We start from the raw sequence: 144,179 nt of genomic DNA, 5'->3' as shown, positions 1-144,179 counted from the left end.
CTCCTCCATGTCTTTTCATGGCTTGATAGCTCGTTTCTTTTTAATGCTGAATGCTGTTCCCTTGTCTGAATTTACTGCAGTGTGTTTATCCATTCACCTACCGAAGGACTTCTCGGCTGCTTCCAAGTTTTGGCAGTTACGAATCTGGCTTCCTTTTCTTCTTTTTCCTCTTGTCTCTTCCTTACCTCAGCCTTCATTATCATCTGCTTTTCATTTCCTCCCTTTTTCCTTCCTTGTTTTCCTCCCCTTTCTCCTGTCCTCCTTGCTCTCTCATCATCTGATGAGGTCATAGTGTGGAGGAGAGGATGCGGGAGTAGAGCCCACTCAAGGCCAGGACTTTTCACCTGGGCTGCTGGCGACACTGGGCTGGAAAGCTCTGTCTAGGGCTGTCCCGTGTGTTGTAGGATGTTTAGTAGAATCCCTGGCCTTTGCACTAGATGCCAGGAACAGCCACCTGGCCCCCAGCTGTGACAAGCAAGTGTTTCCAGGCTTTGTCAAATGGCCCCCGGGGGTGGGAGGTTAAACCCCTGCCCCACTCCCAACACTGCTCTCAGAGAATCTTCCTGGAAACAACAGCCCTTGAAATGCTCTGAGAAAGTGAAGGTTTCCACGAGGGGAAGACAATCCTTTCGGGCAGATTCATGATCACACTCCAGCTTAAAGGGTCTGAGAGGTCCTGCGATGAAGAAAACCGCTTATCTTCGGTGAACCCAGAATTGGCCAATTTTATCTGATCTTGAAATCTCTTTAAGTTTTTTCTTTGAAATCTCTGTTTATGTGACTCTGCTGATCACCCAGTTTGGGAAGGGGTGCCCTGTGCACTCCCGATGCCTAGACTTGCCTTCCTGTCCAGTAGAGGCTCAAGACTGGGTGTCCTGGGCCCCAATTCCCATTTCAAAGGCGGACATACTTTAGAACCAAGAGGTTGAAAGGTAACCTCAGGGGACTGCAGGAGGGAGGTGGACAGAGGTTCCCCAAAGTTCGCTGTGGAGTAGAGTCACCTCATGGTCTTTGAAAAATACTGATGCCTGGACTCCACCCCCAGACGTTCTGACTTATGTGGTCTTGGGTAGGACTGGACATCGGGAGGGTTAAAAGCTCTCTAGGTGGTTCCAATATGCAGCACAGCTGAGGAATCACCATGGTAAGGTGAGCTAAGACACCTGATTCTCAGTAGAATGTCCCATTCTCTAGTCATGGGTATAAGTGAGTAGGTGCATGTGAGGGAAAAGAGTTTACTCACTTTGCTGATGGAAAACTAATTGTGACGGATGTGAGCTTGAGACTGGAAGGTCCTTACTCCTAACCCATCGTTCACGCTGGCTCGATTTCTGAGCTGTGAGCAAATTCCAGAAGGTGAGCCAGAGGCAGCAGCCCACACCTGCAGAGCTCTTCGCCCATCACTTTTCACTTGATGTGACCCCTGTGACCCTCGGCACCTGCACGGTAGGCATTTATTGTTCCTCACAGGGCTCTGACGCTACCATGCCACGTGATTTGCCAGAGGCTATAGCCAGCTAGGAAGAGCCGAACTGGGGCTTCAGCACAGACCTAATGGTGGTGGATCTCAGACTCCTATTAGATCACACTGCCAAGTAAACCTGGGCTCCAGAAAATGAAGTTTAACAATGGTGTTGGTGCCTGTTTTCCAGATTGAGGAACTCGAGTCTTATCCAGAATAGCATCAGAAATTCCAAATGAGGGAGAACAGAGTATTTCCTCTCTCCAGGCAGTGACAACATATCTAATCGTACACAAGGGTGGAAGGTGACTCATGGGCATGCAGAGGCCACGTCATTTATTCCCCTGTTGCCACCAAAATCTGATAAACAGGAAGTTGTTGCTCATGGGCCTCTGGCCCTTTGCAGTTTTTCCCTTCTGAACTTGGTAAATGCATCAACTGGTCCCTGGTGCCAAAGAGGTTGGGGACCACTGCCATACTTCGTTTAAGTCAATGTACTAACCCCAGGGTGTAGGGCTTTTTTCATTTTCGTTTCTTGATGAAACCAAATAGATTTCTGTGATGCTAGACAACTGGAAGGCACGCTGTCACCGTGTTTGTGTTACGAATATTTAACTTGGAGTAAGCTATCTAACAGCAGTCGGAGGGTTTCTTGCAAGCTGAGGGAGCTTGGAGGACTTAATACTATTTAACACTGTGAACTTTCTCTGTCACGCAGGATCTAAATGGGTGAAAAATTAGCAAGACCAACCATAAAATGTTATTTTTATGGAGTGGGGGAGCTTTACTTCAAAACAGTGTTTCATTGTGTAGTGCACTCTGTCACAGATTAGCTAACATCCAGCGGCAGCTCACCTCTTGGAGAACAGAGTGAAATTCCATTCTTCGTGGAGAGCTTCCTTTAAGCATCTCTGCTCCCTCTCTCATGTGGCCCTTAGCTTGGCTGGCTGGCACTCTTGGTTGTTGGAATCAACTATAATCCTCCTACTGAACTGCCTGAGTCCTGGCTGTCGGCCTATTTTGTGCTTGTAAATTGAGGGTCAGGTCAAATAGGGAACACTCACAACCTTAAACTAGTATTTAGTTCATGGAAACTAAAGAATTAGAACGAATTTTTTCAATAGGAAAGTCATCTGTGCAAGACTAATCCTTCGGCCGTAGGAATCAGAATCAAAACAATTGTGGAGAAAATCTGGTAGGCTTTTGTACGCTCAGATTCTGTTCTTGAACTCTTCCCTTTCCTAAGGACTTTTCATAAAGTGGAGTGACCTCCACCTGCCTGTCGGGAATGCTTGCAGGAGCCAAGTGGTAGGTCGGGCAGCATGGGAAGCAGATGGGAGCTGGGCGCGTTGGGGTAAGGTGTCTGATGGAGGAAGTTGGAGAGCCTTGTCAATAACCATCATTAGGGGCTTCCCTGGTGGCGCAGTGGTTGAGAGTCCGCCTGCCGATGCAGGGGACACGGGTTCGTGCCCCGGTCCGGGAGGATCCCACATGCCGCGGAGCGGCTGCGCCCGTGAGCCATGGCCGCTGAGCCTGCGCGTCCGGAGTCTGTGCTCCGCAACGGGAGAGGCCACAACAGTGAGAGGCCCGCGTACGGCAAAAAAAAAAAAAAAAAAAAAAAAAGAAAGAACCATCATTATATTGTCCCCTGAGTTGAATTTCTGAATCATCAGATGCGAAATGGCTTCCACCGAGAAACCAGTCAATGTTAGAATACTCTGGAAATGCCAAGAGCAGCTACTGGAAACTGCATTCTTTCTGTTCGTAACATTGAGTCCCTGAGTTCTTTGCAGCACGTTTGTGCTTGGAGCTGCCCACTGCCCTCCTCATTCACATGCAAGTCGTCATCTTCAGCTTGAGCTCTTGTCAGTGTCTCTGGGTAAACAGTTCTTTCCAGATTCCTTACCCTCTTTGTTCATTCAAACAGTGGCCTTTGTGACCAAAAACAAAGTTAGGAGCAGGTGACAGATTATTTTTAATGCTGTCAAGACACGTGGCTGTTTCATTTATGACATGCTCTCCCTCCAAGCCCGCCTTTATTCTTTGCAAATAGGGTGATTCAGAGCTCTCCATCAGGAACCCTTGCACCAGGGGGAGACTAAGTCCTAAACCCTTTTCAGAAATCGGTCAGTTGTCGCTCCGTAAACACTGTGAGGGATGGAACAGAACTTCCTGGTTGTCAGTTACTTTTCGTGGACCTATGGTCAAGTTGTCCTCACCTTTTCCCTTTCCTTCACTCATTCAGCCAGTTGTCAGGTCCTGCTGATGTTGCCTCCTAAATAGCCCTTGAATCCTACCTCTCTCTGTTCCCATGGGTGTAACCCTAGTCCCGGCCACCGTCATCTCCTGGGTGACTGCTCCAAGTCTGAGTTTATCTCCATATGGCCAAGGTTACTTTCAGCCCATTCTTCATGTTGCAGCCAGACTGGTTTTGTTATATATGTGAACGTTATATTATTTCCTTGTTTAAAATTCATCGCTAGCTTTCCACGGTCTTCAGGGTACAATAAAACTTTACTGTGGGTCTCTGGCTTAAGTGTGGATGCTACTTTATAGTCTTCTGAATATACTGAATTCATTTAACACATCAGTGCTTCTCAGGGCCCCCAGTGGGCTCCTTCAGAATTCAACGTCATTTCATCAAATGTCCGCTTCGTCTCTTGGAGGTTACAACCAGAGACGGGAGATTCCTTCTTCTGGGAAGGGCAGGCAGAGCTCTAGGGAAGATGTACTCAGGGTAGTGAGGAAGGATGGAGACACCTCTGTTGTCAGGTGGTTGTAATGAATCTTTCCTGGCCATGATTGGGCCATCGGGTGTCAAAGCCCAATAGCCTCTCACCTTGCTCCTTTGTCCTTACTCCGAACAGCGATGCACCAGCAGCATGGACTTCAGAGTCAGACTTCTGGGTATCTGTCTCAGCTACCCCACTTCCTGTGTGACTTTGGGCAAGCCTCTTAACCATTCTGTGTCATGGTTTCTTCTTCTAGAGAAAACAGTGACACCTGCTATATCAGTTAACTCTTGTTGCATCATAAACCCATTCCAGAACTTAGTGGCTGCTGAAACACTTATTTAGTTAGGCTGGCTTCAGCTGGGCAGCAGCTGAGCCCACTCATGCCCCTGCGCTTGGCTGGCACGTTGCTAGGTGATTGTCCGACTGTCACTTACGGCCCTTTCGTTCTTCTGCATGTGGTCTCTCATCCTCCAGCAAGTTACCTCAGGTGAGGTCTCACAGCAGAGGCCCAAGAGAGAGAAAGCAGCGATGTGCAAGACCTCTTGAAGTCTAGGCTTGTAACTGGCCCATCCTTACTTCTACTGACCACGTTCTATAGGCAAAAGCAAGTCACAAGGTCAGCCCAGATTCAAGGGATGGGCAATGCATTCCACCTCTGAGGACAAGAGCTGTGACAGACGTGGAGGCAGGGAAGCATTTGGTTGGAGCTCCCAGTGCACTTCATCCACTATACTACGTTACAGGTTGTTGTGCGAATCAGGCGAGATAGTACATACAAAGTGCTTATTAGAACAGAGGCTAGTAGGGACTTCCCTGGTGGTCCAGTGGGTAAGACTCTGTGCTCCCAATGCAGGAGGCCTGGTTGGGGAACTAGATCCCACATGCGTGCTGCAACTGGGAGTCTGCATGCCATGACGAAGACCAGGGGCAGACAAAAATAAATAAATGAATATTAAAAAAATAAAAATTATAGCTACACTAAAAACAAGAACAGAGACTAGTACATTGTAAGCACTCAATATGTTTTACACATTACTATGATAATTTTTTTTGTGTGTATCTTTAAAAATATAGATAGAAATTAGGGCAATTCATAGAAAACTACCTCAAAGACTCTTGAGGATTTTTTAGTTCGTTTAGAATAATTTTTTTGTGGTCCTGGAAGAGCTGTGTCTAAAGTCAGCACCTGACCTCTTTACGCTCTTTTCTTTTTTTAAAAAATTATTTATTTATCTGCATCGGGTCTTTGTTGTGGCACATGGGCTCTTCTTTGCAGCGCGCGGGATCTCTCTAGTTGTGGCGTGCAGGCTCTAGGGCGCGTGGGCTCTGTAGTTGTGATGCACAGGCTTAGTTGCCCCGCGGCATGTGGGCTCTTAGTTCCCCGACCAGGGATCGAACCCACGTCCCCTGCATTGGAAGGCAGATTCTTTACCGCTGGACCACCAGGGAAGTCCCTTCTCCTTATGCTCTTAAACACAGATTTATTGTGAGGATTGAATAAATTAGTGTATACAAAATGATTAACTCGGTATCTGGAATGTAATAAACGCTAAATGGTATCTATGATTATTATATTATGGCAACAAGGTTAATGCTTTGGAAAAGAATCTGCCTTTTATACAGCCCCACGTCACTGCTAAAACAAACACAAGTTGGCATAAGCATGATGCTGAGAAATCTAATAGGTGATCAATGCCTGAAGTAGAAGCAGAACAAAGTAGAAATTTTCTCACATACACATAGGTAGAGAGAAAACATAATAATTCCCCATACCTCCATTATGCATCTTCTGTAGATCAATGGGTCTGTCTTCATTTACTCCCCAACTTCCTTTCTTTTTTTTTTTTTCTTTTTTGGGTAGAGTTTTTTAATGCAAATCCCAGATGTCACATAAATGTCTCAGGATGTATCAGTGCTAGACATTTTTAATATAATTACCATATTATAATCACACCTATCCAAATTAACCATAATTCCTGAATATCATCTAATATCCAGTCCATAATAAAATTTCTCCCATTGTCCGATCCAAACGAGATCCATACACTGCATTTGTTGTTATGTAAGAAACATAAGTTTGTTTTATAGGAGGAGAATCATGTGCAGTTCTTGGAGCGTCCAGAATTGGCTAGTGTTATTCGAGGTCCAGCCTGCCAGGGACATGAAAAAGGCCTAATGGACCCAGGGTACATGTACCAGTGTGGTTTTCGGAACTTTTTTCTGCATCTCCCAGGAAACATTGATGATGCCATTTGGTGTGTTTAAAGACACCCTGATTTAGAACTATTCAGAAATGTGCTCCCGAGAGCTCTGACGTGATGAATCAATAATGCCTAAGTGACCTACTTTATTAATCTCAAGGTCATCTGAAAGATTTGAGACCCACACCATTATCTTGAGACCTGAAGTCTTGGGAAGAATGGAAGCAAAGAAGGTGACAGATGGCGAGCTGTCCCCAAGCTAAAGAGAGTTTAATATCAGGCTGTCACACAAGAAACCAAATTTCTTTTTTTTAAATTATTTTTTTATTGGAGTATAATTGCTTTACAATGTTGTGTTAGTTTCTGCTGTACAGCAAAGTGAATCAGCTATATGTATACATAGATCCCCTCCCTCTTGCGTCTCCCTCCCTCCCACCCTCCCTATCCCACCTCTCTAGGTGGTCACAAAGCACCGAGCTGATCTCCCTGTGCTATGCGGCTGCTTCCCACTAGCTATCTATTTTACACATGGTAGTGTATATATGTCAATGCTACCGTCCCACCCTCTTTAAGGGTATTGGCTCTGGTAGTCAGATAGGACTTGGGGAAGGAAGAGAGGATGCCAAAAGCCCCCAGTATTTTCTTTGCCTGTCTGAAATAGGAAGTCTTAAAAAACAAGCCAGCAGGCCCTCTAGTTCTCTATGTGTGATGTGGTTAACGGGGAAAGATCTTAATCTTTTGGACAAAGTAGATTTATGTATTTACACAGTCATTCAATATCCAGGCTAGAAACCAGAAAGCTGCTCTAGACCATGTTTTCTCCCTCATTTCCTCCATGTAGTAAATCACCAAATTAGGCCGATTTTTCTTCCTTAATGTTTCTTGAACTTGTCCCTTTCTCTTTATCCATATGACCACTGACCCAGCTCCTATCCTCATCAGCCTTTGCCTAATCTATTGTGGTCAGATCCTAAGTAAACCCAATTTCTGCACTGCAGCCGAGCGAGCCATTTAAACTACAATTCTGACTGTGTAATAACCCTCCTTCAGAGCTTTTAATGGGTCCTTATTTCTTTCAGTGGACCTTCCCCACCAGTATGCTGGGTTGGATTATGTGTGTATGGAAATACTGATCCCTTTGGCTCCAGGGGTGGCCCGGTTGTGAGCAGCCTCATTTATTTTCCTCCATATTCCACACAGGTGTCATTTACCATGTGTACCACGATGCACACAGGCTTATGGAATAAATCCAAGCTCTTGTCTTCAGCCCTCTTGATATCATCCTTTGCCCACACAGTTCTCGGTACCTGAAACATCCTTTGAGCACTTTTGTATCTTGCAATTCTTATTTATCCTCCAAGAATCCATTCAAGAATCATCTGTTTTAGGAAGCCTTCTTGGAAATTCAAGTTTAGGCCAATGGGCCATCTTTTGTGTCTCCCCGCCAAACCTCTGGCCATGAGTATTCTTTTCCCAGATCACTCACCATACTACCAAGAAGTAGTTTGGTTTTGTATGTGTCGCCTCTCCCAGCCTGCAAGTCCCTTCAAGACAACATTAATCATCTAGGAATTCCTACTACCTGGCGCAGTGCCTGGCACACAGTAGGTGCTCAGTAAATAAGCTCAAGAGAAAACGTGGAGGAGAGCTGCAATGCTCATTCATCTGCTCACAGTTTAGCTAAAAACCCAGTGCCTTCCTGCCCTTCGCTAATGGGGTCTGATCGAAATTGTCCCCCAGCACTGGATTATGAGGTGTTAAGTCATAATCAGTGACTTATGTGTACTGATAAGGCGGGGGGGTGGTGGTGACAGAGAAGTGAGAATTGTTACATTAGAAAGGAAACCTCCGGATGCTGAGATGCACTGTGGTCTTATGTTGCCATTTCTGCAGCCCTGAGAGTTTAGTGTTATTTTAGTTGTTAGGGTTTGTAGACTATTAGTTGGTAGAAAATAACCACTTCCTAGATTATATACGTGTAAAGAGACTGGGACAGGGTCAAAACTAGAGAATGATGATGCCAGTTGGAGACACCAGAAGTTTGTAGAAATCTCACATCTTGATCTTGAAAACACACACATACACACACACACTTGAGTTCGGAGGACGTGCTCCCTTTAGAAATATGATTTGTGGAGCCCAGCAGCTACAGAAGTGTTCGCCTAGGCCTCTGTGTCCCGAGGTCTTCAAGATGGAGATGTTCTCCATTGGTGTCCTTAATAGGACACCATGGTTAAGTTACAATGGCCTCTTTTCTTTCCTGGTCTGTCTTAGTGGAGCAAAGGTCAGGGAGGAGGGCAGTGATGCGTCTGGATATTTGAGTAAGAAAGAGGACAGAGACAGCACAGCAGTGATTTTTGATAACGGGGCCCTCTTGGTAGGGAGGAATTAGCTTTCCCTGGATGAGTGTTATAAACTGTGGGAAGGTATAATCAGACAGCATGTCTGTACACCATCTGCTAAGCTCAGCGGATCCCTACAGTGTCAGCAAGGGAACATTTGATCATCACAGCCTAACTCATCTTTCTGATCTTGTGGGCTCCAGGGATTGGCTAATGTTCAAAAGAGCTAGGCATTCTCCAACATTAACAAATTTTAATATCCAAGAACTGATACACTACAATGTAGTGAAAAAAAAATCTGTATGAAATAGAGCAAGTGGCACTGTGACAAAAAAATATTATTATGGATATGAGAGGGGGGAATGAACTGAAGTCTTATTCTAACCCTAAGTCTTACTCCCAGCTACTAACATTCTGCTTTCTCCATGTCTGTGAAACTGATAGCGACTGCCCAATGGCTGTGGCTGACTTCTTTCAATATGGAGACAGTTTTGATGATATGTGTATGCAGAGCTATATTAAGTTATCGTTCATCATAAAGAGCTGGAGTACAGTATACACATAAACTATATGCATGTATACACACATTTTATATATGTGTATATATATTTTTTTTTTCCAAGAAAAATGGAAAGCATCTTAAGAATATCCAAGACAGGGTTTCCCTGGTGGCGCAGTGGTTGAGAGTACACCTGCCAATGCAGGGGACACGGGTTCGTGCCCCAGTCCGGGAAGATCCCACATGCCGCGGAGCGGCTGGGCCCGTGAGCCATGGCCGCTGAGCCTGTGTGTCCGGAGCTTGTGCTCCGCAACGGGAGAGGCCACAATAGTGAGAGGCCTGCGTACCACAAAAACAAAAACAAACAAACAAAAAAAGAATATCCAAGACAAAGAAGAGGAGCTGCTCAAAATATATGTTCTGAGTGTGAAAGTCTTGCTACTGATGCATAGACCAACGGGCTTGTGTTTATTCAGTTATTCAGTCATTTACCAAATATTTTCTCAACACCTCACTCTGTTCCAGCTTTGCTACAGGTACTGGGGTTTCACTAAGGAGCAGGGCAGGCAAAGAGTTTATATTCCAGTAGGAGAAACAAACAATAAACAAGTAATCATGTAAGCAAGATGATCTTAGGTAATGCTAAATGCTATGAAAAAAGACATAGGAAATGAGCTGCTGGAATGGAAGGTGTGTACGGTTTGAGACAGCACCGTCAAGGAAAGGCCTCTTTGAGACTGCTTAAATAAGGTGTGAGATGTGAAGTTCTTTATTGCATTCCCCTGTTTTTATACAGGATGTGTACTGATGTGTTGGGAAGGTGTGATGTGATGTGATATGTCATATGTGATGTGATATGTGATGTGATATGATGTGATGTGGGAAGATGTGATGTGATATGATATGATGTGATGTGGGAAGATGTGATGTGATACGTGATGTGATATGTGATATGATGTGATGTGGGAAGATGTGATGTGATGTCATATGTATACTGATGTGTTGCAGAGGTGTGGGGGAGGGGAAGCAGTCTGTTGTCCTATGGTGTCAGCCTTTTGGTGATTCCGGGCTGTGACCTTCACAAGTGCTTCTCAGTTTTCCCCCTCTTTAGGTGGGACAGGATGGCTAGAGGGGGCTGGAGTTAGGTATTTCCCTTCCCCAAGGTAGGCTGGGCTCTGATAAAAACCCCGCAGGTTAGGTGCTGGTGGAAGTGTCTCCTCAGGACAGGCCCCGTTAAGAAGAACAGAGCATTCTGGTGTATTTCAAAGTGGCTACCTTTCTCCTCCCACTGCCGAAAGTGCGAGGGGATTTTTCTCTGATCTCCACCATGAGAATCTGATGGAGCTCCTAAAACTCTCAAAAGTATGATGGTTCCCCCGTGGCTGGGTTCCTTTCAGAATTGTACACTCCGAACCTCCAGCGATTCATCAGTTACAGTTCAGTTTCCTGCCTCAGCAGTCGTTCTCACGGAAGTTTCTGCTCCAGTAAGTTGTGATTCTGTTACCCTCTTCCTGTCTCTCCAATTTGGGGGGCAGTGATTTTCCCTGTGACCTCAATTCTCTGACAGGTCTAAGAAGAGGTGTTGATTTTTTAGGTTGTAAAAAGTTTTTCTTGTGAGGATGGACGGGAATGACAACTTCCAAGTTCCTCGTGTGCTGGCTGGAAACCAGAGTGAAAGGCCCCTTTGATATATCTTGAGCTGAGATTGGAATGAAGACGAGGAGCTGCGGAGGGAGGAACGGGTGGGGGTGCTTTTCCAGGCAGGTGAGTGGCACGTTCAAAGGCCCTGAGGCAGCAGCAGCCTGCTGTGGAGGCCAGTGTGGCTGAATGAGCATCAAGGCAGAAGGTGGCTATGAGTGACTCTGGAACTGCTTATCATGTAAAATCGTCGTGGTCTGTGAGTTTACGATATTGCAGCCTGTGTTGTTTCATCTAACCCATTGCTTCATTAGTGTGTTGCTTTTCTATGAATGATTATATTGTGGTTAATATGTTAGCATGGCAATATTTCAGATAGCTTTGTTAGGAGCTTGGGGGGGTTTGGGGGGGACTGGGGATTTCTTTGAAGTTTTTGCATGAAATACCTTACTTTATGATGATAGAATTGCTTTTTCATTTGTCTTGTGATGGTTTTTTAAAAGAGATTTAACTTTTTGTGTGAGTAGTACTATTATATCCATCTTGAGTGTCTTGTATCACATTCCATACCCTCATTTAATTCTTAATAAACTGATCACTTGTTTTAAAAAAAAGGCAGGTGAGAGGAGGCAGGTTCAGGATGGAGGCAAGGGCTGGATCTCAGGGCATCTGTGGGGCCACGTGGGAAGACTGGAAGGTCTTACATTTTATTTTTACTTTTATTTTTTTTTAATATTCATTTATTTATTTGGCTGTGCCGGGTCTTAGTTGTGGCACGTGGGAGGTTCCTTGCGGCGTGTGGGAACTTTAGTTGCGGCACGCGGCATCTAGTTCCCTGACCAGGGATGGAACCCGGGCCCCCTGCACTGGGAGCACGCAGCCTTGGCCCTGGACCACCAGGGAAGTCCCAGGTTTTACCTTTTAAATGAAAACACTTATCTTGGAGATAAAAGCAAAAAAGATAAAATGGCACGCTCCTGATTACTTCTACACATACTATAGAGATAGAAAATTTACAGTAGGAATTGCCCACCTCACCTCCTTTTTGCATGCATCTCTTGGAACGCTAACACGCGACCCAAGCAAGCAGAATGGAAGAGGACACAGTGCTGATGGGAATCGCTCATTGCAGTAAAGGAGCTTGTGCAAAGCGTGGGGAAAAGCTGATTTTCGAGGAAGGCAGAGTACGTTCCTGGCTGAGCCTTATGGGGAAGGGTGACTGGGACTGAGCTCTGGGAGGACGGAGAGTGCCCCCTCCCGCCTCCTTCTACAGACGAGGTTGGTTAGGTGACCTTACAGGGATGGGGTCCTTCAAGCAATGACATCATGGCCCTCAGAGTAATCTGCCCTGTTGTGTGGATGAGGGGGATGGAGAAAGATGGTGGGGCTGCAGGAGCCGCAGGGCCTGCTCACAAACTCCCCCTGCATTTCACCTCTCAGAGCACCTAGGTGGAGACCTTTGGTTTCCAGAACTCTTGGAAGCTGTTGAAATTGTCTTTACGGTAATTTGATTGTCCTGCTTGCAGAGGATGTTTTCCTAACCTCAACTAGGTACTCCTAAGAAAGGTAAATGCATTTAAAAATCTGGGTGTATACAAAGAAGTAGACAAGCAGTTGCCAGGTAAATTGAATCCCCATGAAGATCAAATGCAGATTTTTCAGACAAGAGAACTGTTTTAGTCCCACAGAGCGTTTTTCTTTTTCTTCCTGAGTCATTTGAATAATGGCCTGAGTGATGCATCTCGCTTCTCCTGTGTGTATCCTGCAGACTGATTTAGCTTTAAATGTTCTGAGTGACAAGTCTTCCATCATCTACCTATAGACATCATTTTGCACTCTAATTTTAGTTCTTTTTTTTTTAATAGAGAAGAACAGTAGTCCTTGCTCTAACCTGGTTTTCCTCCTGTTTTCTTTCTTTCTTTTTTCTTTCTTTCTTTCTTTCTTTCTTTCTTTCTTTCTTTCTTTCTTTCTTTCTTTCTTTCTTTCTTTCTTTCCTTTCTTCCTCTCTCTCTCTCTCTCTCTCTCTCTCTCTCTCTCTCTCTCTCCCTCCCTCCCTCCCTCCCTCCCTTATTTTTGGCTGCATTGGGTCTTTGTTGCTGCACATGGGCTTTCTCTAGTTGCGGTGAGCGGGGGCTACTCTTCGTTGCGGTGCATGGGCTTCTCATTGTGGTGGCTTCTCTTGTTGTGGAGCACGGGCTCTAGGGCGCACAGGCTTCAGTAGTTGTGGCACGTGGGCTCAGTAGTTGTGTCTCGCGGGTTCTAGAGCGCAGGCTCAGTAGTTGTGGTGCACGGGCTTGGTTGCTCTGCGGCTTCTTCTCGGACCAGGGCTCGAACCCGTGTCCCCTGCATTGGCAGGCGGATTCTTAACCACTGCGCCACCAGGGAAATGAACTTGTGAACTTGTCCGAGTATTTCTTTTCTCATTTTAATTCCATTATTTCTTTATCCCATCCATCCCCTTTGTTATATTAAACCTGTCTTCAATATCTTAGGAAATTGTGACTTTCTCTCTTAAGCACGTCCTGGTGCTACAGATTTTCCTCACGATCCACCCTCCCGATCTGGGGTCTTAAGACTGTTGGCATTTGCTCCCCACCTTCTTCCCAGTGTAAGCATGTGGGTTGGTAGGGAAGAATGCCACGAAGAATACTGGGCTGCAACCTGGGAGACAGCTCTCCAAGAGCGTGCCTGAAGTCTGAAAGCGCAAGGGGGAGGGTCCTTCCTTGCCTCTTCCAGCTTCTGGTGGCTCCAGGTGCTTCTTGGCCTGTGGCTGCATCACTGCAATCTCTGCCTCCATCTTTACATGGTGTTCTCCTCTGTGTCTGTGTCTCCTCTTCTGTTTCTTATAAGGACGTGTTATTGGAGGTAGGGTCCATCTGGGTAATCCAGGATGATTTCATCCTGAGATCCTAACTTAATTATACTTATAAAGACTCCTTTTCCAAATAAGGTCACCTTCACAATTTCCGGGGGTTAGAATATGGACATATATTTTGGGGGGCCACCATCCAACCCACTACAGTGGTCATCTCTCCCCCCACCCGTTTCTCTCTCAACTTGTTGCCTTGGCCTGAAATTGCCACCGTTTGGAAACACAACTGAAATTTAAGCGCAGTACCTCTAGAGAGCTCCTATTTAAAAGTAAAATATCTCTGCAAAAGGTCACCTAAACTTTTAATTTTATTTATTTATTTATTTTTGCGGTACGTGGGCCTCTCACTGTTGTGGCCCCTCCCGTTAAGGAGCACAGGCTTGGGACGCGCAGGCTCAGCGGCCATGGCTCACGGGCCCAGCCGCTCCGCGGCACGTGTGATCTTCCCGGACCGGGGCACGAACCCGTGTCCCCTGCATCGGCAGGCGGACTCTCAACCACTGCGCCACCAGGGAAACCCCGACCTGAACTTTTTAGTGCCCATTAGCACAGGATAGAGAGCAGGATGCTAGGGGAAGGGGACAGATGAGGCCAATTTTAGTAAAGCAATAAGAGGCAAGAATGGTCAGGTACATGGAGCATTACAGGGTAAAGGACTGGATTATGTTTAGCTGAAGACCTTGTGTCCCCCGCAGACTGAAACCATGAAAGGGTACCCCGAGTGAGAAGTCAGAGTTTGACCTTTCCTAATTTTGCATCTTATATATGCGGGGCTCCCCTTCCTGGAGGCCATGGGGAAATAGACCACTCTCTTGCTCTCATCTATTTGTTCCTGGATCATTACAGAGCAAGCGTGGAGTCTGCAGTGGAACTGAGTTAGGCTCTTTTAAAACAATTTTTATTTATTTATTAATTTATTTTTGGCTGCGTTGGGTCTTCGTTGCTGCACACTGGCTTTCTCTAAGTTGCGGTGAGCGGGGGCTGCTCTTTGTTGTGGTGCGTGGGCTTCTCACTGCAGTGGCTTCTCTTGTTGCGGAGCACAGGCTCTAGGCCCACGGGCTTCAGTAGTTGTGGGACACGGGCTTAGTTGCTCTGCGGCATGTAGGATCTTCCCAGGCCGGGGTTTGAACCCGTGTCCCCCGCATTGGCAGGCGGATTCCCAACCACTGTGCCACCAGGGAAGTCCCCTGAGTTAGGCTTTCAGGAGTGAACAGGATGTCATTAGCCATTTATCCCATCATGGAACATAGGTCCACGAGCTGAGGGTTGCGTGCTTAGCGGGTGGAGGAATCAATAGACCCTCCTCCAGGTGTATGTTTCTCCTACCGCATTTGTGGTCGCTAATTAGCTCAGTGAATTTTAGGAATATGTTTCACATATACGAACCTTTCTGTTAGAATTGAAGTTTATTTAGATAACCAGTTGACATCACAAAACCCCAAATTTGTAGAGATTCCAGTGGTGTACATTGCTTGCTCCCCATGGGGTATGATGTTGACCTCTTTGTTATATCTTAACTATAGCTTACAAGCCCTATTGTAATGAATAAATGAGTGAATGGATGAATAAATAATTTACATCAACCTCTCCTTTAAGGATTTTTTTGTTTGCCCAACGTAAGAATCAAGGTTAGCAAATACAGCCCTGGGTTGCAGAAGTCTCATTTTAAGCCTCTTCTTATATTTCTGTTAATATTTGGGAACCTCAGGTCTACTAGTAGAACTGTCCGTGTTGTTTGCTCTAGGAGACTGTGTAGGACAGGGTGGGTAAGCACTTTGTATTATGGAGCCAGACAGACTGGGTTCAAACTCCGGTTATTCGATTTAATGCACTAGGGGGTTGGGGACTAATTACTTAATTTCTCTAGGACTCAGTTTTCTCATCTGGAAAGGGTGGTGGGCCAGTAATAATTGCTGTCTTCTAAGGCTGTCTGAAGGAATGAACAAAGCAAACTTAAAGAGCTTGAGTTTTGGGGCTTCCCTGGTGGCGCAGTGGTTGAGAGTCCGCCTGCCGATGCAGGGGACACGGGTTCGTGCCCCGATCCGGGAGGGTCCCACATGCCGCGGAGCGGCTGGGCCCGTGAGCCATGGCCGCTGAGCCTGCGCGTCCGGAGCCTGTGCTCCGCAACGGGAGAGGCCACAACAGTGAGAGGCCCGCGTAAAGAGCTTGAGTTTTCAGGAAGTGTTTATTTGCTGTGACTTCTTGCAGGAGCAATGCTGTTCACCAGGTTAAGATCAGATGCGTTGGAAGGACAGGAAGTATTTGGTCAACGCACTGCCCTCTGGGCGGGGGTCGGGATAAGGAGATGACAGTTCCTTATTGAGGGTCCAGTTCTGTCAACCGGGCTCTCTCCTTGAGCATTTACTCCCTGTACCCCTCCAGGCTCTAAATGTGCCTTGCCTGTGATCAGCTCTCCCTGGAAACCAGCTTTATGTGCACAGGTATTAAAATGAAATTAATCATTAGGAAGATTTCCTCCAGGCTCCCCAAGCACATGGTGTGGTACGTCGGTAATTATGTGTGTTGTTTGGAATGTGAGACATTAAAAAATTGAAATGCCATAAACTTTATAGAAGTGAGGGTGAGATTATCCATGGCTGTAATGGTTTCCAAATGCAAATTGAACGTCTTTCTTTTGATCCCGAATGATGGCAGGAAGCGAACATGGATCTTTGATCCTTTGCCAGTGTCTAGAGAAATGATGAGGTCTCCAGGATGGGGTAATAGATCCTCATCAAGACTTCTGGCTTCAGGAAGCTGTTTAATCTCCATTCTCAGTGGCTGTGGCTTTGAGGCAGCTGTGACTGAAGGGTCCCAAGAGCTATTGAAAACAGCTCATCAGTTCAGAACAAAGCTGATTATGTAAATTGTACATTAAGATGCAGCTCCAGTTTAATTGTACTCTGTAAATAAATATCCCATTAATATCCATCTGTTGAAAGTCAGGTAAGACATTCTCTAAGACTGTATGGCTAGGACCTCAGTGAACGCTCCATAAATACTGACAGGGGAGTGATTGCCACATCCAGATTCACTCTGTAGAACTTTATTATTATTATTTTTCTTTAAATGGCAAGTCAGCTCTAAAATCAATTTAGAGCAAGAAGAAGCTCTGATTGGCTGGCATCTATTTCTGGTCCTGCTCTTTTGAGGGTACACGAAAGCTTTCTCTGATTGCTGTCACAGAGATCAATAATAATTGTGGCTCGCCAATTCTCTCCAAAAATAAAAACATTTCAGCTGATGAGAAGTGAACGCTAAATTAGCCCCAGCTCTTTCTGCTGCAGGGCAATTTTCCCAGCCAGAAATGCCATTTGTGAGAGCTGTCTTTACGGAATGGGCGCAGCTTCCCTCTCAGAGTGGGGGTGGCAGAAAATCCCATCTGGCCTCTGGAACCGGAACCGGAACCGGAAGTGGGATTGCAGGAGTCAGACGGCCTGCCTCCAGAGAGCTGCCCTCTTCTCTCAGCCCCATAACTACCCTAGGCCCTCGAGCTCTAGGAAAAGCTTTGCTACTTCCATGGTAGCCTCTTAGTATCAGGGGCTCCCAGGGGCATAATGCTTGGTCATTATCTGCTAAGATTTTGGTGGGAATGAATTGCCAGTCAGCTGCCGTAAGGAGAGGTAAGAACCTGTTGTGTGTCTGGATCCTGCTGCTAGTGGCGGTGATGGTGTGGGAAAGAGGTGCGGATTAAGATTAGCACGGGGCTGGAGATATTGCAGCGATGACCCATCGTGGGCTACACACTCTAACCCCAAGGCACTGTTTTCCAAACTGTTGGTCACTTTTATAGGAAAAGTGAGCATTACTGCCAGCTAAGGGCATCCTTGGAGGGTGAGAAGCAGAGGCTCTTCAGCTGAGGGTACTAGGTCCAAGTCTACCAGCATAAATAGTGCTTTTGTGCATATTACAAAAAGGAGACCCCTCCAAGCAAAAAAATTTCAAAAAGGTGACCAGCTGATAAAACCCTGAGTCATGGCCTGTGGATTTAGGAGAAAAAGGTACATCTCCCCCATACCCACCTTTCTAAAGTATGCCCCTTCTTCCCCAAGTGTGAGGCCTGGGCATCTGCCCTACCTTTTGTACCACAGGGTTGGGACTGAAGCTAGTTCCTCCCCTTTGCTTCTTCCCATCATGAAGGTAGACGTGGTGCTGGAGCTAAAGCAGCCATCTTACAACCATGAGGCAATGTACCAACCTGCTTGGGAAGGTGAAAGGAAAGATGCGTGGAGTCTGGGTCCTTAATGCCATTGTTGAATTGCTACACTTGCCCTGGACTGACTATCCCTGAACTTCTTGTTATGTGAAAAAGAAATTTCCTCTTTTGAACCACTGTTACTTAAATATTCTGTTACAGCCATAAACACCCGTAATGGAAGCAGGGAATGAGGGCGGTAGCAGATAGGTGAATGGTAGGGGAATCTAGATTTCTGATTCTTGGCAAGCCCGTTTTTGGAAACACCACTCACACCTCCTTTACGACAGGACTTTATGATCCCCCTTCCTCAGTGTTCACTGAAGACCAAATGTCTAAGTCCACCTTTTGGTATAGCACCCTGTTCAGAGTTCCCTTCAGTTGTTCATCCCAGGATTATTTTTCCCGACACTATCACCGTGGGTCCCGACTGAATCGAGGATGCAGGTTGAATGAGGCATTATGGTGACTGTCAGCCCTAGAAGTAAATTATCAGAGGTGGTTCCATGGACAGGAATGAGGTAAACACAGGCGGTGCTACACAGCCAAGCCCCAAACCCCAGTGTCAACCATTCTTACGAGACAAGTTTTTCCTAAGACCCATGCAGCCTTGTCTGCTACTGGTGGATTTGAAATGTCACTGGACAGAAAGAGTGTTTCATGTCCTGGCTCCTCTTCCATAGGACATAAACAGGTGTGTGTGTGTGTGTGTTCGCACACGTGCAGGGATGATTATAGGCAAGACATGACATGAGAAACATCTCCTTTGTGTCCCTTTCTTACTGTATGTCTTACCCCACCTGTACCCAGACTGGCTCCAAGTGTCTTCATCCTTCTTGCATCAGTTAGAATAGACTGCTATGGTAATGAACCAACCCAGTCTTAGTTGCTTGGATTAATAAAAGGTTGATTTCTTGCCTGTGCTGCATGTCCTTTGAGGGTAGCTGGAGGGCTCTCTCCACGTCATTGTCATTCCCACCTCAGGACCCTGGTCACCAGGAGTAATCTTATCTGGCACATTCCCAGTCATGTAGAAGAGGAGAGAAAAGCTCTAGGGCAGCGCTGTCCAATAGGAATATAACATGAGCTGCATATATAAGTTCAGATTTTCTAGTAGCCACGTTAAAAAGGCAAAACGAAGGTGATTAAGGTGAAATTAATTTTGATAATGTATTTTATCTCGCCCAGTGTTATAATTTCCACAAGAGTATTTTATGCTTAGAGCACATCTCAGTTTGGACCAGCCACATTTCAAGTGCTCAGTAACCACACGTGGCTGGTGGCTACCATATTGGGCAGTGCAGCTCCAGGGTTTCTCTTCAACCATTACACGCTTGGTCTAGAAGTGACTAACACACATTCTTCTGCTTACAATTCATTGGGTAAAACTTGTCACATGGCTCCATCCAACCACAGGGGAGCCAGCAAGGACAAGCCTTCCCTACGCCTTAACACAGAGAAATGGGAATATTTGATATACAGCAGTTATGACCAGCAAGCCCTCCTCTGCCACCATTGCCCTTCGCTAGGACATCCCACCGGGTGGTACCTGCTCTGGTATGAATGTCTTCTGGGCCAGCAGTCTGTTTTGACTTGACTTCATTTCTTGCTGGACCAAAGAATGGAAGGCAGATATGCCAAATCTTGCAGGCTATGACCCAGAAGACATCACTAAGGTCACACTATTTTTTTCTTTTTTTGAATAAGAAATTCCTGGAAGTTTGAGGTAAATACTAAAAACTGAGGTAACTGGGCAGGCCAAAGGCCAGAGTTCCAGGAAGCCAGGGAAGGTGTTCATGCAGCAGAAGGATCTTATTCATCTTCTACATCTGCCAGTACTTCAGCTTCCTTTCTGGCAGCGTTGTTGCTGGTGTCCCCAAGCTTCCCTCCCCTACCCCTCATGACACCACAACTAGGAGGCCAGGAGCACGCTGACTATCTACTGTATTCTATAGAATATGAGGTGATGTATGGGTACCATTTTTTTATATTAGAAGCTCTTGGAGGTCTGGACCACAACTTATTATTGAATCTCTAGTACCACCAGTTACCTTATAGATGCTCAATACGTATTTGAATGAATGAATTTTATGTTAACTTTTACCAAACCATTTCCTGAGCTGTTTATATTTTTAATGGCACTGTGACCGGGAGTCAGAATCGGCCCATGTGTCAGCTGTGCAGGTGGTGTTGAAGGTCATCCAGGTGGTCACTGGCATACCTCTCAGTGAGAGCCTTTCACACAGTCAGTTGGACATGTACTTTGTGAAATGTCTGTAATATGCAGATGTATGTTGTTTTAAATGTAGATTTTATTACTGTTCAGGTGTGGTGAGGCCCAAGCTCGGGGACAGTTACAATTGAAAAGGTAGCTTTTTCCTCACGGTTCCCGGGAGGAGGGGGGCATGCCATTCAGGGCCACGTGGGAAAGCCCCAGGGTAGGTCAGGAGCAGAGGGAGTGAGGGGAAAATGTGGGCCAGAGCCTTTACTTGGGTTTTCACAGGAAATGCAAGACAGGTTAAGCAGGTTAGGGTTGACTAGGATTCCGGGGTGCAAATGCTGTCTTTATTTGTCTGGTACCTGGTCCTGGGGGGTTAGACTCGGTGTGTGACAGCCCAGTAGAGGAGATGATGGGGGTGTGGGCTGTGGGCTCTGCATTGGTTAGTTTGCATATAAACGGCACACTTGCAGGCAAGTGTTTTACTATCTCTAGGAACCGGCTAGCCCTGGGAGGGGCAGTCCCTCTAGAGTCAGCAAGACCCCAGATGTCAAAGCATCAGAAATACAGAAAATAAAAAGGCATGATTAATACATATATAAATGACTCTACCGAATTGGAAGGTGCCATTTCAGTCTCTTGGGGCCTAATAGAAAACTAGAGCTTATATGCCCTTTACCTGTAAGTTTTCAAAAATGGTTTTTATCACTTGTCCGGGGGATTGAAGGATGAGTATGCAAGACCAGAAGTGAGAGACCAGAGCTGTATTTGTGGATCTGAGCTCCTGAAGTGGATTCCCTGGCATCCCCAGGAGGACCCTAGAGAAGAAGTTTCTGGATCTTTGGATTAAAAGCAACAGAGCTGTGTACCCCTAAAAAGGGTAAATGTTATTGGATATACATTTCACCTCAATCCATCTGACTTAAAAAAAAAAGTAAGCAGAGCTCTCCAAACCTTCCAGGGACAAAATAAGTGTTAATTTATTTTCTTCCTTTTTCAGTGTAACCCATAGAACAGACTCACATTTGGGCAAGAGACCAAATCTGGAGGAGTTGGGTGGGACTGAGGGCTCAGGCATGATTATCTGCCCAAACTTCCTTGCACAGATCGGGCTGCCACAGGCTTCCCGTTCTGAATGCCGTGCGATGGGTCCCTAGCACCTCGGAGAGCACCTGAAGGGCCAGCAAGGGAAGCTTGATGTTGTGTAAGCGCTTGTGTTTGTGAGCACGCTGAGCTCTGGGAGCTCCTCCAAGTGTATTAGGTGCTTTGGCGATACCTACTCAGAAAGTCAAGTGGGACTGAACGTTCCCTGAAAAATGTCGACGCACCATCTGGTTGTCCCTTGAGCTTCCTTCCCTACAACTCTTAAGCCCATGATTATTCAACAAAATGGAGCACTGACTTCAATCAGAAGTTAAAAATTAAGCCTCCGTCTCAAAAGGTCTGAATGTTTCGATATGTCCCAATATTCATGGGGACCTGTGAATACTATGCAGCAAGGAGAACTCTTAAAATGATGGTGTCTGGAGCCAAAATTAATAGCCACTTACGGCCAATAGCCCAATAACGAACATTGGCTTGTGAATCATAGAAACCCCCGGGCCGGTGCATGTGTACTGTTGATGGCTGCACAGTGTTTACAGTGACACCTGCCAAGGCATTGCCGTCTGAATGATTGCAGCAGAATGGCTAGCAAATTCTTAGGGACTGAAAAGAATATGCTTAAAATCTGTATTTTCACTTAAAAAATATTCTTTACAGCCAGGAAAAAGCTTTATATGCTTCCTCAGATTTACCTGTCTAATAAAAAAAAAATTCACAGATGTTGGAAAAACTGGACTAATGATAATATTAACAATAAATTTATAATATTAATTGTATATTAATATACAACTGTAATTGATAATATTAATCTATATATATATATAGTGCTTACTGTGTACCAGGCATTCTTGCAAGCCCTTAACTTATACCGATTCATGAATTCCTTACAACAGCGCTATAAGTAGACAGTAGTATGATTTTCTCTTTGCAGATGAAAACAACTGAGATTAAGCAATTTGCCCACAGCTAGTAAATGCTGGGGTTGGGATTTGAACTATTCAGTTCAAAGCGGTTCAGCCTGAGTGCATTTTTGCGATCCCGACACTGTGTTAAAGTCGAGGGCACAGATGCAAGGGCTGGGCCCATCTTTGCCCCAGCTTTTCAGTCTGTATGATGTCTGTTGAGTATCTCTACAGGGAGTCGTGGTATATATCACGTATTGAAAGTCGTACCCTCTAGAATCATGAGAGGGTTTATAAAGTCAAATAGGCTTCAACAGGGCTTTAAGATCATCATATTGCAGCACCCCAGAAAGAGAGGTTTTCTTGGAACACCAAAAATTTTAGGGAAACATAATTCCTCAAAGGTGATGCCAGCAAAGCCTTCGTACAATCTCAAAGCTCCCAGTTTCCTTGCTTGTTCCTTGCTGGGTGAATTAATCAAGATAAGCTAGAGTATGCTGCAGTAACAAAACTCCCAAATCTCAGTGACTTAAAACAATACAGGTTTATTTATTTATTTATTGAAACTCTTTATTTTATATTGGAGTATAGTCGATGAACAATGTTGTGTTAGTTTCAGGTGTACAGCAAAGTGATTCAGTTATACATATACATGTATCTATTCTTTTTCAAATTCTTTTTCCATTTAGGTTGTTACATAATATTGAGCAAAGTTCCCTGTGCTATACAGTAGGTCCCTGTTGGTTATCCACTTTAAATATAGCAGTGTGTACATGTCAGTCCCAAACTCCCAGTCTATCCCTCCCCTTAATCCTTCCCTGCTGGTAACCATAAGTTCGTTCTCTCAGTCTGAGTCTGTTTCTGTTTTGCAGGTAAGTTCATTTGTATCCAATAAAGGTTTATTTTTCATGCATGATACATGCCATAGGTCATGGGCATGTAGGAAGATACTCAAATGTTCCATGCCTAACCCAGGTTGCCAAGGGGTCTCTGCTCCTAGCGATTATTCAAGAACCCAGGATGACAGAGCAGCCAACATCTGCAAGTTGGTAGTTGCCACGCCAGAGGAAAAGAATGCCTGGGAAGTTCTTGCACCTGCAATTAAAATTTCCGCCTGGAAGAAACACAATTCATGGGCCCAAACTGGTCTCATGGCCTCACCCAACCACAGGAGACCAGGAAGTGCAATTCCTATATGTGCTGAAAGGGGGGAGAACAAGCAGTCATTGGCAAACAGCATTAACAACTTCCGTGAAGCTCAGTCTGAACCACCATGAGAAAGAGGATTTCAGAAAGCGCCCAATACACTAATGGGAATCTGCTGAGATCGTGGCAGCGCAGTGAACAGGGACCGGTGCCAAGCTTTACTGAGTCTGACTTAAATACATTAGAGTAGAAAGCACTCAATTTAGCCTGTTGTTTTCTTGACTTCAGTGACAGCTCCATCCATTTTTCTCTGCTTCCCTCCTCCCCCATCCACCTGCCAGGTTCCAAAATTGTACTGGTGATGCTGTTCCGTTGATTTTATTGATAGGGATTTAGAGGGTTGCATGAAACCATGATTGCAAAGCGTGAAGAATAAGAATGTACTGGTAAACATTTTATGTACTATCCACTGATTAAGTGCTCCCCAGAGGGGGCTCTGTGGGACTCCTTCCCTCCCCCTCATGCGGTAGAGTCCTTTCATTTCATCTGCACTATTTTTGGTGTGTGTAAGATAAGAGCTCTGCAGCACACAGAAACTTGCCATCAGATTGGATTCTGGATTGACCTAAGCAGAGGAGGTGAGAGAACTGTCACTGCTTCTCAGTTTGACTGATTGTGGGAAAAGGCTGGTTGCAAATGTGGTCGATCTGGGGGTGTCCTCCACAAGGAAAAAGGGAAAGGGAATTGATTTTGGAGTCGTACAGGCCTGGATTCAAATTTTAGTGGTACCACTTTTTAGTGGGTCATCTTGGGCAGATCTTCATCCTTAACCAACTCAGTGTCAACTGATCTCTTTAAACAGACATAAAATAAGGAAAGCAGTAGGCTGCCATGACCTTGTCCTTGATTCTGACATCTCAGGAACTGTAGGGTTATTACAGCAGTGAACCCATAGGGCTTTGCTTCGGTGAAATATGGGGAGCCCAGGAGACATAGGTTTACATGAACTTGTCACCCCCCCCACCCCTTCAAAGGACCACAGTTAAAATATTTCAATGTGTGGTTCGTATTTAGGGGGATCAAAAAATAGAGCTCACTACTAAAAAGACCTTTCAAAGAGAGATACATGAAAATAGTCTGGGCTGGGATAGGATGTTGTCGGGTTACTGACTGTAAGCAGCCTGATTTAAAAAATTACAACCCCCGAATGCATCAAAAGTAGGAAAAGTCCAGCCAAAGTGGTTGCTTTTATTCCTTCGTTATTGATGCAGTGCTGGGTGAATATACTCCATTGCATTTTGCAGAAAATGGATTTAAACCATATTTGTTGTTTTCTGTTTCATTAGAGTGAGAAGTATAACAATATGTGGTTGAAATAGAACTCATGAGTTCTGAGTAAATCAGTGACTCACTAGGATCATAGATGAATATCAAAGCAAAGGCTTTCCCTTAACTTCTATTGACTGCTCGCTCCCCAGGTCTAATCCCGGGGGACGTGGTAGCTTTCCTGCTCATTCCGATCTATGGCTGCAGTAGTGAGTTGTTAGAGCCTGGGACTACCTGACTAAAGGTAACTTAATGAATCAAAATCCCTGGAGGTGTGGTCCAGGACTGAATTTTTATACGTTCCCAAAACTCTGATGTTTGAAATCCACGGACGTGGAGTCCACATATGAAATCATTCCTAAACTCCATTATCGGCAACGAGAAGCATCTCGCTTTTGAAGGCTTACGCAAACCAGAGGTGGAGTGTTCTCGAGCTTGACCATGGGCAGAGAGCTCCCTGAAATTCAAGCAGGTGCCCACTTCCTCCAGATTTATACTCAGAACTCCAATAGGCATCTAGAATAAGAAGTCATTTGCTAGGGATTTTCTACCTTTATTTTACATTAGTTCATTGACTTTTTTGTGACTTTTCATACATTTCTCCCTAAATTTTCAGAGGCTCATGTCTTTCCCTTCTAACTATGGATGACTCTCCTGGCTGTGTCCTGCTACTCCTTCGTGTTTCCTCCAGTGCCCAGCACATAACCTGTGCTCTGTGGAGATCTATGAATTCGTTGGTTTGAGTGCAACTCAAGTGTCAGTTCAGCTAGGGGGTTAAAGATACCCTGAAGGAAATATCCGTGTCTGAGTTTCCTGCTCCATCCTTCCTGTGCCTGGAACAGTGCTGCCACAGGGCAGGTGGCCAGAATACGCCTGCTGATTGGTTGACTGACCTTAGACTTGCTATCTTATTTGGACCATTACCTTCATATCTTTAGGAAAAGCTGCCCTGCTGGCAGCCACCTGTGAACATGCAGGCATTCCTTTAGAAATGGCTGCTTCCTGGGTGCTTCCTCCAGAAGTTAGTATTAACACCATCTGACTGCCTACCTGACATCTCCTCTTGGATATGCAGTGGACATCTCTAACCGAACATGCCCCAAACAGGGCTCCTCGTCTTCTCTCCATTCCCATCCTCTCCATCTTGGGTAGTGAAAACCCCATGCTTCCAGATGTTCAGGTCCAAAACTTCGGAGTCCTCTTCTGTGCCACTCTTCTTCTCATATCCCATCTCCATCTGCAGTAAATTCTGTTCACTCAACAAATGCATGCAGAATCTGACCACATCTCCGCACCTGCACGGATACCTCTGTGGTCTTGGCCACCGTCATGTCTCTCGTGCATTTCTGCATTGCCCTCATAAGTGGTCTCCTTGATTCTATCCTCACCCGCCTCTAGTCCATTCTCAATACAGCAGCCGAGGTAAGCCTCGGAAAAGTTAGATTATGTGACTCTGCTGCTAAAACCCTACAATTCCTTGTTTTCCTACTTCCCCCAGAATAAAAGCCAGAATCCATAATCGGGCCCTTCTATACCTCTGTGACCTCATTTTCAATGACTCCTTGCTCCATCTGTCCCACAATCATGCCAGCCCCCCGCCCCCACCACCCCGGCGGTGGCTGTTGTCTCTGCCTAGAATGCTTTTGTGCCCCGTGGATACCTCCTTGCTTCCTTCACATTCTTGCTCTGATACCATCTTCACAGTGCTTCCCTCCCCTGCCACTCAGTTTAACACTTTAGCATCCCACCACCACTTGTTTGCAATCTTCTTAATTTTCCCATAGCGTTTACCGCATTTTAGCATCACGTATAAACTGTTTAGTGTTCTCTTTTAACTGTTTAGTCTTATCTTTTCCCAACCAGAATGAAGGCTGGGCAGGGATTTTTGTCTGTTTTGGTCACTGATCTTTTCCTAGTGCCTAGATTGTCTAGTAAATTGTTAAGGAAGGAAGGAGGGAAGGGAGGAAGGAGGGAAGGGAGGAAGGAGGGAAGGGAGGAAGGAAGGAAGGACAGACTCCATTTTGTTAGAAGCCCTGAATATTAGATCGAGGTTGTTAAGGCGAAATCAATATAGGTCCGTGTCATATGGGGGAAGAGCACCAAATTATTAGGGAAGGAGGTATTTCTCACTTGCCAATTGTTTCGGATTGAGCTCTATGTGAGTGGTCTGCAGTGCCTGCTCAGATTGATTAAATGGCTTCCCGTCTAATCAGCTCCCCATCAGTTACTTGCTGTGTTCGCACCTGTCCGCCATATTGAATGATGCTCACCTGTCCGCCATATTGAATGGTGCACGGCTCCCTGTGGCTCCTTGTTGGGCTTTCAGAGCCATGGGTTTTGTGACGTAAAGTTCCAGGGAGCGTGGAAGGTGAACATATCCTATAGAGATTGAGAGAATCTCCTTACTGGTGGCAAGGGTCCCCGCTGTAAGTGTCCCCTGGAAGCCAAGGCCTTCTTGGGGGTACTGGATGATGCCAACCCGATGTGGAGGCTTTTAAACCATGACACCTGATCTAGGAACCACTGCGGCCCATGGTGAGAAGGCGGATCCAAGAAAGATGTGGGTGGGAAACTGTTGCTGCCCATCAGCCATGTCCTCTGCATTAGCATTCAACAGCAGTGCTGGGCATTAATGGGGGAGAGTCTGTGGTCATTGCCAGGCCCATGATTCCCTGTGAACGCAGTCCTTAAAGCTATCCTATAGGGCGCATTAATGGTGAGTTCATCCCATTGATGTCTTCCAGCCATCAGTAGCTCACTCTTCTGGGTACCCATGCTGCGCTAGTTGACATCCTCATGGGCTGAGTTATTAAAAGTCTTCGATGTGGTTCCAAAAGGCAAGGGCCACGTGGGAGGGTGGTTCCTCTGGGTGAAAGTGATTGTAGTGGTTTTACGACACGGTCACAAGTTCTTTGACACACTCCCCTTCAAGAGGTGGGGTCTGGGCTTCCCTGGTGGCGCAGTGGTTGAGAATCTGCCTGCTAATGCAGGGGACACGGGTTCGAGCCCTGGTTTGGGAAGATCCCACATGCCGCGGAGCAACTGGGCCCGTGAGCCACAACTACTGAGCCTGCGCGTCTGGAACCTGTGCTCCGCGACAAGAGAGGCCGTGATAGTGAGAGGCCCGCGCACCGCGATGAAGAGTGGTCCCCGCTTGTCACAACTAGAGAAAGCCCTCGCACAGAAACAAAGACCCAACACAGCAAAAATTAATTAATTAATTAATAAACTCCTACCCCCAACATCTAAAAAAAAAAAAGATCCTTTTATATATAAAAAAAAAAGAGGTGGGGTCTATGTCCCCTCCCTTGAATCTGGGGGCGCTCTGTGACCATGGTGTACCAGCAGAGAAAGGTGAAGTGATGCCTAACCCTTTCAGGGTTAGGTCATTAAATGTCATGCAGCTTCCACCTTGCTTGTGGAAACACTTACTCTTGGAGCCCCGGGCCACTGTGTAGAGTCTGACTATCCTGAGACTGCTATGAGTGGCCACATGGAAGGCACTCCAAATGACGGTCCCAGCTGGACAAGCTCATCCTTCCTGACTCGGGCACCAGACCTGTGAGCCAAGAAGCCCCCTGGAAGTGGGTCCTCCAGACGTTGTGGAGCAGAGAACCTTCCCCGCTGTGCCCTTTCTGAATTCCTATCCTGCAGAATCCTCGAGCATAATCACGTGGATGTTGTTTCATGCCACTATGTTTTGGGGTAGTTTCACAGCAGTACATACATAACAGGAAAAACGGCATATGGGAAAAACACCAGCTTTGGAGTCAGGCCCGCTCCTACTCAGCTAGCTCTGTGACCTTGGACAGCGTCTAATACAGCGTGTTTGTTTGTTTGTTTGTTTGTTTTTTCTGTACGCGGGCCTCTCACTGCTGTGGCCTCTCCCGTTGCGGAGCACAGGCTCTGGACGCGCAGGCTCAGCGGCCATGGCTCATGGGCCCAGCCGCTCCCCGGCATGTGGGATCTTCCCAGACCGGGGCACGAACCTGTGTCCCCTGCATCGGCAGGCGGACTCTCAACCATTGCGCCACCAGGGAAGACCTCTGATACAGTTTTAAAGGGGAGAATATCACCTATATTTCAGGCTGACGTGTGGATTAAATGAGGTAATACATGTACAAGTCTTATCATGTATTAGGCTTTTGAAAAATAAAATCTTAATTTCCTCTTCTTCCCTTCCCTTCCCTTCCACCCTGGGGAGAAGAAAACAGTGTAACCTATGTGAGTTTATCCAATGCATTTTGTGATCCCAGGGTGGGTCACTCTGCATTAGAGCTGTCAGATCACTTGTCCCACTGCCCCGCCTACCTCTCTCCATTCCTCTAGGTAGGGCCGGCTCTCTACAAACTTGAGCTTAGCCCAGGGCCTGGCTCAAAACACTCACTCTGTAAATGTCGTCAAATAACCGTGTTGAAGAAATGTCCACAGGCAGAAAGCAGAACCTGTGTATGTGACTTCACTGTGGGATAGGGGTGTATGAGGAATTATATCTCTAAGAATTGAAACTGATTTTTAGAAGTCAGACTCTAGCACTTGATTGCCAGGGATCAAATCCTGGCTCTGTTCCTTACTGGCTGTGTGACCTCAGCCAAGTCGCAAAACCTCCCTGTGCTTACATCTCTCCATCTACAAAATGGCACCTACCTAAGAGGTTTGTTGTGATGAGTACACACTATGCGTGAAGCGCCTGTAACAGTGCCTGCCTGGCTCACAGTAACAACGTAACGTTGCTTCTCAAAGTGTGGTCCATGGACCAGGTGAATCCGTAACGTCTATGAACTTGTTAGAAATGCAGGAATCTCGGACCTCAACACAGACCGATCAAATCCTAATCTGCATTTTAACAAAATCTCCAGGTGATTCATGTCCTATAAAAACTTGGGAAAGACCGCCTTGGCACGCCTTAGCTCTTATTATGGTGTGGAGAAGAATTGTCATGCATGGGGAAAACCCCTGCCTAAAAATTCTGTGTTGCCCCAACATGCAGGGGTTTACAGAGTGAGGTGACTTTGGGGATTAGGCCAAACGAAGGACAATGCCAAGGGCCGCCACACACTTGGCCAGCAGAATCTTCTCCCCTGGCCCCGCTATACTCCATCCTTCAGCCTTGCCTCTCTTCTCGATTTCAGGCTAATGCACGCCTTGCCACGTGGCTCCTGGTTTATTTCTGGGCCTGATTCCTCTCTGCAGTACAAGTGTGGCTCAGTGTTCAGTGCTTGTTCCAGATGAAGGGAAGTGGTGTCGTCTGCCATATCCCACGCCATGGAAATTTACTTTACATTGTCAGAGGCACCCTCCTTTGTTACCACTGTAAGCGCACCTGTAATTTTATCTCAAACCAGCTGCCCATTTAAAAATGTATTCCTTTGTGTAAAGCCTGAGACAGCCCCACAGTTAACACCTCTGCCACTCTTGTGCAAAAATAACGATCGTGGCCTATTTGTGGGCTGGTTCTTTTTAAATTTTTATTAGAGTACAGTTGATTTACAATGTTGTGTTACTGTTAGGTGTACAGCAATGTGAATCAGTTATACATATACATGTATCCACTCGTTTTTAGATTCTTTTCCCACAAGGTCATTACAGATTATTGAGTAGAGTTCCCTCTGCTATACAGTGTTGGGAAAATAGGAAATCAGTGGATTCTGCATTAGGGGTCCTTGGGCCCCTATGTCGTCATTTGACTGGTAAGGGCCACCCAGGGCTGGGAATGCAGTTTCTTTGAGGGCATGGTGGTGGCTGGGTCTTCCCCAGGAGCAGCAGGCGGGCTACAGCCACCGCACAGCTCTCTGGACCTTGTGACGGGGTTGGGAGCTGGCGGGTTTGGGGATGTATTGTCCACTCCCCCATGGAGCCGCTCCAGCCTCTCCCTGCCCCATGGACTCCCCCTCACCTCCTTTGCTCACAGCCGTAGCCTCTTAACACACCATGAGATGCCAGATGCGAAGTGGTTTGGAACAAAAAGGGAGGAAGAAGCAACAGCTTCACTGAGGCCCCTGCGCTCATGCCGCCCCCTCCTCCCGCTGTGGTTTAAAGATTCCGTTGTGGGCACAGAAAGCTGCATGTCTTTATGTCCCCAAAGGGAGTCGTTCAAATTTGCAAAGCCTCCATCCCAGCACGCAGGAGTCCGAAGGTTTTCTGGACCAAATGATCTCCCCCAGTACCAATGTTATTGTTTTAATATAATGAAAAATGCAGTGACATCAAGGGCTCACAATAACCTCCATCATTCATCCTTTCAAGCCCTGCAAGTGTATTTAGTAAACGGATAGAGTAATCAGGGAGCACAAGGCAAGCTGCTCTGTTATTGAGGTTATTATGGAATCGGCAATGTTTCCCTTCTTATTATAGTTTTCCAATTAGTGGGAAAGCAATGGCCATAGCCCAGCTTGGGGTCTCCAGGGAGATGCCTGAAATTTTACATGGGACTTAAAGGGGTAGTAGGAGTTATCAGGGCTGCGGACTTGTGCTAATCTTCCCTTTCACCAAGGGATTAGGTGGAGAATTGTGGATTTGCAGTTTTAATCAGAGGAGCTGCTGGAACTTTCATCACGGCTCTGAATCATGCCCGTGGCTCCTTCCCTCTCTGACGGAACAGGTTCACTGGATCCTGTGTGTGCAGGATCTAGGATTATCAGGGCTTTCTGGAATTGGCAGCCATGCGGGCAGCTGTTTCCTGCTCTGCGTCTGAGGAACCTTCACTCCACTCCAGGCTCTGTGCCCCCCTGTTCCTCCATGGGTGTGTCCGAGGACACCATACTTAGCTGGGCACCTCCCCTGCTCCAGCCATCCTGGCCAACCCCACTGCCTGTGCCCATCGTGTTCCCCGGAATGATGCATCTCCTTCCTCTTGGGCCTCTACTAATCTGTAAATAGATCCTTGCTTCTTAAAAAATAGAGTATGCTGACATCCGATTATAAGAACAATTCATTTTAGAAAATGTTGATAATACAGAATATAATATAAACCACCATGTATCCCACTGCCCCCAAAGGTAATCATTTTTAGCTCTTTAACGAGGGTTTTCATATATACACCTTCATTTACTTTCCGCACTTGACAGTGTTTCATGAGCTTTTCCTCATGTCATCAACAGTTCTACAGCAGTGTTTTAGAGGGCAGAATAGTATTGGATTGGCCAAAAAATTGATTCGGATTTTTCCATAAGATGTTATGGAAAAACCTGAACGAACTTTTTGGCCAACCCAATATTTTATTATATGGATATCTCGTTATTGTTTTAAAATCAGTTCCTTATTTTGGGCCATTTAAGAGGCTTCTAACAGTTCTTTTATATAAACTATGCTGTGACGAATGTCTTTGCACATATCTGTTATTATTTCCTTAAGATAACATCTTAGAAGCAGAATTGCTGTGTTAAAGTGCATGTGAATTCTGAAGGGTTTTGAACGATATTGACATTTTAGGTTAAATAAATATTGCTCCAACTTCCTTTGGCCCAGCAAGCAGTTGTACTGTTCGGAGTGCACCCTAGTTTCACCAGGATAAACCTGTAAGTTTGTGAAGGGTGGGAACCACACCTCCTCCTTTTGTCCCTGCACCAAATGTGGGGCACTAGGTCTCTTGCCCAGCTAATCAAGGCTGGACCAGGTGAGGAGCTCACTCTCAGTGTTGTACAAAGTTCAGGGTCACATCTGGTCTTTATTTATAATACTGATCATTTTTTCCTGCATGGAATTTTTGGGCATCAATTTTGATTTTTAAAATAATATTGCATTAAAATATTATTTATCTCGATTACTAATTTTTGGCACTTCCTTAAATTTTGCTCCCGAAGTGAATGCCTCACTCTCCTCACCCTATTCGTGCCCTGTGCCAGCTTTCAAGGTCTTCCCCAACCTACTGTCACTTTCAATGCAGGGCCTTGACCGTGTTGTCCTGCCTGAGCTGACCATTGGCCGAGCAGTCAGCCATGTCTCTCTGGTCCTCTTTTTGCAACTGTAAATGTGTCCCGTCCCTTGTAGATGTAGCTGATGAAAATGAGAGCTCTAAGGTTGAGGTCATCTTTGCCCCACTTCCCTACTGGGTGTCTGATGCTTCAGGAAGGGGAATCACTGCTTCAGGGCAAGAGAATGAGAGCCATACTTCTTGGTTCTGGGCTTTCCATGGGCAGAGGTTTAATTCTGGCCAGGAGGTTCAGGAGCCTCCCAGCAATCCTCCCTTCCTTCCCCTGCTTTCTAAATCCACAGGCATCCTGCCCCATGGTCTCAATTAATGGTAATAATTATGATAGTAATAATAGACACTGTGATCAAGCACTTACTGCATGCTCAAGAGAACACAGCCAGGAGGAGATGGGAGTCCTCATTTAAATGCAAGTCACCTGGCCATGGCAAATTGCAGATTATAGTGATTACAGCTCTGGGCTTGGCCTACTGTGTTCAAAATCTAATTTGGCCATTTTCAAGGTGGGTGACTTGGGGCAAATAACTTAAGCCTTCTTAAGCAAGCCTCAGTTTCCTCAGCTATAAAATGGGAATAACAAGAGTGGCCGTCTTTTTTTTTTTAATTTTTATTGGAGTATAGTTGATTTACAGTGTTGTGTTAGTTTCTGGTGTACAGCAAAGTGATTCAGTTTTGTATATATATATACATATTCTTTTTCATCTTCCTTTCCATTATACGTTGCTTATTACAAGATATTGAATATAGTTCCCTATGCTATACTGTAGGGCCTTGTTGTTTATTTTGTAGAGTAGTTTGTGTCTGCTAATCCTAAACTCCTTATTTATCTGTCCCCTGACTTTCTCCTTGGGTAACCATAAATCTGTTTTCTATGTCTATGAGTCTGTTTCTGTTCTGTGAATAAGTTCATTTGTATCATATTTTAGATTCCACATGTGATACAATATTTGTCTGTCTGACTTACTTCACTTAGTACGATAATCTCTAGGTCCATCGTTGTTGCAAATGGCATTATTTCATTCTTTTTTTATGGCTGACTAGTATTCCATTGATGTGTACCACATCTTCTTTATCCATTCCTCTGTTGACAGGCGTTTAGGTTGTTTCCATATCTTGGCTATTGTAAATAGTGCTGCTATGAACATTGGGGTACATGTATCTTTTCAAGTTAGTTTCCTCTGGATACATGCCCAGGAGTGGGATTGCTGGATCATATGGTAGTTCTGTTTTTAGTTTTTTAAGGAACCTCCATACTGTTTTCCATAGTGACTGTACCAATTTACATTTCCACCAACAGTGTAGGAGGGTTCCCTTTTCTCCACTCCCTCTCCAGTGTGTATTATTTGTAGACTTTTAATGATGGCCATTCTGACTGGTGTCAGGTGATACCTCATTGTAGTTTTGATTTGCATTTCTCTAATAATTCGCAGTGTTGAGCATCTTTTCATGTGCCTATTGGCCATCTCTACGTCTTCTTTGAATTGTCTGTTGAGGTCTTCTGCTCAGTTTTTGATTGGGTTGTTTTTTTGATTTTGAGTGGTATGAGCTATTTGTATATTTTGGAAATTTAGCCCTTGTCAGTTACATCGTTTGCAAATATTTTCTCCCAGTCTGTAGGTTGTCTTTTCATTTTGTTGATGGTTTCCTTTGCTGTGCAAAGGCTTATAAGTTCGATTAGGTCCCATTTGTTTATTTTTGCTTTTATGTATTGCCTTGGGGGACTGATCTAAGAAAATACTCTTACGATTTATGTCAGAGAATGTTTTGCCTATGTTTTCTTCTAGGAGTTTTATGGTGTCATGTCTTATATTTAAGTCTTTAAGCCCTTTTGAGTTTATTTTTGTGTATGGTGTGAGGGAGTACTCTAACTTCATTGATTTACATGAACCTGTCCAGCTTTCCCAACACTACTTGCTGAATAGACTGTCTTTTCTCCATTGTATATTTTTGCCTCACTTGTTGAAGATTAATTGATCATAGGTGTGTGGGTTTACTTCTGGGCTCCAAGAATGTCTGTCTTATAGGTCATGCTTTGCCAATAAAGTACCAAGCCCAATGTTCAGCACACAATAAGTGGTGATTCAGTGTCAGTGTGGCAGAAGCAGTAGTGATCCTCCAGAATCTGTTCTCTCCTTCTTTTATAGTACCAGAATCTCCCATTTTTACTAGGCATATGGTCATACTGAATAAAGACACCTCTTCACAGCCCCCACCACTCAGTGTGGTCACCCTACTTCCAAGCCTTTAGAGAATTATAGGCTCCATCCCGGCACAGAAGGGGCCTTAAGAAATCATCTTAGTCTTTTTTTTTTAATACTTATCTATTTATTTGTCTGCACCGGGTCTTAGCTGTGGCACGCGGGATCTTCGTTGCAGCACGCGGGATCTTTGTTGCGGCATGCGGACTCTTAGTTGTGGCATGCGAACACTTAGTTGCGGCATGTGGAATCCAGTTCCCTGACCAGGGATCGAACCCAGGCCCCCTGCACTGGGAGTGCGGAGTCAGCCACCGGACCTCCAGGGAAGTCCCTCCGTCTTTATTACACAGTGTGTGTGGTCTGAGGCCCAGCAGTGCAGCCGTCCCCCGTGGGCTTGTCAGAAAAGCAGAGTCTGAGATGCTACGCAGCCCTGTGGAATCAGAACCTGCATTTTTACAAGATCCCCAAGTGATTCCGGGGCACCCTAAAGCTTGAGAACACTAATCTAGTCTAATCCTTAGCTCTGCCTCTCCGTCCCCCATTCATCACCTCTGCCATCTCTCCATTGCACCCCTACCTGCTCTTTCTCCCTCTCCTTTCCCTCTGGTGGCCCTCGTCCCGTATGGGGCAGAGAAATAGGACAACTTGATGCGATGTCCTTGAGAAGTTGCTTGCCTGCTTATCTAGGCTCTCAAGGCGCTCCTGCCTTGCCTCACATTCTGGATGTCCCCATACCACCAGGCTTGGCCCTGACTTACAGAGGAATGGTGGTTGCTTATGTGGAAGCAGAGTCACCAGCTTCTGCAGGGACTGCAGCATCCTCAAACCTGCATGAGAAGAGAACATGTCCCTGGTGGGCCCTAGAGGACATACTGTCAACATAGGCGCTGGGCCTGGGGATAGGCCTGGAGAGGGAGCTCAGTGAACCAAAGAGCTAGGATAGCTGAGCGACAACAGGACGGCACTGATGTCACAGCAGCCAATCCTCAAATCTGCAGACAGGGACGCAGTAGATCCTGTCAGAAAGGCCAACAGGTGTGGAATTATTTTTTCAGAGTTTGCAAAAGTCAACTTGCTCCATACTTAAACTTCTGCGCACTAGCCTTCAAATTCAGCTTTTTCAAAGATAGCAAATGTTAATTGAGCTCCTACTATAGGCTGGGCAGTGTGCAGGGTTGAGGAAGTGATGGTTCCTGTCTTCCTGTTCACAAGTGGAGACAGAGACACTTGTGAATCCCTGGAATCGAAGAGGACCTGAGCTGGAGCTGTGGTATAGACACGGAGAGGACAGGAGAGATGAGGCTGGCATGGGGGAAGGTGGCCCGCCCGCTGGCTGTCAACCCCTAGGCCGTCGGTCTTGCTTCTTCCCTACTGACATCACCCTAATATTGTGCAGGTATTGGGTGATCATGGCCTTCGAGGGAGTTGGAATGTATGCAACTCCGGCAACTTGAACAAGTTAATAGAGAAAGGGAGGATTTTACTTTTTCAAAAACATCACTGTTGGAAGTAATCATGTTCCTTTTTCATCTGTTTATGTCTTTTTAGAATCTATCTCCTCCCATTGCAGTGTGAGACCCTTGACAACGGAGATTCTGCCCGCCTTGCTCAGAGCTGTTCTCCAACACTTTGGGAACAATGTCTGGCCCGTGGTAGATATTCCCATGAAACCTGAAGACCCACGCAGTCATGCAGCTCATTTCAATTCAGCAAATAGTTATTGATTTGCTGTTGTGTGCCACACCCTGTGTTGGGCCCTGGGGATACTGTGGCGAACAGACACACACAAGAAGACAAACGCAAAGCACTACAAGTGCTGGGAAAGCCCTGCGAGCCTTTCGTTAAATCAGAGGTGCCGGGAAAGCCCTCCCTGAGGCTCGAGGCAGAGTGAGAATTACCCAGATAACTGGAGGTGAGTGGGCAGGAGGGAGAGTGTTTCAGGCAGAAGCAACAGCATGAAGACTTTGAAGAGAGAGGGGACACCGTGAGCCTGAAAGATGGTCAGAGCTGTAGGAGGATGGAGTGAGGGGAAGACGGGTGACATGAGAAGGCAGAGGGGGCCAGGTGGACAGAGACGACAGAGACAGAAGGGAGAGAAGGTGGGGGGAAGGATCCAGACCAGGGCTGGGTGACCGTGGAGGTCCACACGGGGGCACACGGCAGAGCTGCGTGCTAGGCACTGCAGATGTGTGTGCCTCAGTGTTGCTTAGACCTGACTGCACGGAGTGTTTACCCCATCGGCCCAAAGCCCACCGCTGAGTGAGGAGCGTGGATTCCATGCTTGGCTGGAAGAGCAGTGGCGGGAGAGTCACCCCAACTCCAACAGCACCACCGGGAGGGGCTTCTGGGGCAGAAACGGTGATGGTGGTGGCTGGCCTGACAGTAAGGACTTTCTTTAAAAAAATTTTTTTTTAATTGATTTATTTTTGTCTGCGTTGGGTCTTCATTGCTGCGTGTGGGCTTTCTCTAGTTGTGGCGAGCGGGGGCTGCTCTTCGCTGCGGTGCACAGGCTTCTCATTGCGGTGGCTTCTCTTGTTGTGGAGCACAGGCTCTAGGCGTGATGGCTTCAGTAGTTGTGGCACGCGGGCTCAGTGGTTGTGGCTCGTGGGCTCTAGAGCACAGGCTCAGTAGTTGTGGTGCACGGGCTTAGTTACTCCATGGCATGTGGGTTCTTCCCAGACCAGGGCTCGAACCCGTGTCCCCTGCACTGGCGGCGGATTCTTAACCGCTGCGCCACCAGGGAAGTCCTGATAGTATGGGCTTTTAAGAAAATGCTGCATTAAAAAAAAAAAAGAAAAAAAATATATTTATTTATTTATTTATTTTATTATTTATTTTGGCTGTGCCAGGTCTTAGTTGCAGCAGGCAGGATCTTCATTGCAGCATGTGGGATCTTTAGTTGCGGCATGCAGGTTCTTTAGTTTCGGCATGTGGACTTTTTAGTTGTGGCATGCGGGCTTCTTAGTTGGGGCATGTGGACTCTTAGTTGCGGCATGCATGTGGGATCTAGTTCCCCGACCAGGGATTGAACCCAGGCCCCCTGCATTGGGAGCTCGGAGTCCTACCCAGTGGACCACCAGGGAAGTCCCAAGAAAATGCTGCATGTATTCCTTATTATTTTATTGACATGTGCCTTTAATTTTAATTAAAATAACAGGAAGGAAGTATCTGAGGCTTTTCCTGGGGGGCTCTAAGCCCTGCATTTAGCCTGGCGAATAGGACTGGGTACACTTTCCTCCCCTGGGTCTTGCTCAACTGATGATCTTTTGTCTAAAAATGCTTCTCGCTCTGGCAGGACTTGCTATTTCAACTGAACTCAAGAAGTATTTCTCGAGCACACACTATATCAGAAGGGCTACAGAGGTAAATGAGACGGTCCTGGCTCGGGGGACCACACCACAGGGGAGAGGTATGTAATCACCAGAACTATGGTGCAGGGAGGAACTGCGTGCTCTAATGGGTTTAAGTAACGTGCTTAGAGGAGTGGGGGACCTGGGGGCAGGGAAGGTTTTGCTGAGGGGTGACTCTTGTACTGATGCTTGGAGGAGGGATAGGCAGTTGAAGCGGAGGGGACAGCATAAGTGAAGGACCAGAGGAGTAAACACACCCCAGTGTCGGAAGCTTAGAATGTGTGGAGGGACACAGCATGAGATGTGGCAGTGACCCCCTTGTGACAGCTTTACCCTGTGTGCTCAGGAGTTAAAATTGCCTCTCGAGACAGTGGGGAGGCATTGAAGGAGGGTAGAGACACAGTCTGACGTGTGGTATATAATGATCACCTTTCTCATCAGAGGGAGGATTGGAGAGGCAAGAAGTTGGAGATACGATGGGGCAGGGGACGGATGAAAATTTTAGTATCTGGCTAAGCAATTGGAAAGGACCAGTGGGCCTGGAAAGGAAAGATTAAATACTAGCTCTACGAGAGAGAGGTGTTTACCAACCTTACCTGAAATGAAGCTCGCAAATAATCTAACCAACCTACTCTCGTAATTTCAGCAATTGTAATACACTAAGTGTAGTATAAAGGAGGAACACCAAGAAAGTCATTTATAATCAAATAACATGCGTTTCAGTATGAAGTAGTCAGATATTCTCACCCACACTAAAATCACTGTGGAAGTGACAGTCACAAATACAACATGATGTGAAGTGGAGCTCTTCACATGCGATTTGAATACCTTGAGGAGTTTTCTGAAGTGCAGGACAGTTCTTGGAGAGCCAGTGATGTAGGGGAAGAATCAGTGGATACCAAGGTGGACTGGAAAAGCCAGGGGAGGATAAGGGAAGGTGTTAAGATGCCTCTGGCTTTCTAGTCTAGGTGACCGGGAGGAGAGCGCTGCCTCTCCAGAGGCTGGGAACTCCAGAATGGAAGGTTTGGCGGGGTGGCTCCCGTGCAGGTAGAGGAAGCAGGTCAGCACTGACTTTGGGAGAAAGCTGGGTGTGAGATGCGCAGTGGACCTCTCTGGGTAGGGCTCAGGAATTTCCCGGAAATCCATGAGCACTCCCTCTAAAACAAGAGGTCACCGAATTTGGCAACAAAGCAGTAGCCTGTGATGTGGGAGAGCCGAGGTAGTTACAGTAGTGAGGGATGAAGCTAGAACACAGATAAAGGATGACATTAGCGGTTAAGGAAGTAAAGCAGCAGGTTTTGTTTTGTTTTGTTTTGTTTTTTGTGGTACGCGGGCCTCTCACTGCTGTGGCCTCTCCCGTTGCGGAGCACAGGCTCTGGACGCGCAGGATCAGCGGCCATGGCCCACGGGCCCAGCCGCTCCGCGGCACGTGGGGTCTTCCCGGACCGGGGCACGAACCCGTGTCCCCTGCATCGGCAGGCGGACTCTCAACCACTGCGCCACCAGGGAAGCCCAAGCAGCAGGTTTTAAGAATTGTTGCAAGGAGTGGTGAGTGGGAAACTAGTTTGGATACAGAGAGTGTGTGTGTTTGTGTGTGTGTGTGTGTTTGTGTGTGTGTGTGTCTATAGTGTTAGGGGTGGGTGGCATAGAGAAGGGGACTTACTATTCATTTGGCATGTGTTCTATTTAGCATTTGGAGAATTATACCCTAGCCAGCATTTTGTAAAATTTGTTGAATTAATAAAAAACAATATCAAGGCTTTTTTTTTTCCTTAAAAAAATTTCAAGGGCATCTGGCCCCGTGTTCCTGGTACACATCATTACCACTTGATCATTGTCAGTTGAATCTAGGCGTTGACTGGCCTTCCAGTGAAACGGAGGTAACGTAGTTAAAGGATGTGTTGGCAATTTAATTATTGTTTTCTAATGACCAAGCCGAAGGATTGCCTGGGATTGGTAGGAGATTCTGTTGGGCTAAGGCTCCTTGAAGAGACAGTGGGCAGATCACAAGTATTCTTCCATTTGGACATGGACAAAGAAAAATGTGATTTTGTTTTTTAAAGGTCACCTGCCTGGTACCAGGACAGAAACTCACGTAGGTTTTAGTCCTGAGATTAGTAGAATTCGTAGAGGCTGACCTTTGAGCTCATTCAAAGGCAACACAGCCCCCAGCCCCTCCCTTTGAGCCCTCGGTAGAAAAATTCGTCTAATCCCATTTTACATCTCTGACCTGCTGGGCTTATTACCTTGGTGTTCTCCTGTTCACCCAGTTGTTTACTACAACTGAATCAAGCTGGTGTTTCGATAATAAACTCCAGGACAGGGAGAGTTTTCAGATTTGGTGTCTTTTTCCCTAATGTGGTTTTCATTGATTCTGAGAGTTGTTGGGACAGCAGTGGCTGGTTTACAATTCCCAGGCAGGGACTGAGGCGGTCTTGTGGGCTGGTGAGCGAGACCACTGTCTCCCTTTGTACAAAGATGGCTTAGGTTTCTTCACAGCTTCCTCTCCTGCAACAGCTCAGGAAGCGTAAATGGATTGGGGGATGGGGCACGTGTGGAATGGAAAGGTTTTGTAATTTCAAGGCAACCAAACAAAATAGATCCTGCAGAAAGGTTGTACCTCGTCACTAGCAGACAATAGGATTTCTCACCTACAGATGGTGAAGAGAGAAGAGCCGAGCCAGAACATTACGTAGAAATTACTTGTCAAGTTCGATCAATTCAGAGAAAATCCAAATCCCCTTTGAAAAAGCACAGTTGATACTCGTAGATTAGTGGGGGATGTCCTTATAGATCCATTGTTTGGCTCAACTGTCTGCATATGCAGCATGTTTGCTAAATGAATGATAACATTTGCATCTAAATGGTCCATAAACAATTTGATTCTGCTCTACACAGGGTAATAAACAAGCCGCCTCCCCACTGTTGCACTTGTGAGCGGGCTGGGAGTGTGCGGACTCCTCTCTTACTGCTTGGACTGTGCTATTATTTGACAAGGCGCTGGGGCAGGAGTACATGAATCTATTAAGGAGAACCAGTCTCCATTATGCACTGGGATTTGAGGGAAGCTTTCATAATGTACAGCTTTTGGTCTCCGGCTGTCTGGGCAAAAATTAAAAAAAAAAAGAAAAAGAAACCAGAAATCAGAGCTGCTGCCACTGTAGCAAATCTGCCTTGTGCGTTGGGGACAGTGTGAGGCGTTAATTACCATCTGTGTGCTGCTTTTTATGAGAGCATTAAGTACCTGTGCCTCCCATCCAGCACCTGAGTATTTAGAGCACACATGTGAACGTGGGACCCAGGATCTGCGTTCGAGTTGATACTCTGAGGACTTTAGCTACCAAGTGGACACAGCCAGGTATTAGGATCACACAGATTGTTCCCTCCGTGTCCAAGCTGATGAGTTCCAGCTCTTAATTTGGAAGGCAGGGAGCTTAACGGCGGCACTGCCAACTTCCATTTTGCAGTTATGTCATGCCTGTTATGTCAAAACTGTGACTCTCTATGGCATCCTTTCATGAGATTTGTGACGTTCTGTTCTTTTAAAGGCTCCAAGGGGATAGTATACCTCGATTTAAGAAAGCTCAATCTATTAAATCCCGCTTCGCGTGAGAGAAATATAGAAGTACAGTTATTCACTTTGAGGAGGATGCACAATGGGGTTCTTTAAGTAGTAAATATTATGTGTGGCACTTAGTATGTGATTTAGTTCATTGTTTCAGGAATAGGTCTATTGGCAAAATGCAGTCTACTTCAAGGATTTTGGTGCTTCTCACTTCGGGTTATTCACCCCTTGTTTCCCAGCCCACACCGGCACTGGGACAAGCCAGCACTCAGGCGATCAGCCCAGTGGTAGCTGCTTTGAATCCCCAGTTGTGTTCCTGGAACTCTAAGCCTCTCATTCTTTACTGTGACAGGTAGTGTAAGTTGACTTGTGTAGTACAGATTCCAGTCCCTTTCAGTTTGATTTCTGGAGCTTAGAGAGCCTGAAAGCGAAGACCAATTCTGCCTAGTTTCCCTGGCATTTGGAACTCCTCATATGATTTAGGGATCTGATCTCCCGGCAAGCACAGTGGCAGGGATAGCTGGCCCTTGTAGGGGAGGAAAACTACTTTCCCTCTACCCTTCTGAGTTCTTAGCTGAGATCCCTGTAATAAAACACAGATGGACAAGGGAAAAACAAACAGCAGTTTATTAACATGTGCACCTCATGTATACATGGGAGACACCCAGGAAAAATGAGTAACTCAAAGAGGTGGCTTAGATTTCAGGCTTAAAAACCATCTTAATAGGGACGGGGAGAGGCGGGTGTAGGCCTTTGCGGTGGGAGGGGGAGAAACTGACTTTTAGGAACGATGCATGGACCCTTAGAAGAACAGATGGGAGGTGTGGTAGTTTGTGATGAAGTTTGTCTGAGTGTGGTGTCGACTTCTAGTTCTCTCTCCTGTGATGAGTCCATCTTCCCTGGTTGATGAAACTCCTGGGGAGGGGATTTATGACAGTTGAGTTCCTTCTGAAGGATCTTCTTTAGGCAGATAAGGGGAGTTCAGAGAAAGCCTTTCCTTGTACAATGTTTGGGATTTTCCAAGTGCCTAGGGCTCAAAATAATCAATATACCAAAGTGGCATATTTTGGGGTGGCATGTCCTGAACTCCTATAGTCACATTTTGGGGTGCCGTATTCTGCTTTGGGGTGCCTTCACTCTTCTGAAGCAGCTGTGGCAGAGTTTCTGACCCTAGCGTCCGGCCTCCTAGCATCAAGGTATCGAGAAGCAGAAGTCAACACAGTGGTATTTCTGCTGGAAGAATTCTGTGCAGTGGCTGGGTGTCTTCTCTGGCTGCTCTGTCCCTGACTTTGTGACTCTCTGGCCTGCCTGTGAACTACCTCACGTATTTTCTGCTTAAACTAGCTGCAGTAGATTTTATTGTCCACAAGTAAAAATCTTGACTGATATACTCCCCCATTCCTGTGTGTCCTGGGTGGTTCACACTGAGGCCTCTGGTGTACAGCTGTGCAGGTGGCGCACTGCACAACTCCAGAGGGCAGCATTCACCTAGGCTGAACACCTTTTCCTTGTGAACTGTTCTCCTGCAAGGCTGTTGTCGGTCTCTAAGCTCTGCTGCTCCCACTGCCTTAGTTTGGGCCTCACTCCACAGCTGGTACTGTAGCCACCCAAGTGTGAAGGGAGAATTTTCTACAAAGATGACAATTCTTTCAGCCCACATGACCTTCTCCAAGGAATTAAAACTCTTTTAGTCTATAATCTCTTCTGTCCAGACATTTAGAACAAAATTTTCCTGGGCCTGGAAAATTGTATTAATCATGTGTTTTATTTTTTATGATGTTTTGACATCTTGGGGCCTTGAGGACTAGAAGAGGGACAGCCCCTCCTAAGGTTAGAGAGATAATTCCTAGAGAGAGCAAACAACTTGCCTGAGAGCAGGCCCTTGATATGCAAACCAACCAATCCTGAATCCACACCCCTACCCTCCTCCTTTTACCAGGCCCCTGCCCTAAATCACCCCAGGGGCCAAGTGTCCAGCAAATAAGAGACAATCCTTGTAGCCCAGAGGCCACTGAGATTCAAATACCTAATTCTAAACCTGCTCAGTGTTTCCTCTGCCTCACCCATTCCTTCTCAAAAAAAGTACTAATAATGGCTTTTGCCCATGACGCTTTCCCCTCACTCCTGCCTCCTGATCAACCCTGGTGCTTCCTTGTGTGGCTCTGTGTGGCATGGTGGGTCCCCCCTCCTCTTGGGAATTATAAATAATAAGCTTTTCTTTCAGAGGTACTTGTCTCTGTGTCTACCATCTTATCATATCTGATTAAAACAAATCCTGGGCATCTTAAAACACTGGGGAGGAAAATATTTGAGCGGCACTAGATAGTATTGTATTCCAAAGTCTTTATGTCTTATGACAACCTGGATTTCCCAAGACAGCACCCTTGTATTTTGATTGTCCTCTGCTTCCGGGAAGTTATTTAAAGGATTCCCCATCAATGCATTCCCCCTCATTGTTATAATGAAGCAGTAATCCTGGTGTTTTGGACAGGTCACTGACCATCGGGCTCAAAGTCCCCTTTATCATTTATTTCAGAGAACCTAGGAGCTATCATGAGTAAGGCTCTCTGTGGCCTTCTAGAATCTCTAGCTCTTCTAGAATTTTGGAGGTGAATATATAGATTAAGATTCCAATAGGACTCTAACTTCATTCTTATATCTGGAAGAAAACTCAAAATGCCTGTAGAGTTTATAGTTACTCTACCAAGACCCTAAACAATTATGGAATCTCAGAGTGATAAAGGATCCTACGAATTACCTAATCTAGATATTTCCTCTATTACTCTCTTCATTATTCAGCGCTTCGTCATCCAACTCTCTTCCCACTGCATGAATCCTTTCTGTCATTTCCAACATTAGCTCATCCCCTTGACTCTGTATTAAAGTTCATTGTTGTGTATTCCAGTGCAGGAGTTGACAAACTGTAGCCCATTGGACAAATCCAGTCTGCTCTTTGCTTTTGTAGGTAATGTTCTATTGGAGCACAGCACACTCATTCATTCATGTATTGTCTGAGGCTGCTTCCACACCACAATGGCAGAATTAAATCGTTGCCATAGAGGGCATATAGTCTGCAAAACCTAAAACATTTATTATCTGGCCAGCGCCTGTCCTAGCAGATAGAATGGGCTTCAGTCCTGGACATTATTTACAAGTTCTTCAGGGACAAAGTCAAGTTCATCTTTCTCCATGAAGCATTTTTTAAAATCATCTAAGCTTCCATCAAGCTCCTCCTCAAACCATGCCAGTTAAAGTCTTTTTTTTTTTAAGTTTATTTATTATTTTATTTTAGTTTTGGCTGCATCGAGTCTTCGTTGCTGCACGCGGACTTTCTCTAGTTGCGGAGAGCGTGGGCTACTCTTTGTCGTGGTGCGTGGGCTTCTCACTGCGGTGGCTTCTCTTGTCGCGGAGCACGGGCTCTAGGTGCGCGGGCTCAGTAGTTGTGGCTCACAGGCTCTGGAGCGCAGGCTCAGTAGTTGTGGCGCACGGGCTTAGTTGCTCCGCGGCATGTGGGATCTTCCCGGACCAGGGCTCGAACCCGTATCCCCTGCATTGGCAGGCAGATTCTCAACCACTGTGCCACCAGGGAAGCCCCAGTTAAAGTCTTAATCATTTCATTAGCTCTTTATTATCTAAGTCTGTGTGTTTCTACTCGTCTAGGCGTGAAGAGCCTGTTTGCTCTAGAACTATCTTCTTAGGAATATCAGTGTAAGCATGGAGACAGTGGCTCCTTCTAGAACAAATTTCTTTACATTCCTGGGTAGTAAAAAATAGAGGTATTCCCTCCTCAGAGAGATTTGCTTATATTCCAGAGTAATAAAACTAATCTCTCTCTCCAGAAAGGAGGAGGGGCAGGTTTGCGAGCAACCCCGTATAAGATCAGAGTCTCCTGGTCTCAGGGTTCCTCTCCCTAACTTATCCCCACTCTGTGCACAGTCAACACCTGTTCGTTGTTCTTTCGGAATTGGGGCTCAGGGAACCTGGACTAAAATGTTCTTCTCACTGTAAACTGTAAATCGTCTAAATCCATTTGGGCTCTTTGTCTCCTTCTGGCCAAATCTATGGATGCCTGTAACCCAACCCAACCACTGCTACTGGGCCGCTGCTTAGCAACTGCTGGACCATTTGAGAGTTGCTTTATGCACATTTAAATGCATTTATTTTGGCTCCTCGAGTCCACTAAGACGTTCCTGAGGGCAGGGACCAGACCCTCTTTTCCCTTTGTATCCTCCAGCAAACCCAACGTACGTAGGCATTCAGTAATATTTTTTTGCTTAGGCTGAAGGCACTCCTACATCCTGTCCTGAAGCGTTCTTCTTAATGGCACATGAAGACTTGCGACTATTTCTAAATTGCCATGGCTTCCCTGTGCCCAGGTGCCCCTGAGACTCTGGGATCTCAAGCCGTCCTGGGCTTGTTAAGAAGCAGAGGCGAGTTCCAGCCCACCAGAGCCCACCCAGAGAACAGCCCACCATGGATGCGGCAGCGAGGCCTAGGGAATACCGCTCCACCAGCCCTGTGGCCCGAGAGGACTGGCCATACACTCGGCTCCCCAGATTAGAGGCAGAATTAGCAAGATGAGGACACTCCCCCTGAGGGCCTACTGTGGCTAGTAACCTGCACCCACAATAAAACAAATGCACTTTAGGGACTCTTTCCTCCTAGGTTTGCCAGATTTAGCAAATAAAAATACTTCTTACTTTATTTGCTAAGCAGGCTTCTTCTCTGCCCTCTCCCCTCGAGAGCCCATTCCCCAACTAAGCCTCACCCTCAGGATGTGGTCGCATCACTAAACCAGCCCCAGTGACAGTGGTTTTCCCGATTCTCTTTTTTTACAGAGCACCTTTCCCGGGTTGGTGAAGATGCAATCTGAATGTTTAGGGGATGGACCCAGAGTTTCAGGAGAAACTTCCTTGCGTGTTGCTGACGGACCTCGACCTCCTGTCCTTGTTCGCAGGAAGCAGGGCCACAGGGTAGGTGGTGGGCTCACCTTCTGAATGATCTGGAAGCTTTTCTGTTGCAGGAAGGGCGACCCCTTCCCGGGCCTGAGAGTGGGCTCTTGTCAAACACTTGGAAATGGATTGTCCGAGGAGACACACGTACTGATAAAGCAAAAGATTTTATTGGGAAGGGGCACCCGGGTGGAGAGCGGCAGGGTAAGGCAGCCCAGGAGAACTGCTCTCCACGCGGCTTGCAGTCTCAGGTTTCATGGTAATGGCATTAGTTTCCGGGTTGTCTCTGGCCAATCATCTTGCTTGGCCCGTCGCTGGTCTGACTCAGGGTCCTTCCCTGTGGCGCGTGCATCTCTCAGCCAAGATGGATCCAGCGCGAGGGTTTCTGGGAGGTTGGCAGGGCATGTTGTCTCCTCCCTCCTCCTTTCGGCCCCTCCCGAGTTCTCCTGGTTAGCTTTCCTCGGCAGCACTGCGTTCTTCATCGCGACCTTCTGATGAGGTCCTTCAAGCGGTTATCATCATGCCTGGCCGAGGCGGGCGGTTTCCGTCAACGATTCCCTAACATTTCGATGTATTGGGGTGCTTGATTTCCTGTCTGATTGTGTTTTGTTTTTTAACTCTGTAATTGCCAGAATGATGCGTCAAGTCAGATGTAAAAATCAAGAAATGTCTATCTCTGTGTATTAACAAAGTTGATTTGGAACCTAGGAAGAGGCAGAGAGAAGGGAAGATTGAATTACCTCATGGATGGGTGGTAATCCATGCCCCCAACTTTATCCTTAATAGATGCTTTTCCCAGTGGCCCCCTTACAGAGGGTGTACAGAGTTTATCTTGCCTACCTCTAGGCTAGTAAGAAACCAGTTCAGTGATTTCCTTTGCTCTCGCCCCATAGGCAAGGCTTACATGGGGCTGAGCTCTGAGTGGCTGCCAGAAGTGGCCTGGTAATCACATTCCCCACAGAGGGCCCTGAAATGGTGACCCCTGTTCAGGCATCCTGGGGAGATTTGCAGGATAAATAAATGCCTCCCTGGGGATTTGCGAGGTATCTCCCTGTCAGGGCTGGGGGCAGAGATTTAAATATGAATTACCATCCCAACCTGGCAGGGATTTACAAGATAAGCCCCTTCTGTGCTCCTGGGGAAGATTTACACAGAAGGCTGCCTGCCCAGCCTTCTCTCACTCCTCTGTACCTACCACCTCTGCCCCCAAATGACAGGAGAATAGAGTTCCCTCTGCCACTCGGTTACAGGGAACCCCTACCCAATTGCCGTCTGCTCTCCTTTTTGGACTCCATTTAAGTGTTTCCTGCTTCTGCATCTGAAGGTAACTGTGATCGCTTCCCATCACCTCCTTTCCTGCCTTCCTTCCTCCCGCAGAAAGACCGGCTTTCTTCTTCAGGTGGCTTTATCTGCTCCTTTATTCTAGTCTCCTGTGGCCCCTGTTAGCATCCGTGTGTTCAGTTCTGGATTTGAGAATCTCATCCTCACCCACATACCTCCAGCAGAATCCTCGGGGGGAGAATGTTAAATCAGAACCCTGGGTTCCACTCTGGACCTCCTGAAGGAAAATCTCTAGTTTCTAGGGCCCAGAAATCAAGTTCTGTTGATCATTCTTAAGCACACTCAAGTCTGAGAACTAACCTTGCATCCCAGAGTGGGCTCGGGGCTGGGCCTCCCTCCCCGGCTGACTTTCCGATGGGTGAGTTTCCCCCTTCTTTCAGTGGAGTGTCTCTCTGGCATTCAGCAACCTTACTGTGCATCTCTGAGTGTATTTTTAGGGCAAGGGCAAGCGTTTGGGACACCATGGTGTGCAGAACTGTCCCAAGAAAGGCCGTGGCCTGAAAAGTAACCTGGCTCATGAATATTCATGCTGGCCCTGTGGTCAGTTTTGATCACTCAGATCAATTCGAGGTGCTTTCTATAAACCTTTGTGAGAGCAGAAAACAGGTTCTGGGACCAAGAACGTAGGGAAGAAGATAGAGCTTAAGATGACTTGACAGGCAATAGGATTAAAACTTGCTCAATCCTGATCTTGCGAGTAACTAACAGTGGCCTGAAACTAAAGAATTAAACCATGAAGGCTCCCTTGACAACTGATCTGATAGGCCCAGAAGTAAATTTCAGGGCCACTGTTGTCAGGCAGAGGCAGGGGAGAGCTGAGATAAGGGGCACTGGGAGGAAGGGGGTGGGCAGTGACAGCCAGCGAGGGAGGCTTTGGTCTCTCTTCTCAGGGTAGCACCAGATGCTGAAATAGTACTGAGGGCAAATTAGCTGCCACAGCGTTTATTCACCTTCAGCCCTACTTTCTCCCTTACATCCAATTATGACTTTAAAATGGAGGCAAAAATGAAAAGGGGAGGAAGATAATGAAACATAAGTCAAACGTGGCAGCTGGTGAATTTCTGATAATTGCACTGTCGGGTATCGCGTTTCATTTCTATTCCCTCATGTCGCACAGTAGCCTATGGAGAGAAGAAAAATCCCAACAACAACAAACAACTCCAAAGGTTCGAGGAAACAATATCAAATGCAATTTAATGACATTTTTCATGGGAGACAGAGTAGAGAGAAAGTAGAATTCTAAATCTGCTACTGCTTCTTGTCTTTAACATCATAAGAAAGCCTAGAAAATTATATATACATCAATTCAGATCAAGTAAAGTGATTCTCAATTTCCTTTCTCTGTCTCATCTCAATACCCTAAGAAAAGGTTAAAAAGGGGAGGGGAGTGTTTATAGTACAGTACTCAAGGTTAAATATTTTCATACAATATTGGAAAACACAAACCCTAACCCATGTAGGTAACCCATGTGATAATCTGATTTGGGGGAAACAAATCAACGCTTATCTACGACAGATTTCTTGGATCTCTTTTTAGTGAAGTTTTTCTTGGCTGGCCATTGTCCAGGTTAATACACTAGAGAGCTCACCAATCCTTAAAGGAAATCTTCAGAACAAATAATCTGAAGGTCTAACAATCTACTAGGAGACTCTACTCTTGATGCTATTTGTAGCTGAACTTTAATCGAAGCATACGTCTTTGATGTCCAGTCCACAGTCCCTTCCCCTTCCACCAGAAATTGCATCCAAGTGGAGGCTTCAACAAGCCTCACTTCTTTCACTTACGTTGAAGCCACTGGGATCAGAGTAACTGATTCACTATTGACCTTGGAGATTCTGCCTGCTACAGGGCACTCAGCCTGGAGTTCCTTGTGACTTTTATCCTAGTGGGAACCACACCCTTAATCTGGAAAGAGTATCGGTCTGGGTAGACTATGGATTGTGAACAGGCTCCTTGTTGGGTTGCAGTGAAGTGGCCAGATTAGCGCTAGGCTCTGTTCTTCATGTAACATCCCCTGATCTGTTCCTTTTTTTGTCCTTCAGCTTTGAGGATGTGAGGGTCCTATTTCTGTGGTCATACATTTTATGTGATGTTTGCAACTACCGCCCACTGTGTCATTCTCAGATGTTGGATATTTCCAATCTCTAATTGCAAAGTAAAATATTTCTTTAGGTTTTGCTCTATATACAGAGGTAAGAAAAATGACCTATAAGAACAAGCAATGGGAGATTCTAATTTTGTAGAGTTTGGTCCTACTTTTGGGATTGGGATTGCAGTAGGTTGGTTTTGTGGAACCATAATTTTTCCATGAAAGTCATCAGATAGAACTTCCCACACTAACAGCAATAGGGAAGGATCTGGAATAGGGCAGGGAGTGCCCTTGAAGTTGCTTAGAGGCGTCAGACCCCCTTCTCCGGAACAGTTTGTGTTTTCCCGAAAATTTGCTATTTGGCTAGCTTGGCTGTTATCTCTATCCCTGTCAGCGTGGCCACCAGGATCTTGTTTCTCCTTCCAAAGTCCCCTCTCCCCACCCTGCCATGTGCACCAGAACTGTCCAGGCAGTGGTGTGCTGGTAAAGGTTTTCACAGCTAGTTCTCCAAGTGGGAAACACCCTGGCTTATAGCATTGACAGTTTCCATAGGGTGAACACTGCCACCGTGGCCAGTTTCAAGCAGTTACCATGATGTCACCAAACATGGGGTTGGTAGCGCATCATTATATAGTATGTTCACCACACACATGTGATCAAGGTAAATAATCTTGAAAGCATGGAAAATAAGAGTACTGAAATAATTAGGAAGTGATGAGTTTTGAGTATTTATTACCTTCTTTTTAATAGAACTTATTTAATTGTAAATTTATATAATTTAATTTTTGATAGTGGCTGTGCTTAACAGTTTGTAAAATTCCTAAAAAATTTAACAACTGTTACACAAGCCAGCTGTAGCACACCGTTCTGTCTTGGTCTGGGAAAAGAGGGAGAAAGGGAAGAAATGAAAGGGCACATTTAATCAACTCTACTAAAAGGCCTCTGTGCCATTCAGAATTTATGACTGGTCCTTCTGAGCCTTGGGTCCATGAATTTCTAGAAATGACATAGTTGGTATTGGTCTGAAGCCTGGACTTTGGAGCAAGACACGCTAAATTCCAGACCCAGCTGTACCATTTGCTACTGTGTGACCTTAAAAGTGTCTAATCCCTCTTAGCTTAAGTTTCTTCATGGGTGAAATAATGGTACCTGCTTCATAAGGTTGTTATGGGGATTAAATGAGATAATATGCTCAAAGTACTTAGCTCACTAGGTTACATAGTAAACCCTCAATAAGTGGTAGCCATGAGTACTATTATTATTATTAACCTGATCCGTTTCTTAAAGGTCCACGATAGCCACAGGTAGTGATGGGGTCTATCCCAGCTGCAGGTACATGGAGAGAAGGATAATTAAAGGCAATCTTCTTTGCCTGGCCTGACTTCCATTCTGCACTGACCATTTATGCAGGCTCAGCCTCAAGGGCAGGAATGACCTTCTCTTCACACCTCCTGCCTCAAGTTCAAATGCTGGTAACTCATTTCTTGCTGTTAAGGGCTGCCGTCTCCCGAGGCCTACTTTTTTTTTTTAATTGTAATTTGTATTGGGGTATAGTTGATTTACAATGTTGTGTAGGTGTTCAGCAGAGTGAATCTGGTATACATATACATATATCCACTCTTTTTTAAGATTCTTTTCACATATATCCCTAGGCCTACTTTTTAAATGCAAATGCAGTTGGCCCTGTGCATCTGTGGGTTTCGATTGTACTATGGCATTTTGTATAAGGAACTCGAGCATCCGTGGATTTTGCTATCCAGGGGTGGGGGTGTGGGGCGTATCGAGGACCCAACCCCCTGCAGACAGAGAGGGCTGACTGTACTCCTCAGAGGGTGGGTATCAAGTCGGCATCTGGGTGGGCATGAGGCAGTCAGATCCCAGGACTCTGTGTTGAGCGGACTCCTGGGAACCTAAAAAGGAGGAACCTGCAGCGGGCGATGTGATACAGGAAGGGGCCTGAGGCCACTGAAGACCCCACTCCTTGGTTCCCCTGCCCCCCACCCCTCCCCCTGCTTCCAGGTTGACCAGTTCTTCGAGCTGAGATGCCTCTCAAAGCAAAGCTACTTCAGACTCTCCCTGCTTCCCGAACCAAGACCCAGTGGACCCTCGGGACCCCAGTCCACTGACGCGGTGGGAACGTGCTGACTACTCTGTGTTCGTCTTCCTCTGGCCAGAACACCAAGTTTGCAGTCGGTGGGCCAGGTTCAAGCTGTGGTCCCAGCACACTTGGTGTGTGACTTTGGGAAGGTCGTTTCGTGTCTCTGAACTTCTGTGTTTTTCGTATACGGAGGACGCTGACGAGGATTCTCCTGAGTCTCAAATGAGGGAACCCTTTGTGACTGTGAAGCTCAACACAGCACACTTTGCTGGTGCCATTTTCTAATCCCTGTGCCTTGTTTCCACGTTGCTCCTTTTCCTTCAATTCTTCACACATGGCTATAGAGAGGAAGGGCTTCTTGGGAGCACCACAGATGGATGAAAATAACACACCTCTACCCTGTAATCTAAAGGTTTCTAGGAACCAAACATATCCCTTCCGACCTGGGATCACTTATTCATAATACAGCCCTGTGTGCACTACTAATAGCCTGAAGTTATTCTCGGTCAGGCTCTCCTCACTTGGCGCCACAGGAAGGCAGAGGTGGCGTTGGCACGAGCCCTAAGGCCCCGTGGATGGTAATTATACTCTTAACGAGGTTTGGTTTGTTTGTTTATCTGGGGCACCTGTGACGCTACACAAATGTTTTCCAAGTGGTGGAGAATCAGGAACCATGGAAGGAATGCAGCCTCTGGAGGCATCAGACTTATAGCCAAGGAGGTCTTAGGTTCTGGGGAAGGGCCTGGGGGTAAAGTAAGGAGCCAGTCTCTCCTCACATGGACCAGCCAGCCTCAGCTTGTTCCCAGGCCGGCGGTGCGGTTCTGGGTGGGGGATGCTGGTGCCCTGTGGGACGTTCTGACAGCACTAAGAGAAAGGAGCTTACAACTCTTTCCTTGGGACTGCGCCCCTGGCGTTTGCCTCAATCAGTGACACGATGTTTATTGGTCTCCTTAGGGCTCTTAGAGAACAAAACCTCAGATCCCAGGCCCCAGTGGTTACTGTATAACTAGAGGGGGCTGCGTTCCGAGCTCCTCTATCGACCGACCCTGCCCTTGCAGAGCTGGAGCCGCAGGTTGGCAGCACAGGTGGCTGCAGGATTACCCAGTTGTTGGGGGGAAGGGTGTTGTGTTTCTGGATCAATTATTTTTGGCAGAGAAAAGATTGCTGATGGCCATTCAGGGCAAAAGCTGCCCGAAACTAAATCCTCACTGGGAGGCCTGCCAGGACCCAGCCGAGATGGCCAGGGGAGGGAACGGGGCCGAGAGCAACGTCTGCTTGGTGAAGGGTCCACTGGTGAGCGTCGTGTGGGGTTTGGGGGCCCCGTGTAGCTGCTGCAACCAGGGATTGGCCGAGGGGAGAACAAAAATGACCAAAAGGAGGGGGAAGAGGGCCTACTGGGAAGGCTTACAGGTATTCAGCTTCCATCAGAAGCTTCCACTGAACATGCTTACTTTCTTCAAAAACACGAGAGACTTCCACAAGAAGAGGTTGGCAAAGTGTTCTGACAGCCGAATGAGAGAAGGCCATCTACCTGGAGGCAGTATGGATTTTCGTGGCCTCTCCATTCATACTGCAACGGGGCGCTGGACGCATACTGACCAGTGATAGCGTGTGTGTGCTGAACGGGGCCCTCGGAGCGTTTTAGAAGTAAGGGAAGGAAAGAGGACCCTCTCAGCTGTCTGAGTGATGGGGACAGCCCTTCAGGTCAGAGGACCTGGTCGCACCCTTCAAGTTCCTTGTGTTTGATGCCGAATCGTGGTTCTGCTTATGAACTGTCAAGGGCACAGAGGGCTCTTTGCCTGATACAAACGTGCTCCACCCCAGGGAAAGGATTGGTGGATTTTATAACTTGATAATAAAGCTCTCTCAGGAGAGAACGCCCTCCCAGAGGTGGGAGATTCATTTTATCCTTCGCTTTTTCCACTGCTTCTCTTCCCCTGCATCTTGCCCATCCTTTTCTATGAATTGCTCAACAGACGGCAAAGAGATTTTCAAGAAAGCACCAAACCCTTGAGGCCTTTGATTTCGGAGCAGGAAAAGATGGCCCGGGCTGACAGCAAGCTCATAACAGCCTGGCAAAAGAGGGTTCAACCTCTGCCCGTTCCCCCCAGCCCCGGGATCAAGCCAGAGGACACATGGCGTGGTGACGCCTGCAGTCCGGCGCCCTGGCCTTCGGAGGAGACGCCATCTCCTTGTGTCCAGGCAGCGTGGCCCCTGAGGTTCCTGGGAAGGTGGCAGACTTGCGTCTGGTTGGTCTGAAATACATACCTCCGAGCTGGCCAGGTCCCGTTCCCTAATCTGCTGTCGGCACGCATTTCAGAGTTAGCTCACTCTGAAATAGATTAAAAAGAGAAGGAAGAAATGATTTGGACACTGTCTCCTTTCAACCCCAAGAGTCTGCTTTGTGACCTTGGTGACTTTTGCTCAATTTAGAAGCAGCGGAGAAGGGAATTGCAAGGAGACGGTGGCGAGAAATCACCATTCTGACTGAATCCGATTAAAAGTGTTCTATAAAACTATACCAACAAATCAGGACAAACCTCACACCCAGATCTTGAATCACAAGATGTTTACGTAATATAATGCCCATGGCAGACGAATACCAAATACCACAAAGTACCTGAGACAAAAAAAGAAAGGAAGGAAGGAGAGAAGGAGGGAGAAGGATAGAAAGGAGCCTGGAGTCCTGGCCTTCTGAGATCCAAGGGCCCAGGCAGAGTTCCTCGGGGAAGCGGGGACTGCACGTGACCGTCCGGGGCCTCTGCTTCACATCTCAGCTTCCGAGGAGCAGACCTCCGTCGCCGCAGTGATGGCAATCCCGATGGCAAGGCTGCCGTTGTCGGAGAAGAGCTGGGCCAGCGAGGTGTTGAGGACGAGGCAGTCCCCGTCAGTGATCACCGAGTCCACGCACTCCAGCACAGACCTGGGGGTGGCCTCCCACTTGAGACGCCGGTGGTTTCTGTTGAGCTCCAGGCGGTAGGTGAAGCAGTCGGCCTGGGTGGGGGTCCCGATGAGCATCATGGTGGCGAAGAACTGGGGGTGCCCTGCATGCCTCTCCCGTTTTCTAAGCACCAGCAGAAAGTGGTGGCCGAGGCAGGAGTGCACGATGATCCAGTCGGCCGGTGCCGGGAGGTGCATGTCCGTGGCCAGGAAGACGATCTCGGCTCCCTGGAGGATGTCCACCCTGTGCATCTGCCGCAGGTGGGGCACCACCACCTCCAGGTGGCCTTCCCACTGGCAGGAGAACAAGGGGCAGGTGCAGGGCGTCACCTGGGCAGCGTGTAGCCCCGCCTCCTGGTGCGGGGGGTGGTGGTGAGGGCGGGCGTGGTGGCGGAGGTGGGGCTGGCGGGCGTGGTGGCGGAGGAGTGGGGGGAGGAGGTGAGGGGGGAAGCTGCCGGGCTCCGGGGCGCTCTGGGTGACGGCGCATCGGCCGGACACATACTGTAGGCGAAAGAGAAGAACGTTAGTGGCGGTGAGATCAGTCTCTCAGCCTGGCTGAGACTCCCCCGGTGTTCAGAATGTGGAAAGCAGACTCTCCCTTACCGGTAGAGAAAGCTCTATTTCTTAAAAAAATGAGACCTGCCAGACTGTTTTCCAAAATGGCAGCTCCGTTCTACATCCCCATCAGGCATCTAAGAGAGTTCCAATTTCTCCACGTCCTTGCCAACACTTGTTATTACCTGCTTTGACAAATATTTTAATGAGACAGAATTCATTGTTTTGAATGTTTTGCCAGATTTAGATGCTGAAGTCTTCTCCAAGTCATTTCATTTCAGTATAGAATGTAAATTTACCCAATCGGAAATAGAAGCTTCTTCAAGAGATTCCTCCTGCAAGAAGAGATTTTCCAAACGTATTAGTATATTTAAAAAAGAAAACAGGGCTTTCCTGGTGGCGCAGTGGTTGAGAGTCCGCCTGCCGATGCAGGGGACGCGGGTTCGTGCCCCGGTCCGGGAAGATCCCACATGCTGCGGAGCGGCTGGGCCTGTGACCCATAGCCGCTGAGCTTGTGCGTCCGGAGCCTGTGCTCCGCAACGGGAGAGGCCACAACAGTGAGAGGCCCCGCATACTGCAAAAAAAAAAAAAAAAAGAAAAAAGAAAACAAAACTTTAAAACAATGAGGGACACGGTGGATGCCTTGGGTGGTTGAGATTCTGAAAACTCATCCAAGAAAATGCAATCTTTCTGCCTTTCTGATTCTTCAATTAGATACTCAGGCAGTTTTACCCTTCAAATAACTTGCATTGATGGTCATTAGTCATAAAGAACAAAGAAATCAATTTTTTTTGTGCTTTTTTGATACTGTTGATATTTTTGTGAAGGGACTGGAAGTCAATGGATTTTTTCCCCTCTATTTTATCATTACTATTATTTTTAGAACAAAATTTTGGTAAATACCTATTTGTCCTTCCAGTGCTGCCAGGGGTTGTGCTATCTGCGGTGCCCTTCTGGGTAGTAAGGCAACCATGGATCCCCGAGCTGTTTGTGTGCAGCTGGACCACAGTCCCCAGGGAGGGAGCCTGAGCTATGACTCCTGGGACTTTGGCCCACCAGGCACACTTCTGTCCTGCGTTAGGCTCACTGTTCCAGAGCAACTTGCCAGGGACTCGCCACTAGGCAGCTTCCACCCTGAGACTCTCTCGACCTTTTGTTCTTCACGACAACGTGCCCACCAATGCCCTCAAAACATCAGGAGCTGTGACAACACTTTCTGATCAGGGATCAGTAAGCATTTACTGAGCACCTGCCACGACCGGACCCTAGATATACAGCTGTGAGCAAAATCAACACTGCGTTTCTCGGTGTAGGTGGTACAGACATTAGTGCGTATCTAATTAGTTACGGTTTGGAAAAGGCTCCTCCCTGGCGCAAGGACTGTGATTCCTGTTTTTCAGTTGAAGAAACAGGCTTCAGTAGTCACGTGCCCAAGGTTACAAAGCTGGGAAGTGAAAGATGGGATTCATTTTCACGCCTCATGACTCTGAACACAGCAACTGCCCTCCCCTCGATAATCCCACCTCCAGCTCCCTCCCCCATTCTTTGAGGGTTTTTTTCTTTAATTAGTCTGTGGGATCTGGGCTGTGCAGGGGAGGTGGCCGGTCTGCAGTGGCAGCCTTCTCTGGGCTGCCCTCGGGTTCGCTCTCCAAGCCCCTCTGGACTTCGGGTGCCTTTGGGCACTTGCCTCGCTTCAGTTCCTTGCCAGCATGTAGAGGACCAGGGTGATGGGTGATGGTCTGTCTTTCACACTCATCGCTGTTAGGGCCATCTCCTCGGGCTCAGAGAGTGGCTGAGAGTGGAGGCCTGGCGAGCTTCCCTTTCTTTAGAGCACCCAGGGACACATACACACGCACTGGGGGCCCGACTAGCTCTGTTCTGGAGTTGTCCGCCCCCGCTCTCTCCTCCGCCGGGAGCCCAGCTGACCTGGAGGGTGAGCTACAGGGCCCTTCCAGTAGCTCCTGCGCGGCAGCTACTGGGCAGCCTGTCATCACCCATCCTGCACACCCGCCAAGCCACCTGTCCCAAGGGGGACAGTGTCTTCCCCTTGATGGAAAGGCTGTGTTGCAGAATCCTGCTAGTGATGAGACTGACTCAGCCTTTAGTGTTAAATACGGGGAAGGGAATTAACTAGTAGGTAGCGTCTACTAAGTGTTAGGCACTGTGGAAAGTAGATATTTTTTGTGTCGTTATTTAATTTCTCACAGAAAAGATCAATTTTCTTACTTTTAAAAAAAGTTAAATCTGGCTTAGTTCCTACCTGCCTGCTGGTGGCTGATTATCATTTAGTCAACCGGTGAAGGAGGGGGGCCAATTCCTAGGATCCCTTGGGATTGTACAAGTAGCCCAGGCTCATACACTCCACCAGCCAGATGCAAGGACTCCTCCCAGGTCCTCCCAACAGGCCCAGCAGAAGATCAGCCTCTTCTGTTTCGCTCAAGAGGACCTGGTGTTGGCTTCTCATGGAAAGCCTCAAATGCTGTCCCCTCTCCCAGCCTCTGAGAAGCCCCCCACCCTCATTTAGGTCACAGCAGTCACGAGAGAAACATGTTATGTGTGTCTTCTAGATGAAGGAACGGACACAGAGAGGTTGAGTCACTTGCCCAGGGTCACACAGCTTATAAGGGGTGCAGATGGGAATGGAGCCCAGATCAGTTAAAGGTGGTATGGATCATAGCCTGGGAAGATCACCAGCTGGATGTTGGCCAACTTTGGTCTGTTCCACCGTTTACTTGTCCAGCAGCCTTGATTAAGTCAGTTGCCCCATCAGCAAAATATTTATTTCATAGGGTTGTCAGGGGATCAAATGAAACGGTGCCTGTCAAACAGCTTTAATAACCACATCAAGTATTACATCAGTAAGGTATTTCCATTTGGACACGGTTTGGGATGAAGCGTTTCGGTGGCCTTCCCCCTCGGTCCATGGCTGCCTGCCTTGGTACTGGTCAGCTGACCCTCGCACCTGGGCAGCACTCTGGGCTGAACACAGGCCACCGGAAGGGTCTGGAGACCCCAACATAGCACTTGACTGGGGCCTCCTGTCCCATGCCAATGCATGATGATGGAATATCCTGAAATTCCCATCTCAGAAATGGCCTCTGGGCTATTCTCTGCCCTTCTGCAGATGCATCTTCCGTCTTCTCCATCCTGTTCTGTGCAGCTAGTATCAGAGATGTGAAACCAAAGTAAGGAGGGCATGAGGAAGAAACACCTCAACCTCCCGTTCTTCCCCGACTCCAGTCTCCCGCCATGCCTCCCATTGGCTAAACGCAGTCAGAGACATAGCAGAAGGAAGCCCAGGCGGTGCACTCAGTGAGGGTCAGCCCCCGTTGGAAACAGCGCTTCACCAGTGAGGAGCACATGTGAACAGGGAATGCCCACCTGTATGCAAATGTCTCAGTTCCCTCCTTTGTGATGTTAGCTGATCCGACCAGTCTGGGCCTCCTAGGCTGACCTTCGATGAGGCTGACGGGGGGAGGCAGGGAGGGCTAATATATGCCCACGATCATTAAGCCGTTCGACAAGAATGGATACAGCAGCTGACACGTGCACCGCCTCAGCACAGGCTGAGAATACTGAGCAGAGTACGATCCCAGTTCCTGTCTCAGTAGCTCACCGTGATTCGTATAATATAACACAATGCAAAAGTGCAGGACTGGAGGGGCTCTGAGTGTGCAAAGTGGGGGCCGTAGCTATTCTAGTCAGTGCCCAGTGCCATTTACCCTGGGCGAAGCAGGAAGGGTGATGCTCTAACAAAGTAGGCAAAAGGTTTGCTGATGGGGTGAATAACAGGTTCCAAGGAGCTGGATCTGAAAGACCATGGGATTCTTTTCTTTCTTTTTTTTTGTTTTTGCAGTACACGGGCCTCTCACCGTTGCGGCCTCTCCCGTTGCGGAGCACAGGCTCCGGATGCGCAGGCTCAGCGGCCATGGCTCACGGGCCCAGCCGCTCCGCGGCATGTGGGATCTTCCCGGACCGGGGCACGAACCCGTGTCCCCTGCATTGGCAGGCGGACTCTCAACCACTGTGCTACCAGGGAAGCCCCAACTATGGGATTTTTAAGAAATGAAAAGTTCCAAGTGGCTGTCACTAGAGGATCTGCCAGAGATGGTGAGGAGGGAGGCTGGAGAGCTGTCGGACCGTATTGCCAAAGTCTTGGCACAGAGATGACACCCAACACTCAGGGGCCATCCGTAGGAGGGCTCAAGGGACACAGCTTCACACTTTAGGGAGCCCCTGTGGGCAGCATGATGGCCCAAGCACACCAACAGAGCCGGTTCCAGCTGTCACTCAGGATGGGGCAACAGTGAGTCCTGGCACTTGTCCAACCACTGGACCCTAGGCTTGGCCATTCCACCCAGACTCTCCCCTTGCTTCCTTTTGGCCTCGTCTTCCACTGGCCTTTCCGTTGTTTAATTGCTGCAGGGTAACAGAGCAGCCAGTGGTATAATCCAAAGTGACTGACTATGCAAATAAAGCGAGACATTGTCAACCACGGAGACCCCTGCGCTTGCTGTGCCCTGAGAAGGCGCTAGGAATAAACACAGCCTTAATTCTCCATTTCTCCTGCTCTATCTTCTGATGCAAAATATGTTTCATTTAAATGATCTTCGGCTGAGCGAGGTCACAGGGCTGCTGGCAGGGAGAAGGGATTCTTTTAATTGGCAAAATGCTAATCGTTTTGGAAAATGAATTCTAATCTTCCCATCTGATACAGCGGATGTGTGAGTAATTACTTTCCTTCACTAAACTGTTAATGCAACATTAGTGATTACATTAATTAAAACTCTTACAGGCTGATAAACCCCTCAGTCAGTCTGCGGATGTCTTCCTTCCATTGGCCATATTTAACTTCCCATTTGGAAGAGAGACCTTGAATCAACCTTTAGAATAATTCGCAAAATTGGGTTTAGAAATGTTAGGCTTTATGGACTGGGTATAATTCTCTCCCCAAGCATTAGTGAGAGCATTTCCACTGAGGGTGTAATTGAATTTAAAAATGCCTTCCTTAATTTCATCAGCCACACTCCCATGGTTGGTAATGGCTATCCCTACATATCCTGGCACCCAAAGAGGAAACCTGCCCCTGGAAAACCACGTGACCCTTTCTCCAGCATCTGTTCCCTCTGGTCAGTGAGCTCATTTGGAGAACTGCTCTCTCCTTCCACTTGATTCCAGGAACCGAGCCATGCTAATTAATGCATTTCAGCTGAAGGCAGATGTTTTGCACCCAATTTCAAATGACAGGCATGTGCGGGACTTCCCTGGTGGTCCAGTGGTTAAGACTTCTCCTTCCAATGCAGGGGGTGTGGGTTCGACCCCTGGTCGGGGAGCTAAGATCCCACATGCCTTGCAGCCAAAAAACCAAAACATAAAATAGAAGCAGTACTGTAACAAATTCAATGAAGACTTTAAACATGGTCCACATCAAAAAGAATAAATGCTCTAAAAAAATGACGACAGGCATGTGCTTTGAGTTTGCTCATGCCCTTATTTGTGAGAATTAATGAAGTGAAGCTTTCAGTACAGGGGGGAAGGGGAAAGGCAGCGATGCTATCGATGTATCTCACACACAGGAGAGAAGAGCGGGGAGGAGTAACATTTCAGGGCAGGTATCAGAACATTGGGATAAAGTCAAGGATGGAACTTAGTTGGGAATCAGGTCTGCAAAGAAGGGAGGCTGATACGACCCAGCAATCCCACTACTGGGCATATACCCTGAGAAAACCATAATTCAAAAAGAGTCATGTACCACAATGTTCATTGCAGCTCTATTTACAATAGCCAGGACATGGAAGCAACCTAAGTGTCCATCAACAGATGAATGGCTAAAGAAGATGTGGCACATATATACAATGCAATATTACTCAGCCATAAAAAGAAATGAAATTGAGTTATTTGTAGTGAGGTGGATAGACCTAGAGACTGTCATACAGAGTGAAGTAAGTCAGAAAGAGAAAAACAAATACCATATGCCAACACATATATATGGAATCTAAAAAAAAAAAGGTTTTTGAAGAACCTAGGGGCAGGACAGGAATAAAGACACAGACCTACGAGAGAATGGACTTGAGGCCATGGGGAGGGGGAAGGGTAAGCTGGGACGAAGTGAGAGAGTGGCACTGACATATATACCCTACCAAATGTAAAATTGATAGCTAGTGGGAAGCAGCCGCATAGCACAGGGAGATCAGCTCCGTGCTTTGTGACCACCTAGAGGGGTGGGATAGGGAGGGTGGGAGGGAGACGCAAGAGGGAGGAGATATGGGGATATATGTATACATATAGCTGAACCACTTTAACTATACAGCAGAAACTAACACACCATTGTAAAGCAATTATACTCCAATAAAGATGCTAAAAAAAAAAAAGAAGGGAGGCTGGCTGGAACCTAGTTGGGAATCGGGTCTGCAGAGAAGGGTGAGTATCTGTACCTGCTCCAGGTCCCACTCTGTAGTCTTTAAAAATCCCCTCCGTTTCTCAGAAGGACGGTCAAGGCTGAAGGTTTAGTGTTCCACATTCCATTTTCCTGGGACACCCACCTCTCCACCCCTCTTCCGCAAAACCTAGCATGACTGTGCACGTGCATATGAAACCCAGGAGGACTCTGGAAAGCTTCCACCAAACAGTTGAGAAATAAGTTACACGGAGATAGAAAACAACAAAGGGGCTTTTATTGCCTGGGATAGACTGTCTTCCTTAGAAAATGTGTCTCATGCTCCTTTCCCCCCAGACGGTTATACTTAGAACACAGAATGAATGAGAGCTTCGTGTGGGCAGCATGATAATGTCTGTAATTTTCTTTAAAAGGCTTTCATAGAGAGAATGTGATAGGAATGTGTACATTTTTAACCTACACTCCAGGGGCTGTCAATTCCCTAATCAGGAATTCTCACTTCAAGGTGATCACCTAACATTTTATCCGAAAGACCAGACTCCAGAGATAACGACTACAGTTACTTCAATTAGTTCCCGTATTTCTGATCCACACCAGATGCTGCTAATTACCATTTCCACAGAGGTTTCCATTGGTGAAATTAGGAGTTTGTTACTCAGCATAGTAGATGCTAGAAATGGACTCTCCTTGATGAAATTCCTGGTTTTCAAGCTACGAAGATTGTTTAAAACACTTCAGAGGAATTCCACACTTTAGGGACGAGCCCGGGAGCTTGTTCCCTGACTATTCCTGCCTCTGGCCACTGAGTCAAGGACTTACCGTGGTCTGGTACCATCTCTAAGAGTATCAGAATCTTGCTCCTGGTAGATCACTGCATACAAACTTTCCTCACTGGCAATTAAAATTATGTAAATTGAGCAAGGAGACACTTGTTAGCAAACACACAGAAGCCTTGAGTCCTGAGCGTTATATGCCAGAAATAAAAAAGAGGAAAATGAGTTATTACTGTGAAAAGAGGAAGATAAAAATGTGGGTGGATCAAATTTTTAGAACCCAAGGTCCATGGGTGAAAAACAATGAAAGGGGTTCATACAGATGTCTACACCGGCACCGGTCCTATGGTCTCAAAAGGCTCGTGACTCAGCTGGTCGTCTTATAAATTCAGACCCTGGCTCTGTGAGAGGCTGGGAAGAAATGTGTGGACGACATTGTGAAAACAAAAAATATGACTCAGTCCTCAAGCACCCCAGGCCTTTCTTTAGTTCCTAGATCCTGGCCCATGACTGCCCAGCATGCCTCCATCATGGTCCCAACTGGTATTGTCACTTTGAGACCATCAGCCCCTGTGAGATGGGGATGCTGCCTCCCTCCCTGACCTGAGAAGTCAAGCAGTGGTCAAGATCTGTCCGTACAATTCATTTTTTAATTTCAACTCGTTTTGAAAATCACTAGTGCGTGGCTTTCTCTTCTTAGCTAGGTTGGAAGTCAGAGCGCAGGGACAGGGTTTAGTTTGCTCAGTGCTTAGCCCCGTGATGGGCAATGCCAGCACCGTGCAGTGTCTGGCATCTACTAGAATCTCCCTGAGTATTTGTTGCTTGAATGAATGAATGAACGATTCATAAATGGAACCGTGTCCTGCACTATATCCATGGAAAGGCTGCTCGTCTTCAGTCAGGGGCTCTGTTCTCTACCCTTCCTTCCTGTAGACATACGTGTGGCGTGGTGTGTGTACGTGTATGTGTGCGCACGTGCACGGGAGGCCATAGCTGTTGGCTTCTCAGGTAGGTCTCCTGGTGGCTCCTCACCCAGAACCTGACAGTGATGGGACAGTGGGACCTGACCAGGGGCAGGACACTGAAATGTACCCAGCTGCCATCATGGAGAGTCAAATAACAGCCTCGAAGGAGGAACTTCTCATGCCAGCGAGGGACTTTCTTTGCTTTTACTTTGTATAGAGATTATTCGGAGCCCTAGGCATCCCCTTTATCAATAGCAGATTGTTTCTTACAGTTTGTTTGGGAAGGACAAACAGCAGACTGTCCAGCAGACTGTCTTGGATTGTCTTAATCTAACCCTCTTCGATTGGTCTAGACCCGCTTTCCCCTCTGGCACTCCGGCAGGACCAGTGACCTAACTAAAGGTTGGATGCCCCCATACTTCCAGTTTCTGTTAACAATCAGCAGGAAGTAACTTCAATCCAACCAAAGATTATGGGCCCTCCCCCAGTTTTCCCCTTCCCCATAAGGTGGGGGGACTAATGGGTTGTGCCCACCCAGTGCCCTGAACTGGCCCTTCCAGACCATACTCCAGATAACTGGGATCTGGAATTCCCTACCCAGTGGCTCTGAGTCAGCCTCTGGGAGCCTGTGCTATTTCTGGGATCCATTATCCCGAAGGCGGACCGTTAGACATGAGGTGTGGCCCATGGGGGACTATTTGGGGCTTGGATGTGTGGGCTAGGGTGTCCACTTGCCTTTGCCTGGGACTCATTTCAGTGCAGCATGAAGCCTCATTAGGAAGAAAGTGAGACGGGTTGCGGACGGGGGCTGTGGCCATCCAGATCGTTATGAAGGGTTAATTATTAAAGTAGGAGGGTACGCCATATTTTAAGTGTCTCTTACCTTGATCTTTTAAGTGTTTAGACATGCAGTGTGTGGGCTTCCGCCTTCACTTTTGCCTAGAGCCCCGCAAACATTAGGGGCGGGCCTGTAGTCAAACCACACAGCAGAGGAATCCTGCTCATTTCCATTTATTCTTTGACTCTGCCTTTTATCTGCGAGGTTTTGAGATGCTAATGAGTTTTGTGAATCTCGCCGATGAAAGACCTTTCCTGAAAAGCAACTTCTTGAGTAGTCAGACTTTTATGTCTGCAGCTGGCAAGTGAAACCCAGGGTCTGTGTGAGCAATTTAAAGGTTAGGATTTGGTTAGCTGAAGACCCATTAGCTGCAGGGATCTGGGTAGGATTACTTGAGGACCCTGGGGGTGACTCAAGGGTGGTGTACGTAGCGTGCTGGGAGCAGTCTCACCTGATCTGGATGACCTCGGGTTGTGGGCAACAATTTTGCTCGTGTACCTGGTGCCGCTATGGTAGGATCCGGGGCCATAAAGTTAGGGAGGGGGTGCGTTGCTAAAATGGTTACACATGCAAACGCAAACTTCAGAAGCAGATGTGTTGGCAGGCTACGAGTGGACAGCGGTATGTCCTGGGTGGTCTGAGACATTCTGATGGCCAGGCTGCCCCAAGGCCACATGCCACCCTTGTTTGTCTGGTTCCTTAAAGACATTGTGACCAGGAACTCCACAAATTCAGCTCTCTCCACCAGGGCTGTCAACCCTCCCCATCTCCCACCCCCGGGGTACCCTTTGGCCTGGCTAAGTTGTATTCCTCCTTCCATGTTCTGTACTGACTAGGGCTGCTCTGTCTGCTGCATGTTCCTTTATGACACAGCACACTCACGTGTTTTGCTGCTGGACCGTGATGTGAGCTCAGGTGGTTGAGTGTTGCATCTGTTTCTTCCGTGCTGTATCCTCAGTGCCGGCAGTGCTTGGAACATGGTAGGAACCCGAGAAATATTTGTGGAGATGATGAACGAGTGAATCCTCTCCATTGAGCTGTCACCCTAATACAATCCAACCACTTCTCACCATCTGCCTGCCACCACTCTAAGGCAAGTCACCCTTACCGCCTTTCTGGGCTACTGTGATAGCCTCCTGACTAGAGGTAGTGGGTTGAAAGGTGGCCTCCAAAAGGTGTCCACATGATAACCCCTGGAATTGAGAATGTGACTTTATTTGAGAAAACGGTCTCTGTAGATCTAGATAAATTAAGGATTTCAAGATGAGATCGCCCTGGATTATCCAGGTAGGCCCCAAATCCAATGACAAGTGTTCTTAGAAGAGACAGAAGAGGAGAAGACACAGACACAGACGAGAAGACCATGTGAAGATAGAGGTGGAGGGTGGAATAATGCTGCTACAGCCAAAGAATGCCCGGAGCCACCAGAACCAGAGCAAGGAAGGATTCTCTCCTCGAGCCTTCAGAGGGAGCAGGGCCCTGCTGACAACTTGATTTTTACCATTTTGGCCTCTAAAAGTGTGTGAAAATAAATTTCTGTTATTTTGAGCCACCAAGTTTGTAGTTTTGTATGGCAACCCTAAGAAATGAATACACAAGTCTTCCTGCATCCGTTCTTGGCCTCATACAGACTGTAACTTTTCTCACAAAATCTTTTAATAGTTTTCCATCAGTATCAGAGTGAAACACAAACTCCCTATCCATGCCATCAAGAACCAACATACTCTAAAAGACATACAGATGGCCAATAGGCACATGAAAAGATGCTCAACATCACTAATTATTGCAGAAATGCAAATCAAAACTACAATGAAGGGCTTCCCTGGTGGCGCAGTGGTTGGGAGTCTGCCTGCCGATGCCGGGGACACAGGTTCGTGCCCCGGTCCGGGAGGATCCCACATGCCGCGGAGCGGCTGGGCCCGTGAGCCATGGCTGCTGAGCCTGCGCGTCCGGAGCCTGTGCTCCACAACGGGAGAGGCCACAACGGTGAGAGGCCCGCGTACCGCAAAAAACAACAACAAAACAACAAAAAACTACAATGAAGTATCACCTTACACCGGTCAGAATGGCCATCATCAAAAAGTCTACAAATAATAAATGCTGGAGAGGGTGTGGAGAAAAGGGCAGCCTCCTACACTGTTAGTGGGAATATAAATTGATGTAGCCACTATGGAGAACAGTACAGAGGTTTCTTAAAAAACTGAAAATAGAGCTACCATATGATCCAGCAATCCCACTCCTGGGCATATATCCAGAAAAGACGAAAACTCTAATTCAAAAAGATATATGTACCCCAGTGTTCATAGCATCATTGTCTACAGTAGCCGAGACAAGGAAGCAGCCTAAATGGCTATCAACAGGTGAATGGATAAAGAAGCTTGGGTATATATACACAATGGAATATCAGTCATAAAAAAAGAATGAAATAATACCATTTGCAGCAACATAGATGGACCTAGAGATTATCATACTAAGTGAAGTAAGTCAGAGAACAATATCATATCACATATATGTGGAATCCAAAAGAGTGATATAAATGGACTTATTTTCAAAACAGAAATAGATTCACAGACATAGAAAACAAACTTATTGTTACCAAAGGGGAAAGAGAAGAGGAGTGATAAATTAAGAGTTTGGGATTAACAGATACACACTACTATATATAAAATAGATAAACAGTAAGGACCTATAGCACAGGGGACTATAGTCAATACTTGTAATAACCTATAATGGAGAAGAATCTGAAAACGAATATATATATATATTCTTATATGTATAACCGAATCACTTTGCTGAATCACTTTGCTATACACCTGAAACAAGCACAACATTGTAAGTCAACTATACTTCAATTAAAAAAAAAGAAAAAGAACCAACATCCTCTGACGCCCAGCTAACTCTCTACCTCATCTTTTCCCCCCTGCATCCCTTTGCTACTCTGCTCTAAGCACATTGGCCTCTTGCTGTTCTTTGAACACTCTGTCTACACACTTGCCACAGGGCCTTTGCACTGTCTATTCCCTTTACTTGGAACACCACCAGCTACCCACATGGCTCACTCTCGCACTTCATTCATGTCTCTGCTCCTCTACTCTGAGGCTGTCCTTCACTTATCTGTTAAAGAAACCCTCTCAATCCCCTTACTCTGCTTTATTTCACTTCCTAGTATTTATCAGTTCTATACTTATAACATTATATTATAGTATATATAGTGTAGTCATATATATGACTATATATATATAGTCATATATTTATTTGTGTACCGTCTGTCTTCCCTACTGCAATGTATATTTCTTGGGACTAGGAATTTGGTTGTGTTCACCGTTGTATCTCTAGAACATTATCTGATAGCTCAAAGAGCTCAGTAGGTTTTTTTGGTTTTGAAAGAATGGATAAATTCCTTTGGGTCTTAAACTTTTCCATCTTAGAGAACCTGGGTAAAGTGCACGTGTCACTGGGATGTTGATATGACAGGGACTCTCCCCACTCCCCGCTTCCTCCACCCCCTGCCCCCAGGTCTCCCCATCAGAGTTTTGTCCAACTCTGACCTGGCAAATTTCTCATAGCCTGTGGCTGCTGAGACCATGAACTTCTGGTGTCTGTAGGGCACTAGGGCGGCACTGGAGAGCAGTGTTCACTCGTGTGTCCCTGACCCTGGGTGTATCTTTGACCTGCTTATTTGCGGTCAAAGTAAAATGCAGCACAAACAAACCTGACCTCACTCTGACCAGACTTTGACCCTGGGCCCGTGCTTGCGATCAGGCCTAGCTTATTGTGTCAATATGAGGCCTGGCCTCTAGGACTTTCAAGCCTGTCTCATCCTGGTTCCCAGTCTGTCTCCAAATCTCCCAGCGCTGACAAACTCACGCCTACACACCTGTATTCCTCTAAATCTTCTAGACGACAAGGCTGTGAAAGAAGCCGGGGGTCCCTCTCTGTCTGCTTAGGACCTCTGCTCAGAATTCTGGTTTCCTCCCCGAGGACGGCCTCACTGTCAGGAAACGCCGTGTCTGCCCCCAGACGTGGAGGTAGCAGACTTTCCCAGGATGATTGTCAACTTAGTATCCATGTACTAAAACCAGAGCTGCACAGATCTAGAGCAGAGCACCAGGTCATTTCACACACACAAATCCATCTTCCAACGGCAGGCTTAATTCTCAATAATCATCCTTAGCAAATTAGGCCTTCCTATAAGCCTGTCCCTAAAGTAAGAAGCGTGTCGTTTGACCAAGCGTAGTTGGAAAGACAGTGCTGCAGAGTAGAAAGAAAACATTTTTGAAGTCAGACCCACTGGGGTATGAATCCTGGCTTTGCTACTAAAAGCTGTGAGACCATGGACTCATTAATTAACCTCTCCATACTTGTTTCTTCCTCTGTAAAATGGGAGTTGTAATATCTCATAGGGTTGAAGTAAGGACTGAATGAAATACAAAGTACATTGTATCATGCCTAGCCCAGAGTAAGAAGATGTTATTACTATTATCATTATCACCGTCATCACTATTGTTATTATTGTTATTGAATAGCTAGCTAATTGAGATGTAAGCAAAGGAAATTCACCCTACATAATTTCTAGACACGAAACTGAATTGGATGGAATCATAAAAACACCAGAGCCCTTCCAAATCTCTCTTAAAACCTCCCTGACAGCTCTCATCCAAGACCAGTGTTTTCACTAGCAGAAAGCCTTTTACTAAATCTTTTCATCTCATCACTGGCCAGTGGATGCTGGCTGCAGTGTACAGAGTAATTTAATAACGTAAGGAGCCTAGCTTAGTGCCTGGAACTTAGGACGTACTCAATAACTGATTGCTGTTATTTTCATCATCATCATTGTTATCATCATCTACTAGCATTTTGGTCAGTGCAGCCCCGCTAGAAAGTTCAGGTGATCCTATGAGCAGGTCTGGTCATTGGCCCTCCCGTGTTCCCACCATTGCACCCCTTTCTCCTCCACTGAGCAAACCTGTCTCCTCGGGCCCGTCATGGTGGCCGGGCCTGAACAGCAGTGCTTCCCCAAAACCAGCTCCCCCTGCTTAGGAACCACATCCTACTTGCTGTCTTTAAAATGTGTTTCCTGAGAGAAGTTTGCCCTGTGTGTCTGCTTCCCGGAGCCTCATATCTACACTGCCCACTGCTCACCTGGCATATGGCTGTTAATATGTAGTTGACAAATGAAAATTCGGTAAAGGCAATAGTATTCATGTTGATCTGAACCATCATTATAAATAACATCTAGGGGCTTTCCTGGTGGCGCAGTGGTTGAGAGTCCGCCTGCCGATGCAGGGGACGCAGGTTCGTGCCCCGGTCCGGGAAGATCCCACATGCCGCGGAGCGGCTGGGCCCGTGAGCCATGGCCGCTGAGCCTGCGCGTCCGGAGCCTGTGCTCCGCAACGGGAGAGGCCCCAACAGTGAGAGGCCCGCGTACCGCAAAAAAAAAAAAAAAAAAAAAAAAAAAATAGCATCTAAACATCTGCCATGTGGAAGAGTTCCTGAAAAAACAAAGGCATGGCCATAGTGAAACAGATCAGTACGGCTGTTTGGCTTAAATGAAACAGATCAACAATACCAGGTGCTGGCAAGGACGTGGAGCAGTTGAAACCTCAGACGCTGCTAATGGGAGTATAAATTGGTACAATCACTTTGGGACCCCTTTTTTGGCAGTATCTGCTAAAACTAAATGTAGGCCAGCCCCTTTGACTCAGCAGTTCCACTCCTGGGCATTTACCTGTTGGGAAACAATTCTCTGTTGGGCTCTTGCATTTCTGTACACCTTGTAAGCAAGGCATTGAATGTCCTTTGTTCCAGACTATGTTTTCAAGGCTGTTTGTAATACTGAACAGCCTTGAGATACAGAGCTAGTGTCTCCCTAGCAGAAGGCAGATTTGCTTCCAGTCTTGGGACACAGATATTGTATCTCCCTCCAGAACTAAAGGCAGGCATGCTTACTGTCCATTATAAAAAAATGTGGGTTCCCCAAGCATTTGTAATACACCCTACTGTGTGTGTGGGCATCACTTGTCCCTTTCTGCATTAATTACCCTTTAGGGATTGGGTCTCAAAGAACTGGTGCAAAAATGCAGATACTCTGCCTGCTGCTCTTGCTGTGGGTGAGAAGTGGCCCTTCACCTCTGACCCAGGAGTGTTGTGTCTTCTGCCAGCATCCATGAAATGGGCAGGCCACTTTGTGAGCCTGTAAATTGAGTACAATCTCAGACGCATCTTGGTTACGCATTCAGCCCCTGACAGAAGTGAGCATTGTGTGATCAAAAAACATACACATGGATATTTATAGAAGGATTAATTCATAGTAGCCAGAAGTCTAAAAACCACCTAAACGTCCTTTCAATGGGTGCACTGTAGTATATTCCCACGATGGAATGCTACCCAGCTATCACAAGACAATGCAAGACTGCTACACATGTGGCTATATTTCCAAAACATGTTGATTAAGAAAAGCTAGACATAGAAGAGCACATACTTAATGATTCTATGTGTATGAAGTTCAAAACCATGCATGACTGACCTACGGTGACAGGTCTGAACAGTGGGACCTTTGTGTGGGAGCATATTGACTAGGAAGGGACATGAGGGAACCTCTTGGGGGGGGAGATGGAAATATTTTAACTTTTGATCCAGATGGTGGTTAGTTGGATGCATATATATGTAAAAATCTGTCGGGATATATACTAGAGATTGTGTACTTCACTGCACGCTATACGTGAAAGAAGAAAAACCAAACAACAAACAAAAAAGAAAGAGAGTGGGAGAGTGGGTGTGCACGGCTGTTGTCTCCAGGTCACTGTTAAATGGGCGTATCGTATGGGGCTTAAGGCAGAACCCAGAAAACCTTTTCTTTCATGTTCCCATGTGTTCATTTGATCCTCTAGTGATCTGGTTGCCTGGGATGCTAATAACTAGGGCGATCAGAGGATGGGGATGGGAGTCACAACAGGGACAGGCTCTGAGTATCCAGGGAGAGTTAAGATTTCCTCGCTCTTGAAAGGTGGGGTCTGGCTGACACTCCCAGGGAGACTGGAAACCAGAGGAAGGGATTGAAGGTATTCACAGCTGTGCCTGGAGTTTGGCAAGCCTAGCCCTTTGGTCCTTGGGGCAGAAGACTGTTTCCTGAGACCAGATTGGGGGCTAAGGACTGAAACTAATACCACAGCAGGACCAAGGATTAGAGGAGACTAACCCCTGGCTGCGGGCTGAGGCCTGGCTGAGTAAATGTCTCCTCCTGTCTCTGCAGGGAGGCTCTCCCCACCCCTGCTGATGGCTCCAAGTCAATCCCCTTAAGTGAGGTGGGGGCCGGTGACTCTGAAGCTCTCCCAGTAGCTGCGTACATATTTAACGCAAATCTTAGTTAGGCTTAAGGGGGAAGACATGGGAAGGCAGAAAGGAGAATTACTGCCCCCTGGGCTTGGGAGGTTAGCAGTCTGGCCAGTCCCTAATAACTCGTTCATCCAATATTCATCTTTGAGTCATGACAGTCACCGTGCATCTCTAAGGAATATGTTTATTAGTGTCCGCAAAGATAATTTAGCCCAACATACTTCAAGGCAATTGAAATTGTCCCCAGAGGTGTGTTTCTTTACAGAATTCACCGTGGCTACCTTTCAACATTGGTCCTGTTTTGGTCCCGTTTCCCCCATTGGAGGGTCCTCACTTTCTACAAGGGTCCCAAACTCTCCAGCTGTCCCAAGGGGAAGGAGATGGTCCCCAGGCTCTGGCTCGGCCCTCTGCAGGCTAGGACGGCAACAGCCTGAACAGCGCCTGCAGCGCGGGTCCCCTCTGGGGTCACCCCAGGAGGCTGGGATGGCTTCCTATTTCTCTGCCATTCCCAGTGCTCTCAGGGGATGTTGTAGAAGGGAAGGCACGTGCCCTGCACTTGTATAAATCTCCTATAGCAGCGGCCCCCAACCTTTTTGGCACCAGGGACCGATTTCGTGGAAGACAATTTTTCCACCAACGGTGGGTGTGCGGGGTAGTTCAGGCGGTAACGCGAGCCATGGGGAGCGGCAGGTGAACCTGCGCTCGCTGGCCCGCGCTCACCTCCTGCTGACCGGTACCGGTCCGCGGCCCAGGAGCTGGGGACCCCTGTCCTATATCATCCCTTGCAGTTTCATAAGGCTCAAAACTCTCCTTTCACTGTTCCGCGGAAAGTGGGCTAGACGCGTCGTCCTCAAACACTGCAGCGTGCATGCGAATTACCCGGGCGTCTTGTGAAAGCGCAGACTGCGATTCAGCAGGTGTGCTCCGGGACTGAGATTCTGCGCTCCTACCTGGATGCCAAACCTGCTGGGTCACAGACCACACTTTGAAGTTGAGCAAGGGGCTAGGCCCGCCCTTCCCCGCCCGCTTAGATCCTACCGGGCCATCTCTTTTGGAATCAAATAGATGGTCCTTAAGGACCTCAGACATTCCTCTTAAGTCTCTGATTCTTTTTTTTTTTTTTTTTTTTTGGGGTACGCGGGCCTCTCACTGTTGTGGCCTCTCCCGTTGCGGAGCACAGGCTCTGGACGCGCAGGCTCAGCGGCCATGGCTCACGGGCCCAGCCGCTCCGCGGCATGTGGGATCCTCCCGGACCGGGGCACGAACCCGCGTTCCCCGCATCGGCAGGCGGACTCCCAACCACTGCACCACCAGGGAAGCCCAAGTTTCTGATTCTTTAACAAACTTTGAGGGCACCTTCGTAATAGAGGTGATCTGGCTCCCCTATTCTGCAGGATAACAGCTTGATTTGTCAGTCGTATGGGGTGCCCAGTACCCAGACAGAACCTGGTAACACGGACCCACTTCACAGGAGGGGCAGGGGGGAGACATAGCTCTGGGGGAATTTTTTTTGTGTGTGTGTTATTATTTTTTTTAATTTTATTGGAGTATAGTTGATTTACAATGTTGCATTAATTTCAGGTGTATAGCATAGAGATTCAGTTATACATATACAAATATTCATTCTTTTTCAGATTCTTTTCCCATAAAGGTCATTACAGGGTATTGACTAGAGTTCCCTGTGCTCTACAGTAGGTCCTCGTTGGTTATCTATTTCATATATAGTAGTGTCTGTATGTTAATCCCAAGCTCCTAATTTATCCCTTCCCCCACCGACATTTCCCCTTTGATAACCATAAATTTGTTTTCGAAATCTGTGAGCCTGTTTCTGTTTTGTTAAATAAGTTCATTTACATCATTTTTAAAAAATTAGATTCCACATGAGTGATATCATATTTGTCTTTCTCTGTCTGACTTAATTTCACTTAGTATGATAATCTCTGGGTTCATCCACCTCACTACAAATAACTCAATTTCGTTTCTTTTTATGGCTGGATAATATTCCATTGTATCTATGTGCCACATCTTCTTTACCCATTCGTCTGTTGATGGACACTTAGGTTGCTTCCATGTCCTGGCTATTGTAAATAGAGCTGCAATGAACATTGTGGTACATGACTCTTTTTGGATTATGGTTTTCTCAGGGTATATGCCCAGTAGTGGGATTGCTGGGTCGTATGGTAGTTCTATTTGTAGTTTTTTAAGGAACCTCCATTACTGTTCTCCATAGTGGCTGTATCTATTCACATTCCCACCAACAGTGCAAGAGGGTTCCCTTTTCTCCACACCCTCTCCAGCATTTGTTGTTTGTAGATTTTTTGATGATGGCCATTCTGACTGCTGTGAGATGATATTTCATTGTAGTTTTCATTTGCATTTCTCTGATAATTCATGATGTTGAGCATCTTTTCATGTATTTGTTGGCAATCCGTATATCTTCTTTGGAGAAATGTCTGTTTAGGTCTTCTGCCCATTTTTGGATTGGGTTGTTTGTTTTTTTGATACTAAGCTGCATGAGCTGCTTGTATATTTTGGAGATTAATCCTTTGTCAGTTGCTTCGTTTGCAAATATTTTCTCCCATTCTGAGGGTTGTCTTTTCGTCTTGTTTATGGTTTCTTTTGCTGTGCAAAACTTTACAGTTTCATTAGGTCCCATTTGTTTATTTTTGTTTTTATTTCCATTTCTCTAGGAGGTGGGTTAAAAAGGATCTTGCTGTGATTTATGTCATGCTCTGAGGGAATTATTAAGCACAGAATGGGAAGTTGGTTTATCTTCTTTCTTTTCACAGTATTTCAATTCATTTTTTAGGAGCGAGTTTAGCTTTAATTAATAAATTCTTCATTTTTTATGGCTGCCTGTAATTTCCTACTATTTAGTTTAATTGGGTTTTCATGTTTGGAATTCAGAAACAGCTTCCTCCTCCGAGTTTTAAGTAGTAATACATAAACAAGCATCACCCTCTTTGGCAGTGCCCGTTGATAGCCATGCCGTTCTGCTGTCACAGAGTGAATTCATTCATTTATTCACTCACTCATTCATTCAACAAATCTATATTGAGCTGTTACTATGTGCCATGGGACGTGCACAAGACAAGGTGGTCCCAGTCTTCACAGAGCAGACTTTCCTAGCAGGGAGAGCACATGCTCACAGGGGTCAGCCAGGGATTTGTAGGAGAATGATCAGGGCAGTACCCTGTGCGGTGTCTTTTCTGCTTTCTCCTTTCTTAATGTCGAACCCACGGGGAGGGGAGGGAATGTAAGGGGGAAAAGAAGGTGCCTTGGGTGGGAGGTGAGGAAGGAGCTAGAATCCGCTCTAGAATCTAAGGGTCTGGTCTCTGTATAAATTACTTGCAAAGGCAGGGGGGTTTGGAAGGACTTTGTCTTCCTCCCTGTACCTTCCGCCATTCCACCGTGGCCAAAAAATTCTTCCACGAATCTAACACTGGATAATATGTCGGAAAAGAGATAAATTGATAATGGCACAAAGGCCTTCCTCCATAAAACACAGAAATGAGGAGTCCTCAATTCTAGCCCTGCTAACGTGCCAGCCTCCTGACAAAGAGTCAGAGTGAATGGAAATCTCTTCAGTTTCTCCCCATTACTGGAACTCAGCATTTCCACAGCATTTGATCTTGGCCGAGCACTTAACAGTAATTTCTTGGCTAATTTTCCCAAGTCTTAGTGGACAAGCCTTGGGATGAAACTTACATTTCCTTGTGTTGGCTAAGAAAGGAACTGAGGCGTAGAGTTGAACCCCCGACCATGTGTGATGGGGCGAGGACAGGGGCACCTGGCCATAAAGGCTCCTAAAGAAATGAGATGTGGTCCCAATTCTTCCACTCCTTCCAAAACCCAAAGCAACTCTTTTCACTTTTCCAGGTCTTCATTTCCATAACTGTAAAATGAGAATGTTGGCACCTGCCCTCCAACTAGAGGAGAGAGAGGAGATGTGAAAATGTGTTTTAAATGGTGAAATCCATTTGGAAGAAAGTATTATATGGATGCAAATCGTGGGCTGCTTGCCCCAGTGTAATTGTCCTGGCTGACACGTGCGGAGGGCCTGGGCTAAGTGCATTACACGCATCATCTCCTTTAATCCTCCTCTGGCTCCAGGAGGCGGGGACCATTATCACTAGCAATCTGCATCCCGGGAAACTAGAGCACAGAAAGGATGGGTCTCTCCCCAGGAATCCCACTCCTGGGCACCTACCCGGAGGAAACCATAATTCAAAGAGAGTCATGCACCACAATGTTCACTGCAGCTCTATTTACAATAGCCAGGACATGGAAGCAACCTAGGTGTCCATCGACAGATGAATGGATAAAGGAGATGTGGCACATATATACAATGGAATGTTGCTCAGCCATAAAAAGAAACGAAACTGAGTCATTTGTAGTGAGGTGGATGGACCTAGAGTCTGTCATACAGAGTGAAGTAAGTCAGAAAGAGAAAAACAAATACCATATGCCAACACATATATATGGAAACTAAAAAAAAAAAATGGTTATGATGAACATAGGGGTAGGACAGGAATAAAGGCACAGACATAGAGAATGGACTTGAGGCCACGGGGAGGGGGAAGGGTAAGCTGGGACAAAGTGAGAGAGTGGCATGGACATATATACACTACCAAATGTAAAATAGATAGCTAGTGGGAAGCAGCCACATAGCACAGGGAGATCAGCTCCGTGCTTTGTGACCACCTAGAGTGGTGGGATAGGGAGGGTGGGAGGGAGACGCAAGAGGGAGGAGATATGGGGATGTATGTATACCTATAGCTGATTCACTTTGTTTTACAGCAGAAACTAACACACCATTGTAAAGCAATTTTACTCCAATAAAGATGTTAAAAAAAAAAAAAAAGAAAGGGTCTCTCCCTATAACTTTGGGTTTAGCAGTAGTGAAGCTGGGTTTTGACCCTTGGGAATCTGGCTTCTGAGCAGGGGAACAGAGGCCGCCAGGCCTCCTGCCCCCTCTCTGTGTGCAGCCAAAGCTCAAGTATCCGCCTGTGGGTTATCTGCAGCTCGTATTTCATTTTACTCCAAGCTGACTTTTTCTTGCCATCCAGTTCAGCTCATTAGTTGGCAAGGGAGCTCAGGGACTTAGAACTAATCCTGATATTAAGTAAAGAGCAAAGCATAATTAGGAAGATAAATCTTCTGGGGGAAAAATGCATGTAACATATTCCAAAGTCAAGCGTGGATGACTTTTCCCATCTTCTAGATGATCTACACCACTGTTCTCTTTTTCTAGCCCAGATAACTATGGCTTGATGGTGGATTTTTTTTCTTTCTTTCTCTGATCAGAAGGGAATGAATTCTGGTCAAAGAAATTTCAGAAAATTCTGCATAGTATAAAGAAGAAAACTCAGAAGGCCACTATCCTGTTGGTACCACTGTTAATGTTTTGGTGGGCATTTTTTTCAATGCCTTTTAAACATAAATACCTAAATATTATATGTATGGTCTTTACACTGTTTTTTCCATTTGAGAGCTTATGGAACAATACAGTACATGGCAAACAATGTTGATTAGCACCAGCATTTTTATTGGCTCCATTGGCCTCAGAGAACTCATGGAAGGCTCATATGGAGGGTGGCATAATTGGTTTTGTGCACCTCTGGCTGAGAGATACAGTTGCATGCCTCCAATCATTTATTCATTCATTCAGCAGACCTGCCAGATATTGGGCATAAAAAGAAAACTAAGATTCAGTTCAGATCTTCAAAGCGTTCACTGTCTTGTTTCAGAGTCTCTGCATCAATTTCTTTTGTGGCCTAATCTCACTGTCCTCTGTTGTCCCCTCCGCCCTTGTCCACAGGGTCCAAGAAGTAGCTTTGTCCCTGGAAGCAGCCAGGCCTTTTTCACTGACCCTCCCCCCCACCTCCAGTCCCTTCCCCTTTTTGCCTCTGGGTTTAACAGTAGCATAAAACTAATTTATAGCTCTTGCCAGGAAGAGGACAAGTTTTCATCTCAGCCCGTCATGCGAAAAGCTGTGGTACAAATGAATAATTGTTGACCCATGCTACCTATTAGAGATTGTGCTGGGGTCACCTCGTGTGTTGTTTTAACACAAGAAATTAAGGGCCCTGGCAAAGGTTTCCACGGGGACTGAATTGGTAATGAGGTAGAACATTGTCTTTGTGGGTGACCTCTCCCGGTGCCATGTTCACAGCAGGGAGGAGGGGATGGGACCTCGCTTCCGTGACCCTCCCACGAGAAGGGCCAATTCTGCCTGTGTCCACTTTTGATTGTAGGCTCAGGGCCATTTTCTCCCAGGGTCCTTATCAACCAGCTTGTGCCTGTGAAGCAACTAGAGTATGCTGGACACCATGTGATGTGTTGAAGGGGACACTCACAGAGACGTCGCTGTTTTGGCCATCAGGGGGCTTGCCAGCACAAGCCATATGTGAAGCCATATGTTTCTGTGATATAAGAGAACGTGGAGTGATGCAGGCTGCGTTCCCTCTAGTATCAAATGGCTTGAGTTATAGGAAAAGGCTTGTGCAGGGGTTGGCCCTTGCAATGGACCAGAAATGATGGATGAGAGCTGGGTGGTGGAGGGTTGGGAAGAGAGTGCTTCCGGAGGCCAGGGAACAGCGTGAGCTTGGTGAGGAGCTAGTCTTTTCATGGACTGGTGAGGCCTTAGCAGAATAATGAGAAATAAGGCCGAATGAGAAAGGTGTGACCACATTACCAAGAGCTTTGAGAGCAAGATGGGGTGGGGGGTAGCATGGGGATTCACTGTGGATTGGTTTCATATCCTGGATACATGATCATGATACACAGGGTGTATTGAATATGCCATGCTTTCTAATATTAGTGACTGAAAATTATAATGGAAATAGTGTGCATAGAGCTCTTCACACAGCAGGAGCTCAACAGATACTTAATAACACGTTACATTATTCATTGTTTTGCCTTGTCTTCAGTCAAGAGCTACTGCCTTAAACCATCACTTTAGCATTTGAAAGTGTTTTCATGCCTAGTGTCTTATGTACTCCTGAATATAGGGAAGGTCAAGTGCACTTGTCACCCAGTTGATGACATTTGTTGATATTCCTACATTCTAGGCATTGGTCTAGGCCGGCAGCAAAAGACTCTGGCCTAGTGTCACAGTGGCAGAGAGGCTGAGTTTCGGTGCAGATGCTGCCCGTCCAGGCTGACTCTGGAAGATGCAGGTAGCAGGAGGGGAAAACGCTCTTCATGGAGATTGGGACGTTATGTAAAAGAATCAGCCAGGAAATTGGTTAAAAAAAAAAAAAAAGAGTTTAAGGTTCAATAAAGTGGCAGAATGACAGGAGTCTAGTTTTTTCCCAGCCACTGACCTGATGATGAGGGTGGTGAGGTTACAAAGCAAAGTGGGGTGAGCCAGGGAAGGAACTATAGATTTAATCTTTCTTTTGTATCTTGGAGTATGGTCCCTGAGCAGAAAGGAGAGTGGGAAAAGCTTCTGGATTATTAGGATAATTCTCAGCTAAGGTATTCATACGCTAGACTGGGGAGCCACATTGGCTGTCACTAGGAGCCACGGTTCATGTTTTGGGATGGGGGTGGGCTTCTCTGGGATGATGCACTATTTGAAAACAGAGAGCAGAGACCTTGGAGAGCTTCATGAAAGTGCCCTGCTAGCTCCAGCTCTGCATTCAGCACATTGCCGTCCCCAATTAATATTGCACTAGGCAAGTGAAAGATGGCAGAACCAGGAGTTCTGGGTTGAGCAGCCTTGGATTACAAAGCCTGTTCAGTAGAGTGTGGGCAGGAGCAACTTACTCTTTGAAGTAGTTTGAAATGGGGACCGCACGTTATACAACTCTGACTTTCTCAAAGTCACTGGTGGGTATGTAGAGGTGATCAAGAGTGTCTGTTGATTTGCCTAAAGCTGGAGTGTATGGATTTCATTTTATTCATTCATTCATTCACTCAGCACACTTTATCAACCATCTTCCATGTGCCAGGAACTGTGATACATCCTGATGATAAAGTGATAAATAAGGCCTAGGGTCTGCCCTCTAAAGAGAGGACAGTCTGATGGAAGGACAGGCTGGAAAACAGACAACTACAATACATGTGTGGTCAGTGCTATGGTAGAAATATGGCCAGGAAGTGATGGGAGCAGAGGAGAGACAAGGAGAGAAGTCCAGCCAGGGAAAGTTTCATAGAGGAGTTGATAGTTGAGCACAGCCTTGAAGGACAAATAGGGACTACCTTGGCAAAGGGCAGGTTGTGGGGAGAAGGAAAGGACATTCAGGTAGACAAAAAGCAAGGACATGTCAACAGAGTTGAAGGCTACAAATAATTCAGCCAGCCTGGGAAGTCGAGGTGGTCAAGGTCGAGGTGGGTGGGAGTGATGAGAAATGACACAGAAGAGGCCATGGAGCTGTGGATGCCCTGCTGAGGAGTTTGGGTCTTGTCATGAAGGCTTTAGTGGGTCCACTAAAGGATTTTAAGGGGGAAAGGGAAGAGGCTGACATCAGCAAATTTCTTACTAAAAATTTGACACGTAGATGGGGTGGGATGTAAAGAGGGATATAAGATTAGTAGCAGTTAAAGTGTATATTTTTATCTAATTATATACACCCCTTTTTAGAGGTGCATATAGTTGTACACTGAAAACAGGTCGATTCCTAGAAAGTAAATGGTGGTTGGAACTTTTACAAATAGAATGGTTTTACATATTACATTTTTAAAAATAAAATCACTTTATATGTAATTTAGGTGAGTTCATTATTACCATTCCTACTATTAATATATTAATATTCTATAAATACATATGAATTAAAACAAATCTATTTGTAAAAAGCAAAGACTTTTTTATATTGCACATACTCCATCTTAGGCTGTAAAGTCATACATTCAAGTTTTGTGTACACTATCAGGTATTTTCTTTAATTATATTTTTATTTTGAACTCATTTTAGACTTAGAGAAAAGTTGCAAAAAGATTTCGGAGATTTCCTATGTACCGTGAATCCAGCTTCACCTAATGCTAACAACTTGTATAACCATCTTGCAATTGTCAATATCAGGAAAATAAAATTGGTGCAATGCTCTTAACAAATTACAGACCTTATTCAAATTTAGCAATAAGCTACTTCCTAAGTCTTGATTAGCATATGTTTGTTCAGGGAATCACTCAAAGGGAATAAGGGGAAATGAGAAGAACATTCAAGAGAAGGAGAGGAAAATGGCTCTTGACTTGGTGGAACATGTACCAAGTGTCCTGCGTGGAGAGCCTGGGTTGACCAAGCTGGATCTAACTTCTTGTCTCACATTTAAATTGATCCACTGGGGTTAGTGGGCAAAGGTGGGACACACAGAGGGGTCTCCTTTCCCCCAGAGAACACCTTGAGTCATTACTAAAGGACAGTGTACAAATATGAAATGAAAATAAGCAGAGAGGAAATTTGTAAAAATTATGAAACAATGTTTTACTTCAGCTAATGCAAATGTATGTATATTTTCCCTAGAAGAGATGAGTTCACAAAAGTAATCTCAGAAGAGACGGAAAATCTAAGAAGCAATAGAGGAAGCTGTCATTCCTCTCTCACACCCTCCCAAGATGCAACCACCAGGCCCAGGTGGTTCCACAGAGGAATTCCACCAAATCTTTACCATCTGTTTGAGATGATCCTTATTGTATTTAAATTGTTAAGCAGACTAAAAGGAAATCTGATTTTTAGAAAACCATCAAAATATTAATAATAAAATTTAATGAAGATAGCACAAAAAGAGAGTTTAGACTAATCTCATTTATGAATATTGGTGTAAGTTTCTAAATAAAATGGTACAAATAGAGTATGGTAGCAGTATTTTGGAAGAATAATACCCCTTGGCTAAGAAGAATTCGTATCAGGAATGCAAGAATTATGCAATATTAGAAAGCTGTTAATATGATTTACCATATAAATAGATAAAAAAAGAATTACATAATTATCTTCCTTGATGTTGAAAAGATATTTGATAAAGCAAAAAATGAGAGAAACTCTCTGCAAATCATATATCCAATAAGGGGCTCATATCCAGAATATATAAAGAACTCTTACAACTCAACAACAAAAAAACAACCCAATTAAGAAATGGGTTAAGGATTTGAATATGCATTTCTCAGAAGAAGATATATAGCCAATAAGCACATAAAAAGAGTTCAGTGTCATCAGCTTTCAGAGATATTCAACTCAAAACCACAATGAGATACCAATTCACACCCACTAGGACGGCTAAAATAAAAAAGATAGATAACAAGTGTTGGTAAGGGGGTAGAGAAATTGGAACACTCATACACTGTGTGTGGAAATGCAAAATGGTACAGCTGCTTTGGAAGACATTCTGGCCACTCCTCAGAACATTAAACATAGAATTACCATATGACCCACTCCTAGGTACATACCTAAGAGTAATGAAAACTTAAGTCCACACAAAAAGTTTCACACAGATGTTCACAGAAGTATTATTCACAAGAGGCAAAGACGTGAAAAAAAACCAAATGCCCATCAACTGATAAATGGATAAAGAAATAGTAGTATATCCATCCAATGGCATATAATTTGGCAACAAAAAGGGATGGGTGGGACCTTCAAGAAGGCAGAGGAGTAAGATGTGGAGATCACCTTCCTCTCCACAAATACATCAAAAATACATCTACATGTGGAACAACTCCTACAGAACACCTACTGAATGCTGGCAAAAGACCTCAGACTTCCCAAAAGGGTCTTGGTGCTCCAGCCGGGTGTCAGGCTGAGCCTCTGAGGTGGGAGAGCCGAGTTCAGGACACTGGACTACCAGAGACCTTCTGGCCCTACGTAATATCAGTCAGTGAGAGCTCTCCCAGAGATCTCTGTCTCAACACTAAGACCCAGCACCACTCAATGACCAGCAAGCTCCAGTGCTGGACACCCCATGCCAAACAAACAGCAAGACAGGAAAACAACCCCACCCATTAGCAGAGAGGCTGCCTAAAATGACAATAAGTTCGCAGACACCCCAAAATACACCACCGGATTCTGTCCTGCCCACCAGAAGGACAAGATCCAGCCTCATCCACCAAAACACAGGCACCAGTCCCCTCTACCAGGAAGCCTACACAACCCACTGAACCAAACTTACCCAAGGGGGGAAGACACCAAAAACAACGGGAACTACGAACCTGCAGCCTGCGAAAAGGAGACCCCAAACACAGTAAGTTAAGCAAAATGCGAAGACAGAGAAACACACAGCAGATGAAGAAGCAAGGTAAAAACCAACCAGACCAAACAAATGAAGAGGAAATACGCAGTCTACCTGAAAAAGAATTCAGAGAAATGATAGTAAAGATGATCCAAAATCTTGGAAATAGAATGGAGAAAATACAAGAAATGTTTAACAAGGACCTAGAAGAACTAACGAGCAAACAAACAATGATGAACAACACAATAAATGAAATTAAAAATTCTCAAGAAGGAATCAATAGCAGAATAACTGAGGCAGAAGAACAGATAAGTGACCTGAAAGATAAAATAGTGGAAATAACTACCACAGAGCAGAATAAAGAAAAAAGAATGAAAAGAATTGAGGATAATCTGAGACACCTCTGGGACAACATTAAACGCAACAACATTTGAATTATACAGGTCCCAGAAGAAGAAGAGAAAAAGAAAGGGACTGAGAAAATATTTGAAGAGATTATAGTTGAAAACTTCCCTAACATGGGAAAGGAGATAGTCAATCAAGTCCAGGAAGGGCAGAGAGACCCATAATGGATAAATTCAAGGAGAAACATGTCAAGACACATATTAATCGAACTATCAAAAATTAAATTCAAAGAAAAAATATTAAAAGCAACAAGGGAAAAGCAACAAATAACATACAAGGGAATCTCCATAAGGTTAACAGCTGATCTTTCAGCAGAAACTCTGCAAGCCAGAAGGATGTGGCAGGACATATTTAAAGAGATGAAAGGGAAAAACCTACAACCAAGATTACTGTACCCAGCAAGGATCTCATTCAGATTCGACAGAGAAATTAAAACCTTTCCAGACAAGCAAAAGGTAAGAGAATTCAGCACCACCAAACCAGCTTTACAAGAAATGCTAAAGGAACTCCTCTAGGCAGGAGACACAAGAGAAGGAAAAGACCTACAATAACAAACCCAAAACAATTAAGAAAATGGTAATAGGAACATACATATTGATAATTACCTTAAATGTAAATATATTAAATGCTCCAACCAAAAGACATAGACTGGCTGAATGGATACAAAAACAAGACCCATGTATATGCTGTCTACAAGAGACCCACTTCAGACCTAGGGACACATATAGACTGATGTAAGGGGATGGAAAAAGATATTCTATGCAAATGGAAATCAGAAGAAAGCTGGAGTAGCAATTCTCATATCAGACAAAATATACTTTAAAATAAAGACTATTACAAGAGACAAAGAAGGACATTACATAATGATTAACGGATCAATCCAAGAAGAAGATATAAAATTGTTAATATTTATGCACCCAACATAAGAGCACCTCAATACATAAGGCAAATGCTAACAGCCATAAAAGGGGAAATCAACAGTAACACAATAATACTAGGGGACTTTAACACCCCACTTTCACCAATGGACAGATCATCCAAAATGAAAATAAATGAGGAAACACAAGCTTTAAATGATACATTAAACAAGATGGACTTAATTGATATTTATAGGACATTCCATCCAAAAACAACAGAATACACTTTTTTCTCAAGTGCTCATGGAACATTCTCCAGGATAGATCATATCTTCGGTCACAAATCAAGCCTTGGTAAATTTAAGAAAATTGAAATCGTATCAAGTACCTTTTCCGGTCACAGCGCTGTAAGACTAGATATCAATTACAGGAAAAAAACTGTAAAAAATAAAAACACATGGAGGCTAAACAATACACTACTTAATAACCAAGAGATCACTGAAGAAATCAAAGAGGAAATCAAAAAATACCTAGAAACAAATGACAGTGAAAACACGACGATCCAAAACTTATGGGATGGAGCAAAAGCAGTTCTAAGAGGGAAGTTTATAGCAATACAGTCATACCTCAAGAAACAAGAAACATGTCAAATAAACAACCTAACCTTACACCTAAAGCAATTAGAGAGAGAAGAAGAAAAAAACCCAAAGTTAGCAGAAGGAAAGAAATCATAAAGATCAGATCAGAAATAAATGAAAAAGAAATGAAGGAAACCATAGCAAAGATCAATAAAACTAAGAGCTAGTTCTTTGAGAAGATAAACAAAATTGATAAACCATTAGCCAGACTCATCAAGAAAAAAGGGGAGAAGACTCAAATCAATAGAATTAGAAATGAAAAAGGAGAAGTAACAACTGACACTACAGAAATACAAAGGATCATGAGAGATTACTACAAGCAACCATATGCAAGAAATAGACAACCTGTAAGAAATGGACGAATTCTTAGAAAAGCACAACATTCTGAGTCTGAACCAGGAAGAAATAGAAAGTATAAACAGACCACTCATAAGCACTGAAATTGAAATTGATTAAAAGTCTTCCAACAAACAAAAGCCTAGGACCAGATGGCTTCACAGGCAAATTCTGTCAAACATTTAGAGAAGAGCTAACACCCATCCTTCTCAAACTCTTCCAAACTATAGCAGAAGGAGGAATACTCCCAAACTCATTCTACGAGGCCACCATCACCCTGATACCAAAACCAGACAAAGAGGTCACAGAAAAAGAAAACTACAGGCCAATATCACTGATGAACATACATGCACAAATCCTCACAAAATACTAGCAAACAGAATCCAGCAGCACATTAAAAGGATCATACACCATGGTCAAGTGGGGTTTATCCAGGGAATGCAAGGATTCTTCAATATACGCAAATCAAACAGTGTGATAAACCGTATTAACAAATTAAAGGATAAAAGCCATATGATCATCTCAGTAGATGCAAAAAAGCTTTTGACAAAATTCAACACCCATTTATGATAAAAAACCCTCCAGAAAGTGGGCATAGAGTGAACCTACCTCAACATAATAAAGGCCATATATGACAAACCCACAGCCAACATCATCCTCAATGGTGAAAAACTGAAACCATTTCCACTAAGATCAGGAACAAGACAGGTTGCCCACTCTCACCACTCTTATTCAACATAGTTTTGGAAGTTTTAGCCACAGCAGTCAGAGAAGAAAAAGAAATAAAAGGAATCCAAACCAGAAAAGAAGAAGTAAAGCTGTCACTGTTTGCAGATGACATGATACTATACATAGAGAATCCTAAAGATGCTACCAGAAAACTACTAGAGCTAATCAATGAATTTGGTAAAGTAGCAGGATACAAAATTAATGTACAGAAATCTCTTGCATTCCTATACACTAATGATGAAAAATCTGAAAGTGAAATTAATAAAACCACTCCCATTTACCATTGCAACCATAAGAATAAAATACCTAGGAATAAACCTACCTAAGGAGACAAAAGACCTGTATGCAGAAAATTATAAGACACTGATGAAAGAAACTAAAGATGATACAAATAGATGGAGAGATATACCAAGTTCTTGGATTGGAAGAATCAACATTGTGAAAATGACTATACTACCCAAAGCAATCTACAGATTCAATGCAGTCCCTATCAAACAACCACTGGCATTTTTCACAGAACTAGAACAAAAAATCTTAAAATTTGTATGGAGACACAAAAGACCCCGAATAGCCAAAGTAATCTTGAGAAAAAAAAAAACCAAAAAAACAGAGCTAGAGGAATCAGACTCCCTGACTTCAAACTATACTACAAAGCTACAGTTATCAACACAATATGGTACTGGCACAAAAACAGAAATATAGATCAATGGAACAGGATAGAAAGCCCAGAGATAAACCCATGCACCTATGGTCAACTAATCTATGACAAAGGAGGCAAGGACATACAATGGAGAAAAGACAGTCTCTTCAATAAGTGGTGCCTGGAAAACTGGACAGCTACATGTAAAAGAATGAAATTAGAACACTCCCTAACACCATACACAAAAATAAACTCAAAATGGATTAGAGACCTAAATGTAAGGCCAGACACTATCAAACTCTTAGAGGAAACTATAGGCAGAACACTCTATGACATAAATCACAGCAAGATCCTTTTTGACCCATCTCCTAGAGAAATGGAAATAAAAACAAAAATAAACAAATGGGACCTAATGAAACTTAAAAGCTTTTGCATAGCAAAGGAAACCATAAAGAAGATGAAAAGACAACCCTCAGAATGGGAGAAAATATTTGCAAACGAAGCAACTGACAAAGGATTAATCTCCAAAATATACAAGCAGCTCATGCAGCTTAGTATCAAAAAAACAAACAACCCAATCCAAAAATGGGCAGAAGACCTAAATAGACATTTCTCCAAAGAAGATATACAGAGTGCCAACAAACACATGAAAGGATGCTCAACATCACTAATCATTAGAGAAATGCAAATGAAAACTACAATGAGGTATAACCTCACACCAGTCAGAATGGCCATCATCAAAAAATCTACAAACAACAAATGCTGGAGAGGGTGTGGAGAAAAGGGAACCCTCTTGCACTGTTGGTGGGAATGTAAATTGATACAGCCACTATGGACAAGAGTATAGAGTTTCCTTAAAAAACTAAAAATAAAACTACCATACGACCCAGCAATCCCACTACTGGGCATATACCCTGAGAAAACCATGATTAAAAAAGAGTCATGTACCACAATGTTCATTGTAGTTCTATTTACAATAGCCAGGACATGGAAGCAACCTAAGTGTCCATTGACAGATGAATGGATAAAGAAGATGTGGCACATATATACAATGGAATATGACTCAGCCATATAAAGAAACGAAGTGGAGTTATTTGTAGTGAGGTGGATGGACCTTGAGTCTGTCATACAGAGTGAAGTAAGTCAGAAAGAGCAAAACAAATACCATGTGTTAATACATATATACGGAATCTAAAAAAAAAGAAAAAGGTTCTGAAGAACTTAGGGGCAGGACAGGAATAAAGACACAGATGTAGAGAATGGACTTGAGGACACGGGGAGGGGGAAGGGTAAGCTGGGGCGAAGTGAGAGTGGCATGGACTAGTATATACTACCAAGTCTTCTAATGTGTTTTAGAATCTGCATCCCCAGTTCGTCCATAGAGGCACAGGAGTGAGCTGAGAGCTTATGGACCTGGAGAAGACACTGTGTGTAGAGAAATCAGGACACAGCGGTGACCTGCTTGGACCCATGACCAGAGACCAGAGGTCAGCAAGACCTCTTAGTGGGTGTCAGTATGGATAGCTGACAGTGGCTAGGAAGAATGCCCATCAAACCCAATCATTGACAGCCCATAGGCAAGTGTCTATCAGCTCACAAGAGCTAATTGTTAAAGTTTCAGGAATTTTATGTGCTGATTGTTAAACCCAGCCATTATTAAAATTAAATTATGTAAACTGACAGGTAAATTACATTAAAACAAGAACGGTAGTAAATACTCAAAAGTTATCACTTCCTAATCATTTTACTATTATATGTGTTCTTGAGGTTATTTACATATCTCTAAACCTTTGTATCTTTATCTGTATGATGGAAATGCTAAATAATGGTAAACATCTCTTCGCAAGTTCAGGTATAATGTCACGTCAGTAGCTTGAAATTAGCCACGGTGAGAGTATTTAGGAAATTGGCAAACGCTGGAAACCAGGGCTTGAGTTCCTGTTTTTTTGACTCTCTAGAGTAGATTGAAGAAAGTAATGGAGAAAATGTTAATAAGGCAAATTACATTTAAAAGTGTGTTGTGTATATAGCTGGTTTTTTGGTGTGTTAAATAGCGCAAAAAATTGAGGAAATATTCTTGTAGTATTCTAAAATTATTACCTGATTCAGACAAGAGGTCATTCAGATCATTGAGGAGTGAGTGATATTCTGTTATTTACGTTTGCTGGTTTACTTTTATCTTGTTCACATAAAAGAAACTATCAACCAACATTCACAGGGAAATCATACACATTCATCAGTGCTGTGGTGACTTCTCATAGTAATCTGACCTTGTCAAAGGATGGCTGAATTGCAACCATAGGTTGGCTCTGGGTACAAAAGTTCAGCAAAACCAAGGCATTCTGTGTGGCTATATGGAATTTAAAATTAAGAATATTGTATATTTTATTATTTTTTAGAATTGTCTCACATCCTCTGTATAAGTTTATAATAAACTTACGTACATATGTATACACGTACTTTTTCCCCAGAGAGCTGATGGTTAAACATAGATCAGAATATCACTCCAGGGACTTCCCTGGTGGTCCAGTGGTTAGGACTCCGAGCTTCCACTGCAGGGGGCCCGGGTTCCATCCCCGGTCGGGGAGCTAAGATCCTGCAAGCCGTGCAGTGAGGCCAAAAAAAAAAAAAAGGTCACTTCATAGGCCCCTCAAAACGTGGACACAACTCTGAGCAAAAGTGCGGAATGTTCAACTTGGCTAAGATTGTTTCCACTCTTGACAGAATGGGAACTCAATATATATATTAAATTCAGTTATAGAGAAAAGAATCTTGCATTTATTGCACTTCACAAATTATGAATATGTTTAAGATTTGTACTTATTTCTCATCTGAAAGAGCTTAGTTGAATAAGAAGCTTCTGAGACCAGAGTGCCCTCGGTTTATGCCTCCCGCGGCACATCCCACACGGGGAATGAGTGGGCCTCCAACTCTGTTGTAACAATATTGATGGTCCCTTCTCGGTCCTGACACATAACAGAAGTTGATGAGGGTCACTGAGTCTTGAAGTGGACATAAATCCTGAGGCTGCCCTGCATAACCTTTGACCTTTCAGTGGCTGCCGCCTTAAGGTAATTGGCTGAGTTGTTGGGAGTTAGGGTGGAGGGAATTGGGGATGTTGGGGGCTCTATAGAACCGAGACCTTTAAATGGACTCCATAATTTCCATTCCACATTTAAGGCTACCCTGGAAATTTATAGACTATGGTTTGGAAATCATTACAAGTACTAGACATGTTTTTCGTGCCTGCAGATCTGTGGAATGAGAATCTCTGGACGTTGTAACAAATGCCCTAAATAAATCAGATGTGCCCACTAGAGACGGAGAGCTGTCTCATGGGGATTTTGCCAGGCATGACTCCTGATCGTGGGCAGATCAGTTGCTTCAAGACTGCAAGGAAAGTTTCAGCCCAGGGCATCAGTAATTTGGACCGTCTTCCTCTAGCCTGGCTGAAACTCCAGTCAGGGAACACTGGGCTGAAAAGTACCCAAGGTGCTTACCCAAAAAGGTCCTACCTTCATACTGACCTTGTAAAATGCTTACAATATATTAATATTTTAAAAAGATAAGACTGTATATGCATAATGCTATTTAATGCACCTCTTATAAAAATACAATCAAAGGTATTGTGTTAAAAATTTACTGGAGGGCTTCCCTGGTGGCGCAGTGGTTGGGAGTCCGCCTGCCGATGCAGGGGACACGGGTTCATGCCCTGGTCTGGGAAGATCCCACATGCCGCGGAGTGGCTGGGCCCATGAGCCATGGCCACTGGGCCTGCGCGTCCGGAGCCTGTGCTCCGCAACGGGAGAGGCCACAGCAGTGAGAGGCCCACGTACCTCAAAAAACAAAACGAAACAAAACAAAAATTTACTAGAAGCACAATCACCAGAATTGTGGTTATCTCTGGGTGGGATTGATTATAGGCAATTTTTTTCTTAGTGGTTTTCTACATTTTATAAGCATCCTTACAGAGCATGTGCTGATTTTGTCATTAAAAAAGTAAATGTTATTTTAAAAATAATGTGTGTAGCAGGGCGAGAGGGAGAAAGAGAGAGAGAGAAAGGGACAGGAATGAAACAAAGCAGAAACAGAAGGAAAAAACCACTTCCATTCAGAACTCCTCCTATCAGCAGGCCCCCTATTTGAGCCAGTTCTGACCCACAGCAGCCAAAGTTCCTAAACCAGTGCAAAGTCCTGGGGCAACAAGTTGAGGGCACAGTTCAGCAAAGGTAGCTGAGGAGCTGTCGGCTTATATCACAGCGGCCCACAGCCAACATTCTGGACCCTTCCAGGAAACCGAGCTCTGCATCCTCCCCCAGGAGATGCCAGGGCCCTCCGGTTGCTCAACCCAACCTCCACCTTTCAGTGAAGGTGAGAGACAAGCAGGTCCGGCCCTATCCCGTGTGCATCGGGGATGCTCCGCAATGGCTAGCTGGCTGAATGGATGGATGCACTTGTGCTTCGCATGGGAGTCAGCTTCCACACAGAGCCTGGGTGAAGGATGGTGTGTACCAGGAGCACACATATATCTTGGCTCGTGTTGTCGGGCTGATGTAGTGCTGCTGCAGACCACCCTGGATACTTAAAATCCAGGAGGTATTTTTCAGACTCTGCTGCCAGTGGCTGATTTGGTGGCTTAGACATGGGGTATTGATGTGTCCTGGAATCAGAGCAAATCACGTTCAGGAGATAGAAAAACGCTGCCACAGGGAGTGATGTAGGACGGGAATTTTAGCCCAGTGTTTGCGTGGAGCTAGTCAATTTCTCCACTTCTAGTCTTGGAGTCAGAGACAAACCCTTAGAGAAACAATGTGCCGCTCTACTTGTGTGACTGATGGGAATCTAGAACTGATACTCTACCGAAATGATTACTCTGAACAGATTCTACTGTGAAAATTTGTGTATTGTCACTACCGATTCAGTTACAGGCAGTTCTGGAGATACGAAGCAACAAACTTTACAAAGTTCCCCTGGGCCCTCTGGTTCATTTTCTTTAGTTAGAGTGAGGGTCTGCATGTACCTCACCTGCAAGGGCCTGGGACAGACAGAAACCAGGCCCAGAGTCAGAAAGAAAGAAAATGCTCAGCTTGCATGCCCGTATCTCTCTGGTTGGTTTCCACAGGAATATGGTTGAGGAACTATTCTGTTACGCCCAAGAGCAGTAAAATAGAGAAGTTCAGAGCATGAATGTTGGAGTTCTGGTTCAGCTGTTTTTTCGCTGTGCAACCTGGGGAAAGTTACTTAACCTCTCTGAGCTTCCTATGTAAAATTAGGACAATGAGAGAAGTTCTGTCATAGGGTGATTTTAAGAATTAAAAGAGAGAGTCATGTACCTTAGCACATTGTCTGGGACAGAGGAGTTGCTAATCAGTGTCAGTAGTGGTAGTGATGATGATGATGGTGGTGGTGGTGTTCGATTCTGGAACTTAGCGAGGCAGGACTAGTTGGAGGGGGTGAAGGGTGGTGGTAGTTCGTACTCTGGCCATGAGGGAGGCAATGAATATTTCCTTAGAGAAATGAATGTTTTCAGGGAATTCCCTGGTGGTCCAGTGGTTAGGACTCTGTGCTTTCACTGCCGACAGCACGAGTTCTATCCCTGGTCGGGGAACTAAGATCCCGTAAGCTGTGCAGCGTGGCCAAAAAAAAAAAAAAGTGTTTTCAGCCTAACTAGATTTTGAAAACTCTGTAATTAGGCTTTGTTGATAGGACAAACAGATGTTCTGGAAAAGCATTTTTAGTGCCCCCTAAATGACACCTCTTATGGGTGACTTTTTTTTTTTTTTTAAATTTCAGGAAACCACTTCAGGGTCTGAGGCTATGAAACTGTGGTCCTGGTACACTTCCTGTCCTGAAGTTTCTTGCAGACAGGAGATAACTACTTTTGTTGTCACCTGCTCCAGTTTCTCCTTCCAAGGTTCCCAGGGCCACCCTATCCTGGAGTTTGCTGCTCTTGGTTTAACTTCCACTCCTTATGTATACCAACGTCTACTGACCTAGGGCTCAGAGGTCATTTTAGGGAAAGAGTCTTCCAAAGGGAAGGTGATTCTGTCTCTGGGGAACCAGAGAGCTTTTAACCTGGTCTTGCTGTGAGAAGGGCTCAGGGCCTGAACTCTGCCCTGGAACCCTGTGGGAAGCCTCCATCTGAGCTTTCAGAGATTCCTCAGCCGTCGATTGGGCAGGGATAGATGCCGAAGGACATATTCAGAGAACAGGAGCCTAGCTCTCCCCATGTGCTCCTTTTAGCCTAGAGCCACTCATCCAAAGGACACCTCCCAGCACCAGTGGAGATAGAGAAGAAACAAGTGAGTCATGTGGAGCAGACCAGGGACTTCTGAGAAGGAGCTGCCAGTGGACTCCCAAACTGTTTGATGCAGAAACATGACCTGAGGTTGATAACGCAGGGTCAGGCTTGGCAATGTGTTCCAAGCTTGCTAGATTTCACAGGGCATTCACTAACAGGATCTGCTTTGGTCCTCACCCAAATCCCAGGAGAGAGGACGGACAAGCCCTGTGAGCCCATTTTATGGATGAGGAAACAGAGTCAGAGAGGGGACACAACTGGCCTAAGGCCTCGCAGCTAGGACATGGCAGGGCGATGGCCAGGATGTGGTCCCGTTCCTAGTTTATCCTTTCTTCACCCCCACCGGAAAGAGGTTAAAGACAGTCCCTGCTAAAGAGCTTTCCCCAAGGACTTTGTTAACAACATCCCATTAATCCTCACAGCCATTCTGGAGCAGCAGGTGGCTAATATTATAATGATTATAATGATCGTTATCATGACATAGAATCACTGGGAGCCTGGGGAACAGCTTCCTTACTGCCACACTTTTCTGTGACCCATATGGGCGTGCGCCTGTGTGTATATCTATATATCTAGGTATAGATAGATAGGTAGATAGAGAGATAGATAGATAGACAGACCGACCTCCCCATCAGCAGGACATCCAGGTGAGGCAGCTCGCGCTGGGTGCTGAGAACAAGGCCTAAGGTCCCAGCACTTGTGAGCAGGGATTCTGTATGTTTTTCTGATGATCTAGGGGCACAAAAGCTTTTGAGGATGACAGGCATAGGGAGTTAACACGATTAGAGAAATTTGGGGGCGTCTTCACGGGCTCAAGTGCAGGCAGCAAATAAAGGTGCTGAGCCCCTCCTGACTGGGAATGTGAGGCCACAGCCTCTTCTCAGGAGTGGAAGGAAGCCAGCGTACGGAGGCCCGCCCAGGCCTTCTGGGCTCCCAGGGGGCCGCTGGGAAGTGAGAGGGTACCCAGCCCTTGCTGTCATCACAGTCCACACTCAGAAGCAGATTGGCCAGACCAGCGAGAGGGTGGTGAGTCTGCCCCAGGACCGGGTCCTGGTTCACTGCCGGCCTCAGCTCTTTACTCTGTGATGCTCTCGTGCAGCTGAGAAGGGGAGAGGGCCAGGTGGGAAGGAGGCTGTTTGGCTTCCACGGCGTAAGGAGCAAGAGGAAAATCCCTGCCCTTGGTGCTGGGGACCCTGGATGCTCTGGTCTGAACGTTTGTGTCCCCCACCAATTCATGTGTTGAAATCTTAATGCCCTACGTGATGGTATTAGTACAGTAGGTGGGGCCTTTGGGAGATGCTTACGTCATGAGGATGGAACCGACATGAATGGGCTTAGAGCTCTCATAAAAGAGGCTCCAGAGATCTCCCTGCCTTTTCTGCCGTGTGAGGACATATGACTCTGAAGAGACCGCCGCCTGGTCATGCTGGCGCCCTGATCTCAGGCTTCCAGCCTTCACAGCTGTGAGCAATACATCTCCATGGTCTATAAGATGCTCAGTCTGCGGTACTTTGTTTTAGCAGCCCAAACGGACTAAGGCACTGCAGGTTGTTGCTCCCGGTGTCCTGCGTCTGAGGCCCCTTTGGTCAGCTTTATGCTGACAAGCCCTTCTTCCTGGCCTTATAGAGTCATTCATTTTTTTTTTTTCTTTTTTCTTTTTTTTTGGCTGCACTGCATGCAGAATCTCAGTTCCCCTGCCAGGGATTGAACCCTGGGCCACAGCAGTGAAAGGCCAGAATCCTAACCACTAGGCCACCAGGGAACTCCCCAGGGTCATTCTTTCCTTCACTCATCTGTCTTAGTTCAGGCTGCTGTAGCAGAATAATATAGACTGGGTGGCTTAAACAACAATTTATTTTTCACAGTTCTGGAGGCTGGGAAGTCCAAGGTCGAGTGTGGGTAGCTCCAGTGTCTGGTGAGAGCCCTTTTCCTGGTTGGCTGTCTTCTTGCTATGTCCTTACATGGTGGAGGGAGCTCTAGTCTTTTCTTAGAAGGAGGACACTAATCCCATCATGGGGGCTCCAGCCTCATAACCTCATCTAAACCGAATTACCCCCCAGAGGCTCCACCTCCTCATATCATCCCCTTGGAGGCTAAGGTTTCAGTATATGAATTTTGGGGGGGACACAAACATGAAGTCCGTAACACTCATGCATCCATTCAAGAAGTGTTTGTGGAGCGTAGTCCCCAAGGCCCTGACAGTCCAGTGTGAGCAACTGACAAGTAACCAGCAGTGACGTTACATGGGAGAAGTGCCCTGGCACGGTGTGGTCACTGGGTGCCAGGGAATATTTAAGAGGAAAACGAGCACCATTTCAGAGTGTCGGGGGAGGCTTCCCAGAAGAAGTGACCTCTCAGGGAATGAACAAGAACTGGGCAAGCAAAGAGAAACAGGGGAGCAGGCTAGCTGGCACAGTCAGCAGCACCTGCAGAGGTAATGCCGCAGCGTGTAGGCTTCATTCTCATCTCAGCTCCTCCCCACAATCCCATGCTGCTCAGGTCTTTCTGGGCTGCAAGTCATGAGTTTATTTTCCTGCAGAGATCTGACAGAAATAAAAAAATCACTGTGGGTGCTTGTTGGGTAGGGCCTGCACTGCTACATGTTTTGGATGTGATGGTTAATTTTATGGGTCAATTTGGCTAGGCCATGGTACACAGATATGTGATCAAAGACCAGTGCACATGTTGCTATGAAGGTAAATATTTGGGGGACGAGATTAAAATTTAAACCAGTATACTTTGAGTAGAGCAGATTACCCTCCACAACGTGGGTGGGCCTCATCCAATCAGTTGAAGGCCTTAAGAGAAAACAGAACGACGAACCCTGAGGAAGAGGGAATTCTGCCTGCAGTCTGCCTTCAGACTCTAGTTGCAACATCAACCCTTCCCTGGGTCTCTAGCCTGCCACCTGCCCTGCAGATTTTGTTCTTGCCAGCCTCCACCATCGTGTGAGCCAATTGCTTAAAATAAATCTCTTTCGATGCATTGACTGATCGATCGATCGATAGATACAGATCCTATTGGTTCTGTTCTCTGGAGGACCTTGACCATTACACTGGATAAACCCTGGCGCCTTTAGGTTGCCTTGATTCATTTGAAAGTGTTAACGTTTTATCCACCAGGAAAGACCATGCTTTCTGGCTTTTTCTGCTGATCACAAAGGACTTGGTAGGAAAAAAACAGCCCCGAATTCCATGCCTGCCCCAGGTCTCTAGAGTCCAGACAAGTCAATTCACTTCCTGGGAGTTGGTTTCTTCATCTGTCACACAACTGACAGCGGCAGTTCAGGTGACATGGCAGCATGGGGAGCCTCATAATAAAAATGACATAGGTACTACTTACGTAACATTTTTCCAGGAGCCAGCCCTCACGGGAAGCACATTACATGCATGATCTCATTTCATTCTCACAGCAAAGCCACCAGTTAGGAATCATCCTCAACCCCGTGCTAGAGATGAGGAAACTGAGGCACAGAGAAACTTAGCTGCATCACCCAGATTCACCCAGGTGGATTGGAGGCAGGAGTGAAGAAGCCCAGGCAGCCGCCCTGCTAGGCCTGCATTGAGACAGAGGAGGGAGGCTGAGGCCCCCTCTGGTTTGTGTCTGTTTTGCGCCACTCCATTGCTCCGCTCCGGGGGAAAGGCCCCAGGCAACCTGCCAGCCCTGGTTCTGCCAGCCTCTTCACCTTAGGATCCTGGTGACCGACTGGAATAAAGACAGCGAAGTGAGGCTTTATCCGGTGTTCACATCCCAGCAAAAGAAGAGAGGTGTTTACAGCCACTTATTTCCACTAACAAGGGGAGTGGAAAATTATGTGCATGTATCTGTTTTTTAAAGTGTTGTTATAAATTAGACCAGTTGAGTTATAAAACCCTTTAGGAATGGCATTCATCCGGATGGACACATCCACAGAAGCCCCAGGACGGCAGCCCTCCGGGGCGCACCCTCTGATGACGCTTGCTTGGCACGGGTAAGGGAGCGCACCGTTCACCTTCGCCTGCTTCCCCTCCTCGAGATGCCGAAGGCTCGTGGGGCTGCTCTTTGCCAAGTGTTGACGTATGAGATGGGGGCTTCCGCTCGCCCCAGGCCTCACAAGTATTAGGGGCAGGTCTGCTCAGGATGATGATGCCTGGCGATTCCAGAGTCCTGAGCAGCCGCTGCCCCTCTTCCCACCACCTTCCCTTCCTTCTTCACATCCTGAATAACCTGGGGAGAAAGACTGTCCACCAGGGCCGCTTCTGTGGGAGTCTCTGGGTTCCCAGGGGCTTCTCTTTCTCCTCCTCCCCCAGATTCTGGGGTCCCTGGAGCGGCCTCACCAGGGAACAGCCAGCTGTGGGGCATCTCTCTGACATGCTGCTGCTGGTGTCTTCCTGGAAAGTCCTCTCCTTCCCACACTCTCCCAGCAGGCTCTGTTGCTTCTCTTCTGTGTTCCCCTCTGTGCTTTGTACATAGATACAGGTACCATTATGGGTCAGTTGTGTCCCTGAAAAAGATGCTGAGGTCCTAACCCCCAGTACCCGTGAACGTGGCCTTATTTGGAAATAGGGTCTTTGCAGATGATCAAATTAAAATGAGGCTGTTAGGGTGGGCCCTGATCCAATATGATTGGTGCCCTTATCAAAAGATAATTTTGGACCCAAAGACAGACACATACAGAGGAAAGAGGATGTGGAGACACAGGGAGAGCGCCATCTACAAGCCAGGGAACTCCCGAGGCCACCGGAATGAGGTGTGGGGCAGATTCTCCCTCCCAGCGTCAACCCTGCCTGTGCCTTGATTTTGGACTTCCAGAGCCATGAGACAGTTAATCTCTGAGGCTCAAGCCCGCTAAGCTGTGGTACTTTGTTATAGCAGCCTTAGGAAACTAACACAGATACTGATAGCCCAATCACAGCCCGTTACATTTATTTGATTTCTCGTCTCCACAACTATAAGCCTTGAAGGCCTGGACCGTATTGCCCCAGGATCTAGTACAGTGCCTGACACATAGTAGGCCATCAGAAAATGTTAGTGCCATAAGAATAATTAGACTTTGAGGTGGAAAACTGCTAGAGAGAATTTTGACTGTTGTCCTAATTAACTATACAAAGATGCAAATTACAAACACGTGTTACTTAAACAGCTCTGTAGCCCTCTTAATTATATCATCACCTAGATGGTGCCCCCAGGAAATACCTGTTCTGGATTATTGGGTTGATAATCAATGAAGTGGGGCAGGAAGGCAGTGAAGGGGGCGATTTGCAGCTCAGCAAGCTGCGTAGGAAGAGAGAACAGAACAAGTGTGCCCTGCAAGATACCTGGAGGTGCCTCTTCACGTGCCAGATTGATTTCTGGTTCTTATGCTTCAGCACCACCCTCCAGGAAGCGGGGCTGAGGGCCTGGGGAAGAGGCAGGAGGGATTTATGAGGGCCATCGTCAGGGAATGCATCATACCTGTGTGTTCCTAACTGGGATTACGTGCTTTTGCTCCTGGGGCATGTGTGCCCGGCTGTGGGAGACACGTGGGACCCAGGGCATCTCAGAGAAGTCTGGCTCCTGGAGCTACCAGCCCAGGCCCCCCAGAGTTAGTCCTGACACCTGCTTAGCTACTCACAGGGCACCTTCTGAAGACGTTGAGGTCTCAACCCGCACCTGTCTGATATCCTGCTCCCGTAACTGGGGAGCAAAGAGCAGAAAAGTTGCAGTCTTTCTGGAACGTGATCTGGGAACTTGTTCTTCAACTCTAATGTCAATTTCTTAGAGGTGACTAGATTTCCCCAGTAATCACTCATTACTTTTTCAAAGTCCAGGCAGACCTCAGAGATCTCGCAGGTTCGGTTCCAGACCACCGCAATAAAGAGAATATTGCAATAAAGCAATTCACACACATTTTTAAACTTCCCAGGGCATATAAAAGTTACATTTACACTACACTGTAGCCTGTTAAGTGTGCAATAGCATTATGTCTAAAAAAACAATGTACATACCTTAATTTAAAAATAATTTATTGCTAAAAAAATGCTAACCATCAACTGGCAGCGCAGGGTGGCCACAAACCTTCAATTTGTAAACAAGGCAATATCTGTGCAGCATGATAAAACAAGGTATTCCTGTATAGTAAGCAGCATATTGGATCATGTGAAAACACACTGAGCCAAAGGGGTTTTTCTTGTAATGTAATAAACTGCATTTGAATTTGAGTCTTTTCTGATTTAAGCTTCAGCTCTGAATTATTACTCAGGAGTGATTAATGCCATGAAAAAGTGAGCTAAAGTTTTCATTATCAAGTGAGTATATAGAGAGAATGGGGAAAAAGGCATAAATAATGTTAATTAATATTAATAAGGATTGCCTCTGGGCTGTGAGATTATGGGCAATTTAAGCTTTTAATATTTTTATTGCCAAATTTTGAAAATGAACGTGTATTTTTCATACAATCAGAAAAACGTTATTTTTAAAGAAGTCAGTATCCTAAGTACAGTTGACACATATCTATTGTGTGAGAGCTGGGTGTACGCAGACCTGGGAGATAGAAATTCATCCTCGTTCTGAAACAGGAGGAGCTGTTCCGAAAGCTGAAGTGTTCTCCCACTCCGCCTCCTGCCCCCACGGCCTCCAGCCCAGCCTTAAATATTAGCTCCGTGCGGTTCTACTTATTTCCTTTATTAAAGAGCAAATGAAGGCTGGAGGTCACATGGTCGTGGAGTCTATGCTCTGGTTGCCCTAGAGAGGCAACCACAAGGGATTCTTTTAATCCCCCCTCAGGACGGACAGCTCCTCCTTTGGTTTAACTGGTCCCTTCTGCTGTAGATAGCGCCATAAGCTCTTACTGGAACCTCAGTAGAAGGTGGGCACTGTGTTTCATAATGGTCTTGGGGGTACTTGCATAATAACATAATCACAGCTCAGATTTGCATGATGCTTCTGAGGGGTGGTTTCTCAGGTCTGACTGCACAATTGATTTGCCTGGGGAGTTTTTACTGCCCGGCCCACCCCCAGCCTGCTGACTTAATCCGCTTCTGGAGTCTTGTGAAAGCTCCCCAGGTGATTCTGATATGCAGCCAGCGCTGAGAAGCGCTCGTCCGCTATTTCAGCTGATTCTCAGAACCGCTACAGGCAAGGCAAGTCTGCCCCAGTTTCCAAGGCAAGTCTTTTTATAGCTACTACTTGAGAAACCTTAAGTCTCGTTCTACCTCTGGAGTTTTTCCCATTTCCTTCGTGAAACCTACAGTTGATATGACTTCCAGCTTTAAAATTTTCCAGTTATCTGAATGTAAACTCTCGGCCCTATAGAGTTTGGTCTATTCCGTGATCCCCCAAGCACTGGCAGTATTTTGGCCTCAGACTTAACACCATCCAAAGACACTAGGAAGCTTTTCCTACTCCTCTCCGCCCACATTATCCTACCGTTCCTTTAAGACAGAGGTCTAAAGATGCAGATGCCTTCAGGGCAACCAGGTACCATGAAAATGTTCATCTGGTGGTTTAATCCTGTAGGTCCACAGTAGAGGAGGCCATACGGATTTGTATCTGGAGTGTGTCCGTCCTGCCTGTGACCTTGGGCAACTTGCTTCCTGCTCTGATCCTCAGGGTTTTTCCTCTGTAGTATCATCAGGACGTTGTGTTTTTTGTTTTTTATTTTTTGCTGTACGTGGACCTCTCACTGTTACGGCCTCTCCCGTTGCGGAGCACAGGCTCCGGACGCGCAGGCTCAGCGGCCATGGCTCACGGGCCCAGCCGCTCCGCGGCATGTGGGATCTTCCCGGACCGGGGCACGAACCCGTGTCCCCCGCATCGGCAGGCGGACTCTCAACCACCGCGCCACCAGGGAAGCCCCAGGACATTGTTTTGATGGCCTACATAGTAGACTCTACAAAGTTCAAAGACACACTTTCTTCCGTTTGATGTCCACACACTATAACTTAGGCAATTTTTACATCCCATTTTACAAACCAGGCAAATTTGACTTAAAGAGGTTTAAGTGACGTGTTCAAAATCACACAAATAGAAACCGGCAGAACTCGGTTTTGAAGTCAGTTCCTATTAGTTCCAAGCCCTTAATTCGTCTCACTGCGCCATATTAAGTTGCCTAAAAGTGTCAATTATGTTCTCCGCCCCCGAGGGTAGTTAGTGGGATTAACTGTGATAAGGCCCAGAAGCAGGCAGGGCACCTGGCGGTTCTTGCAGTCACTAAAGCATTGATAGTCATAAAAATAGTAACAGAGTAACCACGGTCCCCCTACGATTCAGTGTCTTTCCCACATTCTTCCTTCTCTCCCATCTCTGTAAGCTCAAAGGGTCTGGGCCTGACCTCATCTAATTAAAGCAGAATCTCTGGAGGTGGGGACCAGGTTTTGACATTATTTTCTTCTTTTAAAGCTTCCTAGCTGAGTCTAACATGCAGGCAGTGTTGGAAACCACTTGCTAAAATTTCTCCGGACCCCCAGACTGCGTCACACAGAGCCTGGCGTGTAAAGAAAGGGGTGTGACGGATTTATAAAAAACAGTGCACCGGGAGTGGAAAACCCAGCTTTAAATCCTGCTCTGCCACTTATTAGAGAAAGGGACTTACTCTTTCTGAGCCTCAGATTCCTCATTCTAAAAGAATGAAAATGGAAACCAGGCCATCCTCTCCTGTCTGCAGGGCTGGGCTGAGAAGTGGACGCGAGACCTAGCGTGTGCTGATGTGCTCACATCTAGGAGTGCCAGAACGTGGTACCTGGGCAAGGCGCTGGGACAGCATCACTAAGTATTTAGTGATTTTCACTAGATCTTTTCTACCCATCTTTTCTTCACCCTTAAATATGAAGCCGGAGGAAATAAATAAGAAATATAATTGCACCTCACACTTCAGGACTCCCCAGGCAGCTTGCATTAATAGGTCTCTTCAGCCATCCTCTAAGTGCTAATAATTCCTGGGTGTTTTGATGGTAGCACTTTCTCCCAGAGATGAATTGACCCCAGCTAAGAGCTCAGCTCCTTCCCCCAAATCTCATTACAATCAGCCTTGATGGCAGACAGGCTTCAGAATGTAACAAAATTAGAGCTTTTAAATCATTATCTCGACTCTGGGAACATCACATTAATAAATGGGAAGAAAGATGATGGAGAAAAGGCAGGGAAGGGATTGCAGCCTCCACGCCAGAGCTTCCCACCATGCTGTTCACCCTAAAACACAGGAGGGGAAACCGATTTCACCGAAGCCGGGAGCCCTGCCCCCAGCCAAGTCGGGGTGATGTGCTCAGCGGTAAATCTGAAGTGACCTTTTCGCACCTCTGTAAATTAGTTTAGTGCTCCAGGTGACCACTTCTCCCAGCTTGCTTTCCTGCTGAAGGTAACGGTAGGGAAAAATAAAAAAGTCAGTGTCTTTATGAAACATCTTGGTAAACAGAAAGTGACTTAGGAGGCAGCCCTTTCTGTTGCTGCGACTCATTTCCCTCTCGCTGCTCTCCGGAGCTGCTGAGCCTCGCATCATCTGTTCATTCATTCCACTGCCGTCAGAGCATGCTTGTAACAGGTAGAGTACCAGGCTGGCCCTGCGGAGCTTCCAAAGATGAAAGCCCGGTCATCTTTTCTACTTGCTACTCATCTACCAGATCGACGGTGTTTCCCACCACCCAGCCCCCTCCAAGGTGTGTGTCCTCGTCGTTTCTTTTCTGGATATTTCGACGCCTCTAGAGGGTCTCCCACTGGCATTCTCTGCCCTGAGTTTAAGACTCCTCTCCGCACTCACTCTCCCCCAGGCAGTTCTCAAGGGTCTAGGACAGGGACACTTGTCAGCGGCCCCTTGTGTCTCGGAGGACTTTCCCTTTGCCCCGCGTCACACTTGCCCAGCCACACACAGCCTCTGGGCTTTGCCATTATCCTGCTTTGTCCATAGGATGACCCTTCCCCCTGCTCCCTCCTCGCTACCTGCACTCATCCTCTAAGACCCAGCTCTCATCCGGAGGCTCCGCCCACTCGCCGACAAAGCCCAGGACCCTCAACACTCAGAGGTCCCTGCCTGCCTCCCTCTGGCTCCCAACACCCCAGCCCTGAAGCTTTGTTTCTTGTTTTCTCCTCTGTTTAGCCTCTGCCCGAAAGGTGTTTTCCCCCAAGCCCTGCAGGGCCGGTTCTGGAAACGTTCTCTTCGTTCAGATTTGAAGTCACGTGCAATTTGTTTAGAGAAGGCTTTCCTGGATGACCCAATTCCTAGAAGCTTGTAATTCTCTGTAAAGCGTGTAACCTTACCCTATATATTTGTTTATTTACTTGAGCTTTATTTTTCTTTTTCCCTGCACTAGATTGAGATCAGCCCCGTGAGATTAGGGACCTGTTTATCTTATTCATTAATATATCCCCAGAGCCTAGGACAGTGCTTGGCACATAATGTTAAATAAACATTTAAACGGATGGATGGATGGATAAGTCAACAGCCTTCTCTGCCAGCCCTCCTTCACTCTCCAAGTTGTGTTATTACAGGAACTCTGTGCTTTCTCTTATCACTCTCCTCGTGTCTGTGCTGCAGCCTTTATTATGCATTAATGGATTGCAGCAAAATCTCAGTTCCTAACAACTGACATCCTTAAATACATTTCTTCAAATTGAACATGGATATTCCCTCTCGGAGTTTATAGTCCCACAGGAGAGAAAGGGCATCCTTGGAAAGACCTCAATCCTCTGTGTGAGTTGTAAGTGCCCGAAAGGGAAGAGGTGAGGCGCCGTGGGAACGCAGGTCATCGCTTCGAAGACCGCCTAGCTGCCCACAGTCCTGGGATAACAGGCACCCCCAGATTAATACCCAGGCCAACCATGACCCAAAGATTCCCTAGGACTGTTTCTGGGAGACATACAGGTGGACTGGAATGAACACCGGGCACTAGATTTGTCCATAGAGTCACCAACAGGCTGAAGACCTACTCAACACCAGTTCTCTTTTTTTCATGGCAGCTTAGTGGCCAGTTCCAGTGCTGAGCCAGTCACTGTTCTTTGATTCTCCGCCCTTTTGGCAGTTCTGGGTGGCTGTGACCCAACTCTAGTCAATGAAATTTAAGGGCCACCATTTGGAGGTGGGGATCCTGAGAAAGCTTTTGCTTTCCCTATTGTGTGTAGTGTCACCCTTTCCTCTTCTACTTATCTTGAATGCAGTCAAGATGGCTGGAGCTAAAGTAAGCATATTGCATCCATGAGGTGATACCCTGACAAAAAGGGCAGGAGAATCACAGAGAGGCCAATACTGACATTTTGAGAACTGAACAAATGCTAGAAACTATCTACTCTTAGACTTTGTTTTGTGAGAAAAATAGGCCTATATTTGTTCAAGCCACTGATGCTGAATTATTCTGTTATTTTCGACGTATTCTTAACATGATAGGGAACTAGGCAGACATGTCCAGTCTAGGCCTGGAGCTGGTCCGGAAGGTCACAGAGTTCTCAGAGGGATTGGGAAAGCTGCAGACAGCAAAGAATTAGACCAAGCACTGGCAGCTTGCTCCCGGGACAGACTCTTTAGTCTCATAGGCTTCAGGAGCTACCTAAGCTCCTGGCTACATCTTGCTCAGGTTAAAAAGCACCACCAGGGTGGTCTTGGGTCTGACTATATGAAACCAAAGTGACATTCCCCTTCCAGCTCATTGCCACCCCTATCAATAAAGCTTTTCATTTTATCAACCTTTCCAACCAAGATTAATCCCTCTTTCCTTCCACAATTCTTTGTAGCTCCTCCATTCAAGGCTGGCTTCGTGGGCATCAAAACTGTGCCCTGCACTCGGAATGGTCCCATGCTTGATTTTAATGCACTACTGTCACTGCTGTGAAATTCTTAATTTTCTAACATACGGTCCTAGATTTTCACTTTGTGTTGTGCCTCACAGATGTCGCCAGTCCCGCCTCTGTTACAAACCTCGACTTTGGGCTGTGTCTTAGCTTCTCTGAGCCTCAGTTTCCTCATCTGTGAGACGAGAATAATCCTAGCTGCTTTGCCCGGTTGTTGGGGAGACTAAATGAGACATAAGCAAAGCGCGGCACTGCGCCTTGCCTCTGTGAGTGCCCTGTTCTGGTTCCTTCTCCCGCCCTTCTCCTGAGCATTGGTCCTGGCCTGACTCACACTGCAGTTAGTTGCACCCATGCCCATTTCCACGGTTGCAGTTCACGTTCCTGGTACGTCATTTAGGGGGTTGATTGCCAGTTCAGCTCTCTGAGAGCCGAGATCCTCTTCATTTCTTCCCATGGTACCTGTGATGGTCCTTTGTCCTTGGCGGGCCCCAGGTAAAGGTTTGATGATGTGCGGATGTTGCTCTCGAAGCTTCTAGGACTCTAGGAGAAGCCCACTTCTCCTTTGAAAGTTGGATTTAGAGAACAGCAGAATTTAACAGCAGTATAACAAAGAAGGCATAGTCCATATTTTGTGAGACTCAAAACTTGCTATCCTGGCTTGGCTTACCTAATATAAAAGAGTCAGAAAAATCTCTCCACATCCTCTGAGCTTACATGTGGAATTAGATTAGAGCTGAGACATCACCATAAGGAATCAATGCAACCAGGACCAGGCCTCTTTGGGGGGCCCAAGGTGAAGTCCACTGCAAGAGTAATAAAGGTCTTTTTCAATAAGCCAGTTTCCACCGTGGGCTCTAGTTTCCCTTAGGATTGAATTCCAGTCACATCATCATGCCTGATGGCCAAGGGGAAACCTGCTTACCGCGCAGAAAAGTTGACACCTAGACCCAAGTGTGGTTTCCAAGAAATCCGTCAGTGAAAATGAGTGGTATTGACAGACTTGTTAGGCGGAGGAGAGTTTTGGACAGAACTAACTCATTCTGTTGCATTTAGAAAAACTCTACCTTAAACAAATCCATACCTTTCAAAGTTTCAAGCATTTTAAGCACCAGCTTACACAGCTAATGCACAAGTAGTTAATGTCGCTGATATAATATAATAACCACCAGTGATGAAGCACTTGCACGTCCTTCCTCTCCTGCAATACCCTGAGGTAGGGAGTTGACCTCACCTACTCCTCGTGAGTAAATTGAGGTTTAAGAGGATAAGTGACTTGCTTGAGGGCATGGAGCTGGCCAGCCCCAGCTGACTGACTCCCAAAACTGCTCGTGTGTAAAGTGCATTCATCTCAAGTGTGCAGCTTGGTGAATTTTAACATGTGCATGACCCAGTAACCGCCACTCTGATCAAGATGTGGAACACTTCCAGTGTTCCGGAAGCTTCTCTTCGTCTCCCCCCCACCCCTCAGTAATTCCTCTTCTGACATCAACTAGTTTGAGACAAAACAATCTTGCTTGTTTCCCTTCCTGCATTTTTTCCTCAGAGAAGACCGAGAGGTGCTTCTGTCTCTCAGCCCTGCTAATAAATCCTATCTATATCATGTCTATATCATATCTATATCTATATCAGGAAAGGGCAGATTGAGAAAGCAGGGGTGATCTGCTGAAGGTCAAGCTGAAGTGTCAGGGGCGGCTCTGTCTCCATGCTTGGCACCCGTTCTGTCTCCCCCAGCGCGGTGATGATTCACCCCTGCCTTGCTGCCCCCAAACCTGCTCAGGGATTCTAGGACGAGCTCAGCCAGGCTTTCACTCATCAATCAAGAGTTTTCCTGAGGCGTCCTCACAGATTTCTGGCTAGTCTTCTCAGAAGGCGTTCTTGCAAAATGCTTTCTGATTTTTCGCCCAATCGGTAGTGAGGTTAAAAAAAAAAAGTCCTCCATTCTCTTTTTCTGTATCAGCCAGCCTGGCAAGGTCTGTTTCATTCCTGAGACTCAAATTGGAAACTGCCTTCTGTTCTCATTCATTTGGGTTGTAGCGGTCATTACATTCTAAACAATTAATCCCTGGGTGCCAATTTCTTACTAGAATTATCCTGGACTCAACAACTGGTTTTCTTAGCAGCAAGGCTGCAGCAATTATTTCGTGGCTTTTGTAAGTAAACATGCTGTGCTTGGCACTTTACAATTTTTATCATCATCACTGAGTTATCAACATTTACCTCTATCAGGGGAAACAAAAGGCTGTCCAGTTGTGAAGGCCTGGCGATCACATACACCTGTTTACCAGCATCCGTGGGGCTCCCTGGGGCTCCCTCCACTTGCTGAGAAGAGGGAGGAAGTCCCCCAGGCCCCCAGTCCTCTGTCTGAGTCGGGGACCATCTGAGAGGTAACAGTAAACCAAGGGGAAGAAGCGATCTGCCTCTAAGGTCTCAGGTTACAGGGCTGTGCTCCCTGGGTGCTCAGACCCCGTAGCTGGCAGGCAGTGTCCTTGACCTCATGGGGTTGTCTGCCTGGGTTCTCAGCTCCTTTTCTGGGGGGGCCACAGAACTTCCCTTCCAAAGCTGGGCCACTTGGAGTCAACCCAGGGAGTCTGATGTGGTCTGTGGGATTCTCCTTTCCTTCCAGCAGGAAAGACTGAGCTACCCTAGGACCATCAGGCAGCTCAGCCCACCCTGGGCTGGGAGAGGCCCGCTTACCTTCCTGTGAATTTACCTAAACTTAGATCTTCTGGCATAACAGGTGTAACAGGAGACACTGGAGCAGCTCTGGGGCCAGGCTCCTGAGTTCATGCTCCTGGCTCCACCTCTCAGTGCTGTGTGGCTGCAGACACAGTGCTTACCCTCTCTCTGCCTCTTTCTTCATCTGTATACTAGTGATAGTTATTGCCCTATTTCACAGGGTTATTTTGAGGATTCAGTGAGTTAATATTTGTAATTAGAACAGCGTGCCTGGCTCATAGTAAATGTGCCTTTAAAAACAAAAAGGAACTTTAACATCCAAAGGAGCTTTCTAATGTTCTTTTGTCCCTTTTAGGTAGAATATAAAGACAGAAAGCCTAAACCACAAAACCCACTGGTTCATTTGAATACACCAGCAAACCAAGCCCAAACCCATGTTCTTTTAAAAGTACCCGTGGCACCATCATGGTAGTGACTCGCAGACTCTCCCAAAGTGGACCTTAAAACATTTCTCAGCAGCATGTAGAGAGAGAACTGACCTGCAGATGATCAACTACCCAGTTTAAGTTAGAGCAGCTGTAATAGAGTGGATAGAAGTCAGAACCCACTAGATTCCTCCTTCCTCTTACACCGCATCACTGTCAGGACCTGTGGACTAAGCGTGCCCTCCTTGCATCTGGTAATGACAACAGCCCTTACAACAATCCTAGGATGCAAGTACTACTGTTACGATTCCCATTTTACAGATGGGAAAACTGAGGCAGAAAGAAGCTAGGTTGCAAGTCCAACCTCGCACAGCTTATAGCTGCAGAGGCAGTGGTTGAACCCAGGCAGCGTGGCTCCGGAGTCCCTCCCTCAGCATCACACTACACTTGATTGTATCACTGACCCCAACTGTGAGCCCAGACCCAGTCCAGGCTCAGAAACCCAGCACTGTCCTCAAGCAGGAGGGACTTGCGGGGGCTTGGTCCAAATTTCACTGCTCGTCCAGCTCTGGCCTTGTAACCCGGCTGTCCTCCTCATAAGTTTCCAGCTTAGCGTAGGCTTCAGGAGACAGGCTCTGTCTCTTTCCTGCCCTCGAGCCTCTGTCTTGCTAACCCGCTCAGTCCTCCCACTTCCTTACCAAGTTCTTATAGTCCCGAGCCTTCCATTTACTAATTAGACCCGCATTCACCAAGCACCTAGCGTGCGATGGTCATTTACGCGAGGCCTGGGGATACAGAGCCTTGGGGGGTCTCACCGTGTGTGACAGGGACACAGATGTGCAAATGGTTGCATAGAGTGGAAGAGTCTGAGGGCTGTGATGAACATCAATTCAGTTGAGGCGGACAAGGCAGGTTTGATTCTCCCTGGGGAGAGGGGTTATCAGGACAGGCTACACAGAGGAGGCGGCACGGGCTGCTTCCTGCTGCTGCGCATCCCTGATACCAGCCAGTTGCCTGGAATTTTGCTGGTTGTCTCTTTGCCTGCCTGGACACACCCACGTGACCTCAGAGTGCAAGAAGGAGCTGCATTTACCATCTTTACTTTCTAATTGGTTAGTAGAAAATGTGCAGACGTCTGCCGTCCAGTGCCAGCTCCAGGAACAGGGGACTGGCAGGTTCTAGCGCCCCCTAGACCGCCCAGGCGTCCTGATGTCGCAAAGTTTCACATCTGTCTGGAGTTGTACCCCTTGCCCTCCCTAACAGTGACCCTGCCCCTGGTCTTCCCAGCTTCACGTGGAAAAAACATCCTCCCAAGATTCCCTGTTCTACTCCCAGATACCCTTGGGAGATCTCAGTTGTAGAGAGAACTTACTGTATTAATTCTACGCCCAGATAACAAAAATACGATGTAGAGAATGTAAAAGACTCATCTGGTGACTTTGGATAAGTTAACCGAGTCATTTCTCATCTTGAAGATTTCTCCCTTCCCTGCATGACAAGGCTCTCTTCCTTTCGTAATTTCAAACTTTCTCATTCTCAGAGAGTTTCCTGTAACCCACTATTCAAATAATGCCAGAAGTGTTTCCTGGAGACTTCCTTATTTACCATGGAAAAAAAAAATCAAAAGAGGAAGGAAGGAAGGAAGGCAAAAAGAAATCAACGTCTACGAGGGTACTACTGCGTGCTTGGCACTGATCTAGGTGCTTTCGCATGTATCTGTCACATTTAATTCTCCACCAGCTTCTCAGTGTTTGTCTTGTTATAGACAAGAAGAATGAAGCTCAGAGGGTTGTCACTTGCCAAGGGTCACACAGCTATGAAAATTGGAACTAAATTTGAAACCACACCTGAGTCCAAAGGCCATGATCTTTCCAGTACGCTGAGAGGTGTTTAAAATACATCTGTAGAATTTCACTTTTCTACTAAATTTCTGTCACGATAAATGGGTTAAGCTTTCCAATTAACTGCTCGCGTCCTCCATTTTTCTTCCATTTTATTCACCTGTTCACGCTACCATTTGACTTCAATTGTCTCAAACCCCTTTGAAAAGAGACCACGTGTGGATGAGGTCAGCAGTGAAGAGCGGGCCTCCGCACACCAAGGTCACCCAGGAGGGAGGCACAGAGCAAGTGGCACCTCTCCCCTGACAGATGGAGAAGCCAAGGTTAAATGACTTGCCCAAGACCCCGTGGGAACGGAGCCAGACCGCAGACAAGGGCTGCAGCCTCTCGGTTCTGAGGAAGCCTCCTCGGCCGAGCATTTGCACGGAGCCGTGGTGAGTGCCGGGGAGCCCGCCTTCCGCTCTCATTTCCCTTGGGCTCTTGGAGAGCCTCAGGTGTCTGGCACCGACTTCAGCAAGCGCGCTGAGAAGGGTCCGACTGGCTTTATTTAATTACCATAAACAGATGCGTCACTGGGGCTTCATGAGACAGCTTCTACTTTTTGTCTTTTGTTACTTATTTGTTTTAATTGAACTGTAGTTGATTTACAATATTGTGTTAGCTTCAGGTGTAGACGAAGTGATTCAGTTACACACACCACACACACACACACACGCACACATACACACACATATATATTCTTTTTTAGATTCTTTTCCATTACAGTTTATTACAAGATACTGAATCTAGTTCCCTGTGCTATACAGTAGGACCTTGTTGTTTATCTATTTTATATATAGTAGTGTGTATCTGTTAATTCCATACTCCTAATTCATCCCTCCCTTTCCCCTTTAGTAACCATAAGATTGTTTTCTATGTCTGTGAGTCTGTTTCTGCTTTGTAAATAAGTTCATTTGTATTATTTTGTAGATTCCACATATAAGGAATATCATATAATATTTGTCTTTCTCTGTCTGACTTCATTCAGTATGATAATTTCTAGGTCCATCCATGTTGCCGTAAATGACAATATCTCATTCTTTTTTATGGCTGAGTAATATTCCATTGTGTATCTGTACCACGTCTTCTTTATCTATTCATCTGTTGATGGACACTTGGGTTGCTTCCATGCCGTGGCTATTGTAAATAGCGCTGCTATGAACATTAGGGTGCATGTATCTCTTTGAATTAGAGGTTTTGTCTTTTCCAGATATATACCCAGGAGTGGGATTGCTGGATCATATGGTAGTTCTATTTTTTAGTTTTTTAAGGACCCTCCATACTGTTTTCCATAGTGGCTGTATCAATTTACATTCCCACCAGCGGTGTAGGAGGCTACCCTTTTCTCCACACCCTCTCCAGCATTTATTATTTGTAGACTTTTTGATGATGGCCATTCTGACCCATGTAAGGTGATACTTCATTGTCGTTTTGATTTGCATTTCTCTAATAACTAGCTATGTGGACCATGTTTTCATGTGCCTCTTGGCCATCTGTATGTCTTCATTGGAGAAATTTCTATTTAGGTCTTCTGACTTTTTTTTTTTTTTTGCGGTATGTGGCCCTCTCACTGCTGTGGCCTCTCCCGTTGCGGAGCACAGGCTCCAAATGCGCAGGCTCAGCGGCCATGGCTCACGGGCCCAGCCGCTCCGTGGCACGTGGGATCTTCCCGGACCGGGGTACGAACTCGTGTCCCCTGCATCGGCAGGCGGACTCTCAACCACTGCGCCACCAGGGAAGCCCTTCTGACTATTTTTTGATTGGGTTGTTTGTTTTTTTGATATCGAGTTCTATGAGCTGTTTGTATATTTTGGAAATTAAGCCCTTGTCAGTCACATTGTTTGCAAATATTTTCTCCCAATCTGTAGGTTGTCTTTTCGTTTTGTTGATGGTTTCCTTTGCTGTGCAAAGGCTTATAAGCTTGATTAGGTCCCATTTGTTTATTTTTGTTTTTATTTCTTTTGCCTTGGGAGACTCATGTAAGAAAATATTGCTACGAATTATGTCAGAGAAAGTTTTTTTGTCTATGTTCTCTTCTAGGAGTTTTATGGTGTTGTGTCTTATATTTAAGTCTTTAAGCCCCTTTGAGTTTATTCGTGTGTATGGTGCGGGGGTGTGTTCTAACTTCATTGATGTACATGAGGCTGTCCAGCTTTCCCAGCACCACTTGCTGAAGAGACTGTCTTTTCAATGAGGCGGCTTCTTCACGTGCTCATCAGCTCTCCTGCTTATGGGGAGGCCGGGCAGGGCTGGGGTCGGCAGAGGTGCCTGCAGTGCCAGTCCCCTGCCCCCGCTGTGGTCACCCCGCTTCAGGCCGTCACCCCGAGGGGCGGGGGGATGAGCAGGGGTCATGCGGGGCTGGGAATGGTGGCGATGGCATATCGCTCAAGTCTGAGGCACTTTCCTCACAGAATGCCTTTAGTTCCTTCGTGTCAGTGTCCCCTGTGAGCCCTCTGCAGCCTCTGTGACCTTCCCCGGATATCGGAGCTGCTGGATGAGGTGACCCCTGGGGGATTACCTTGGTGGCCTCCCCTCCACAGCGCCTGGCCGAGCGTTTTCCTCACGCCCCCTGAAGTTAGTATAGACACTGCCCCTCGCGGCTCCAGCTTGTACCCTGGAAACAGGGCTCACAAACGTCATTGCGCTCTCCTCCCAGAAGCTCACCTCTCACCCGGACACCTCCCTCAACTCGGTTCTTCCCACGGCAGTTTTGGAAAAAAGGAAATGTTTGAAGAGCGTTAGGGCGGAAGGGTCGACCCTTCCCCTAATCAAGGTAGAGGCTCAGTTAAGTGAGGTAGAAAATGGTCCTTAAAACTGCGTTCCTCTTCGATTTTAGTTTAAGAAAATAAATTTAGTAATAAAGTGTGGCTGCTAATGGGAAAGGAAATTTCAAAGGCCTGTGGATCTCTCAGAAAACTGGTGTGACAGGGTAAGAGCCACGTTCTCTTGAAGGACATTTTTGCTTTTGTATAAAAAGATTTCTTCTTTTCTCAGAGAAAAAGTGGCCCGTTTAATGCTATCCCAGTGCTTAGAGAACATTTTCATTTCTGACGTGGTCAGCTAGTTCCCACTGTCATTGAGAAGCAAGTGGGGAATTGACAAGACGATCACATGTCCCAGATTTGGGGGTCAATGCTGGTTTCAGATGCTCTGTCCTGTCCAACCATGTAACCCATTTAAAAAAATGATCATGGGGGCTTCCCTGGTGGCGCAGTGGTTGAGAGTCCGCCTGCCGATGCGGGGGACGTGGGTTCGTGACCCGGTCTGGGAGGATCCCGCGTGCCGCGGAGCGGCTGGGCCCGTGAGCCATGGCCGCTGGGCCTGCGCGTCCGGAGCCTGTGCTCCGCGGCGGGAGGGGCCACGGCAGTGAGAAGCTCGCGTCCCGCAAAAAAATAAATAAATAAATGATCGTGGAGCACAAACTTCCTTTTCTGCAGGATAACTTTGAGTCGTGCACTTAAATAAAGTTGTTGCCAAGATTTCCTTCCAAGTATTTTATGCAAATTGTAATTTTTATCGAGCCTGAATTGGAAGGCTAGGCTCTTTGTAGAAGCTTCCAGGTAAGCAGTTCTGTGACCGAGAGGGAGAGACAGCTTAAAGATTAAAAGCACCAGCTAAACTCTACCGCTGATTGGATGCATCCTTGGACAAGTTACTTAATCTCTCTGTGCTTCAGCTTCCTTGTGTGTAATTTGGGGATAGATTGTCGGCGTAGTTCTGAGGATTTTTTAAAAGGCAATTCAGGTAAATCACTTAGCATCACACTTAGCACTTAGTGAGTGCTCAATAAACGTGAGCTAATTCAAAAACGTATACACAGGGCTTCCCTGGTGGCGCAGTGGTTGAGAGTCTGCCTGCCGATGCAGGGGACATGGGTTCGTGCCCCGGTCTGGGAAGATCCCACATGCCGCGGAGCGGCTGGGCCCGTGAGCCATGGCTGCTGAACCTGCGTGTCCGGAGCCTGTGCTCCGCAACGGGAGAGGCCACAACAGTGAGAGGCCCGCGTACCACAAAAAAACAAAAAACATACACACATATGTAGTTTTAACTTGGTTTCCCCCAAAGTAGAGCCTGAGATAAAAACTTGGATGCAGTGGTTTATTTGGGAAGTGATTCCAGGAAGCAGGAGGAAGGGACAGAGTCACTGCCATTGACCACAGGGCTCCATTCCACCAGGTAGCCCTGGGGAGCCTAGAGCATGCCTCCCAGGATTGGCCCCCAAGAGCTGGGGCATCTGTGTGTGTTTGATGTATGCAGACAGAGGGTGAATGAGACAGGATCTTAGCTCAGTATTTTTAAATGGAATATAATATACTCAATATTAGTCCTATGGCCAGTTGTTTGTTGTGAAAAGGGAGAACACTGAGGGATGACATACCAAGAAGTGCTTAAAAACGTGGGATTTTCATTTTAAACGGCTCCGCCACAAACAGTTGTGTAAGAGTGAGTAAGCTCTTTACCTTTGCTTTGCTTTGATAGAATGATAATATACTATTTCCAAGGGAGAATCAAATGCATAGCATTTAATGTAGTTCCTGGACATAGCGCGCCTTCAATAAATGGTAGCTATTTTGTGGTTGTTCTGATCATTATTGTTATTATTGTGTGCATAACTGTGACAGCAGAAAACGACAGTCTGTGGACTTCAGGATATGTAACCAGCTTAGCCTAAGTCACAGTATACCTCTAATTTATAGAAAGGGAACGCGAGGTTCTGAGTGGCTACTTGCCTGGGACTTCCCAGCACATCCTTGGTGAAGTCGTAGGCATTAGATCTGAGGGACCATGGCACTGGCTGCAAAGCTGGGCACATCGCTAGATGGGCTGGCCAGTCTTTTGTAAAATCTGGTATTGATCTGATTTGGTTCTGTTTCTGTGGAGCCTTCCTAATGCCATGCTAACCCCGTCTTCCGTCCCCAAACGTGGTCTGCGATGGCCTTTCCCTTCCATAGAGGACACTCTCCAGTTTCGTCCTGCGGGGCCCTGTCCCTTCCACAGGCCAGTGTCTCCTGGCTGGAGTTCCCGGTGCCACCTGGAGATAGCTCTGCGGCTCCCAGCTCCCTCCTAATCACCGGTTCGTGATGAAACATCCATTAAAGGACCAAGGAATTATTGAGGTACAGCATCTTGCAAGTAAAACTGCTATTTCCTGTTACACCACAATTCTAAATTATCCACGGGACCTTTGTTCTTCTGCTAAAAACATTAGGCTGGTTTCTGATGGTGCGTTCATCCTGGGCCCAAGGTCAAGATGAAAATGCAGCCTTTTGTAGCAGAACTTGATCCACCCTGCTATGTGAAAGCCTGGGGTTATGGCTTCCTGGCTTGGGTGATCTCACGCAGAGCCTCATCTCAGTCACTCGCTGTGTATTTGTGCCAGCTCTAGAGACACGAGGAGCATTGCCTTTTTAACGCCCCATTCTCACCCGGCCGGTTTATACCTTGGCAAGGTCCTGAGGACGGGGACCCTTTGGGAAGATGCCCAGTGTGTGGGGGTCATAGTAGACAGGCAGCGTCCTTTTCCAACGCCCCTACCCCCCAGCAGTGTGGTGGCACAGGTAGAGCAGTGGACCCTGCCCCTTATCAGCTGTGACCTTGGGCATCACCCCTTTGGGCCTCATCTGTTAGACCAGGACCTGGAACTGGAGCGTGGCTCTGGTTCTCTGAGCTTGGACCTGCCATGCTCAAAATCTTGGTCACTCAACAGACAGGTCCTGTTACTGCTGGCCCATCCCTCTCTTTCCCCCGACATCCAGTTTGAGTAGAAGTTTGATCACTCATACAAGTTGGGCAAAAGAACCTTGGTCACATCTTGTGTATCAGGTAACATCTCTAAGGGACTCCACTTACTAGTAATGATAGTTACCGTTTATGGAGTGTGTATTAGGTGCTGGGTGCTATGCTAAGCACTTTATGTATATCACGATATTTCACCTTCAGAACAGTCATTTTGTAGTTGAGGAAATGCGGGCTTAGGGAAGTCAAAGAGATTACTCCAGGCAAGTGACAGCATTGGATTCAAAGCCAGATCAGTCTGACTCCAAAGCCCATATTCCAGGACCTCAGCTAGAATGTTACTCTTTTCTCGCCCATCACTGACTTCCCCTTTTTACCTCTTTCCTGAGGCTGGAGTGGTCAGTTACAGGTTGGGTCGGGGAGAGGGATCTTGTTCATCTCCGTGCTTTCCTCCACAGTGCTGGGGACCAGGTTTCCCCATCCACTGGGCTTCGTACCCTGTGATCTTTATATATATATATATATATATATATACACACACACATACACATATATATATATATTTTTTGGGGGGCTGCATTGGGTCTTCGTTGCTGCACGCGGGCTTTAGTTGGGGTGAGTGGGGTCTACTCTTTCTTGCTGTGTGCAGGCTTCTTATTGTGGTGGCTTCTCTTGTTGTGGAGCACGGGCTCTAGGTGCGTGGGCTTTAGTAGTGTGGCACGTGGGCTCAGTAGTTGTGGCTCACAGACTTAGTTGCTCCGCGGCATGTGGGATCTTCCCGGACCAGGGATCGAACCCGTGTCCCCTGCGTTGGCAGATGGATTCTTAACCACTGCGCCACCAGGGGAGCCCTGTACCCTGTGATCTTGCGCTATTCAGAGACCACTCAGGGTACAAACAGATTGGCATCTCAGAACCTCCACTGACTCCGTGTATGTGTGTGTGTGTGTGTGTGTGTGTGTGTGTGTGTGTGTGTGTAAACTCAGGATGGAGTAAGGGAACTCAGCCCTGTGGCCTACCTCCGTGCTTTTTAAAAAGTGTCCGATGACAGTGGGATCTAGGAATTCTTTCTTGGCTTGGAAAGGTCAGAGCACCCCTTGCCTGCCCTTGATGCCAGGGGCTGCATCCTCCATTAAGCATCAACCCCCTTCATCCTGCCCGGCTCAGAGGGAAGCTACTTCCTCAAGGCAGAATGAACTGAAGGGCAGAGAGAAAATGTCCAGTCTCCCAGGGGGCTTGCAGTTTTTGCCCACCTACCTCTCCCCACCCTGCTGCATCTCTCAGCGGTGTCACTCAGCCTCAGACCCACGCCCTCCGGATCAGGTGCCCCTCACAGGGCCGCTTGCCCCTGCGCTTAGTCAGCTGCCTCTAATGAAAAGAAAGCATGCGTAAGTCACGAGGGCCCGTTCCCGGGGTGGGAGGAGAAGGGGCCTCGTCCGCACGGCTCCTGGCTCCGATGACGGGCACCAGGTCCTCAGCCCCTGTTCCACCGCAGGCACACGTGTCCTCCCAGCCCCAGCCCCTCCTCTCCCATTGCACTTCAGGGCTCAGAACCCAAGCAGGGTTCAGGGCTTTCTTTGAAGTTAGGCAGTAAGGACGAATCTGACTTTTACGTAAGGCAAGAAATTGTTCCGTTCAAAATCTCTTCAAGGCCAAGGGCAATTCACAGATACCAAGGAACAGCAAGCACCGAGGCCTGCCGGGAGGCGGAGAAAGACGGAAGGTGGGGTTTTGGGGAGTTGACTCTAACTTCCCAGGAGTGGCTTTTAGCTTTTATCGTAATGACCCGTGTTGACAATAACTGCTACTATTTACCGACTCTCTCCTCTGTGGTAGACATTTTCCTTCTGTGAACTCATTTACGCCTGCAGCGGCCATAGAAGGTGGGCGGTTTTTTTGTTTTAACATCTTTATTGGAGTATAATTGCTTTACAATGGTGTGTTAGTTGCTGCTGTATAACAAAGTGAATCAGCTATAGGTATACCTATATCCCCATATTCCCCTCCCTCTTGTGTCTCCCTCCCACCCTCCCTATCCCACCCCTCCAGGTGGTCACAAGGTGGGCGTTCTTTTCTCCTTTTTATAGAGGAGGAAATGGAGCCCCTGAGAGGCAAAGTCATTTGTTCAAAGTCACACATCGGCCAGTGGCACAGCCTGGATTTGAATTCAGACCTGTCTGCCCCAAAGCCCATGTTTTTTTCCTACACCCACTGCTTCTCCCCATATTGACCTGGAGGATTTATAAAATATGTACTAAGGGCAAAATATAATGCTCTGTGCTTTTTTTTTTTGGCCTCGTGGCTTGCAGGACCTTAGTTCCCTGACCAGGGATTGAACCCAGGCCCTCAGCAGTAAAACCGTGGAGTCCTAACCACTAGACCGCCAGGGAATTCCCTATGCTCTATGCTTTTGACAGTGTATCTCTTTCCATTTGATTTTTAAATATGATGTGCATGCATCCATGTTCATTATATTGTTTTTAGAATAATTCAGTAAAGAAAAGGGAAGAAGATTTGTGGAGGGGGAAGGGGAATAAGGGAGGAGGATGGAGAGGCCCCAAATTGAAATGTGGATCTGACAAAGGGGAGATGGTGGGTGTGTGGTGCAGCCCATGGGGTCACACTGCTGGCCTGGGCCTGATGGGGTGCAGGAAGGGGGGTCCCCGCAATTTTCTGCTTCCACAGCGTGCAAGGGATATTTAGTTAGGGCTAATTGGAAGGCAGCCTGGGGCAGTGCAGGGGATCTAGGCCTGACATCAGGAGAGCCGACTTCTGGTTCCTAAATTCTGCCACTAAATAGGTTGACTCTGCAAAAGTCGAGTAGTGGGTTGAAAAGATAGATTCACATCCTAATACCTGGAACCTGTGAATATTACCTTAACTAGCAAGAGAGTGAATATTATATGACCGAAGGTGAGATTAAATTAAGGATCTTGCAATGAGAAGCTTATCCTGGATCACCCAAGGAGGCCCTAAGTGCAATAACCTGTATCCTTATAAGACGTACACACAAAGGAGAGAAGGAGCCCATGTGACCCCAGAGGCAGAGATTGGAGGGATGTGGCCACAAGCCCAAGAGCACGTGGAGTTCTCAGAAGCCAGATGAGGCAAGGGACAGACTCTTCCTTGGAGCCTTGGAGAGGCCTGGCCCTGCTGACACCTTGATTTTGGACTTCCAGCCTCCTGATTTCTCTGAGAAATAGATCACTCTGATTTTCAGCTGCCCCATTTGTGGTAATTTGTTACAGCAGCCGTAGGAACCGAATACAAGTCATTCCCCTCTCTGGCCTCCGTTTCCTCAACTGTAAACTAAGACGGTTCAGGCTCCCAGTTCTGACATTCTCCCCGTCACTCTCTGAGCCATAGAGAACGGAGCTCCATTCTCCAGGTAACCCCTTCCACGTGGTACTTTGTGTCTAAACAGGCCACCTTTCCCCTTTGGGGAACAGAGTTGGTTGAGTCCGGATGACTTTGCTAAGAGTAAAATACCATCCCAGACAGTTAATTTTTCTTTTTTTCTTATTGTTAATTGCTAGAGAAACGTTCTGCCTTGCCCCAGGAAAGCCATCCAAATAACTCTGACCTCTCTGTGGATTTCAAAAAAAGTGTTCAGTCTCAGTTTTCTCATTTCTTCCAAACAGTCCCTGCAGCTTGAGGGACCATGGTGAAGGGAGAGCCACAGAATTTGCTCTGGGGCTGCCGGATAAATGCAGTACGGAGGCAAGGGGCTCACATCACCTCTGCGCCAGCTTCAGCCTCCCCTGCTTCCCCGTCACCAGCACGCTGCTAACCGAACGGCTGCTCGGGGCTCGCGCCTCCAGTTACGTGACTCAGGAGCCTCATGTGCAATCACCGTTAACCAGAAAAGCCGCATGACTGCTCTGTGCCTACAGTGTCGAGTGTCTTATAATATTCACAGAAACCAAAGGGCTGGAGGAGGCAGCAAGGGAAAGCCTTTAGAATAAAGCTCACAGAGTGAGGACAGCCAGCTCAGCTCCTCCCTCATCCTTACCCCACCCCCGCCTAAGGTGCTGTTGGAGCTGTGAGGAGCCTCCAGCCTCGGCAGCAAAGGAAGATGGTGAAACGTCCAGAAGACTGGGGATGCGACCCTCAGACAATGGCTGTGTCGGGAGGAGCTGAGCAACCCACACCCTGCCTATGAAACAATCTTATCGGAAGCCTTTAACTGCCTTAAACTAGGTATTCAGGCTGAATACTCCAGGGCCACCTCTAAACCTCTAAAAACGATGTTCATGTCTTTAGCGTTCCTTCAGCTGCCTGCCACGCTGTGTCAAGCAGAGTTAGTGAAAGCCCCAGGGCAGGCGCGGGATCTCCAAAGATCAGTGCATGAACGGTAGAGGTGAGGGTTGCCCTTGCCCCCCGCCTCTCCTCAGCTCCCTCCTCTGATGATCCCCAGCCCACCAGCTCCACCATCACTCAGAACACATTCATCCATACGGGTTGGTCTTAGAATGAAAGGCACGTGGATGCTTCCAGTGATGGTACTAAAATGCCCTAATTTTTAGATTTAGTATCTGTCAGGCACAAATTAAAGCCGTCATTGTCCCATATGCCCTTCCCACTGTGTGTGTGTGCGTGACTGTGAGTGTGTGTGTGTGTGTGTGTGTGTGTCTGTCTGTCTGTCAACTCAAGGTTAACGGGTAATAATCGAAAAGAGCTCCAGGGACTGGACCGGCTGGATGGAGGTATGAATAGCCTCCCAGGAGAGGTGGGGAGGTTCCGCCCTCGGGTCTGGGTGCCGGGAGGCACTGGGGGTCTCAGCAATGACATTGGCCCTGGTGAGGGCCTTTTGGAAGTCTGCCAGAAAGTGTTTTGCTAGACTTCTTTCAGAACCTCGTTTATCAAGCTCTGTGGCTACAGGGAGGAAGTCGCCCAGCCAGCCTCAGCTCAGCGCCTGTCCGCTTGGGAAGCGCTGAGCACTGACCCCAGAGGGGTCTGGCTGCCACTACAGACCCTTCCCTGGAGAGGCCTGGGTGCAGAGACTAGCCAGGTCACCCCTCAAAGGGCACCTCTGGGGATGGGACAGAAGCAGGGAGGGCTGCCCGGGGCAGGGCATTGTACAAGCAGCCAGTGTCGATGGGAGAGGGGCCAGGAGAGAAAGGCTTTCTTGGTTTGGAAACAAGCAAAGGACACGAGGGAGAAAGCAGTGCTGAATCAGGACCAGGAGCCCGCACCTTCCCCGGTGCCAGCCTGCAGCCCGTGGGCCACATTTCAGTGACCTCCATGAATGGGGAAGCAGATGGCAGCCAGCCAAGGTCACCGGCTCCTTGGTGGTCCCTTTTCATGGGGTGGGAAGGAGAAGTGGGGGCCCGGGTCCCTTTAAGGAGCCATCCCTGTAGGCAGAGCCAGACAGACAGACACAGGGCAACACGGAGTGCCATTTGCGGTCTACAGAGCCAGCTCTGCTACGGATTCTTCCTGAAGCAGAAGACCCTCCTATTCCAGGCCAGCGACTCTAAACACCCCTTTAAAGCAGGGTGGGCTTAAGGAGTGTAATGGCTTTAACTGGGTTGTCTGCATTCCCCGGGAAGGCTTCTGCCTTCCACTTAGAAGGAAAGGCATCAGGTTGCTTGAAGGAATCCAGGTTACCGAGTAATCGCCATAATAAAATTGAGAATGAAGGTGACCCGTAGAAGCATGGTAAATGCACAATTTTCTCTGCTCAGTAAGTGAATTTTGATTATAACTCAGCACTTGCCTCGGGTCGTAAAGTACTGCTAGCATTCACGGGAAAGGACAAAGTGCAAAAAATGCTTCCACAAAGAAAAACACAGGCTTCCCAGCCCTCTCTGTAGCAATATGCAACCTAGAAAATTGAAAGCAAGGTTGCAGTCTCTCTGTCCTTCGTCACCATTTTATGTACCAGCCTGTCATACAAAATGCGGGGAGGCACCGCAGATCAATAGCTATTCTGGGTTAACGTTGCCACAGCTTTTTTTTTTTTTCTTTAAAAGAAGAATTTTTCTTCCTATGTGGATCACAGCTTATTATATCTAAGGCATACTTCTGTGGTCTGCCTATGGAAAGGAATGCTGAGAAGGAGCAACTTCTTTCGAGGTTTTATGCGTTTTTAAATATCAGTGATGGGGCAGCAATGCTCCTAGAGAACTGTTCCTTTATAAGCTGCAAAGGGTTGTTAGCCCTCAGGTTTGAGAAGCAGGTAAAACTTACCTGATGGGCCACCTGGAGCCTGGATGAGACCTCCCCAGGGGCAACCTGGGATGCGGAGGTCTGTCTCCGCCTGGTACAGCCTCTGTAAATCCTGTGTGTCCTGCTGCAACCCCTGGTAACATTAGCGGCCGTCGATTTGATTTGTTTATCTGCAGCGACACTCATCTGAGCAAACTCTCTAAGTGGCTTTTTATAGGAAATGAAAAGCCAAATGAGAATGTACGTGAAAAAGTGAGCCATGGGAAATAGCCTCTCAAAGCACGTGTCACCTATTTTTATGTTACTAAGTTGGCTGAAGGCTTTAAGTGATAACTTTTGAAGTTCCTAATGGAACCCTACAAATTATGTACGATAACGTAATCTTTTTTCGGAGGAGACCGTTATAAAGCACATCTACCTTGAGTATCATCTCTTTTTCAGCCTCACAGAGTCGTGGAGGAGGCGGGCTAAAGAGTCATAGGTTCATTTTGAAGGTGAGGGAGGGAAGGCTCAGAGACATCGAGTCCTTCAAGGTCACACAGCTAGTCAGCACTGACCCAAGGACTCCGACACTGACTCTGGGCTCCTGAATCCGGGCAGCAGGACTACCTGTCAATATCCAGCCTGACATCACTGAAACATACACACAGATGCTTTTCCCTCCACCCCACAACCAAGATCTTAGCACCCTTCTTCCCCTCCATCACCTGCTGCAGCCAACGAACCATCCAAACTCAAACTTTGGAAATGCTAAGTCTCATAAAAAATTTGTAAGGGTTTTAAAATGCGAAACAGGAATAAACAAAATTTCTTGCCGCAGGGAACTAACTAATGTAAAGCGACAAAATAATGGGAGTTTGAATGCAGTCTCAAAAGTGGCCATAAAATGGAATTCAGCATCATATTTTACTAGGTACATCATACACTCGCTTTGCCAAGGATGACTGGTGGTGAATTCTCATTTATAAAAGTAAGCCATGAAGGGAAAAAGAAAATAGGAGAATGAGGGGAAGAGAGAGGAGGGGAGGGGAGGAGGGAGAAAGGGAGAGAGAGAGTGAGAGAAGGAGGGATTGGGATTGGGAGGCTGAACGGTTGAGGGAGATGGTATTAGTCACAGCTTGGGTACCGCGGAAAGCCGGTTCCTAGGTCAGGAGCACCATAGCTGTCCCAGAGTAGTGCATCACCCCTCCGTCCAGGAGTGGCCTTGACATATGGCCCCAGGGGCTCCAGGCAGCTGTCCCTCCTGAGGACTTCCAGGAATTGTGCGGAAGCGGGGGTGGGGGGAGTGTTGCAGGGAGGCATCCTTCAGCACTGGCCTGCAGGGCTTCAGCCGAATAGAGTCTGACTGCAGGAGTTTATAAAGTGATGAGCAACAAGCAACATCTCCTGCCCAACAGCAGTGGTCAGAATGACAGAGCTGTTCTGGTAGAGACTCTTCCGTGGCTCAGCTGCAGACGTGCCCTTCCCCCGTCACTGTGCCTTGGGTATAATGAGGACAGGAAAGCAACTCCCAAACGAGTCCATCGTTTATTTGGGGACAGAGCCCATTGGGCTCAGACTTTCACACTGGGGGGAGTTCAGCTGCGCCCTCGCACCGCCCCTCCCGCCCTACCTTCCCGTCTCCCCTGCCTCCCCTAGCCAGGGGCTCTGCATTCATTTCCCTCAGCCTTGGCGGTGATGTGAAGCGGTCCCTCCAGCCCATATTTTGGCTGTTCTCTTAAAGGGCATTGACCTAAAGGCGCAAACGCAGCGGCAGCGGCGTCGGAAGCGCAGCCCGGCGGGCGGCCACAGCAAAGAGGCACCCGCAGCGCTTGCGGTGATTCGGACAGTGGCAGCTCGGGGCTGGTTTCATTTCGATACTCTTGAAGCAAATCTGCCCCTCCTGTCCTCCGCGCACCGGGCGCATCTAGCTCGAAGGAAGGAAAGAAGACAAACTCCTCCCGACATCCCCGCCCCCCCGATCCCCACTCACGCCGAGTCTGAGCACAAGGGGAAAACACTCTGAAGAAGGAGCCCTCTCCCCAACTCCCAGATCCCTGCCTCGGGGTTCCTGCCCCTCCACCCCGACCCCAGTTACTTCAGCGGCAGCCAGAGGGGCTTCCTAAATCCGTGTGCTCGCCTGCCTTTGCAGCACGTGGGACAGACTGCGATTTGAGTAACTTTTCAAATCCTGTCTCCTAAACACTTGCCCACAAATATTTGGGAGAGAGAGGGGCAAGCCCCCTGCTCCGTCCACCGACCTCACTTCTGACCTCCGCCCCACTCCTAGGCTGACAGCGTGGAAAAAAAAAAGAAGACTCTCACTCCAGTTGCTCTTGCCAGTCGGGGAAACAACACACTGTCGCCGAGAGCATCCAACCGCCAAGAGAGGGAGAATGAGCCCCGAGGCACCGGCGCCGGGTACCCAACACCGTCCTGGCGCCAGTGGACCAGCCTTTGCCGCGAGTTCCCCGCGCTCGCGGGAGGGTCACAGACGCCCCCGGAGGATGGACTTGAACCCAAGCCGCGGGAACATCAAGCGAGAGAGAGCCACTCACCTTTAGGTTGTGCGTGGGGTTTACAACGCAGACAAGTTGCCCAGCGGCGGAGAACACCCGTTTAGCCTTGTAGTGCTGAAAGCGGAGGTGAATGAGATCTAACACAGCCCCAAAGCACTGGGTGAAGAAAAGCATCACAACTTTTTTGGGGGGGGTTGTTGGCACAGCAAGGCAGCGGAGGAAGCTGTAAGTCCTTGGGCTCTGGAAGGAGCGCAGCCCCTGAGACACTACGCTCCAGCCCGGCTTACTGTGCTTTCGTATTCATCATCAAAATAAGACGGTTAGAATCTTGCAGCAGTGAGGCGGCCAATCAAAAGGACAGAAATGTTATCCTTGAGGTGCAGAGACAGCCAATAACAAATGCCTCCCCTACCGAAACTCCCTGATGAATTGAGCCTGGCGGAGAATGTATTATTGAACATTACCATAGATCAGCACATTGCATTTATCTTGTGATTACAGCCAACCATACATAATGCTGGGGAGATGGGCTGACAAAACTGATTGCTTAATGTGTCTCCATTTATTAATTGACTTAATTTAACATGAGAGGCTTTCTTAACGCGCTGGCAAAAACGTAAAGCATTTAAACCGCCAAATAGTAAAACACCCTGCTCTAAAGTAAGCAGATGGATAACGCAGATCGCGGCTTGATTCACCAGAGCTGCTTGGGAGAAAATCAAATATTACAAGACTCCTCCGATTCCAGATAAGGGTTTGGCAACAGCAGAAACGTGCATCTTTCAATCTTGTGCTCCGACTCTCTCTGCAGTTTGGATTTCAGCCCCTTGATAAATCTGACTCTCCTCTCTTTATCAGAGAAAAAGCATTCCTGACAAATAAATGCTTCGGGAGTTGAGGGGGAAAAAATGTACGTATATCTATAATACTGTAATTACTGAAGCCTGAAAATATTAAAGCATAAACGTGTACGGAGTGTGCTTCTAAAAATAATGAAATCCCTGATGCATGAATGCACACACACAGAAAAACCTACACAGAGAGGAGAGTGACTTGTAAATCAGCAAAATAATTACAGATGCGGAGGGCTTTTGCTTGTCATTCATTTGCATATTGGTGGGCAGCAAATTGCTAATTAACCACTAGATTGTTGGAGACGTTAAAATAGAGGTTAAGAGCACACATACAACATCATTTGCTTGTCTCTGCAAATGCCAGCAGCACATTTCTGTGCTAGAGAAGGCAGAGGGCATTCCAGTCCTCGGACTGCACTCCCTCTCTCTCCAGAACTGGGCTGGTAGAGGTGCTAAGCCCATCCACTGGTTCTGGAAGAAAGGCTCCTGAGCAGTACACGAGGAGTCTTAGGGTTTGGGGGGAACAAGCTCTGATGGCTTAGTCAGTCTTTGGGACTAAAGCAGGAGAATTGCATGTGTCGTGTTTCTCATTCTCTTTGGTTGTTTCTCCGCTGGGAAGCCAGCCCAGACGCGGTGAGCCTGTGTGAGCATCAGTCTTGGGTGTGAATTACACTGAGTGTGAGCCCATTGCTTCTTCCTGAATGGCTCTCGCTCCACTCCGGCTACAGTACTTGGGTTGTAACGTAGGCAAAGCGTACACACACCTGGGACACCTACATCTGTGACCTGGTAAGGCAATTAAACCAACTACTGATTAAAGTATAGGGGAAAAAAATGCACAGTTTTCCTGAAACCAGGACAAAGCCCAGGTGTTGGTTTTCACTTGAGTTTAAAACCAAACCAATGTGTTCGGAAACAAATAAGCCAAGCACCATTTAAAATGGAAACTTTGTACTTTCTAGAATAATTGCACTGGCACAAAATTAGAAGAGGACAACATTTGAACTGATTAGAACCTCATCTGTATGATGCTTTTATAGGATATGAGTCCCCGGACCCATTCATAATATGGTTCATAGATAAGAGTTGCTGACCTACAATACCAGAATTCTCTTTGCAAAGTTTTCATTTTCCAGAACAAGCTTTCAGCAGTTCAGCAGGAAAACATTCAGTATTCTTTTATTGCCTTCCTTAAAAGAAATAAATAAAAGTGACCATACTCCACCAGTTCATAATTCAGAAGTTCCGAACTTCCTCTTTCCACATCCTTTGTTAGAGTGGAACTATTATGCTGTTTGTTTCTACCTCTGGGTAACTTCAGACAGGTTTCTTAAAACATCACTTAGGCTCAGTTCCCACGCCTGTAACTTGGGGATAATAGCAAATTATTCCCCTCTCAAAGTTATTGTGAAGGCTAAGATGATGTATCTGGAAGAGCCCAGCACAGTGCCTGATTCAAAGCAGCTTTTCAATACTTGAGTCTATTGAGTGTCTTGTGGAAGAGTGATTATGTTCAGAATGTTTTTCCTTCCTGTTCCACGAAATATTTTTCCCCGTGAATATTCACCCTACCATCCAGGGTCACAAAAGCAGAGGACACGATAAGAGCAGACTTGACTCTTGCTATGTTCTTAAGGGTGGATGTTCCCAGTATTACCTGGACACTGGGTCTGGGAGTGAGGGCTGAAGGGCTAAGGAGTGCATATTGACATCAGTGGTGAGAACAGAGCCACAGACCTGCTACTGTGGACGCTTTTCCTTAATCCCAGACCTGACCTTTTGTCCTACTCTCTAGCCCCAAACTGGTTTACGTCAGTCTACTTTCGAATATTAAGCATACCCATCTGTTCTCGGAATCAGTCCTCAAAATAATCATCCATTGGGAAATGTCTGAAGCTAACCCTGATGACAAACGCTCATGGTTAATGTCTCCCAAAACTAGTGGCACAAACTAGCCTTCGTGTAGAGATTTAGAGCTGTGTTCCCCTCTTGCCACTACCCCTCTGCGGTAGCCACACCAATCCTCTCATGCTTCCCGTTCACCTCCAGAGCAACCAGCTTTCCATTTTATCTGGACCAGCAATTCTCAGAGATTGGTAATTAGACAAATTTGGATTGAAAGCCTACATTGCTACTTACGGTTACTTTGGGTAAATTATGTAATCTTACTGATGCTTAGTTTTGTTTGTCTGTAAAAATGAAGCTAATGACTCCCTTGTAAAGTAGTTTAAAGATGAAGTGAGATAATATAAGTAAAATAACCAGCCCAATGACTGGTTTTCATAATAACTTTAATGAGAAGCTATTGTCATCATCATTATCATCATCTTCTCATCAAAAAAATTTTTGTCCAAGGCAACCCAAAGTTCTGGTGAGCATATAGAACAACCAAAATTCTCATGCACCACTGGAAACCACTTTGGAAAGCTGCTTGGAAGCATCTAGTAAAGCCAAACACATGGGTACCCTATGACCCAGAAAGCCCACTCCATATACCCAACAGAGGTGTGAGCATGTGCTTAGCAAAAAACTGGTACTAGGATTTTCATTGCAATGTATTCATAATATAGTTTCATAGCAACTGTAGTCACAATAGATAAAAACTGGAAACAACCTAAGTATCTATCAAAAATAAGATGGATAAATTACATTGTTTTCTTCCTTCCTCTGTTAAATACTATATAAAAAAATAGAATAAACTACTGCTACGTGCAACAAGGCAATAACATGGATGGATCTCACAGATACAGTTTTGAGGTAGAGAAGCCACATGCAAAAGAATACATGTTGTGTGATTCCATTTATATGAAGTTCAGGAACATAGAATAGGTTATCCACGGGGCAGGAGATCGGGAGAGTGGTAACCTTGGCATGGGGTCATGACCGAAGGGGACATGGGGTAGGTTTTAGAAAGCTAGGTAGATTCTGTTTCTTGATCTGTGTTCTAGTTTCATGAATATTGTGGATTGACTTGTTTTCCTGAAAACAGATGTGCTGAAGCCCTAATCCCCAGTGCCTCAGAATGTGACCTTATTTGGAAATAGGGTCATTACAGAGGTCATCAAGTTAACATGAGGTCATTCGTGTGGGCTTTAATCCAATATGACTAGTGCTCATCTAAAAAGGGAGAATTTTGATGTAGAGATATACACACAGGGAGGATGCCACATGAACGTGAAGACAGAGATCGGGACAGTACATCTATAAGCTGAGGAACACCAGAGATGACCAGCAAACCACCAGAAGCCAAGGGAGAGGCATGGAAAAGATTCTCCCTCATAGCCTCCAGGAGGAACCAACCCTGCTGACACGTTGACATCAGACTTCTAAGATGTCTCCAGCACTGTCAAGACAACAGATCTATGCTGTTGAAGCCACCCAGTTTGTGGTACTTTGTTATGGCAGCCCTAGAAAACAATACAATGGATATATCTGTTGGGTGGAAATTCTTTAGGCTGTGAACTTATGATCAATGCCCTTTTCTGTATGTAAGGTATATGCCCCAATTATACTGAAATAACATGTGAATGAGCATATAATTGAACTTTGAAGTAGTGAAGTATTCATACAGATTTTAAAAGTTTATTGAAGTAATCACAAAGGAAAATACTTGGTTACATAAAATGTTAAACTCTATGTCAAAATAATGTCTGACAACTGACATTGAAAAAACCCAACATATTGAGGGATATATTTGCAGCAATTATGACAGCAAAAGATTTGTATTCCTAATAAAGAACTCTTGTATATCATTTTAAAGAACTAAAATTATGTAAAACAAGATAGACAGAGGATATAAACAGAGTACACAGAAAAAGAAATTTAAAAATTCATAAATGAATGGTAGATGTTCAATAGAACTAGAAATCAAAGAAATGCATTAAAACAAGATGGCATCTTTGGGCTTCCCTGGTGGCGCAGTGGCAGAGAGTCCGCCTGCTGATGCAGGGGACACGGATTCATGCCCCGGTCCGGGAAGATCCCACATGCCGCGGAGCGGCTGGGCCCGTGAGCCATGGCCGCTGAGCCCTGCGTGTCTGGAGCCTGTGCTCAGCAACGGGAGAGGCCACAACAGTGAGAGGCTCACGTACCACAAAAAAAACAAAAAAACAAAAAAACACGATGGCATCTTTTATGTGTCAAATTGGCACTTTTTATTTTTAAACAATAATAACCAGGGCTGATGAATCTTCATTGAGAAGGACATTGTCCTCTGCTGATGATGTGAATAATAATAACAAACATCTAAATGCTTTGTAGATATCAGGCACTATGCTAAATAGTTGGCCTTTGTAGTCAAGTATATCTACAGTCAAATATCTTATTTTCCTTTTCACAGTAACCCCATCAGATATTCTTCTCGTTTCCAGACAAGAAAGCTGTGGCTCAGGAATATTAACTTGACCATGGTTACCTAACTAGTAAACGGTAAAGGTAGGATTTGACCCCAGATTTCTGCAGTGCCAGATACTGAGATTTACTGCCTCTGAGAGTGTATACTTGTTGTACGCTTTTCTTGAAAACAATTTGACAATATGCATTAACTGCCTAAGAAGGTCCATAAACTTTGACCTACTAACTAAATATCTAGAAATCTGTTCTTATGATAGAAACAGAAATGTCAACAAATATTTAAGTATGAGGATGTTCATTGTTGTATCACTTATACTACTGGAAATAATAGAAAGAACCTATGTGTCCAACATTATTTAAGTAGACTTAAGTAATTTAAGATACATCTAGCCACAGCATGGAATAAATCATAGCTGTAAAAATAGGTTTCTGGAAAAAGTATAGAAAGACGTATGCATAAAGCTATTCACTGTGGCACTATTTGTAATAGTACAAGACTAGAAACCGCCACATTATCCCTCCATAGGGGACTGGTTGAATAAACTGTACACATTTATCAAATGGTGACAATTAACCATAAAAAGAAATGACAGTTATCGCCAAATACTGCTAAGCAATGAATTCAGGTTATCTTGGTAGATTAAAAAAAAGTAATGTGAAGAATTTTGTGCATAACATGAAAATATTTATCTTAGAATGGGGGATATCTATTTATTTGTTATTTATGTTTTAAAAATGGAAGAATGAATTAAAAACTAACAACAGGGCTTCCCTGGTGGCGCAGTGGTTGAGAGTCCGCCTGCCAATGCAGGGGACACGGGTTCGTGCCCCGGTCTGGGAAGATCCCACATGCCACGGAGCGGCTGGGCCCATGAGCCATGGCCGCTGAGCCTGCACATCCGGAGTCTGTGCTCCGCAACGGGAGAGGCCACAACAGTGAGCGGCCTGCGTACCACAAAAAAACCCCAACAAAACAAAAATAAAAACTAACAACAAAGTTACTTATAGGGGCGAGAAGGGAAGAGGGTAGAGGAGGCAAAAATAAAGCTAGACTTCTCTGAATATATCCTGTTCTGTAGTTGGACTTCAAAACCTTGAAATTATTTTATAAAATTATAAAACAAAAATAAAAAAGAAATCTTCAAAAGTCAAAACCAAAATAAAACAAATCAACCATTTGACAAGTTGGTGGCATATGCACACAGAAAAGACAATTTTAAGTTACTTTGGAACACAGTAAGATGACTATATATCCTTAGTAAAATGTACTCCAAAGACAGAAAGAAGTTCAAAAAATTTAACTACCTTTAGCACATGTATTGCTGGTGGTAGTGTCTGTAGTGGTTTAAAAATGTATCACCACCTTCAGAAAGTGGAGCCTAATCTCTCTCCCCTTGAACGTGAACCAGACTTGATGACTTACTTCTGATGAAGTGTGGAAATGATGCTGTGTGATTTTTGAAGCTAGATCATCGAAGGAATTGCAGTTTCCCCATTGTTGTCTTGGATCACTTGCTCTGGGGCCGGATTTCATGCCATGAAGACATTCAACTAGCCCTCTGGAGACGCCTATATGGAAAGGAACTAATGTCTCATGCTAACAGCCAGTACCAACTTGCCAACCGTGCAGATGAGATACTTTGGAAGCAGATCCTTCACCCTTGGTCAAGCCTTCAGATAACTGCAACTCTGGTCAAATTCTTTACTGCAACCTATGAGAAACTCCCCACCAGAACTACCTAACTGAGCTGCTCTCAAATTCCTAACTCACAGAAACTGTGACATAATAGTTGTTTAGTGTTACTTTAAGCCACTAAGTTTTGGGATAATTTGTCATGTAGAAATAGATAGCGAATACAGAATTTGTTCCAGGACTGGGGTGCTTGCCATGACAAAACCGTGAGATTTATGAGCGGCTTTGGAATTGGGCAGTGGACAGAAGCTGAGAGTGTTAATGAAAGCCTAGAGGGCCTCGAGAAGACTGAATAGAAGCCCAAGGTCAAGAAGGGCTGATTTTGGAAGGGTTTGTGAACGTGGTTTTGTCTGAGTGGGCTACACCCAGAATCATAGGAGATCCATAAAGTTTTTAAGAGAAGTAAATTGGCAGAAGTACCACATGGATTGGATTGAAAGGGGCAGAATTAGTATAAAATGATAAGAGGCCTTTGGACCCTGAAGCTTCTACTGATAGGAAGTAAGCTGAGAATACTCTTCAGTAGAAAACATGGGCTACCTTTCATGAAAAAGAGAGGATGACCTACAGGGTGGAAACAAGAGCTCAGAGGCTGGAGCTTAAAGCTATGGAGACACATTTTCAGACCTGGACTCCTAAACAAGGAACTTTCAACATTTGCCCTGATGAATTTTCCTATCTTTTGCGTCTGTGTGTCTCCTGTTTTCCTTTATTTTGAATGATGGTAGTGGTGGTGGGGTGATGGTCCATGGTAGTTATCCTGTGCTTACCCTACCATTGGATGGTGTGTGTGTGTGTGTGTGTGTGTGTGTGTAGGTGGCAATTAACTTTTCTTTTTAGATCATAGGTCTTCAGATTGTGAGGAACTGTACTCGAGGAGCTGTTCTCTAGGACACCTGAGGAGTCTCCTCCACACTTGTACCTGATTTAGTACCAAGATCATGGACTTCAAGCGGATGGTGTAAGAGAATAAGACATTGGGGAAGTCTTTGGTAGGGGTGAGTATATTTTACATTTATAATGTAAATTAAGTTGCAGCCAGAGAGTGAAAAGAAATATGCTTGCAAATTCTTTGACATTCCCCTTTCAGTGGGTAGAGACTAATTCTTCTCCCTTTGAATATGAGCCATACACAGTGATTCACTTATAACAATAGAATGTGGTAGACGTGACACTGTGTGATTTTTGAGGCTAGATTACCAAAGGCCTTGCCATTTACACCTTGCATTCTTGAATAGCTCACTTTGGGAGAAGCCAGAAATCATGCCATCTGGACCCTCCAGCAGCCCTCTAAGACCCACTGAAGTCTTCTTTCAACACCCAGCATCCACTTGGTAGCCATGTCAGTAGGTCCCCTTGGAAGCAGATCTCCCAGCCCCGTTCGTACCTTCATATGACTGTGGCCCTGGCTAACATCTTGTCTGCAATCTCATGAGAGACTCAGACCCAGACCGTGCAGCTAAGCTGCTTCTGATTTGCTGATCCATAGAAACTGTGACATAATTAGTGTTTATTGTTGCTTTGAACCATTAGTTTTGCGGTAATTTGATGTGTGTGTATTGTTAATGAAGCAGATGAGTAATTATGTTGGTGTCATTGATGTAAGGGAAAGGAGCCACAGGTGTAAGACTGATGAGGTTAGAAAAAACACTGTAATCTTGAATTCAAATGGCGATCATTGCAACGGCGTATTTTATGTTAAAGGGCAGTAAGAGCAGAAGGAGAGGAGGAGGGACAAGGGAAAGCGAAAGCAAAGTTCCTTAATTCTGTCCACAGAAAAGACCTCGAAAATGAGTACCTGAAAACCCAGATTCTATATAAAATTTCCCACTTAAAAGCAAACAAACTAGATCTCTTTAAAGAAATGGCTCGTTCTAGATCCGGAGCAGAAATGTTTCAGATGAGCCCGGAACATCCCATGACAACAGAAAGTAAGGATGCAATGTTTTTAAAAAGTACTAGAGGGCTTCCCTGGTGGCGCAGTGGTTGAGAGTCCGCCTGCAGATGCAGGGGACGCGGGTTCGTGCCCCCGGTCCGGGAGGATCCCACATGCCGCGGAGCGGCTGGGTCCGTGAGCCATGGCCGCTGAGCCTGCGCGTCCGGAGCCTGTGCTCCGCAGCGGGAGAGGCCACAACAGTGAGGCCCGCGTACCGCAAAAAAAAAAAAAAAAGTACTAGAAAAAAAATGCAAGGATCTTTTTCAGGATTTAGAAAGCAACGTGAAGAGGCTCCCACGGCCTGAAGATGGGACGGCTGGAGCATGATTAAGAATAATAACTGCAAGGGACTGAAACACATCAAATATGTTTAAATCCACACGGACATAATGACACCAGCAAAACTAATTAGTTCCCTTTGCATGGCGCTTGGCACTTAATTCATTATTTTGATAACTGGCAAATGAAGGGAATAAATAAGGTATTTATCCTGCCTTTCTTCAATGAACTGTACCTCAGTGTAATTAAATAGTCAGTGAGGAGAAGTTTCTCTTTATAGCAGTTAACAAATGAAGAAATAATGGTAAAATGAGAATATTCACCTTTTTGAAATTCCTAATGAAGTAAGGGATCTGGGCGGTGATCATCATTGGCTGCTGACATCACAGAAAGACAACCAGGTATTGGGTACCTCCTGGGAAGTCACAACAGAGCATTCTTACCAAAGTAACAACATGAATCTGATCAACCTTTGAGATGTAGCTACTGATTTTCAGGAGATGCAGGGGACAGAGGAACATGATAAATGACAACATGGAGATCCAATTAGCAAACTCCAGGGCGTAGGAAACTCTACAGGAGAAATGACCAGGTTCTTTAATAAATAAATAAAACAGCTTAGAGAGAGAGGGATGGGGAAAAGGAGAGAGAGAGAAAGACATCATGTTTCAAACGGTTTTTACAATGTGCAAAAATGCCCAATGTATATTAACTTAGGAAAATCAGAATATAAAATTGTATTTATAAAACAAATCCATCTTACTTTTTGAAGAAACATATAGCACAAGAGAAAAAAATGTTCAAAAATAGTAACAATGTGTGCGGGTAGCAGGATTATTGGTAATTTTGGAATATTGTATTTTTCAAATCTGTTTTAAGATGGAAATATTTTTATAATCACTGTCTCTCTTGGAATAAGGACAAATAGACAAATTACTAAAAATATGTCTATAGTGAGGGGAAAAAAAGCATATTACTTTAACACTTGTTTTACATGTGGTGGCCCTGTGCTGTCCATTGAGATTCTGTTTTCTGCAAGAACACTGACTAATGCCATCGTAGTGAGTTGATGGGTCCCATCTCCCTAGTATCAAGCGTATATTTTATTAAGGGTCCTTTGGGAAAGACCTGAATTCAAAGGAATAAGCCAGCCCTTCTAACTCTGAGATGGGCGTGAGAAGTTAGCCCTCACATAACTGTTGAGGAAGGTCAGCATCTGAATTATGAAGTCTGGCTTTTGGTAGGTGATGAACAGGAAAAGGAAACAGACCACCTCGACATAGCCCAGGTTGGGTACAGATGGTCTAAAAGCAACAAGTTTATTCTGTAATGTTGCCAAGGCAACAGCAGCTGCTTCTGGCATTGCGGAGGGTGAGGGAGGGAGAAAACAGGAGAAATAAAGAGGCAGAATGATTCTGTACATCTTTCCTAGGAAAATAGGAAAGAATACTGACTATTTTCTGGGTGAACATGCTTCCATAACGCTTAAAGTGTCATCAGTGAAAGGCAAATGGTGTTTTTCACATTGTAATCTGCCTCGAACTAAACAGGAACGCGGTCCCTCTTGTCATACTGTCACTTTCCCGTCTATGACTCCAAACAGCGGTGGGTGGGGCTTTCTTACAGCTCTATCCCCTTGGGTGTTAAAACACCTTGATGTTTTCTTGTGACGGTGACTGCAGCATCTATTCACGTGGCTGAAAGATGCTTATGTTTTGACTGTGTCTGGATTTGCAAGGGAAGAAGAGAGGAAAGGAATAGCCTTGGCCCTTTTCCTCCTCTTCTCCTCCCCTTAGCTCCTGCCTCCAGATCTTTCTACCTGCAAAGGAAGAGGATGAAGCAAGGAGAATGTGGCAGTGAGGAGGGAAAGAGAGCAGCAGGTCTGGGGAGTGTGCTAGAGATATTTTCAGCCAAGGGCTACCTGGCCAAAAGGCAGCCCGCACGGGGACACTGGGAGCCTGGGACGAGTTGAGTCAGGGCGAGGTAAGCAGGGCTGGAGCCCAGCTCTGCCTGTGATGGCCTCAGAGAGAGAGATCAGAGCTGGAGATGAAGACAGAGCTACGGAGACGATCGGTGGCAGATGTTGAGCATCAAAATCATTCTCGAACTGGAGAAACTCACAGCTCTGATGCCCTGGCTCAGGGAAAGACTCTCTTTCCTGCCTGAACCTCATTTTGTGTGTTCAGAACCTGAAACAGTCTCTGGGCAGTTTTCACTTGCTCAGAAGGGAAGAGAATTTAGAGCCCTGCTCGTGCCCAGTTGAGGCTGAATAATTTTTCAAATGCCAAACCACTTTTAACACAGCAGAATGGCCTAGAGATCAAAAGTCTGAACTTGAGAGTCAGGCAAGTCAGGGGAGCCTGGATCTCCTGACTGGAGCTGCCGCTCCAGCTGCTTATTCATTACTTGTTATATATTATTTCACTGGCGTCACATTTACAAGGATAGAAGCAGGTGGCTCAGCTGCGCCAGGCCTTAGCTTCCTCTCTGTCGGTGGGGACGCCAGGACCAGCCTCCTAGTGTTGGGTTGTGACTAGGGCTGCACAGTGGACTGAAGTTCAAGTCCACCGTGCCTAGTGTTGGCACAGTTTCTGTGACATTTCTATTATCATCTCATTCGTCTTTGAACATGTCTTTGAAAAGTGGGAAGGAATGGAGTTCACCTGTGCTTGCGTCTTGGATTTGAAAGTGACAATAAAGTAGGTAGAAAGTTAGGTCACAAGTTGGCCATAGACCTGTATTAGCGTTCTCTAGAAAAACAGAATCAGCAGGAGATTTTATATATACATATATATATAAAAGTAATATTATATATAATGTAATATTATATATATAATGTAATATTATATATATAATGTAATATTATATATATAATATGTTATATATTATCTCTATTACATATAGCTATAATTATATATATCTATAATCTCTATGTATTAGAGAGAGAGAGAGCAGGGGCTGGGGGGTTGGAATTTATTTTAAGGAATTGGTGCACACATCACGGATGCTGGCAAGTTCAAAATCTGCAGGGCAGGCCAGCAGCCTAGAGGCCCAGGGAAGAGCCGATGCTGCAGTTCAAGTCCACAGGCAGTCTGGAGGCAGAACTTGCTCTTCTTAAGAGGAAATCAGTTTTTTCTATTAAGGCCTTCAACTAATTGGATGAAGCCTGCCCACATTATGGAGGGTAATTTGCTCTACTCAAGGTTTGCTGATTTAAATGTTAAGCTCATCAAAAAATACTTTCACAGAATTATGTAGAGTTATGTTTGACCAACTATCTTAGTACCATGACCTAGCCAAGCTGACAGATAAAATTGACCATGACAGGGCCCCTTAGAGCACCGTCCGAACATTGGTACCTCCTCACGAGTCAGTAACCGTGACCCCAGAGAGTCACTCACACAATAAATAAGTTCCATTAATGCAGCTCATTTCATGGCATCTGCAGAATAGCTGGGACCAGATTTCCGTTTTTCTTTATTTGTGCTGCACCCTTCTTTAGGAGAAAATCAAAGCACAGCAAAAGTTGATAGCAGGAATTATGTCAAAAAAGCAATTTCTACCACAGGTCCTGGGGTTAATATGTATTTATTCCAATCTCTTAAATATTAAGCGAAAGAGGGAAATATTTGAAGGGAGCTCTAGACTGGGGACCAGAGGTTCAACACTCCACCCTGACACTTAGGCAAGTGTCCTGATCCATAGTGAGGTGGATAATCACACCTGCACCAAATCAGGTAGCGGGGAGGACTTGCCACGATCATCTGTGTCAAAGTGCACAGATATCGGGCTTCCCTGGTGGCGCAGTGGTTGAGAGTCCGCCTGCCGATGCAGGGGACATGGGTTCGTGCCCTGGTCCGGGAAGATCCCACAAGCTGTGGAGCGGCTGGGCCCGTGAGCCATGGCCGCTGAGCCTGCGTGTCCGGAGCCTGTGCTCCGCAACGGGAGAGGCCACAACAGTGAGGGGCCCGCGTACCACAAAAAAAAAAAAAAAAAAAAAAAAAGTGCACAGATATCAACTATACTTGAATCTGGAAAAGGGTTGAAAGCCGAAACCTTGCTGTGTAAACAGAAAGTATTGCTGCTTTTAACACTAAAAGGAAGGGAAGAGGGAACCAAGCCACATATCTCTGAGGCTGACGCCTCACTCTTTTCTCTCTTTCTCTTGAGCAAAATTTCGCTATGTCCTGACAGCCCATCTCAGCTGTTCCTCCAGTTTATGGCTGCCTGCCCATCTTTCTTTGTCTGGTGCACACGAGTGATACAGAGCTCTTTCTGTAAGCTGCAGTCAGGAAAGGAGTGTGTCCTGGTTGGGAGTTCAAGGGCAAAGATGATACACAGGATTTTTTTCTTTTTTTGCGGTACGCGGGCCTCTCACTGTTGTGGCCTCTCCCATTGCGGAGCACAGGCTCGGGACGCGCTGGCTCAGCGGCCACGGCTCACGGGCCCAGCCACTTCGCGGCATGTGGGGTCTTCCCGGACCGGGGCACGAACTCGTGTCCCCTGCATCGGCAGGCGGACTCTCAACCACTGCGCCACCAGGGAAGCCCAATACACAGGATTTTAAAAGGTGCCTCTCGTGCATCTAGGGAAAAAGACTCAGACGCTGTTGCTAAAAGTGTAAATCGGTACAAATCCTGGCGTACAGTTTGGAAATATTTAGCAAATGCTTAAAAAAGGGAAAGATACCTAGTAATTCCATTCTAAGGACTTTATCCTTAAGTAAGTAACAGACAAGTATGCAAATATATGTACAGGGATATTCATTAGGGTCTTCTTTTAAAAGTGAAAAACTGCAAGCAGCCTAAGTGTCCAGTGATATCCAGGATTGAATAGATGAATTACAGTCCATCTTGAGAGCAGAATATTATTTAACCATTAAAAATAATAAGCTGATGATGTGTACACATGTGTGTGTGTGTCTAAAGGTATTCATGATACATTAAGGGGAAAAGTAGGTCACAAAATATTAAATTTAATTCCATTAAAAATAACCACACACAGATACGTGAAAAAGTTTTGATGATGTCTTAGTTCGTTTGGGCTGCTATAATAGAATACCACAGACAAGGTGGCTTTAAACAACAGAACTTTTTTTCTCATAGTTCTGGAGGCTGGGAAGCCCACGATCAAGGCATGGGCACATTTGCTGTCTGCTAAGGACCCACTTCCTGATTCATAGATGGCGGTCTTTTACATACTGTCTCCTTACATGGCGGAAGGGAAGAGGGAGCTCTCTGAGGTTTCTTTTGTAAGGGCACTAATCTCATTCATGAGGGCTTTGCCCTCGTGACCTGATCACCTGCCAAAGGCCCTGCCTCCAGATACCATGACATTGGAGGTTAGGATTTCACCAGAGGAATTTACGTTTGAGACATAAACACTCAATCTATAGCAGTGGATATACACCAAAATATTTACAGTCATCTTCTCTGGGTAATAGAACGTTGGGTGTTAACTCTTTTCAATATCTGTATCTTCTATTTTTCTACATTGAGTGTATGATTATTTGTATCAATATAACTGAGAAAATCAAGGGGGAAGATGCCTTTCCTGGACATTATTTACTGCCCCACGATCTGCTCATCCTTGATTAGAAGGGTGAGTGCTGTGTATTCTTGAGGCCTATCAGGACATCTGAGGAGGAAAATTGTACTCAGCATTATTTATTTTTCACCCTCCGTGGCGTTTTAACATCAATGTTGACAGTAACCTCTCAGATTGATTTTCTCTGTCTTGTAAAAAAGAAAATCCTAGCAGACACCAAACCAGAGAGCTCTTTCTAACAAGTCTAGATCATGAACCATTGCAAGGGAAAGCAGCCATGTAATCCCATAAGAGGCCCTAACACCCCTATTGTCATAAAGACTGCAATCTTTGAGGTTTGTTAACAAAAATTCATCGAGAAGTTTCTGGGGTTAATGGCAAAAACCAGAGTCAGGAATATAAACAAAGGTGGCACTGAGAAACCTTGATAGGTAGGGGTGTGTGTGTGTGTGTGTGTGTTTCTGTAAGCAGAGTTGATAATTTTTCTTCCTCTTGGCCAACCATGAGACCTGATATTTTTAGCGTATGTAATAGCACGGCTTGAAACGCTGCTGTTTCTTGATAATACTGGGACATTTCACCCTGAGTGCTCAGAGTGTAGATAACCTAGAAAACAGCTAGCACTTTTCAGATTGGACACTGCAGAAATGCCAGTGTATAATCACGTTACCCTGTTCTCCTTTTGCACCGTTGACCTGTAATCAGGGGTTTAGTCTCCTGACTGCACATATGTTAGGACCGCTGGAAGTAGTTTCAGGCTTCTAGATCCTGAAACACCAAGCAGAAGGCCCAAATCACTCTGTATCTTGAAGAGGCAGCAAATGATGAGTCAAGATGGAGGGAGAAAGGGATTGCAGGCGGGAAGGCCGACACACACCCCTGTATCTGCAATCTCAGATGGGCTTCAGGGGGCCAGGCAGTCAGCGTTTTGATGGGCCGCTTGCCTCTCCGCATTCTCATTAATCATGGAGATGATAGATTCTTCTCTCGCCGTGTCTCTACCGCCTTAGAACTCCTACTAGCCTTTATTTGCATTTCTCTCAGGGCATTTAACTTATTCTGCCTTGCGTTGTAGTGAAATATGAAGACTTCTTAGACTCTTGCTAGATTGCAAGTTCCCTGAGGGCACTGACAATTTCTGCATTGGCTTGGCATTGATGACGTACGGTACCTAGCAGATATTCAGTAAAAAAAATAAATAAATAAATAAATCATTGAATGAATGAATGAATAATAGACAGTAGCGCTCAAAATTTCCTCACTTCCACTGACAGAGAGAACAAGAAGTTGAAGCTCTTTAGGAAAAACAAAAGCTGATTTTTCAGTCTCCTAATGGTTCAGTGGTTGTGTGTGATTCTCCCTTTTCAAGAGAGGAGATGGCTCTGCTATCCCTAACATCACCACTGTGGTGCTTCCTTACGCTTCCCCTCTCAGCAGAAAAGGTGAATTTAGCGATGCAATCCAAAGGGCTCATTATTCAAGGGCCTGTTCTGTATCTGGGACCCAGCCTGGTCCATTTCTGTTTGCACGCCACTGTTGACAAGCTGTCTGATGGTGGAACAGGTCCTTCCACTTACAGTCTATGAAATGGATTCGTAAAATCAGTCCATAGGTATTTATTATTCAAGCGTTATGTGCACAATCCTGAAAGGTACAATACTCACATTTATAGAATTTTTGGACTGAATAGGAAAGCAAAGTGGTTTCTCGTAGATTACAAGGAGTAGTCTAGATCACTTAATCCATCCTCGTTACAGAAAAGATTGCACCAATCGATTCCAAGGCATCCTTAGCAACAGCACCTCCTCTTCCTCTCCCTCACCACCCCCTCCTCTGTCCTCCAATCATCACACAACCTTCAACAAAGGACCTGTGCTCAGAGTACTATGCTAAATGCATACAATGAATACAGAGGACTGTTGGATCGATATATGCATGCTCATAGAACTGTTTTTCATGGTGTAGTTTTACACCGTGGGCTGAAAGGGACCATATCTTCCATTTCTAATGATATCCTAGCACTTTGTCACTTTGAAAGGAAGTGCTAATAACGTTAATAGAATGTACAGCGACTTGCTGGCCCCATGCCCCTCCCCATCTCCCAGGGTCCAAAGGAGCATGGCCAGTGGCAGCCTCCGGGTGTTTCTGTTAAAGGTGGCCATGGCTTCCCCGATGAGAGCTCCTGGGAGAGGGAGGCTGCCCCTGTAATTCGGCAGTGGCCCCAACTTGAGCTCCCCCAAGAAGCGTGAGCTACAAATTTCATTACCTGCACCAGCCCTTCCTTCCTTCCTCCTCTGGTACCTGTAGGTCTTTCTTCAGTGAAGGAGCTTCACTCTTCCCTTACCTGAGATTTAAAATGCGCCTCACAAGTGCCCCCAAATCACTGGGTCAAATCCTCCAGGGATCATAAAGAAAAAAAACCAACGTTTCCAGGAGTGAGTTACATATGGCAGTGAATTCATGCACTTTCTGTAGCTCCTCATTTCCTTCCATTATGTTAATTCTTCCAACTCAATAACCTAATTCCCTGCCCCCCACTGCACACATTTTTTTTTCCCCCTCAGGGAAGAAGCTGATTGATGCTGAAGTAAGAATCCGTCCAATTTTGTGACGGTCTAAGTACTCCAGGCAATCGCCCTGCAGCTGCCAGTGGCTATCTCAAGCCCACACCAGAGCAACCACGGTCTCAGCAGGCTCATTCGGAGCCGCAGGGAGGTCGGAGGCGTGTGCTAGGTGTGCATTTCGGAGGTTGTTTGCACCACGTGTCTTGGACAAACGCCAAGGTCAGGAAGTCTCCAGAAGGCTGTCCTAACGCTTCCTCTGTGATCTGTCTCGACCTGCCTTTGTGCCGCTCGGGGAGGTGCTCCTCCTGTCTGCTGCCATCGCCCCCTCCTACCGCCTGTCTTGACTCAGTGCTTTTTATTATTCAATTATTAGAGTTATTGGACGTGTTCATGGCTTATTACCCTCTGGGCGCATTTACAAGTAGGATAGGAAAAACCCACCGCAGCTTCATTTCTGTTGTTACCACAAAGTGTGTACTTACTGTGACACATAGTCTTTGTTCCACAAAGCTTTTATGGAATAGTCAGCCTCTCAGACCTTGATTTTCCTCTTAGGGGCTACCTAAAATGTATATAGGCATCTTCTATACAAAGTAGGTTAGAAGCAGGCTACTGATCGACAGGCTGGGCTAACAGCCACAGTTACTGGGAAGAGGACCCCATGAAATAAAACCTGCTTCCTGAAGGTGATACCTGGTCTTGATCATGTCAACATTTGCTTCATAGACTGTGTTTCCATGCCTTTCTGGTCTTTCTCAGAAGCTTGTTCTCTCTCTTCCGTGTGTTGTGTGAACAAACACACGTGCATGCAAACACACACACACACAGAGCTGCAATATCGCAGGCTCTTATCCACAACACAAAGAAGGATTAACAGTTTTCTGGAGACAAAAGGGACACATTTCATGTCATCATAGCCAGCCTCCCTTGTGGATTCTTTGAACGGAGAGAGGTTCCTAATTTTCTCTCCTGCTGTAAACCCTGATGCAGAAGGAAGGCCGAGAATATATGGGCTGATGGTACCCGGGGCTGGTCTGCTTCTCTGTGTGTAAGATGATAATGGATTTGTAAAGCGCCAAGAATGCAGACCATTTTTCCTTCCTGCTTCAGAAGAGGAATGCTGGAATGAAAGGGACAGGGGAACCCAAGTTTTATTATGCTGGCTGTAAATATTCAGTGATTGTCAAGAACGCAGGGGAATGTGAGAGTTCTGTCATTTCTCCTTCCTCATTTTCTCTCATTCCTGCCGTTGTCTTAGTGCAACCCACCCCAGTGATTAGGTGGACACCCCTATGACTGGGTGCCGTGGCATCACTGCAGGACCATCTGGAGCCCAAATGATGTCCTTGCCTCCTGGCAGCTCATGTCACAGGCCCTGACCCTATCTACCCGCCGGGTATTCACCAGAATCTCCGCTCTGTCTTCTTGTAGTTCCCTGCAGGAACAGGGCAGCATGTAGCTCTGACCTCTCCTGGCATTAACACCTGGTTGCTTTATCCACTTATCTTTTCAAGGCTTGAAGGGAATGTGTCCCAAACGAAAGGCATTTGGCTTGTTCTGCCCAGGGTCCCACTCAACCAGTGAAAGCAATGCTGACTCTGAAGCACTGGAAAGGAACATTTGGAGTAATTTAAACACTAAAGGAGTGTTTGCTGGTTGTCCAGCAAACACTGCTCTGTTATCTGCTGCTCTGTTATCGGTTGGGCCAGCAGCGCTTTCACCCCCAAGCCACGCCCTCCACGTAATTTGCCGACCACAACAGGACAGCACCTGAACAAAACACTCTTCCGTGGGAGGCTGTATTACAACGCCATTTTCATCTCAGCATCCTTCTTCCTTTAGAGATGCCTGCAGCAATTCTCACTCCCTGCTGCATCTGTAAATAGCTTCCACTGCCCATTTCCTGATGATACACTTTAGTCTGTCTCTCGGAAACATTGTCATTCCACTGCAGAAACACAGCCCCCAAACTGTTGCGTCCAGCCTTTTATTTTTTTCCCTCGGCTGTTTGAATCAGGGGATGAGGGTGACTGATGCTGCAGTACAATAACCCGCCATCACTTATTGTACCGGCTCCCGAGAGGAAAAGCTTTGCCATTGAATTGCAAATGGCTGAGCAAAAGCAGTAAACCTCTTCCAAGAACAAGGTCTGGCTTTGCCGCGCGCGTTGGGCTTTGCCAAATATTTCAAATAGCCTTTCTGATCTAAGCAAGGTGGGACGTTGGTATTTATCATTAGTCTAAGGCAGTGTTCTTAAACTATAGGTCGTGATCCACTAGGGGTGTCTACAATCAGTCGAGTAGTTTATAAGTAGCATTAAAAAACAGAATTCAGGGAACTCCCTGGCGGTCCAGTGGTTATGACTCCGCCCTTCCACCACAGGGGGCATGGGTTTGATCCCTGTTATGGGAACTAAGATCCCTCAAGCCGGGTAGAGCGGCAAAAAAAAAAAAAAAACCAAACTGAATAAAATAAACACATGAATACACCTCATGTAATAAAGGTAGATGTCTTTGGAAGTATTTTTTTTTTTTGCGGTACGCGGGCCTCTCACCGTTGCGGCCTCTCCCGTTGCGACGCGCAGGCTCAGCGGCCATGGCTCACGGGCCCAGCCGCTCCGCGGCACGTTGGATCTTCCTGGACCGGGGCACGAACCCGTGTCTCCTTCATCGGCAGGCGGACTCTCAACCACTGCGCCACCAGGGAAGCCCTGTTTTTTTTTTTTTAATCTTTATTTTTCTTGTGAAATATATTAAACTCCCAGCAGCATATATACAATTTATATATTTTAGAGAC

General features: G+C 46.1%; 1 protein-coding gene across 1 annotated transcript; it reads right to left on the bottom strand.

The window, feature by feature from the left end:
• Positions 1–54,930: 54,930 nt before the first annotated feature.
• SIAH3 (siah E3 ubiquitin protein ligase family member 3) lies at positions 54,931–124,407 on the bottom strand. The gene is made up of 2 exons (XM_019936441.2): positions 124,197–124,407; positions 54,931–55,605 (listed from the first exon to the last, which is right to left on the bottom strand). Exons 1-2 carry the CDS (start codon positions 124,329–124,331, stop codon positions 54,931–54,933), a joined length of 810 nt encoding a protein of 269 aa, XP_019792000.1. The 5' UTR covers positions 124,332–124,407.
• Between the last annotated feature and the right edge of the window lie 19,772 nt (positions 124,408–144,179).

This window comes from Tursiops truncatus, chromosome 18, assembly GCF_011762595.2.
Source record: "Tursiops truncatus isolate mTurTru1 chromosome 18, mTurTru1.mat.Y, whole genome shotgun sequence".
In the NCBI taxonomy this organism is placed as follows: domain Eukaryota; kingdom Metazoa; phylum Chordata; class Mammalia; order Artiodactyla; family Delphinidae; genus Tursiops; species Tursiops truncatus.
The sequence above is the reverse complement of the archived record's forward strand: the minus strand, read 5'-3'. Positions and strand labels throughout refer to the sequence as shown.

What these genes read in the sequence shown, in the direction of transcription:
- SIAH3 (XM_019936441.2), bottom strand. Translation starts at nt 124,331, where the DNA reads ATGCTTTTCTTCACCCAGTGCTTTGGGGCTGTGTTAGATCTCATTCAC. An exon ending in ACCCCACGCACAACCTAAAG is followed by an intron (nt 55,606 to 124,196) that starts GTGAGTGGCTCT and finishes TTTCGCCTACAG; the next exon opens with TATGTGTCCGGCCGATGCGC.